Source organism: Phycodurus eques, chromosome 7 (assembly GCF_024500275.1).
Source record: "Phycodurus eques isolate BA_2022a chromosome 7, UOR_Pequ_1.1, whole genome shotgun sequence".
Lineage (NCBI taxonomy): Eukaryota > Metazoa > Chordata > Actinopteri > Syngnathiformes > Syngnathidae > Phycodurus > Phycodurus eques.
In genome coordinates, this window is record NC_084531.1 from 23,147,537 (window position 1) to 23,272,085 (window position 124,549).

The 124,549-nt window shown below is 41.0% G+C and overlaps 5 protein-coding genes and 1 long non-coding RNA gene across 11 annotated transcripts; 3 read left to right on the forward strand and 3 right to left on the reverse strand.

Moving 5' to 3' along the window:
* Nucleotides 1-8,940: 8,940 nt before the first annotated feature.
* On the forward strand, nucleotides 8,941-11,683 carry zgc:162730 (uncharacterized protein LOC564559 homolog). The gene is made up of 2 exons (XM_061682462.1): nucleotides 8,941-9,066; nucleotides 9,414-11,683. The coding sequence occupies exons 1-2, from the start codon at nucleotides 9,034-9,036 to the stop codon at nucleotides 10,668-10,670; spliced, it is 1,290 nt and encodes a 429-aa protein (XP_061538446.1). The 5' UTR covers nucleotides 8,941-9,033; the 3' UTR covers nucleotides 10,671-11,683.
* A 21,712-nt stretch (nucleotides 11,684-33,395) lies between these two features.
* On the forward strand, nucleotides 33,396-37,024 carry zgc:114130 (uncharacterized protein LOC570332 homolog). The gene is made up of 2 exons (XM_061681822.1): nucleotides 33,396-33,676; nucleotides 34,708-37,024. The coding sequence occupies exons 1-2, from the start codon at nucleotides 33,641-33,643 to the stop codon at nucleotides 35,890-35,892; spliced, it is 1,221 nt and encodes a 406-aa protein (XP_061537806.1). The 5' UTR covers nucleotides 33,396-33,640; the 3' UTR covers nucleotides 35,893-37,024.
* Nucleotides 37,025-39,498: 2,474 nt separating this feature from the next.
* trappc6bl (trafficking protein particle complex subunit 6B, like) lies at nucleotides 39,499-48,119 on the reverse strand. Of its 2 annotated transcripts, none has more exons than XM_061682457.1 (7): nucleotides 48,046-48,119; nucleotides 47,486-47,583; nucleotides 47,302-47,369; nucleotides 47,101-47,218; nucleotides 46,931-47,014; nucleotides 46,754-46,847; nucleotides 39,499-42,338 (listed from the first exon to the last, which is right to left on the reverse strand). In XM_061682457.1, the coding sequence occupies exons 2-7, from the start codon at nucleotides 47,579-47,581 to the stop codon at nucleotides 42,307-42,309; spliced, it is 492 nt and encodes a 163-aa protein (XP_061538441.1). In that variant the 5' UTR covers nucleotides 47,582-47,583; nucleotides 48,046-48,119; the 3' UTR covers nucleotides 39,499-42,306. The 2 variants fall into 2 exon arrangements, with proteins under 2 accessions (XP_061538441.1, XP_061538440.1); XM_061682456.1 differs by lacking the exon at nucleotides 48,046-48,119 and adding an exon at nucleotides 47,872-48,036.
* Nucleotides 48,120-48,230: 111 nt separating this feature from the next.
* bloc1s3 (biogenesis of lysosomal organelles complex-1, subunit 3) lies at nucleotides 48,231-51,766 on the forward strand. 2 transcript variants are annotated; one of them, XM_061681789.1, is made up of 5 exons: nucleotides 48,231-48,301; nucleotides 48,531-48,649; nucleotides 48,731-48,917; nucleotides 49,164-49,264; nucleotides 51,381-51,766. In XM_061681789.1, the coding sequence occupies exons 2-5, from the start codon at nucleotides 48,536-48,538 to the stop codon at nucleotides 51,564-51,566; spliced, it is 588 nt and encodes a 195-aa protein (XP_061537773.1). In that variant the 5' UTR covers nucleotides 48,231-48,301; nucleotides 48,531-48,535; the 3' UTR covers nucleotides 51,567-51,766. The 2 variants fall into 2 exon arrangements, with proteins under 2 accessions (XP_061537773.1, XP_061537774.1); XM_061681790.1 differs by having other exon boundaries at nucleotides 48,255-48,301; nucleotides 48,422-48,649.
* A 9,907-nt stretch (nucleotides 51,767-61,673) lies between these two features.
* Nucleotides 61,674-79,133, reverse strand: LOC133405555 (uncharacterized). The gene is made up of 3 exons (XR_009768960.1): nucleotides 79,051-79,133; nucleotides 76,698-78,564; nucleotides 61,674-66,699 (listed from the first exon to the last, which is right to left on the reverse strand). It is a non-coding gene; the product is annotated as an uncharacterized LOC133405555 (long non-coding RNA).
* Nucleotides 79,134-84,260: 5,127 nt separating this feature from the next.
* On the reverse strand, nucleotides 84,261-105,345 carry si:ch211-136a13.1 (HHIP-like protein 1). 4 transcript variants are annotated; one of them, XM_061681992.1, is made up of 14 exons: nucleotides 104,076-105,345; nucleotides 99,679-99,943; nucleotides 99,063-99,342; nucleotides 98,440-98,565; nucleotides 98,195-98,338; nucleotides 93,628-93,740; nucleotides 93,341-93,481; nucleotides 91,984-92,058; nucleotides 91,270-91,396; nucleotides 91,010-91,155; nucleotides 89,695-89,776; nucleotides 89,273-89,355; nucleotides 88,067-88,312; nucleotides 84,261-86,935 (listed from the first exon to the last, which is right to left on the reverse strand). In XM_061681992.1, exons 1-14 carry the CDS (start codon nucleotides 104,385-104,387, stop codon nucleotides 86,178-86,180), a joined length of 2,898 nt encoding a protein of 965 aa, XP_061537976.1. In that variant the 5' UTR covers nucleotides 104,388-105,345; the 3' UTR covers nucleotides 84,261-86,177. The 4 variants fall into 4 exon arrangements, with proteins under 4 accessions (XP_061537976.1, XP_061537978.1, XP_061537977.1 ...); XM_061681994.1 differs by lacking the exon at nucleotides 84,261-86,935 and having other exon boundaries at nucleotides 88,223-88,531; XM_061681993.1 differs by lacking the exon at nucleotides 84,261-86,935 and having other exon boundaries at nucleotides 88,223-88,535.
* Nucleotides 105,346-124,549: the final 19,204 nt, after the last annotated feature.

Below are 124,549 nucleotides of genomic sequence, written 5' to 3' on the forward strand. Positions count from 1 at the left end.
AAATTAGAGCCCAAATAATATAGCTGGTTAGCTGTTTTTTTTCTTTCATTGCACAATCCAAAAACAAACAGTAGGGTGTTCTGTACTTTATGGCCATTCTAGAATGCAACCAGGACTCATTTCCTAGAATTTGCTCCGGCTTGAAGTTCAGGACATTTCGTTTCATTTTCCTACAGTGGTTTCCCATCTGTCACTCCTCCCTCCTTCTCCACTCTCAGTGCAGCTTGGCCCCATTTCCTTGTTTGAAGGAAGTGAGCATGGGCTTTGGAGCGGAAAGGGAGAAAGAGAACTAAAGTGCATTCACACAAGCCATAGTAGGAGGTGACACATGAGTAAAGCAAGGAAGGGATGCAGCAACGTAATAAGTTAGAAACCACCAAACAAAATCTGGCTTTGTTGAAAATAAATCATTTGCATGTAGTAACAGTAATGTTGCCCAATGCAGATGTTTTCTGATAAAAGAGTTTCAACTAAATTAAACCCTCCCTAAAGACTTTGTGCCAAAGATTTCCTAATCCAGAGTCATTCCTGGCAGTCCAACAGTATCCAACATGCCAGAGCAGGCCTTTTTCCATTTAGTCATCATCATCTGGTACTGTTTTCCCTTGGAGCACTCGCTAACCACATTGTCACTATGGCCCTAAAACAAACATTTTCATATAATGTAATACAACCAAATGTCAGTGTCCAACTTTGCCATATTAGCACCGTGAATTGATGTCCAAAAATGATATAGGCACAACCAGAGCTAAGATTGTAGTGTTCTCTGGACACTGGATGAAATTTGGAAAGAAGCCATAGAGCAGAGTGGGAACTCCACACTGGATGAGTCATTCGCGGTGACAGTTGCAGAAATCTCCTGACAACACTCCAGTCACTGTTGTCCGTGAACTAAAGCAAGAACCTGGAACGTGAGCACACTCACGTTGATACAGCATAATTATACTACTCCTGTTGGGGCTTTGTGTGTGTGTGAATGCAAAGCAATCAGGAAATGAATGCCCATCGAGCAGAAGAAGGTGATCCCCTTAATTATTGCAAAGATCATTTCGCTATTTTACAGTTTGCTTTGCTTCACTTTCATTATCTAATTCCAAGTATGTTGTAGGTTAAAAAGGACAGTTTGCTAGAATTGCATCCATAGTTTCTGACAAATGTAGTTACTTTATTACCCCTTTACCACAAAAAAAAATTATATTGATTGTAAATACAGAATTTAGGCCAGGTATTTCTGTGCCCAACAAAAAGGAAAGACACTACTTGATGCTACTTTATATCTGCAGCTGAGTGCATGAAACCCATATACTCGGATTCCTGGTGCCAGTATTGCCTGACTAACATCCATTTTCCATCCATTTTCTGAGTCGCTTATCCTCACAAGGGTCGCGGGAGTGCTGAAGCCTATCCCAACAATCATTGGGCAGGAGGCGGGGTACACCCTGAACTGGTTGCCAGCCTCAACTGGTTGCAGGGCACACATAAACAAACAACCATACGTACTCACATTCACACCTAGGGGCAATTTAGAGACTTCAATTAACCAAGCATGCATGTTTTGGGATGTGGGAGGAAATCGGAGTGCCCGGAGAAAACCCACGCAGGCACAGGGAGAACATGCAAACTCCACACAGGCGAGGCTGGGGATTGAACCCCAGTCCTCAGAACTGTGAGGCAGACGCTCTAACCAGTCGCCCACCATGCCGCCTAATCTTAAAATTGAATGGAATTAATAGTATGAAAGGGTACATATTGTACTTGAACTTAGTGTGTAAACTGATGTGACAGCTGTTGCAAAATCACAGGGATGATCTTGAAACAATAATTCTCTCTTACGCAAGAGAAACATCTCCAGTCATTCTTTTTTCTTTTTATTCTTAAAGAAAGAACATCCTCAATCCAGAGCAAAAGGGTCTGTTCCACAATACCTTTTTTTGTTACCGTCGATGTAGGACAAGGACATGTGATCAGAATTTAGCTCACCTGCTGCATTTTCAATCAAAGGTCCCTTCAGAACAGAAATATATTTAAATATAAACCACAGATGTGTTACGAGCTCCACATATTTCAGACTTCCATCCATCCATCCATTTTCTTCACCGATTATCCTCACTAGAGGTCACGGGCTGCGTGAGCCTATCCCAGCCATCTTCGGGCGGGAGGTACACCCTGAACCGGTCGCCAGCCAATCGCAGGGCACAGAGACAAACAACCATTCGCACTCACATTCACACCTACGGACAATTTAGAGTCTTCAATCAACCTAACACGCATGTTTTTGGGATGTGGGAGGAAACCGGAGTGGCCGGAGAAAACCCACCCAGGCACAGGGAGAACATGCAAACTCCACACAGGCGGGGCCGGGATTTGAACCCCGGTCCCCAGAACTGCGAGGCAGATGTGCTAACCAGTCGTCAACTGTGCTGGCCATATTTCAGACCTGACTTGAACAAACCTCCAATTTTGGCTAACCTGAGGTAGAAAAAAAAATAATAAACTGTTGAATACCTTAACATTAGTTGTGCTATTATCTGAGATTGCAATAACAGTTCAAAATTATTGCTGTGATTGGAACATTTGTGTGTAGGAAGCAGGTAAAGAAAGGAATTATGCATGTTTTTCCAATAACACACAAAAATACTAGTATTGTATTATTTTATCACAACTTGGGAAGTAAAACCTCTCTGTACTGCAAAGTATAAATTAGTCTTCTTTCAAAGACTTATTTTTTTCTAATGGAGATTGTCTTACAATTAAATGTAAACAATGTTTCGTTTTGTTTTTGTTCAAGTAAAATGTTACTGTAGCACCTATGAGCCAATAAATGCGCATTAAGACTCCAACATAAACTGAAAACAAAGAGTAAATAAATCATTTTTTGGAATAAATTTTTGTAGCTTTGGACTCTGTACCTGGAGGGGGAAAAAAATGGGTGTGGGTTAAATGTTGGCTACAAATATACTCACACGTGCAAAGTGTCACTTGTGAGTGTTTTGCTGGATCATGCCTGTTTTGGACTTCAAGAACAAAATCTGCAGAAGCCAGTTGAACCAGTCCAGCATCATGCTGCTCTTTGTCACAGACTGCCCCTTTGTTCTGTCATACGACTTTCAGCCCTCAGATTCGTCTCACATCTTCAAAACAAGTCCCCAGGAATAATATGTGATACTCTCAAGGATTTTGTAGTTTACACTTTATATTGCTCTTATAATTCCTTTCAATTTTCTTGTTTCCAATGTTCCATTTAGGGACCAGCATGGTGTAGTCATGTCTGCCTTAAAATCAAAAGGTTTTGGTTTTTGTGTTTCGTTTTACGTGGGTTTTCCCCAGGTGTGCCCTGAGATTGATTAGCGACAGTCCAGGGTGTATAGCACCTCTCAGCCAAAGTGCCAAAGCCAGAAGCCAAAGAGTATAAAAACCTAAATCGGACAAATAAGAGGAGGAACCAACAAGAACGTTTTGTTGAGTTATTGATTTATTGAAATTGAGTCCATGTAACATTTGGAAAATGTAAATGCCAGGCAAAAATTGATTCCTGTTTGTTTCCCTGTTGTCCTGAACATGAACAGTTCTTATGAGTCATTCTTTGTCATGCCAGATTACTGGTAATGGCAAAAACAACAAATTGCTGTAGGGCAAAAACAACAAATTGTTGCTAAAGAACACAACGTACTTTACACTTTTGCTCTTTGTCGTCACGGAAAACCTTCTGTGGTGGCATAACGAAAAAGCCAAAGAAAAATATACAGTATATGGAGTTAATCCTGTATATAGTCTTGTGAGATTTGCTGAAGTCTCACATGAATTTATGGATGATGGTTGTTTGAACTCCAAGTTTGACTTTAGAGGCATATTTTTCCAAGAACTGTTGGTTGAAGACCAAAGTAATTGAAACTGTGGGCTGATCTACTTTTGAGGTGCCACTGTATTAGCTAATGATATTGCAGAAAAAAAACTTTGCTTTCTACCAAAGTCCCAATCAAGTTATGCTGTGCAGACAGTACATGTTATAGCTGATAAGGTCGGAGTGTCTAAAGGAGTGTATAAGCCAGGTAGTTCCCCTGACCATCATGTCGAAATGGACTCCAGGCAAACTTAATTTCCACACCTACATTTTTCTTATCTTTTCATATCTTGAGTTACTTTCCTTCTTTCTCACTGCTCTTGAAACGAGGGGAAGGGAGTGGGGGAGTTACCACATTTCTACAGCAGCCACGCTCTTCTCACAGAGCTGTTGCTAAGAAACTGTTGGAACTGCGCCTGCTTACGAGCATAATGTTGCAATGTTTGACAAGTCTCCATAGTAATGTTTCAATGGGCATGGTTAAATATTTGCAAACAATCACGTATTAGAGCAGGGGAGTCAAACAGTAAATCTCGGAAGGAAAAAGTGAAGGGGAGGTCATATAAGGGTTATGTTGTATTATTATTATGTTTTCATAAAAACTGTTGTTGTTGAGAAGATGATAATCTTTAGTCAGTACCATAATCCTTCCCATCATCATCATCAACTTTATTTCAGTCTCTGGACTTTCTCACCATTGTTGTTGTTGACATCACTTCGCATTCATCACAAGCGGCACCGATGATTAACACAGTGACTGACTCCAGGATGAGTTGGACTTTGGAATTGCGCCTTAACATCCCCACACTACTTTGGCCTTCTTTGGAATTCTGAGGGATAATGAAAATATGAGACTTCTTTAAAATGAAAGCAGTAGCAGGGTAGTAATTACACCTACAGTACATCACACATGACCTATATTTGGGCTTAATTGGCTGATGCTCTTCAGTGGCAGAGCAAAAGAGGATAAAAACGGCTATATATAGATAGGAAACAACAAAACTAATAACAATGGGAGGCTGGTGTTTGGTCAAATGTTTTCTTTTTTTTTCCACATAACACCAGCAACAGGTTCACTGTTTGATTTCAGTTCACAAAAGCAAATTTTGGCTAGTTGAAGATAACATTCAGTACCGTATAGTATAGTATAGTATAGTATAGTATAGTATCATGTCGTGCTGTTATTTATTGAAACAAAAATCATTTGAATCATGAAACCGAATGACTCATATATATACCAGCATATTCTATGAATAGAAAATCATTATTGTGATGCATTGATTCTAATATTTTACAATAGAATAACATACAGTATATAGTTGGCCCCCCATTGCAGGCATGACAACTTCACCTTTTCCTGGAAGACTTTGGACAAGATGTTGCAGTGTGTCCAAGGATTCTTGTCCATTGATGCAAAAGAACACGCGTGAGGTCAGAAGTCAATGGCGTTGCCTCACAATCTCTGTTTTAGTTCATACTATGTGCATGATGGGGTTGCGGTCAGGGTTTTGTGCAAGTTTTTCCACATTTTGTATTTATGGTCCTTGCTTTGTGCAATGGAGCACAGTCATGCTGGAACAGAAAAAGGCCTTCCAGAAAATTGTTTCCACAAAGTTGGAAGCATACAATTGTCCTGTAACAACAATCCCAATATTGAATAAATGTACCCATTTCTAATTACAGACACTTCAAATCATCTTAGTTACATTGGTAACATAGAGACAAAAGACATTAATAAGAAAAAAAGTAATCATTATGTAATAATAACATCTCAAAAATCCATCAAAAACCTCCTATGTGCTTTGATCAATGCAAACACAGTCCCATTAGTGAGTTAATGATCCATCTCAACCCTACTGTATACGGCCTATGGCACAGCACATTATAAAGATGTGTAATATATCTTGTATTTTATATATCTTATCTGTAGTACAGTGTTTTAGTTATCAGCTGATTTGATACCTCAATTAACTTTCATGCAACAATTTCGGAATAAAGTGTGAAAAGAACAATGACATGCCTCAAAATATTTGTATACTACTCACACAATTTTCATTTTGAATGTGAATATTATTATTATTTATTGTAAATGTTTAGCTAATGAGGAGAAGAAGCTGTATAAAAAATGGATGGAAGGATGCATAGATGGCACTTTCTTTATGAGCCTGGTTGCCATAACGTTCTGAGTTTTTCCCAGTTTTTTCCTCCTCGATTAACTCATGCCAGACCAAAACCACCTATTTAACTCAGAGACCTTCGCATATTATGAAACGCATCAATGTGGACTAGCTGGGCTTCTCTGGGAAGTCAAGAATTATAACAATAATTCACTAAAACATTTTTTTATGTTCATAAATGCAGGTAAATATCTATCATTTGAAAACATCGAAACATTATTTGGAGTCGTGACAGGATATTGCGTCCTTGAGTCATGTTACCAGTGATGACGTACAGTATGTACAGTAAATTAATTGACTTGTTCTAACATGTATGACTTAGCAAGAAAAACACAGTTGAAAAGTTGGAATCGAAATCTGTATTACTCAACAAGAAAAATAGACAACAATTTGGCATTAAATAAGAACGCTCCCACAAAGATGTGTATACGTACGTCCGTGCATGCGTGTCAGCCCCTCCCTGTTAGGGTGACTTTCCATGTAACGCATTGCAAAACAGAAACAAGTAGAGCGAGGTAACCACTAACACGTATGGGCACAGAAATACACATGACATACTACAAACATACATGTCACTTCACCACAAACCTCCAAACTTATGCCCATTAGTTTCCACGCCCAGCCTCAAACTACTGTTTCCAAAGAGTCTAATGCTGTAAGGTTTAGATTTATGCCATGTTATTTATATCTTCCTACAGTTCTAAATAGATAGACATGAGGGGCCCGTCTGGCCTCTGTCAGTCAGCCTGTCTGTCCATATGTAAGTAAACACTGAAACATTTAAATTGTTTTACAGGAAGACTTGATACAATTTAGTGGCATGGTACAATGTTTATGAATTATTTGGGTCAAAATAAACAAATAACTGCTTCTGAAAGAATTCCTTAAAAACTTGTGTATTAGGGCCCGAGTACCAGGTGGTGCGAACGCCCTCTTGGACAGACGAATGAATTCAGTTCAATTCAATTCAATTTCAATCAAATCACTTGATTTCTCCCCCAAGGGGCAATTTATAAGGGTATAACAGCATCTTAAAGGACGTACAAAACACACCATTACGCATTCGGATTAATTGTCTTTTGGGAAGTTTGAAAATGCCCCCAGCCAGCGTTTTCGAAAGGACGCACACCTGAAATTGAACATGAAGTCAGCCAAAGGTAATTCACACAAATTAGCTTCAGTGGGAAGTACATGTATAGGCATGCGAGACAGATGGGCGACACTCAACTGTGAAGCTTTTCATTTATGCCATGGAAAGGAGCAAAGTTTAATGATCCTTTCCAGGATTTGCCATAAACAAGGGGAAGGGAGGGTCTGTTCATCACTCCTTGCAGCTTTATTTGTGATAGCTTAAAATTTGTTGGAATGTAGAAATATACATGCATACAGTACATACATACATACATACATGTACATACATATGAGAAAGTAATTTCATTTGTGGCTCTGTTACTTTGTTTAGATTTACGACAGTTAGTATAGATTCATTGTACATCATTTCCTGCAGTTTTTTGTTTTTTTTCAAATGATAGATAACATAATACATGAAATAGCTTTAAACATCCTTTCCCACCCCAATCACATTAGATTCTGCATTCACTATGCTGTGATGACTAAGCTACCAATTGGTTTAGTGAAGTAAGATTGTTCTGGAAGGATTGTTGCTCACAATGACAACAACTGAATGATGTGTTGTTTGTTGCTCCAGGGTTAGTGAGCAAATTCTGGAAATGAACATACATTATGTGTATGTGGTCACCACTTACAAAATGATCAGATAACATGAATACACACACAATGTTGAAGTGGAATTTTCTACTGAGGGAACAACTGTCGCTTCCCTGAAATGATCTGAGAAGCAAAACAAAAATCACATCTATGGTAAACTCACCATTGAAACTGTCAATTAAAAAACAAACAAAAAAAGAAACCCACTCACCGTGATAACAATAATCTTCTGGTAAAGATATTCAGCTTTGTGGGTGTTTTTTTTCCCCCCTCAACATTGAAAGAAAAGGGACCACAGCTTTATTTCCACATAGGGCCATAAAGTTAAAGTCGTATTCAACTCTTCAACCAAAATACCCACAAAAATGTGCTCAGTGTGGTTTATTGTGAACAATAAAGCAGCCAAACTTGTATTTCTATGTCTTCAGTTTTGTTTTGTTTTTTTTCTGACCAAAGGTTTCAATGCCTGGTAATCAATAGTCATGTTTGCATGCTAGTTGCACTCTTTCTGGTAGAATATTCATGATCTACAGTAATCGTAACAGAAACTGAAATGCTGGGGAAATATTACTCAATATATTCTGGTAAGGTTAATTTCCCTGCTTTGTGTGGGTAAAAACATTCAGAAACAGTAAGTGGTTACCTACACAATCATTAATGACACTTTGAATGTATGATTACGTGTCTCTGTTAGGGCTTTTGCTATGACAGTAGTTTTGACTACTATTTTTGAAGGATGAAAATAGCAAAATGTAAAGGTTGCTCGACAGTTTTGTTTTTTTTCACATCTGGGTGCTCAAGATGGTAAATTGGCTTATCACTCTCTGGGGAGAACCTCACATCAATCATAGGAATTGCCATAAAGAATGGGGAGAGATACATTGGAAAAACAAATATGCTCGCGTTGTACAGCAGGCTAAAAGGGCTTTTATTTCAGACGACCACAAAACTGACACATTTCACACAGCTTACTAAAAATACAGTTTTCGCTTCTGTGTGTGTGTGTGTGTGTGTGTGTGTGTGTGCGCGCGCGCTTGTGCATGCATGTGTCTGCTGTGTCTGTTTTGTAAAAACGCCCAACCCTGAGCTCACATGAAACTTGAGGTGGAGGGTGGGACATCCGGGAACATAGCGAGTGGAAACTCCTCCCAACTTGAGGAGGAGTTTCTAAGGCAGTCATAAAAAGTGCAGCAGACCAAGTGGATCTCAACATACTTGGCTCTGGACACAGGTATTGAAGAGTGAACAGAGGATCTTAGTTGACTCTCCCGGCCTAAAGGGTACAGCATGTCTGAAATACATGACAACATTTTCACAAAGGTGAGTCAGTGGTTACCCGTATTTTGGATTATCTCTGTAAGTGTTGTCCTTAGGAAGTTGGCTTGCGTATTACCAAACTAGAGGTATGACAGTAAACACATTGAGTTTTCTTTAACTAACCAACCAAGAGGCTTAGGGTGTCTTTACGTTGTTTCTGTCTAATAGCCATATGTTTTAGGTAAAAACACACAAATTCAGTCAGTATTTTCTGGGTGAATTTGTTTCAAACGTATTCTATTGATGTGCGATAACATCTGTAAACTATAGTTACACCATTGTATTTGCTGTAGAAAGTCTGCCTCAAGCTTTATCGCATGTATTTTAACTAGTCAATCCTTCTGCAACAGAACCTTTTGAACCTGGCCCTGGATGATGCCTTTCTCCCAAGACTGTCTCAGCTCAAAGTCCCAAAACAGGGTCGACAGAACCGGTCCACCTCGTTCTTCTCCCCCTCTTCCCCGCCTGGCTCTTCCAATCTCAGTTTCAGCACTGAGCATATCAACGACGATGACAGTGGCAGCTCGCTATGGTCATCAAACATCTGGAGTCAGCCACCCGGTCTCCAAACGAAAGCATCTGCTCTTCAGGTACGCTCCATGAGCCTAACTGAGTCCAGCATCTCCCTGCTCTCCCCCTTTGGACAACGCAAGAACCTGGAAGCTTTTCCCTCTGGACCTGTCACAACTGTGGCTCCTCCACCGGGCTTCCCTCCCGCAGCCAACCTGCCCCCCCAGGTGCCACCCATGCTGTCGTCCAACCGCTACAAGACTGAACTCTGCCGTGGCTTCCAGGAGACAGGCAGCTGTAAATATGGCAGCAAGTGCCAGTTTGCCCACGGTGAAGCGGAGTTGCGTGGAATGTATCGCCACCCCAAGTACAAGACAGAGCCTTGCAGAACCTTCTACAACTTTGGGTACTGCCCATATGGTTCTCGCTGCCACTTTATCCACGAGGAAAAAATCAGTGAAGGCCAACTAACATCTGGCAAATTCCAGACTCAGCGCCAGCCAACTCCCAACGCAACCAATGGCCAGAATCCGCGCCACCAACTCCGCCAGAGTGTCAGCTTTGCAGGGTTCCTGGGCTCGTCACGGACCTCCCCTCCTCCGGCATTCCCGACATCCTTCACTGATCCAAATCTGGGCTTCAGCAGGGCTGCTTCTGTGTCTCCACCTCCAGCAGATCTGATGTCTCCAGTGTTTGGCGACTCCCTCACGCCGGAAGTAGCAGCATTCCAGTTTGGCACCCATCAAACCCGTGCCAGCTCTGGAGACATCCACAACATTCCTCTCATTGTGGAACCAAAAGCCTCGCGCTGCATGTGCGGCCACGGGAATGACTTCTCTGCTTTGCACGGCAACAACGGCAGAGGCTTTGCCAAGATGGTGGATGGGAACCAGCATGACAGCAGTGCCTTGTTTGCAGGTTCCAGCCATGGTGGATCAATGAAGCATGCTAGTCTCCAGCGTTTCTCCTCAGAGGACTCCCTAGAAGACAGCTACAGCAGTAGCAGCGGAGGTTCCAGCGGGTCTGAGTCTCCGACTTTCGATGGATCGGCCACCAAGAGGCTTACTGTATTTGAACGTCTGTCCTTGTCCGACTAAGGGAAACCACAGAAGAGAACTTTGTCTCTAGTCTTTCTTCAGAACCAGAACTGATCAGGACAAAGTCATCTTTTGATGACACAATAACACATAATGTTCTTAATTCATGTTTGTCAAATCTGAACTTGTCTTTGACAAAGAGATCACTGTAGCAATATAACAACAAATTCACATTATAAGTGTAGCAAATCAGACCTTTTTATGTGGTCTTCCATAGATTGTGACCATACCAGCAATTTGGCTGGTTTGCAAATTTACATCTGCAGTGATCAAAATGGCTCATCAGTTGAGAAAATCTGTAGTATCGTGCCTGGAACATTCTCCCTGCCTCACAAGCTTGTGCTCCTCAGTGCCAAGAACAGTATGTTTGATCCCGTGGCCTTCATGAGGAAGACTTCACGTGTGTAATTGATGACATTTTATCTGTGACATGCACTTTATAGCAAATTTGAGGGAGAAAACTGCCTCCCGGTAGCATTTAACCAATGCTTCATACATCACTCTACTGCGTGTGCGCGCGTGTGTGTGTGTGTGTGTGGAGGGGCGGGGGGGGTTGTAACTCACTTGTTTTTTCTGAGACCAGGGGTGCAAGCGGATGCAAGATCAAAGTGTGCAACAGAAAATTAGATGTCAAATGTAAATACATGACCCACTTTTTAACATTTTGTAATCTTGGGCGCTTTCTTAATGTCACCGCCGCCCCCCACCCCAACCCTCCACCCCTCCCCCGTATACCTCTTCTAAGGTCCCCTGTTTGATCGACAGCCTGGTTCAGGGACTTGAACACAGTATTCCTTTTGGTTATTGGTTGCCTTGCATTGTTTAACTTAAAGTAATATATTTATTGTCATATTTATTTCTGTTAAAATAAAAAAAAAAATGTATTTTGTACTTTATTTATGAAGAATTATTCCGAGGTCTGTGAACTACCAATGTGAGAAAAGGGAGTTGAAAAAGAGAATCTTATATTTTTAATTGTCCAAAGTGTCGAAATAAATTTCTGAATAAGGAAATGGGGTTATGTTCTTTTTGTCCCCTTTGTTGTTCTTACACAAGATTCCACAAGAAATATGAAACACTTACATAACACACAGTACAAACATTCATTTTGTGTGTGTAAAGTAAAATAGTAAGTAAGTAAAAAGTAGTGCTTTAGGAAATGAAGATTCGAAAACTTCCATTAATCCATCTTCTGTACCCCTTATCCTCACTTGGGTCACGGGCGAGCTAGAGCCTAACCAGCTGGTTTTGGGTAAAAGTGGGGTAAGATTGGTGAACATTTGAGAGCTATGTGCTGATCATGTGCTGATCATGATGCTACTGAATTCATATATTCATAAAATAAATGTTACAAGCATACAGTATAAGAACAAGTGACTAGTACTGTTATCAAACTGACAAGCTCTTTTTAAGTTGACTCATAGAACAGTTAGTCATGTTATGAGACACAATAAGTTACTGTAGTGCAACTAATGGGCCTTTTTCATGAATAAATACAGCTCTGGAAAGATATAAATGTCTTTAAATATATGATTTACATACCTACGGTGTACGTAAAGTGAATAGTACGTGATTGCAATTCCAAAAGTATTTGTTAATGTTAATAATGCTGACTGTATAATTGCATTTAGGCTTAATCTGATTCATTAAAGATGAAAGTAGAGTAAAGCTCCTGTTCCACCACACAATCCTTGACTCAATTCGCCAGTACTTGGCTCTGGTTGCCTTGGTTAAGGACAGTAAGTTTTCATGTTGTAGAACCAATTGAAATCATTAATAAATAGAGCTGTGGCAAAGCATGCAGGTGAAAATGGAACATAAGAGTGCAGAATTGATCTTTTTAAAGTTTCAATGAGGTCAAACTTAGCAGTGTTATTTGCTTTGCTTGCTTTTCAACCACATGAATCAGTGCTTCTTTCTGACCGGAATTGCCGTCGTCAGCATCTATTATGTCTCTAGGTTTAGTGTTGAAATTTCATGAAAATGCAGTGTTGAAATTTCCGCTTAAAACTCCCTCTTTGACCTTGTGTTGAGCAAGCAGTCTCCAAAGCAAAGAAAACCCCATCCGATACTGTCAAAGCAAAGCACTCTTTGTAAACCACATCGTATATCCATCCATCCATCCATTTTCTGAGCCGCTTCTCCTCACTAGGGTCGCGGCCACATCGTATAACCAATTCAAAATATCACTCAGTGTTTCAACATATTTTGAAATAACTCTTCTTGGGATGTTGTAAAAAAAAATGAAAAAAAAACTTCCAAACTTGCAATAGATTTTATTGAATACAGGCATTTAAGTTTTCTTTGACAAAAACAATCCGTGGTAGCGGCATTTGTTTTTGTATAATCTATAATAATGTTTGCATTTTTTGTAACGTTAACTCCAGAATGTCCTTCAAAATCAATAAAAAAAAATAAAAATGGTGTGTGCATTGTTCTCCTTCCAAGTAAAGGCCTCTTTATACTCCCTCGGTCGCGTGGCCGACAACACCCGCATTACATCACGCGTCCGACGAATTGCCCCGCACAGCACCTCTGCGTAGCTTGCCGCGCACCCGACAAAAATAGTTGCTGCGCGTCGAACGCCGCGGAGGTCATCTCTCGTGATTGGTCCGTTTTAGTCACAAGCTGTGATGACGTCGCAGCGTGCCCATTGGTTCAACATGCCATCTATGTCGTTGCGTTCTTGATTGAATTTGCAGCGTAATTAAACGTATCATCTGGTCATCTAGGTCCATTTGTTCTGTCATGGTCGCCAATAAGCCTCAATTCTGGCAGGAATGTAGGGATGAGGGGATATACAGTACTATCCTAAAAACGTATATATAATTTGGGCCTTAACATTAAGTACACACAAAAAGGAAACACTATTAATAACAGTGTGTCCTTTGTCCAAACACTACATGATGAGCAATAAAGCATATTATTTAGTCATTTAGAACGGAATTATGGGAGTTGTGATCATTACTTTTAGCTATAACTGCAGAGTCTAATCAACCAAAAATTACATTCACAATTGCAATGACATTTGGCCACCAATATTCAATCATTTTTAACTAAATATTGAATTTTGTTTTCATGTGTTGTACATTACAATCAATCTTTTCAGTGAAAAGTAACACAGTATGTGAAGTTTTCACGTTTCATTAAAATATGAATCTACACTAGGGGTAATTAGAGTTTGTTAATCAATGATCTATACCCACATTTGTCAACAATAGAGAGAAAAATTGATTTTCAAAAACTGACCCTTGTCTTTTCTTTTCCGTGCACTGTGTATGTGGTTATACTACAGCTCAACTCCAAGGTAGGAAACAGCCAGAATCGCGCCAGTCGATCGAGGCTATTGCGCCTACTGAGCATTGACTTTACCAAAAGTAAACCCTGTTCCACTTTGGAACGAAGGCAGGATGCGTTACCATGACAATGAACAATGTGTAGGCCATAATGTGTAAACAGTGAAGGCTAAAAGAATGGATCAGTGCATGTGTATGTGTGTGTGTGCGTGTGTGTGTCCCCACATACAGTATATATCATAACAGCCTGTAGAATGGTTTAAGTTCATCAAAGTTTGTTAGTAAAAGAGGAAGCAATGTTTTAACTTTTCGTGCCTTTTGAAAATATGAAAGTCGATCTGAAAAATGTACATCTCTGAGACTTACTGAATTCTTCATTTTTTGGTTCTTCACTCATCGAATACTAAATTTCCTATATTGTAATTAAGGCCAGTCGTTATTGCGTACTGTATATTCCTTTCTTGCTCCATAATAGGTCATCTAAACGGTGCACCTTATCATCAACACAGTGCAAAGATTGCCAACAGCTGCTCAGGGGCTGTTAATGATCAACCACTAAGCTGTTACTCTCAAAACCTTTCACCCATGTCAGCTGAGCCTGTACGCATGCATGTACGGATGCATGTACACACACGCACGCACACATGCACACAGACACACACACCCAACAATCAGCTGAACACTGGGTAGGGATGAAAGTACAATAGATACACAAATAGAAATGAATGCAATGTCTAATACAATGGACACAAAAAGACATAACAGGTACTGATGATAAAAGCACCAGTGATTTAACTTTGTCTACATATTTAAATTGGTGTTAAAAGTAAAGAGCCAAATCCACAGCAGTGGTAGCTGTTTCAGGCTCACCCCCACTGTTGTGTCAGAAGGTATCACCACGATTTGACAAGGGGGATTAAAGGTACAAGAAAAGGAGATTAGAAATGGTGAAAGTACTCCAACTCCGCTGGGGAAAAAAGTGTTGAAGCGGAGAAGAGCACGACTTCGTACGTGCCACCAGGTGAGAGTTCCTCTCAGAAATTCTGTTCAAGCTTTTCCACCTGAGGCAATGACAACCTAGAATAGGAGGTGCAAATCTTCAGGCCTGTGTGGGCCTGTGTGTGTTTATTGTAGTTAATAATCGTACTGCTCCAGCACTCCCCTCAAAACATCGTCATAGTTTTGGGATTAAGCTTCAATGGTTGAGTAATCATTAAACGTCTACTGCCGTCAACTCTTCAGAGAATGACATTATGTAACTTCTGCTTTTCTAACTAGGTCAGCTGACATCCGTGACCTACCATTACTTAATGTTTCATAAAATAATAATGTTTATTGCACCTACTACATAGAAACGGGTACTTTGCACTTTGGCTCATTTCGTTTCCTGCATCGTTATACAACCTCTACATCTCAATAAAACATGTTTCAATTAGGGTTTTTTTTTGCTTCTCTCGAGACTTAAATTGGATCTTTAACAAGCTGAATTTCACATCTATTTTGACTGATTTCTTACAAATGCTACTTGTTTCCGATACTGTATGTCTGAAGTACAATCCAGTTGACTAAATGGTAACTATTCAAATCAGTTAATTGCGATGAAGTATAGTGTTTCTATTGACAAGCGCAGATCAACACGGTCTTTTTGCATCAATCTGCTATGCTTAGGTTTAAAAAAAAAAAAAACTCTTTTGCCTAGTTGCCTACTTATTTAGATGACAAAGATGATGGAGAATTGAGCCAAAATGAATAAAGAATTAAACAGAAAGTGCTATGTCAACAAGTTCGACTGGTGGGGAAGGAAGGAGGAAATATTTGAGAAGTGACATCACAAAAGCAGCAGCAGAGTGGAAGTGCGATCCTTTTTTAGCCATGTTCGCTCCCTCTGACACATTCCTCGCCACAGGCCCGAGCTCGCCCCGCCTCCTGCTTGCTTTCCCCGCCAGCCTCACTCCTGCGCCAGACCCGCTGCTGTGACGCAAACACAGGGAACAGTGGGAGGAGACTGGGGGAGATGGAGGGGGGGGGGGGGATTGCGTGAAGGCAAAGGCACTAAAAATCCCTGAACTCTCCCCTGTTGACAGCTTCACTTTTTTTCTTTGTATAGCTTTAACGCTCACTCACCGGGTCAATTTGTGAGATTTAAAAAACAATCTGGAACTTTTTTTGGTTTTAATACCCTGTGGTGAGCCGTCAGTAACAGCAAAGCCGATCTGCTGGACTAAACTGCTAACCTATATTTACAACCTAAATTCTCATGTATTATTTGATTCCCAACAGTTTATTCTCTTGCACAGCTTTCAGTGTGTGTACATGGAGTTTGGATTCTTTTACCCAATCAGATTGTCCAATGCAACTTAAACGACTGTATATTAGTAACAGGACGTTTTCTCTTAATAATCCATCCATCCATTTTCTGAGCCGCTTATCCTCACAAGGGTCGCGGGAGTGCTGGAGCCAATCCCAGCTATCGAGACAGGCAGGAGGCGGGGGTAAACCCTGAACTGGTCGGCAGCCAATCGCAGGGCACATAAACAACCAACCATTCACACTCACATTCACACCTAGGGGCAATTTAGAGTCTTCAATTAACCTACCATGCATGTTTTGGGGATGTGGGAGGAAACCAGAGTGCCCGGAGAAAACCCACGCAGGCACGGGAAGAACATGCAAACTCCACACAGGCGGGGCCGGGGATTGAACCCATTTCCTCAGAACTGTGAGGCAGACGCTCTAACCAGTCGTCCACCGTGCCGCTCTCTTAATAATGAGATTTCAAATTCACTTGAGAGTGTCCGGTAGGTGGCTCATAGTAATGCTTTGGCATTTTCCGTCCTTTGGTTGGTTGTTTAGAGCAGGCCATGTTCGACTAGCAGAACACGTCTGTAGCAATTCGTTCAATAATCAGCATCTCTGGTGAGATCTATTTTATTCAACTGTTTTATGTTTTGTCGTGTTATTAGATAAACATTGCTTCCGAGGTGCTCCAGATCATGTATGTGGCACAGTTGCAATCTGATATATTGCATTTTTGTACAGTTTTGATGGTTTCTAGAATTGCGAAATGATCGTGGTGGGATTAAGTCGGGTAAGTCCCCACTGAAGGCCCAGGTACTAAATGCACGGCTCTCCGCTGACTAAACCTATCTAACTTGCTTGTGTCTTTCCGATTTCGCAGAACGGGAAGTGAATCTAGATGAGTAAGTGCAAACGGTGTTGAAAGCAATACAGCATCTGATATACTTTGCTGGTGTGTCTGTGGATATCTTTCCTCAGGGTAGTGTTTTAAAGGAGATATATTATACTGTGTATATTTATTTCACTTTAATTGTTAGTCTGATATTCTTCTGTCGAAATAAGCAAAGGATAAAGAACGACAGCACAGTTAGGGTCAATCCCAATTCTACCCCTTCCCCATCGTCTTTCCCCTTCCCCTTCGCCCTTTGTTTGAAGGGCTAAGGAGAAGGGGTAAATGGCCCTAGGAATTGGGCATCATCACCCACCACCCTGCTAGCTGTGTCGTAGGCAGACGCAACAATTGTTTACGTTTTCAAGATGCCGTCTCCTGCCCGATGACAGCTGGGATAGGCTCCAGCACGCCCGTGACCCTAGTGAGGAGAAGCGGCTCAGAAAATGGATGGATGGATGGATGAAGATGTCGTCTCGTGTCAAATGAATGTTACTATTATTATAAATAGCTTTTTTTTTTTCTTTTTTTTTTTTAATGTGTCAGTCTGCAATTTCTAAAGGTGACTGGTATTTTGAAATTGTTTATAATAAATGTTTCCTCCCACGTGACAGGATGCATACATTTCTACATTTCATCTTTATCTACTCTAAAAACAAATTTTTATAGAAGGAACATATTTTGACAAACTAACTTTATGGCCTACTTCCGCCTATAAATAACATCAACAACAGCCATCACAAAACACATAACACAACATTTGTAAACACACACACACACACACACACACAAAAGAAAATATCCCAAACAGAATTAAGAGAAAAAAACTTGAATATCAGTTGGGCATCTCATAATTTGCAGCATTAAGGTAAAACATATGTATGCAATTATCAAAGACACACACTTATTTACAGAACATAAAGTTATTGACATTTGGGAACATTTCCATATTATGATATGGCAGCAGTCCATCCATCCATTTTCTGTACAGCTTATCCTCACGAGGGTCACAGGCATGCTGGAGCCTATCCCAGCTATCTTCGGGCGAGTGGCGGGGTACACCCTGAACTGGTCGATAGCCAATCACAGGGCACATATAAACAAACAACCATACACACTCTCATTCACACCTACGGGCAATTTAGAGTCTTCAATCAACCTATCACGCATGTTTTTGGGATGTGGGAGGAAACCGGAGTACCTGGAGAAAACCCACCCAGGCACAGGGAGAATTCCACTCAGACGGGGCCGGACAATGGTCAAAGACCATAATTATTTTATATTATATATTTTGCATGAGCTACACAAACACAGATCCGCGATTGATCCCCACCGGAATATACTGTAGGCAAAGGAGAGATCTTAAAATGAAGCGGTTGTGTTACAGGTTTGCACTCCTGAGTAGGGTCGTAGCCTTGCACTGGTGGACTTGCATTTTAACATCTATGAAGTGACACCCCATGATGTTTTTTTGACTGGATTTCATTGACTTGTTTAAACTTTAATTCAACTCCAGATCCCTCCTTAAACCTAAACCTGCCTTTTGAAATAAATTACATTGCAATATAAGAAAGTTGTATAGTTGTAACAGAACTGATCAATTTTATCTCTGGTCTGATCAGTTGCAATCAGGGTGTTGAGCAGCTGAAGAATGTCCCTTCAGGCTGTTTCACATCTGTTTGTGTTATTAAAGCAGATCTTTCACAATGGGCCCATACATGTTCACTGCACACTTCCTGTTCCCCCTCACACTCCGTGCATGCTTCTCCTTTTAGACTTCACGCTTCCTGTTTTTATGTACTTTTCGTAACTTGGTATGAAAATAAATTATCCCCGTGTTAGTACGTTTATTACGAACAGATGTGTGAGAACGCACATGGGAACACAGCGTTCTGTGCTGAAGCCAAAATACCCCATTCAATACAAAATAAGCAGATATCATCTTATTACAAAATGTTTTAAATTAATTTTGAATTAGTCTGATCATGTGGCACTTCTACAGAGATCTTCTACAATGAAGGATTGGAGTTTTTAGTTGTTAAGTTACATTGTTCTCTAATAATTATACGATTATTAAATGTTTTGGAGCGTCTCATTCATTTGGCGTTTCCGGCCTTGATTTAATTTAGATCTATAATTTACAAACGTGCTCTATGACTGTGTTGTTAATTTATGTTATGCACTACCATGTGGCCAAGCATTAATTTGCGGTATGAAATTATCCCAAAAAAAACACATTTGTGGATGGGAAAATGAGCCAGTATCTCTTTCACAAACTTCAGATACAGTACCTGGGAGTATAAGGTTAATATCATAGTTAACAACAAATTAAATGATACACACTTTTAAAAAATACATCTGGTGTTTCAATTGAAGAGAATATTGTTAATTTCACTGACCAATTGAAGAATTCAGAAAGAAAAAGTAAAGCTTTTTGTTAGATTACAAAATAAAATGCATCATCATAATGACTATTGTATCTGAATGATGGGGACAATCCCTTGCTCAAGGGCACCTTGACTGTAGCTGGCAAGCAGGCAAAAATCTTGAGAAAGGGGCCCAAAACCTCAAATCTGGTCCCGGTACAAGTCGCCCCCCACTCCGGAATGAGAATAAAGTTGTTGTTTTGTTTTTAATTCCAAATATGTATTGATTCATTCAAATGTATTATTTATTCTACTGTGATGTACCGTATGTTCTCATCCCAACAAATCCAGACTGCTGAGAGCATAGTAGCTCAGCTGCTTCTTTTCAGGGAGTGTTGTTTTAGGTTCAATGCATCAGTTTTTACGCTAAAATCGGCAATGAGCTTGTGACAGCCGAGCCAACTCATGACACAGCACACACGTCTTAACCTGGAGCACAATAGACCCCTCTGTTACGGATCACTCACACATATGCACATAACACGCACAGCTATGTTTAAACAGGTGGACTGAAAATGGAGTGGTTAGAGGTCTGCGTGTGTGTGTGTGCATGTGCATGTGTGTGTGTGTGTGTGTGTGTGTGTGTGCGCAGTTAATAGGAGAAAAGGAATGACTATTGAGTACGTGTGTTCTTGGCAGTGTTCCCAGGAATACAAAGTGACACCAGCACAGTGCAGAGTACAGCAGAATTCCTTCTCATGAAAATAAGCATCATGGAAAAGCAGAGGACAGCCACATGAGCCAACTTGCAGGCTGTACCTTGTCATACTCAATGGAAGGAAGCAGATCAGTCAGAAAAAATCAATCGCATTAGTTTGCTTTTCAAACTTTACCTGATGTGAGAAGCAAATGCATTCATTGTTTGATCAAGAGTTTTAATTTACACCTCAGGATTGTTTTTTGTTTGCCCTCGGAGGGTGCATAGCCACCTTGGTGAAATGTTGGTGACTGCCTTGTGGGAACGCATAAGATGACATAAAATTTTTTACAACTCTAACTTACTGTAAGGACAAAGATAGTGATCAGTTAAGTAAAAGGTTCATAATGTCTCACTCTGTCCCACCCTTCACTAACAATGTTGAAATTGTTAAATTTCTGACCGACTTATTTCAATCTGTCTCTAGAAAATGAGTTTGCTATACATTGATTTGTTTGAAACATTACAAAGGTTCTATGGAAAGTATGCTTATCAAAAGTCTCACCATTTCTAATCTGTTGTTTGATCAATATTGTCTTTTTAAAGGTCATCAGTATGTTAAAGTTTACCCTTCAAGATTGCAGTCTTGTTGGTCAAAGTAACTGAAAGTTAATTTAAAAATATATATATATTTCACGCATTACAATTTAGAGACAGTGATATTGTAATGCAAGCAAATCCTTTTAAATGACAGTATGTATAATGCTTATTACATAATGTGTGTTCACAAATAAATGTCACATGACACACCAGTCCAAGTGTTGTATTTAGATCTTTGTTCATCAGTTATAGTCAGTCATGGCAGACGTTCTTTGGTCAATATATTGTTTTTTTTTGTGGGTTTTTTTATTGTTTAGCGCACTCGTAATTTCAACACTGAGTTACTGTGTGAGGGGCGTGGCCTCCCTATTATCTTTGGACTTTAATTGCAGTTCCGCCATCTGGGTCATATTTCATGTGAAGTATTTTCAGGTTTCATGGTTTTTGCTCAAGGTAATTGCACTAAATTACACTGCACTGTACAGCTGTCCGGGATGTTGTGCTGCTCTTTGTGTGTATGTTAAATTACACAGAATCCCAGATTAAAAATTTACTTTATCAACCATTTTCCGTGCCTCTCATTGAGATTTGTCAAACCCTGTGAGCAAATTCTCTCAGTAAGGGGGCTGTACGACTGGGTGTTCAGTGCTTTGCTAACGAGCACATCAAAAGGCCCAACAGCAGACCATGTGCATAACTTGCTTCTGCTGTTGCTTGAACCTGCATTCATCTTGGTGCCCTTGAGCTAAGACTGCCCAAGAACACAAAGGTCATACTCTATAATGAATTGGGACAAACCTTCGAATTAATCAACTAATCAATCAGATGTGGGGTTGGAATTCTTTGTCACACATCTCAATTATTTCAGCTCTATTGGACAACTCGATGCTTCCAACTTTGTGGGCACAGATTTGTTTTTGTTCCATCGTGACTCTGCCCCAGTGCACAAAGCATAGTCCATAAAGACATGGTTGAATGAGGCTGGTGTGAAATAACTTGATTGGAACCTGGCCTCAAGCCAATAAAACACCTTTGGGATGAACGAGACAGTGACCTCTGACCTCACAAATGTTCCTTTGGATAAAAAGGACAGAAAACCTGAAGAAAGTCTTCCCAGTTATAGCTGCATATCGCCATATCTGTTCTTGAGTTTTCACTTCCTGAAGGTGTTATGGACATGTCTCTCAATATTTTTTTTGTCCATATAGCGTAGCAGTAAAAGTGGTCTGGAAATGATGAACAGTGGCAAAGAAGTATTTTCTAAATTGCTACACTTCATATGGGAAGTGGTTTTGCAGCGTGAGCTAGGTTGTAGGTACTGACGAGTCGACTGTAAGAAAGAGGAAGCTGATGACGTGGGATACTTGTTTGGCTTGGAGGTCAGACATTATGTTAACAGGCAAGGTAATATCGGGATTTTTTTTTTACTGTTCTTGTTTATTCTACCACCTAGCAGCAAAATCAGAATCAGAATCAGAATCATCTTTATTTGCCAAGTATGTCCAAAACACACAAGGAATTTGTCTCCGGTAGTTGGAGCCGCTCTAGTACAACAGACAGTCAATTTACAGAACACTTTGGGGACATGCAGACATTGACAAAAAACAATTGTGCAAAAAGATGCAGAGTCCTCTAGCGTAGTTATTGAGCATGCTCTTTTTTAAACACACACAAACACACACAGTCATCATTCACGACCATCTAATGTTTGCACTGCACCAGGAAAAAAGCATAACACAGAGAGAAACACAAACCAAAAGCAACTCCTGAATATGTAATTCCATTTGTGCGTCTCTCCACAATAAGTAGCTGCATACACTCCCACACACAGGTGAATGAAAAGAAGCTGGAGGACAATGTAAGGTGGTAGGCCGATTAGGCTTTCATTGCTAACACGTACAAAGCTTGCAATCTAGTGGGAGTAAACTGGATATTTGCAAACATGGTAAACATTCATTCCAGCAGAAAGTTCACTCACAAACCTCCTGGCACACTTCTCTGTGGATAAGGACAGGGTCAAGCACTGGTAAATATGAGTACAAAACTATGAATAACTACTCATGTGGACTACTTTTTTTAATTGTTTCACAGTGTTGTTGTGGCATCAAACTGAATGGGAAACACAAAACATGAATCTCTAGCAGCCTTGACTGCTGTCTTTTACTAAGAAAACAAATATAAAAGTCAAATGTTTTATGGCCATTTGTTGTATGAGTACCAATTCTTTGGGGTACACACAATATAATTAAGTTGTTGTTTTTTGTTATTTTTTAGATTTTTATAATAGATTTAAAGGAAACATTTTTTCACAGTTCCAAAGTCTCTGGGATTCTTCCCTCAAAATACACAAAAGATAAAGAAAGACTTCCAAAGTCTCTGGGATTCTTCCCTCAAAATACACAAAACATAAAGAAAGACTTATAATACACTTAACATCCCCCATTGAAATGATTCTTTTTAGGGATGGTGTTCTTTTCTTCTTTTGCAAATGACCCACTGCTTGCGCCGCCCTCAGGGCAAAGCTAGGCGATGCAACGAGCCAAGTGGCTACTTGTTGTCAAACTGCCCATAGTCTGAAGAGAAAAGTGAGCCCCCATAAGGGCAGACATTTTCACTTGTGGAGCCAACATGTCACCACCAAGCTGCCGAATTGCACTTGTCAATGGAGTCCATGTGGCACATCGCCAAACAAACCACCCGTCCTCCCCCCAAGTCGACAAGTTCGTTGAATATTCGAGATTGTGACGCTAATACTGCTGTTAGCTAATATTAATCTGTGCTAACACTGCTGCTCTACTTTGACATGACAGTAGACACAGTGTTATTTTAATTAACTATCATTTTGAGATCAAAGGCGGCACGTTGGACAACTGGTTAGCACATCTGCCTCACAATTCTGAGGACCCGGGTTTGAATCTGGCCTTACCTGTGAGGAGTTTGCATGTTCTCCCCGTGCCTGCGTGAGTTTTCTCCGGGTATTCCGATTTCCTCACACATCCAAAAAACATGCATGGTAGGTTAATTGAAGACTCCATAGGTGAGTGTGAATGGTTGCTTGTCTATGTGTGCCCTGCGATTGGCTGGTAACCAGTTCACGGTGTACACTGCCTCTGACCTAGAGTCAGCTCATAGGCGCCAGCACACCCGCAACCCGAGTGAGGATAAGCAGTACAGAAAATGGATGGATGCATGCGAGATCAAAATTCAGCAAAATTCAAAAGACACGTTTAGATTTACATGGTTCATTAAAGGTGCCATATTTTACCAAACCAACTTGTTCTAGTATTTGCGATGTAACATTGTCTCTATTGTGCCTCAGTAAACACATGAAATATTAATCAAAATTGTCCGCGCATTCCTTAGTTCCAGACGATTCTCTACTGAGAGGCCTGAAATCAGGTCATCTCCGCCTTCCTCTTCGCTCCCGAGCCAGCGCTGTCAACATAACAAGCATGTGTGCTCTCACAAGTGGGTCTTCTACACGAGGCAAGCAATCAGAGGAAAGGGGGCGGTTTTAGCCAAATATGGAGAAAGATGATACTAAACTGGGTCAAACAGAAGTAGCTGTCAAAGGGGCCTTTTCTGGACACTTGACAAAACCAACGAGTTTTTTTTTTTTATGAAATTGACACTTCTATACTAAGTCCATGTTGGAGAGGCACTCTATTGAGGTCTAAATAGCCAAAATACGGGACCTTTAATAGCGCATTCCAATTCATCTAATGTTGCTGGACACTCACAGCCTTCTTCTGCATCATTAACGAAGAGACTACCATGGAAATGATTCAATTCCTTTATTCAGTGAGCACTTCCTATTACTTTCGCAACTTCCCACATATCGAACACGTACTTTGTAGAAAAAAATATTTACAATACTCTTTTATGAAGAAAAGAAAAACATTGTGGTACCTAAACTGATTTTAACAAGTCAAATGTTCCTGATATGCCTACCTTATTCTCTGCTCCTAGTTTTCCCCTGGAGTCAATGTTCTGTTTAATTGCCAAACATAAGTCTGTTTTGATGGAGATTACAGGCAGTAAGTAATACTGGAGAATTGGACAAACATTTTGTTGCAATTATATTTTTTATTAGTTCCTGAGCTGATTTTATGCCTGGTGGTTCCATAACCTGGTCATTCATTAAGTCGACAGAAACCTACAATGCTCTTTGCCTGTTATTGAAACAAAGACAGTCTGTTTGTTTTGTTTGGTTTCAGCAGAATCTCCAGGAAAGATTGCTCAACAAGCTCATGTTATGTGGCTCACTTCCAAGGACAAATTGTGTGTAAGTTCTTTGAAAAACTTGCAATTCTGACTCCCTTGTCACAGCAGGCACTTTTTTAATGTGTTTTGCATTCATATGAACAGAAAATGACTACACCAACGCAACCCATGGCAGCGGATTTAAATCAACGTTTCCACACAATCAACCGATTATGCGTATAGAAATGGGGCAACAGCTCCCCCTGTCATTCGTTTAAGACAAAAACCAAATTCACTCTTGGCCTGTTCTGATGCAAATCATGTCTCATTATGATTGTTTTCATCCAAGTAAATGTGTAAGACTTCCTTTTGTAATTTAATTGCCAATCGCACGAATTATCTCGACACTATTTTTTCATGTAACTGTTTTTATTTTTCCGATGATCAGTTTTCTTTATAAGATGAGACTGAAAGTCAAATTAAACCAACTGAATGTCTGTGCCATGATTTATATATATATATATATATATATACACACACACACACACACACACACACACACAGAGCAACTGGCATCAACGAAAATGCTTATGCATGTTTTTGAAGGCCGGCACGGTGGTCGACTGGTTAGAGCGTCAGCCTCACAGTTCTGAGGACCCGGGTTCAATCCCCGGCCCAGCCTGTGTGGAGTTTGCATGTTCTCCCCGTACCTGCGTGGGTTTTGTCCGGCCACTCCGGTTTCCTCCCACATCCCAAAAACATGCATGAATTGGAGACTCTAAATTGCTCGTAGGCATGACTGTGAGTGCGAATGGTTGTTTGTTTCTATGTGCCCTGCGATTGGCTGGCAACCAGTTCAGGGTGTACCCCGCCTCCTGCCCGATGACAGCTGGGATAGGCTCCAGCACGCCCGCGACCCTAGTGAGGAGAAGCAGCTCAGAAAATGGATGGATGGATAGATGGATAATATAATTGTTTGTTCTACGTCATGTTCCAGCAGAGGGCACTACAATACTCTGCATACGGAGATACAGTGTATATCATTATTATTATTATCCATCCAGCCATTTTCTACACCGCTATTATTATTATCCATCCATCCATTTTCCGAGCCGTTTCTCCTCACTAGGGTCGCGGGCGTGCTGGAGCCTATCCATTATTATTATTATTATTTTATTTATTTAATTTTTTTTAGTGTGAGTGTGAAATGTGACAGGTAGAGCGCCACGGTGAGAGACTGGTCAGCACATCTGTCTCACAGTTCTGAGGGCCGGGGTTCAAATGCCGGCCGTGCTTGTGTGGAGTTTGCATGTTTTCCCCATCCTCTGCATGTGTTTTCACCGGGTAATCCGGTTTCTTCCCACACCCCAAAAACATGCATTGTAGGTTAATTGAGGACCCTAAATTGCCCATAGGTGTGAATGTGAGTGTGAATGGTTGTTTGTTTATATGTGCCCTGTGATTGGCTGGCAACATGTTCAGGGTACACCCCGCCTCTCGCCCAAAGATGGCTGGGATAGGCTTCAGCCTGCCCGCGACCCCAGTGAGGATAAGCGGTGCAGAAAATGGATGGATGTGACAGGTAGGTAATACAAAAGCACATTGGTTGGGGCTAATTTGAAAAGCAAAGCATGAAAAACAGCCCTAAAGGCCATGCAGATAAAACTACAAGACTATCTTTTACAGTACATTTGGCATTATTGTGCGTTTCACATGCATCTGTTGTGAGAGCCTGGAGGTTTGATGCTCATAACAACAAAGCAGACTGCTTCTTTGCCTCTATCCACCCAAACAAATGAGTGATTTAACACACAGACACACACACCCTCCTCTCCAAAATGTTGCTTCCTTTTTCCATGCTAGTCTCTCTGTGGACATTTGTCATTGTTATCTTAGTTTGAAATTTCTTGTAACTTTTCCGTTGCTCTCCTCCTCTGTCAACTTCTCAATCCGCAGGAGTGAATTTCAGTGAACAGCAGAGGAGGAAAAGGAGGGAATGATGTCAGAGGTTAAAGGATAGGTTGTGAACTTTGCCCTGTGAGTAAAACCCTGCCGTGCGGCATTTGTGGGTGTGCACGTAGGGTTTTGTGCGTGCCTGAACAAAAACAAGAGGGAGTCATATGCGTTGTGTTAATGTACGTATTTGCCATGCTTCTAATGGGCGCACTGTGCATTTTTTAAAACTCTGAAAAGTTGTTAACACTCGGGGTAAGTTTTCGTGAGAAGGACAAGTAAAAAAAAAAAAGTTTTTAACGCATTTAATGTACTGTACAGACAATAGCAATGTCAAAATGGATCTCCAATGCAATGATGTAAAATGCATGGCAGGCCAATTGTTGGCAGATGCGCAAAAATATGGACCTAAGTGCTTTTCCTCCTATGTCTTAACTGAAAGAGTATTTTCAGTATTTTGGCATCAAATTAATGCATCTAAAATTAATTGTACAGTAAAGAATGTGTCTTTCTTGAAATACATTAGCAGTACAGTAGATATATTCTGCTTTAGAAGTTGTGTAAGCACAAGTAATACAGCACTGTTATGGTGTGCCGTTAAGTACCATTACTTGCACATGCCCAGATTGAACACTTAAAATGTTTTCGACCATTTTCAGGGTCTAGATGGAGACGATTACGGTGCCATCTAAAAACGAAAGGCGATTTACACAAGAACATATTTGTACACTAATGTCATCTGTACATTAAACTTTTTTTAAAGTGCAAAGAAACAAAAACTCAGATTTTAATGAGATCTCATTTAACCGTACCCAAAAAGCGTGACTTCGTTTAAACATTAGAGCAATGTAGGCAATATACTAGACTACCATACCGCTTTAGGTGCTGGGAATATTACAAATACTATAATTTAAAGCACAACGTATGCTAACCTCAATAGTTTGCATTTACGGGTATCAAAAGGCTTTCTGATGTTGAGGATACACTTTTTAATGTGTTTTCCGTTCAAAATGGCTTCATATAAATACCCCCCTCAAACCTTCAAGGCTCTTTGAAAGCAGGAACACTCACACATTGGAGGTTCATTATTGAAAGGAAGGGGGTTGGGGAAAGGGAAAGGAAAAGGAAAAAAGGAGCAGATGTTCTGCTGACCTCCCACCCCCCCGCCCCAACGCATGCCCCCCAGATCTTCCCACCCCCTCCTTATTATGTCATTGGTAATAGTAGCCTCTTATCTCAAGGAATCCTTTGTGGGCCTGTAGAGGAATGACTTTCCTTAAACACAATAGAATTGTTGGGCTGTGTGTGCAACTTAAGAAAGGGAAACATATCTGACTTAGTTATACATCAATTGGCAATGTTTTGTCATTTTTAATTTGTGTTCTCTCAATCCCCAAAGGAGCTCTTTAAAGCTTCTCTTTCCTCCAGGGAATGTTGCAGTGGTTATTTGAAAAAAATAGGAATATTCCCTTCATCATTTTTCTAAACATGGTGTAAAAATGAGGCACCCTGCTGCCAAAGTCTCGTCTACATCACAGTCGCGATATCTCCTCTGATCCCTTCTCATCCCAAGCAGATGTTGAATCGGCAAGTGCCTCTCAAACGACCTGGTTAATCATTTCACCCTGGGAAAACAAGCCAGACAAAGCAGACAAATGTGTCCACTGACACATTTCTGTGCATTTGCCTAATTCATCCAATATCTACTGCAAAATTCTTAATGATGCTTCTCGTGAATTATAATCCTCTCGTTCATGATTTCTCTACTAAACTCTCCATTCCACAACTCTCTCCCCACAACCCATTCCTCCAAACAAGCCCACTTTCCTCCCATTCACTCGTCTGTGTTAGGTCCACTCTAGGAGTGTGTATATGGGTAGCCTGGTGGATGGTGGGCCATTAGTTTGTTATTTGGTTCTGCAGCTCATTGAGCTCATTGTGAACCAAAGGTACTCTCGCCCAGCTGGACTCAACAAGTAGCAAAACTCCCTTTCAGGATTTCTCCTGCTTTGTCCCCCTCCCCGTCTTCTTTCAGATCCCGCCGATACACAGTAATCCCCAAATAACCCAAAGAGATTTGTTTATAGAATTAAACTCAACTCACCAACCCAATAGCTTGTTTGCAGATAGCGTTTGTTTACCTTACCACAACAGCAGAGGGGCCTGCTTGCCTCAAGGTACTCCATGTTGTTGACTTCTTGTTAATTGCTTGTTAACAGTGTTGGTCTTAATCGGAGGCTGAATGCAGAGAAAATGTCTTTAGACTCTGTACTAATTACAGCAGTGTGTTGTTGCCGAACATAATTAGGCGTTGTTCACACTTGGCACACATGCCACTATGGTCGGACCTCTGAAGGTGTGAGCACATCCAAATGACGCATGCTCACTAGAATCTAATCTCTCAAGCCAAATTTGGAGGGTATGCTGCACATTTTTACACATACAGAATCCAGACAGTAGCTGTAATCACAAAGTCTACGTGTTCACTGCAAACTATAACAACTATAATAACAGTGTGGTCTCATTGATTTCTCCATGTATGGATGAAAACACAATCATATCGTTGCTTCATCTTGGACATTATTGATCCTTTAACATTTTGAGAGAATCATTACATTCTTCCAGTGTAATATAATGTTGTAAACAGAGTCCATATCTACTCGCAAAACAACTTTGAAAGAGTAACTGGAGAACAAGCTTAATTTTCAGACCCAATTTACACCTGGTTTCCCAGCTGGTCAGACTGCCTAGGTTGAACATTATACAATTCAATAATCACAATTGTGTGTGTGTGTGTGTGTGTGTGTGTCTGTGTGTGTGTGTGTGTGTGTAGTACGCTATTAATCTTTCACTCTCTCGCACTCTCTCTCTGTCTCTCTCTCTCTCACACACACACACGCATACACACACACACTTACACGCACACACTTAATGGAGACCATTCTACTCGACCAAAATAAACTCTTTGTCTTCACTGAACTTTTTGAAGCTTCGATCCTGTTTCAGTGTGCTTAGACTTTCTGGGATTGGGGATATACTAAACAAAACGAGTAAATAACGTGCAAAATTTGAAATGCTTAACATGAAGACGCGGTCCATGAATGGACCACATTGTTTTGCCATTGATGGTCTGGTTTTGGTTTAAATGAGGAATTGGGATCTTTCAGGTCAAAGTAAAACCTGTGTTTGGGATATTGTTTTGCTTTTGTTTATTTTTGTTTTGACAGCCATGACGCAGGCTGGTGAGTATGTGACAAGAGACATGCAGTCTCGCAGGCCAAGTCAACTCAGATATTGTCATGGGGACTCAGGGCTCTTCTCTGCGGTGGAATTTCTCACACATCTACATTTACCTTTGAAATCACAGACCTCGCTCCTCCCTGTCTGTGTCATAGGGATAGACTGTCTCCAAGCCGTCCCATCAATCCATATGTTTCTGTCTCTCTGTTATCTTTGGGCTTTGCGCTTTGGGCTCTTTGCATTTTCAAGCAGTTTAAATGCACATCTGTTTCCATGCATCCTCTCTCGAAACATCTCATTACTGCTCATTTGAAGAAAAGTCATTATATGAATGAATGTATTCAAGTTTCAAACATACAATTAAACATACGGTGCTTTGCAATTTTATCAGAGCATCTGTAATTAAGAGATCATCCAGCATTGTGAAGTGGTATAATGTGGAAAGTTAATTTGAAAATCAATGGATAACAATATTAATTATATTTTAGCATTGAAATATTATCTTGGATAAAATACAGTACAAATACAATTCATACAGTAATTTACATTGCTGAAACATTAAAAAAAAAAAAAAAAAAGATAATTACCAATGCTACTGTTTTAAAGCTTTGCAATAGCCTGAGCTGTGATGTAAAAATCTGTAGACTATCTCACTGCTGTCTGTAATCAACAGATTGTCAGAAAATGCTAACCAGCTGTCAATAAAATGAGTGACCATGAGCTCTAAATTGCACATTGGATAGCTAAACCTACATGTTGTGTGGTTTATGGCTGGTGAGACATTAATATTTGTCAGATTCACAAATGTATGAGCCAAGCAGACTTGCGTATTTGCCATTAAATTGGCAGTCAGACATTTAAAATCTATATACACACACAGTATTTATCGGCATTCTTTTTACATACATACATACATACAGTAATAATGTGGCCCTGAAGAACATTATTTCCAGTGGTTTAGAGAGAGCTTATTAACCATTGCAATTTCTTTCTTATTTAAAATGTTACTCATGAAATTAGTGTTGTGTTGTGTGTTGTGCAACAAAAGGCCTAATTATGTCAGGCCTATACTTAAATATTACATCCATATTTTATTATTGTGTTCAAATATTTTAAATGCACATCCTTCAACATGTAAGAAAATATTAAAGTTCAAGTCTTAATTTTAATTTTGCATTATTGGTTTTATAGTCTGATCTCATTTTAGGTCAAATATAAAACATTTTATTGTCTTACCTTTATCACTGCTACTTTCCTTCATGTAGAAGTCCTCATTTTCTTCTTTGAGGTTAAAAAGTCTCTCCGTCTAAATAGAGAATATTCCCAGCTCAGAAAGTCTTTATTGATCAGTCCTACTCCGAATGAAAGTTTTGAGTCTTTTTAACGCAAGAATGGTCCTTCTACATACTGTACACTGTTATAACTGGCACAGTGAGCGAACGCTGGAGTAACTTTTTACCTTTGGTAAAGCCTAGCTTAAATCCTTTTCGCCCAAAAAGATGAGAAGCTGTCCGGGAGTCTTGCATTTATTCCCCACCCTTTGTGAGCTACACAGTCCGGTGAGATCAGCCTTTAGTCTTACAAAGGCAAAGGACATAGACTAGCTAGCTGTTTACATAGAAGTAGAACACCACTTGTACTCTCATACACCCCCTTCAGTGTGGCTACCACAGCCGACGAGGCTGCCTACCAGTCTGGAGGCAGAATCCTGTCTGCCTCCCCTTGTGCTTAATCTGTGGTTTTATGCAATTAGCAAAACGAAATATGTAACATATAAGTATTAAAAACATCAGCCTGACTATGGAAAATCTAAATGCATATTACAAGTGCCTGAAAACATTATACTGTTGACGTGAAGAGAGAACAAAACGTGCTCCCATGGCTAAACTAGATAACGACAGGTGCCACGGTGGACAACTGGTTAGCGTATCTACCTCACAATTATGAGGTTGTGGGTTCAAATCTGGGCTGCGGCCTTCTGTGTGGAGTTTGCATGCTAATTCTCCCCGTGCCTGTGTGTTATTTCACCAGGTAGGCCGGTTTCCTCCCACACCACAAAAATATGCATGGTACCTGCGATTGTCCGGTGATCAGTTCAGCATGTACCCAGATTTGCGCCCAAAGTCAGCTGGGATAGGCTCCAGCACACCTGCAACTCTAGTGAGGGTTAGTGGTACAGAGAATGGATGGATAGCTAATGATCAAACCAAAAAAAAAAATTATGTTTGTTTATTTTTTGAAGACTTGATGGAGAATGTTTGAATGTCATAAAATTGTGTTTTTCGTCACAAATTGTTCTGGTGGTCGACGTCAAACAATTATACATAAGGCCATGAATAGGGAATATTTTGCTTCTTTGAATCTGTTGCTGCAGCACGGTGGACGACTGGTTAGAGCATCAGCCTCACAGGTCTGAGGTCCGGGGTTCAATCCCCGGCCCCGCCTGTGTGGAGTTTGCATGTTCTCCCCGTGCCTGCGTGGGTTTTCTCCGGGCACTCCGGTTTCCTCCCACATCCCAAAAACATGCATGAATTGGAGACTCTAAAATTGCCCGTAGGTGTGAATGTGAGTGCGAATGGTTGTTTGTTTGTATGTGCCCTGCGATTGGCTGGCAACCACCAGTTCAGGGTGTACCCCGCCACCTGCCCGATGATAGCTGGGATAGGCTCCAGCACGCCCGCGACCCTAGTGAGGAGAAGCGGCTCAGAAAATGGATGGATGGATGGATGAATCTGTTGCCGTCGTCATTCATGCTCCTTGGTTCACTTTCCTCAAAGTTGGTGTGGCCCTATTTGTTTTTCTAGGAAGCTAAGATCTAACTCAGTTAAGATCTAAATAATGTTTCCTTTAACTCCCTCTCTCTGTATGTCATTTTTAAGTTGTGTCATCTGTGGATGACACAACTTAAAACAGACATCTCTTTGCAATTGTTGGTAGGAAAATAAAATACAGATAACCTGTACCATCTACCTGAAAACAGACAACTGAAAAATCGACTTAAGTACGGTAGTTACTTCCCACCATTGCCTGCATGTAGTTAATCAAAACAAACAAACTTTTTTTTTTTCCCCGACCCAAGCGTGTTTAGTAGAGAGAGTGATGCATGCTGGGTGTTTCGCTTCCCCTTTTGACGTTTGCCGTTAGTTTCAGCGCTCCACTCTCATATACAGCCAGGAAGGAAGGTGCAAGTCTATTCAAATAAGTTCACTTGAAGTTGTAGAGCAAACAACTTTTGGGGCTTGGCCGAGTGGCGGATGGGCGGCGTGGGAGTGGCCTACAGCGGCCGTGTCCGGTTTTAAACCCACACGTGGTCGGCGTCTTGAGCTCACTTACCAGAAACTTCTGTCCCGAGCGACTCATGCCACATATCGGGCCGCGTCTATCGCTGCGGGAGCGGACAGGAGCACACTGAGAGCTCAGCAAGCGCCATGCTGTCTTACCACCTCGACGAGATGATGTGCAAGGTAAAACGAAAACAAAACAACTCCCGACGGGGGGGGGAAACTTGTGCACAAGATGGCCATATTGGCCAAGGCACCGTGTTAGCGCGCAACAACTTTGCTAACGTTGTACGTCTGTCGGCGTGTTCGGGGTGAAACTTTTCCTTGTCAATTTGTAGCCTTCTGTGGCGCGAGTTTGACTATTGCATGGCGTCAAAGTTAGCCTGTGCATGAAGCTAACGGGTCCTGGTTGGTTGCTTCTTAACGCATGTCGTATGCTGAATTCAAATGAACGTTACTTTGGACCGGTGTGCAACATCTTAAACGTATTTAAATTAACGTCCATGTCAAAACTATTCATTTGAGAACGTGCAGTCAAATTTAAGATGCTAAGGAGTTGCTCACGTGGGTAAAGGGCATTTTATAGCAGTGATTTCCCATCCAGCGTGCCCGGAGAGTTCATCAGTTATCTAATTTTGAAAAATATTGAAATAAAAAGGATTTATTTCCCTCAAATAACGTGTAATTGTTCAGTTATCTTTGCGAGTGATGTATAGTGACAGGGAGAACTTCTGCGAGATGATTAAAAGGTGACTAATTGACCTGTGTATCCACTTTTTTTGTGACTTGTTGGGTGACGTTCCATGAGATTTTCTTCTAATGTAAAATACGCCTGGCCTTTGCTCAGTAAAAGTTGGGAAACACTGCCAAAGGAGTTTTTAATGTGATGGGTGACAATTAGTTATTTACTATTGATTCTCTTGCATTTATTCGCACAAAAAATACCACGTCCCTACCACTTTTGGCTGAGATGATAAATCATTTGTCAATTTATTAAATCTCGGCGCTTCAAAACAAAAATGTGATGTTGGTGTTTGTATGAGAAGTTTGCTAGTCAGCTGATTATGTACAAATCCCTTCAGGGGGAAGAAAATTAGTTAGCTCCACAGCTCAAAGTACACTTTCAATGAAGTGAACATCAACTGGTCTATGGAAGCTGGTTTTGTTTTCTGGAGTGACACTGGGCTAATTTACCTTCTTTTCCCTTTTTGCAGCAATTACTGAGTCCTGACCTAAGGGAGCAGCACAGTCCACTGTCATCCCTCAGCTTAGCAATGAAGACACCAGACCACATCGGACGTAGCTGCAACACATCCTTGTCTCTCGACACCAGGCCTCCAGACAATATCTATCTGTCCTCAACTATTTGGGGCCAGTGGCCAGAAAGCCACCAGGCTTCCCTTCCTCCCAATTCCAGCCAGTGGCGTAAGCAACGCTTCCAGTCTCAGCGGTCAGTCAGCATGGTGGAGACCTGCAGTGCCGCAGCAGCAAGTCTAGGCTGGCCTGATTCAGACGTGAAGGACTGCCAAGAAGGCATCAACCCCACCATGCTGAACCCCAGCGTGTCCGTGGGCACTTCTGCCGCTTCCTCCACCTCAACACGCTACAAGACAGAGCTGTGTCGTTCCTTCACAGAGAACGGTATGTGCAAGTATGGTGGGAAGTGCCAGTTTGCCCATGGGCCTGAGGAGCTGCGGGATCTCAGCAGGCATCCAAAGTACAAAACTGAACCGTGCCGCACCTTCCACACCATCGGCTTTTGTCCCTACGGGACCCGCTGCCACTTTGTCCACAACAACGAAGAGGAAAAAAATCACTTGCCATGCTCCACTTCATCCTCTCTAAGCTTTGCACCATTGTCTCTTCCCTCCACACGCTCCCACAAAGTTCCTCTCATCAGACAGAGCGTCAGCTTTGCAGGATTTTCCTCCGCTCCCCAGCAAACCCTTCCTCCTCATCCTCCCTCTGCCTCTTTCTCACGAGCGGCATCTGCCTCTCCTCCATGTGCCGATATCACCAATCTCCTCTCTAATGTCTTCTTGGATATGGACTCTACTCCCTTTGAGGCCTCCCCTGCCCCCCAGTACCAACCCCCCGCTGCTGCAGATCCACGCTCTCCCTTCCTGCCCTCCCCAGACTCTGGCTGTTCCCCTTCTGGTCTGTCTCCGTCTGCGTCTCCATCCCTGAGGCAGAGCCCTGGCGCCTCTGCGTTCTTTTCACAGTCGCTCGGCACTAGATCCCTGTCCTATGCCTCTCTTTCGGATCAGGACCAGGATGGGAGCAGCTCTGCGAGCTCGCTTAGTGGATTGGAGTCCTGCGGCGGCATCAATGACGGAAAACGCCTCGCCGTTTTCAGTCAGCTCTCAGTTCCTGAAGACACTGCTGGGATCTGCCTTTAGGCTCGACCACAATACACACACATTTTAACACGGGGGCCCACACATACCAAAATTCTCCCCTGACTTCCATATAAATGTTTTATTAAGTGCCATTTTCCAGAAAGGTCTTCCTAAGGACTACAAAAACATTGCTAAAAGATAAATGAAGCTGAAGTGCTAGGAGTCTCACTGAGATTAATGTGCATGTGTCGAAGCCAAAGACCTTACATTTCGTTGTTAAATGTTGAGTATGGCGGAATCGGGACCACCATGTGGCCTAATGTTTAAGAAGCACTGTACTGTATTGTTTTATAAGCTGCTCTTTCCGCCTAATTGTGCAGTCCGAGGTCATGGTGCGGTCACTGGCCTCAGATCAGAGGCCTTAAAGCTTGTTGTGTTTTTAAACAACTTGAAAGTACCTGTAGTGTTGCAGGTCACATTGAACGCTTTGCTAGTTTGTCCTAGAAAGGTGTTATGATGGAGTCTTTTTTTGGGGTGGGGGTCCTTAAGTCAAAAGTGTTGCTCCTCTGTGTAGTTTATTAATGATAAAAAAAAGTACAAATGTCAATTACATTAAAAATTAATTCCTAAATCAGATGATACTTCAATGTTGGATTACGGATTCTGTTTGCTGACAGTGGTAAACAACAGGAATAGAGCATTGAGTTAACCAGGCGGAAAGGCACAACTTTCTTTTAACTAGATGCCTTCAAGTTAGATAGTTTCCGATAGGCCAATAAAGCGGGAGATGCAATACTTTTGGCTTGAAATATTGATCAGGAACATTCCCAGAATTTTTTTTTTTATTATTATTATTATTCGGTCTGGCGCACTGTTGTTTGATGAGCACATCCATCATCTTGTTTTCTCTCATCCAGTGTTAATTCTTGCTGTTCTGGCTTCATATGTTGTAAAGAGTGTGTAGCGTTTGCTCGACTTGAGTTACATCTGGCGCGCTGTGGCCGTATTAAACTTAAGCTAAACCTTTTAGAAATGTTACCAGCTTCTTTGTGTGTTAAATGTAGTTAGATGACCACATCTTGTTGCGCTATTTAAAAGGGCCTTTTCATCAACATGTTTTGAGGCCTGTTTAGGGTTGTAGGTGATATTCTTTAGTAAATTAAGTAGTTTAATTTATTTTAACCTATTTATAGAGGACTTTGAGTTGTTAATGCTTGTATCAAGTTTAATATATTTTTCATTTTTTGTTCTTGAAATAAAGTTGTTTTACAAAAAAAAACCTCCCACTGACCTCATTTTACAGTAATCAACAACAAAAAATAGTCAGCTACAATTCGCTGGCAACCTTTCCCCAGGATCAGTCAATCAACTTTGACACTTTATGATGGATGTATCGGTAATTATGACAGATGCTCAGTGTTCATTGACACTGTCAGAGATGTATTAAGGCCACAATATTGGCCAAAACTGTCATCTTTCTTCGTTTTCAATGAGAAGAACTGTTTTCCCACTCCGATTGAGTGGTATTCAAAAGAAAGCTAAAATTACAAATAAGATGACCTTCATAGTAGAATGTAAATGTTTCTGTACATATATGGTGTCAAACTCAAAGCCCGGGGTGGCCCACGTAAGCAAATCATGTGCGTCAACTTCTGTGATTCTTGCTAAAATCTGGACCAAATTTCAAATTGTCCTATGTAATGAATAATTTTGATATTGCATTTTTACTAACTAATTTTTACAGTAATTTGAATTATAGCTAAACAACCTATTAGCCTTGATTTCTGAAGTCAAATCTAGTCCATCAATTTGTTATATGTCATAATATGATGAGGTGCTTCAACATTTCTATGGATTCGCCGTCATAACCCTGTAAGGAAAACTAACGACAAAGTGTCCTGTGACAAAAATGAGTTTGACACCCCTGGTACAGTATCATTCACAACTACAAGATGCCAAGTGGGATACGATATGGTCTGAGTGCATTTTGAGTGATTCTATCACTTGAGTCTAGGTTGACATCTCTGTTCACATCCAGAAAGTTTTGCAGAAATGAGCACTCCCCAATGCCTGCTGGAGCCTGTGTGACAGCAGCATGCTGCCATGGAGATCTCATGCAGAGATAAGAAGTCTTTTGTTTGAGAGTTTAATCTTACCAAGCTTGGTCTCCCACCCATTTCCTTTCTCTCTTCACTCGCCACCAAGACAGTCCAACCCCCACCTCTTTGGTCTTCCCTTTCTTTATTCCACTCCTTCAGTAATGTCCCTCTCACATTTGTAGCCTTACTAGTTTATAGGGCTATTGGGAGCTATTGGCTTCATTCGCACAACAGTGCTCCTTGAATTATTATCTATTATTGCACTGTATCCCGATGGGCGATTCTCTTTACACTAGGTTGTATTTTTATGCCTTACATTCCAAAGAGCACGCACAAAGGTCCACTCCACACACATGCACAACTGGGCTGCGTGCAGGCAAGGGAGAAGTGAGAAATGTGGGGGTTAGGGGGTACTTGGTGCCTTGTTCAATGCCCCCTTCGTTGATCAGTTCAACACAGACTGTAAAATAACCATGGGATATAAAAGTTACATTTTTAAGAAGATCTTATGGTTGTTAACTATGACTATGGAGTAAAAATGTTCTAAAAAAAAATAATTCAGATAGACCAATAGCAGCAGATTGATAGCATGCCACTATAAATGACTTTCATCCACACTCATTCAAGCGTTATTATCTTGTCACTTTTAACACGAGGGGCTGTCTGGGAGTTATTAGTGGCTGTAAAGGGGTTAAAGGCATGCATTTGTGTGTGTGCTGTATTGTATCTGATAGACATTCTCCCACACTCCTGCCCTGTGGGGCATAGGAAAGGCAGGCAGATGGCCGCATTCATGTCCACCACGGGTCAACATATGGCCCATAGAGACAAAGTTTGTGCTTGTGTGTGAGAGAGCAAGAGATTCATTCTCAGTATGCATGAGTGAAGGAGGAGAACAACAAGGCTAAGGCAGAAAGAAGTAATCTCAGGAGTAATGATAAAAAAAGAGAGTAAGAAGCTACGGCCTAATATAAAAAGATAACAGTGAGTGGCATCGATATATACACATCATTCATGGAAAAGACAGAAAAAAAAACACAATACCAGGCTCCTGGGACTTTAAATCTTCTCTTTATTCAATTTACTAAGACATTTGATCAACCAACACATGTTGGACTAAGTATGTAGAATGATCTTGCGCAAAAGATTATGAACATATGATCACATTTACTGAATTTGAGCAATTAAGGGAAACACATTTCAATAAGAACTCATTTATTCTGCTTTCACAGTTTATTTGCAACTAGATTCTTATATTAAGGCCACTCAAAAACTTGTATTGTGCAAGGTCTGGACACTGTTCGAGCCCTGATTTTTTACATTTTTTTTTCTTCCAACCAAAATAATGGAAATATAAATTTGTATCAGGGTCTGACGTGTCATACAAGCATTAAAAAAAAGTTTTTCGCTACACTGGAGCTACATTAACACTACAAAGTAAAAAAAGCTCACCCTTAGTGAAAGTGGGAGGGTTGCTGAAAGTGAGTTGATTTGATGAATCACGTTTTACAATTCTTAACCATCAGTAAGTGTGTGTAAAAAAAAAAAACAGGTTAACTGGAGTATATCAAAACAAAGATTCACCATCAATTTGACACAATGACAAACAGGCTACGTGCACCTGAGATATGAGTCTCTTCACATTAAAAATGAAACATCTGTTCATTTTATGCTTTGAAAATATTATGGTTGCTTGAGTCATATTCTACTGAGCAGCCAGGACAACTAGAGATGCATATACTGTACTACTTTCCTATACAGTATTGCAATAAGTTTTATAGTTCAATGGTCACGTCACATTTTTTTGTGTTTGCCATCACTGTTACTCGTCACAATAAGAAAAAGAAAAAGACTGAAAGCGGGAAACACATGAATGGAACGAATCTTTTCGATGATGTTCACTGAACTAAAGTCTTGCAGCCTTTCCTGAGGTATGGACTCGGGAGCGATGTCAAGCACAATGACAAGTTGGCTGCTGATTTTCTTTGACTTGAGAAGCATATTTTTCTACAAATTTTGGTAGGATTCCAAAGTGTATAACTTCCAGGGCATTTGACTCAATAGAGGTACTGATCGTGTTAGCCAATAAAGCTAAGAAAAAAATGGGGAGCAGATACATTCTACTTTTCCTGTTTTCAGCCTCCCCTCTTAATTCACACCATCCTTGGTCTCTTCTTGTCATGCTTACTCCCTACCCCCAACTCCTCCCATCTCTCATAAACTCCTCCTTTTTTACATTTCATTTCCATCAAGCCTCCTGGAGAGGCTTCTAATTCTCTCCATCCCAGTTTCCCTTCACTCCCTTCCTCCACCCGATTTCTGCAACTCCAGCCCCTGCCTCCTCCTCGCTGGCTCCCTCTCTAATCCTGCCTGCAGACTTGTTTTATTTTCATAGGATTTGTGTTTTCAACTTTTCAGTGGGTCGCAGCACATGCATATTCTGATGTGTTTCAATCAAATACAGTTTACTTCATGTGTGGATTGCTGTTGCATTGTTCATATGACAAAGAGTGACTTAACTTTATGATTATTCAGCTCACTGGATAATCTTGTTTCAAAGGCTTTAACCCTGTTTTTGCACAATTACAAGCAGAATGAAAACAGGTAATTAGCAACCAAAGTGAGAATCCAACACTTCCACTGCTGTCATCTACGACGTTTAATATTGCAAATAATTAAACAGTTGGAGATACTATTCATTTTTCTCTGAAATCTAACTACAACAATTGCCTTTTTAATAAAGTGGGGGATTTCAGTTGTCTGGATTGACTACACTGTTACAGAATTTAAGATTTAGGATATGCAGTCCATTCACATAGATGTCAGGAGCAGAAATAGTAATTCAACATTTATGGTACGAAGGAAAAATGAAGTAATGGTTGTAGACATTGTAACATAATGTAAAATGATTTGGATTTGTAAAAGGCTCATGGAAGCAAGTTGCTTTCAGTGTACAAGTAATATAAACACTCTGTTGTATGAGTTTTTGAAAGTGCTCAAAGGACAGGCTAAGAGTACATAAACATTATGGCTTTTGTGCCTGGATACAATTGAAATTACAATTAAACTATGAATGATTATAGTCACAAATTATTTTGCCATTATCCAAATGTTTGAGAACAGACAAAATGATTGAAGAGTAAAAATCAAGGTAGAGATTTGTGTGAGAAAAGCAGATCCGAGCTGGATCGAGTTTCTAGACGGCCATTGCAGTGTAAGCGCTTACAACAGAACAACAGCGCTGTGTGTCCCTCTAGTGGCTCATGCTACAGCATCCACAAGAGGTGTGGACCAGACTCAAAATTTTGCCTTACTAAAATGTTTGTCTTTTATTTTAAAAAATACAAGAGATTCAGTCAATATTACAAATTGCATTCAGTGTTTGTAGTCATTTTATCTAGATTCTAGATCATTTACTGTTCTCAAATGAGCACATATATATGAAATGTTTAACCATTATCTCTTTTGGCTAGGTTACATTAAAATATAGTGGGCAAACATACGACTAGGACACTTTATGTTGATCTCTTCTTACATTTGTCACACATCTACAAGTTTATTAGACCACCTGTTAGAAATGAGGATGATACCATCCAGCATTACAATGTGGATTCTTTCCATTTCAATGAGCTGTAGACATTTCACCATTTTACTTTTTATACACAAGTTAGAGCCACTCACTGTCTTACAAGCCAAAAATTAATCAAGTGTAACATTCAACCATGAAAACGTTTTTTTTTTTCCTGTTCAAGAATGCAAGTAAATAATTGCAATTAATCAACAAATAACATGACTTACTATTGTTTTCATATTTCTTGTAAAATGGTACATTTGCAAATTAATGGATAACAATTATAAAGAGAAATATTTCTGTTAAAGAGACAAAAAAACAAGCCTTTTTTTTTTAATGACAACTGCTGTTACATTAGGGCAGCAGTGGAATTAAACCTACAATGTGGGATGCTCTAATGAATTTGTTAAGCTCTATTGATATTTCTGTAAAACAGATACATGTGAACACAGTTTGCGAGGGCATCGAGATCAAGGACTGAATTTACTGAATGCAAAAAGACAACACACTATCAAGCAGAATGACCAATCGGGGCTTGGTTTCACTTCCGTCCATACAATAGATGAAAAAAGCATTTTGCTGACTTGCTCAGAACTCAGCAAGAAGAGACGCTGCATCTGTATCCAATTTCAACAAGTACAGTATAGGTAGCAAGCCCCACAACTATGGGCATTACTCTGTCTGATTCTTTCTGTTGTTGCAGTAATGAAAGGAAGAGAATGGAAGGTAATTTATTTTTTGGTAACATCAGAACCTGACATTAAGGACAAGGGTGTTTGAACTAAGCAGCAAGGTGGGACCTTGTCATAATTTCTGGATCACCACTTGAAACTTACCTGCAAAGAGAACAGCACAGTCAATAATGTGTTTTAATTTACAAACATTTTTTAAATGACATAACTTTCATTCTGTACATGAACTACAGTTTGGCTTCTTTATATTCAGCGGATCTTTTAAAAAGGACAGACAAAACAGACGTACCGTAAAAAATGGAAATCTCAATTTGTCTGAGAGTGAAAATGTTGCCATCATTAAACATTTATTAATTGGACGGAAATAATATATATATATATATATATATATATCCATTTTCTACCACTTATCCGAGGTCGGGTCGCGGGGGCAGTAGCTTTAGCAGGGACGCCCAGACTTCCCTCTCCCCAGCCACTTCATCCACTTCTTCCGGGGGGATCCCGAGGCGTTCCCAGGCCAGCCGAAGGACGTAGTCTCTCCAGCGTGTCCTGGATTGACCCCGGAGTCACCTCCCGGTGGGACGTGCCCGGAACACTTCACTGGGGAGGCGTCCGGGAGGCATCCTGAATCAGATGCCCCAGCCACCTCATCTGGCTCCTCTCGATGTGAAGGAGAAGCGGCTCTACTCTGAGATCCTCCCTGATGACTGAGCTTCTCACCCTCTCTCTAAGGGAGATCCCGGACATCCTGCGGAGGAAACTCATTTCAGCCGCTTGTATCCTGGATCTTGTTCTTTCTGTCACGACCCACAGCTCGTGACCATAGGTGAGGGTAGGAACGTAGATCGACCGGTAAATCGAGCCTTTCGGCTTAGCTCCTTCTTTACCACAACGGATCGATACTAAGTCCGCATCACTGCAGACGCCGCACGGATCCGACTGTCGATCTCCCGTTCCATTCTTCCCTCACTCGTGAACAAGACCCCAAGTTACTTGAACTCCTCCACTTGGAGCAGGATCTCATCCCCGACCTGGAGAGGGCACGCCACCCTTTTCTGACTGAGGACCACGGTCTCAGATTTGGAGGTGCTGATTCTCATCCCAGCCGCTTCACACTCGGCTGCGAACTGCTCCAGTGAGAGTTGGAGGCCATGGCTTGATGAAGCCAACAGAACCACATCATCAGCAAAAAGCAGAGATGCAATACTGAGGCCACCAAACCGGATCCCCTCTATGCCTCGGCTGCGCCTAGAAATTCTGTCCATAAAAGTTATGAACAGAATCGGTGACAAAGGGCAGCCTTGGCGCTGTCCAACCCTCACCGGAAACGAGTACGACTTACTGCCGAATATGCGGACCAAACTCTGATGCCGGTCGTACAGGGACCGAACAGCCCGTATCAGGGGTTCGCATCCCATACTCCCGAAGCACCCCCCACAGGACCCCCCCGAGGGACACGGTCGAACGCCTTCTCTAAGTCCACAAAACACATGTAGACTGGTTGGGCTAACTCCCATGCACCCTCGAGGACCCTGCCAAGGGTGTAGAGCTTCCCGACGGACCCTCCTCTCCAGCACCACTGAATAGACCTTACCAAGGAGGCTGAGGAGTGTGATCCACCTGTAGTTGGAACACATCCTCCGATCCCCCTTCTTAAAAAGGGGGACCACCACCCCAGTCTGCCAATCCAGAGGGACTGTCCCCAATGTCCACGCGATGTTGCAGAGGCGTGTTAAACAGGACAGCCCTACAACATCCAGAGCCTTGAGGAACTCTGGGTGAATCTCATCCACCGAGGAGCTTTTTAACCACCTCGGTAACCTCAACCCCAGAGATAAGAGAGCCCGCCTCAGAGAAACCCAGACTCTGCTCTCATGGGAAGGCGTGTCGGTGGAATTGAGGAGGTCTTCGAAGTATTCTCCCCACCGGCTCACAACGTCCCGAGTCGAGGTCAGCAGCGCCCCATCCCCACTATACACATTGTTGATGGTGCACTGCTTCCCCTTCCTGAGACGCGAACCAGAATTTCCTCGAAACCGTCCGGAAGTCTTTCTCCATGGCCTCACTGAACTCCTCCCACGCCCGAGTTTTTGCGTCAGCGACCACCAAAGCTGCATTCCGCTTGGCCAGCCGGTACCCATCAGCTGCCTCAGGAGTCTCACATGCCAAAAAGGCCCCATAGGACTCCTATGGCCTGCCATGGCACGGCCTTCCACCGGAGCTGCTGAGACAGTTCTACACAGCGGTCATCGAATCAGTCCTGTGTTCTTCGATCACAGTCTGGTTTGGTGCTGCTACAAAAAAGGACAAACTCCGACTGCAACGGACAATCAAAACTGCTGAAAGGATTGTCGGTACCCCCCTACCCACCATTGAGGACTTGCACGCTGCCAGAACTAAGACAAGGGCGTGCAAAATCCTCTCGGACCGTCTGCACCCCGGTCACCAGCTCTTCCAGCTCCTTCCCTCAGGTAGGCGCTACCGATCAACGCAAACTAGAACTAGTAGACATTCCAACAGCTTCTTCCCTCTTGCGATCAACTTCTTAAACACCTAACCTATAATTCCATTACAACAAGCTGGAAATTTTATTTTATTTTTTTGGACTTGAGTTCGTTGTCACATTTCTGTGGGGCCAATTATGTATTACTCGTGCACTCACTGTAGTTGTCTCGCCATGCTGCACTATTTGCATATACTGGCCACTCATGCCAGAGTAGCATCTGCTCCATTTGCACACTGATTGAGGAGTATCTGTAACATTTCCACAACCAACATTGTCCCAGATGATCGCACTCCTCGTCACTTTAAACCGCATACACTCCTTGAAGTCTCGGCGCCCTTTGCACAATGGTCATTGCACCGGACTATTGCAATATTAGTCATTCGAACTGCTCTAAGTGCTAGAGGACTCTGCATCTTTTTGCACAATTGTTTTTTGTCAATGTCTTTATGTCCCCAAAGTGTTCTGTAAATTGACTGTCTGTTGTACTAGAGCGGCTCCAACTACCGGAGACAAATTCCTTGTGTGTTTTGGGCATACTTGGCAAATAAAGATGATTCTGATTCTTCAGCTTGACGGCATCCCTCACGTTCGGGGATTGCCGCCACGACAGGCACCGACCACCTTACGGCCACAGCTCCGGTTGGTCGCCTCAGCAATGGAGGCGCGGAACATGGTCCACTCGGACTCGATGTCCCCCGCCTCCCCCGGAACATAAGCAAAGTTCAGTCCGAGGTGGGAGTTGAAACTCCTTCTGACAGGGGATTCCGCCATACTTTCATTGGGCAGCCATGTTACCCTTTCGGGCTGTGCCTGGCCATGGGTGCAGGCAGCCATGGGTGCAGGCCCGGCCACCAGGCGCTCGCCTTCGAGCCCCACCTCCGGGCCTGGCTCCAAAGGGGGGCCCCGGTGACCCGCGTCCGGGCAAGGGAAACCTGAATCCATTTATTGTACTCGTCATAGGGGTTTTTGGAGCCGTGCTTTGTCTGGTCCCTCACCTAGGACCTGTTTGCCATGGGTGACCCTGCCAGGGGCATAAAGCCCCAGACAACTTAGCTCCTCGGATCATTGGGACACACAAACCCCTCCACCACGATAAGGTGACGGCTCAAGGAGGGGTGTGTGTGTGTGTGTGTGTGTGTGTGTGTGTGTGTATATATATGAGACAGCGAGAGCTCTCCATTGTATGTTCCTTTTCTGGGGCTCAAACGTATGTGGACATTTGGCATATTACCAGAACCATAAATCTTAATACTTGGACAAAAATAATTAGCAGTCAGTGAGTGACAGAAGTTGAATTTTCTCCCTGGAGACTTTTTGCCAGGCCTTCACTAAAGCAACCTTCAGTGACTGCTCATTCGAGGCTCTAATTGCCTTCACTTATCTCTTCCATATTTGAAAAGCATGCGTTATTGGGTTGAGATAAGGAGACTGACATGGTTATTATAGTAGATTAAATTTATTTTCCTTCAATTTGTGCTGACCTGTTAGCTTGGGCTTCGAGGGCTTTGCTCAAGTATGATGGAATTTACACCTTTGGAAATTAAAAAAATGCCAATTCCTCGTTTGCTAACAACTGGACATAAGACTAGTGCCGTCAGGTAGCCGAAGATACAGAAGCGTTGTGGAATTAGCAACATTTCTGTGCGACAGGTAAATTAATCACTATTTTTATTTAATTGTACATTCCAAAAAAACAAAACTTCAAACGGCTAACATCTAGTATTATAGTAACACACTATTTCAAATAAGTCATGCTACCAACGTAGCAGCCGTGCTTGACATCATCTTGTTTACAGTTATAATGCTAGCTTAGTATTGTCCTTTAACGTTACAAGGGGTTTGCATTAAGTTTAAACCATCTGCATTCATTCTCTTGATTGTATTGTTCTAACAATGATAAGTTAAACTTCTCCAGAATATTCTTGTTTTCTGTTGATGATGTGACCTGCTTATGCAACTTTACAGAAATTACAGTTTCAGGGACATTCAACTTTAGAGGTTTCAACGCATTCCTTATTATGGACTAAAACATTGACTGTCTGATGGTACTTACATGATGGCATGACAGAGACCTCAGCTGTAACCACACTTTCAAGACCTAGATTTGACAGAGCTCCTCTCACCACACCACATGAAAAGGCAAGGTACTGAGGATGAAAAAGACACAAAAAATAGGAGAGTTGCTAACAAATTAGGTTGGGGGGTTGGAGTACAAAATACGTGCCCTAACCTTAGGTGCTTGATCCAAATACTGTTTACCATTAGACAGCTGTGTCAGCAAATTAAATTTGTTGTCCTGCAATACATAGGTGCCCTAAAGATATATGAAGATATGAAGAAATGTAAGATGTGATACTTCAAAAACGATGACAAATAAAATCGTTTTGATTTGATTTTTACCTGATGGTTAGTTCTGAGATTGTCCACCTGCCTCCTGAATACTTTTGTCCAGAAGTCTTTACAAATAAATTTCATTATATCCAACTCATCTTTGAAGCAGGGGGAGTCCCTTGTCAACCTTGAGAGGGCGAACATGTACAACATATTAAGAGGGACTGTAAGGTATTGCAATTAAAGAGTAATTGTCATTGAGCCATCTACCTCTCGATGAGCCCTTGTCCGACTCTGTAGCCCATCCCCTCCAAAATGGAAACACGGGAGGACCTCTCCTTTATGGAAAATAATTATTGGAAGTTTGGCATGGCTAAAGGCCACTTTAATAATAATAATTGCACACACAAAAAATAAACATACTCGATGAGAATTAGCATTCATTTCTACAAACCTTGTTGTCCGCCTCTCCTTTCATGGATTGCTGATCCCTGTAAATGTGTGCCACAATCTCCATATGGAGAAACTCGAACACAGCGTCGTCTGCCATCCCTGACAACCACGCAATAAGAAATAGTACACGGGTAAGATAGTCTAAAACTTGCAAAACGTGAATTGTTGTTGTGAGTCACGGCTAAAATCTTTGATGAAAGGAAAGTCTTGACAACAAGCAGCTAGCTAGCTTGGTCATAGGCTGTCACCAAGATGCACGTTTCATCTCGCTTACGTTACTTCCCATCATATGTGACGGAAAATGAATTGGGACATGCATTAATCTTTCTGATATGTTATTTTAAATCCAACCGCGACATAGAGGGTAGAATAAAGTGTTAATCCTACCCGTCAAACCAACCGCAGTTATAAAGGTAAACACAAGACACTTTCTGGGGTTCACTCGAAATCAACGCAAGGACAGTACGAGGGTTTAACTACTAACTGAATATGTCAAAACCAACATGAAAACGATGTCACAATACAAGGGTTCCACAACAGTGGAGAAATGTATTCAGAGACTTATTTTTGTGTCCGGTGTTCATCTTTTAGCAGAGAGGACATGTGGATGGGGCAGGGACACACACCACCAAATCGGTGTACGCCGTCGAATATGAAGCTGACCCTTTTACTATCAGCTGACAGCAATTTCCTCCTACCAGAACGCTGTTCCCCACGTGACACACATACTGCTTTTTGATTGGAGTTTAGGAACAAACTATTTCCTGTCTGCTCATGTGATCTGTTTTACTGCTGAATTCGGTGTTGACAACCTGAGGTTTGTTTTAGTTTCTGTTGTATTGCATCGTTTCGCGTTTAATTGCGCTAAGAGTTAGATATGAGTGCATGCGGCAGTCGGTGTTTTTTAGCTGAAATCAATTGAGATATTTTGTTGTAGTGTGGTTGTTTGCTCTTGTGTGTGTGTGTGTGTGTGTGTGTGTGTGTGTGTGTGTGTGTGCGTGCGCGTGCGTGCGTGCGCGTGCGTGCGTGTGTGCGTGCGCTGCCAGCGGTCATGTGTAGCAGGTACCAGATAGTAGTGCAGGGCGAGGCATCAGAGACGGACTCCGATGACGAGGTGTATATCACCTCTCTGTCAGCTCCTCAGACTACCATTGCCGGAGCCAAGGTTGTTTTGTTGTCGGTGAACATAAAAACAAACCTCCTCCACCTTCTTTCAGAAACCTCATTTGTCTGTCGGTCCTTCCAGGTTCAAGGGGAAGCTTCTGAAACGGACAACGAGGATGAGGTGGAGACGGCAGACCAAGGTCCTGCATTGAGTCATGAAAGTGCCGAGATACTCAAAAGAGATCTACCTCCGCTTATTGTAGTGAGAGATCACCCTGACATACAATCAGTTGTGGAAGACAGAGCAAGCCCTACGCAGAAGCCTTTTGGTGAGCGGTGCACACATAAAATAGTCACTGTTGTTACATGAATGACACATTATTAATTAAGGTGGGCATGACAACTTACCAAAGAATCAATCTAAGACAAAAGGTGTCAACAGGTACTTTTGTCCATACTTTGAACCACAACAAGGACTGAACATTTTTATTCTGGGTGCACTAAGCATTTTCACTAAATCCATGCTCTTTTAATAGTGCCTCACTGTATTTACATTTATAGTGTTAAATTTGCAGGTGACACATTATTACAGCAGAAGTTGCAGGAGTCAAACAGCCGGCTTTATTCTGACGTGGGACAGATGTTACGACACGTGTATGGGAGTGCCAGCAAAGAGGTACTGTACATCTCTTCCGATAGGGACGACTACTTAAGTGTCGGTTACGTCATGACCAGTAGCACAACATAATGGGATCCTGTACAAGAGCTTGATCAAACTGGACCTTTGCAAAGATCAGAATGTTCAGTTCTGATTGACATTGTCTGAGTGGTGTCCAGTTAGTTACTATATACGACAGTAGGTGTGGGTGTGGTTTTCAGTGGTGTAAAACTGCACGGCATCATACTGAGAGCTGTTTTTAATATTACCTTGTTTTTCTTGCATGTAACTAAGCATTGTGAACAAAATAACGCTACAGCTAAGACTAGATAGAAGTTATGCAGTTCTACACCACCGCAAACTCCACAATACTAAATGCATTGTTAAACTAATACCCCACCGACAATGAATCAATACAGTTCACTATTGTCTTTGAAAAGACAGAATTTTATTTTCATGTACTAGATCTCATTAGATGACTGTGCAAGTGGCCTTTATGTTGTGTCCGGTTGGTGTTTTATGAAGATGTAGACGTTTCAATGCTTATGCATCTCATTCAGCTATCTGTTGAATGTAAATGTAAAAATTCACATGCCATAATGTAGATATGCATTCAATAATATCGTTAGCCTAATAAAATAGTTGCCTCAGTCATAGTTTTTTTTTTTTTTTTTTTGAAAAAATAAATAAATAAATTCAACTAACGAGAAGTCCAGTTGCCTCAATTCAACCTTTGAGAATTATATTGACCTTGATTACTGAGGAACTACATAGACATAAAGAAAACACATTTTTTTTTAAAAATTGACATAGTTGTTTTTGTGTCTTTAATGCGCAAGTTGCAAGCCATGCAGGTTGCCTTCCTCTTTTGCCAGACTTCATCGACAACATAGTCCTTGAATCCAAATTTTATTATCTCTGAAGCTCCTTCCATAGTTGTTCATACAGGTGGCTAAGTCACACTAGCATACTGTTTTGCCAGGTTGGCCCGACTGACCCTGCAAAACATTTCTTACTTAAAAAAAATAATAATAATAATAAGGGAAACCGTCGTAATTAAAATGCAGATATTCAACTCTAAACGTGATGACTTGTCAAGTCATGTAGTTCAAGTCAAGTCAAGTCTCTTGGCTAGCAAGTCAAAGTCAAGTCAAGTCTTTCTGAAGTTTTTCGGCAAGCAAGTCACAAGTCATAAAACTGGCAACTTGAGTCGACTCGAGTCAAGTCATTTGACTCGTGTGTCCCCATCTCTGCTGAAGGCACAAATGAAAAATTTAAGTCATTTGGTAAAGCTGAGGTGAAACTGTTCAGCTGTCCTATTTCTATGTCAGGTCACGTATATATACAACAAAGTGGCTCTGGTCCTAATATGTATCCACTGTTTTTAGTGTCACCAAGAGTGAGGAGGGCTTGAATTCTCCGTGTTGACATCATGTTTGTTCTCATATTTCCATACTTGTAATCATCACTTTATCCATTTGTGTGTGATGGATGGGATTTGGGTCTGTCTTTCAAAGTGTTTCACTCACTGATTGTTGTGAAAAAGTCCCAGGGGAGAAGTCCACAGTGCTCCTATTTTGGCCAGCATTATTCTGCCCCCCCCCCCCCCCCCCCCCCGCCCCCCACCATACACACACACGCACACACATACACACACACACATAAACACTACATTCGTTCAGAGTGACTTCATTTGAAGAAAGTTGGTAATATAGACTTTATTTTCCCCCCACAGAGGAGTGATTAATAACAATATTTGAAATCCATGTGGTTATAATATCATTTCATAACTATGGATCTCCGGGTTCAGGGGAGTCTTTAGTCTATACAATAATAATCTTAGGGGGAAATGTGTGATACATGACTCTTAATATGATATGTAAATTATCATTATTGATTTAAAAGCCATCCATCATATAAGGTTCCGCATCGTCAACACTTTTTTTTGAGCAAGCACATTGTTTTTTTTTTGACAGTAAGTTAAAAATGACTTTGGCAATTATACTATTAGGCTAATAACATGTCTTTTCAAAACTATTTTACAATGTCTATTTATTACTATATGCACGACAAGTTTCAGTGTTTAAAACATATTTTAAAATCATTTCATTGAGACTTATTTTTCTTGTCAAAGGTGCGCAGTGCAACAGCACAGCTTAACATGTCACAGAGCGCCATCATCAACGCTTCCCACAACATCCGACTGATTTTGGATGACTTGAAAGCTGTGTCTGAAAAGATTGACATCATCACCAGCTGTCAGATATTACCTGATATTAAGATGAACCATTCAGATGAGAATAACACTCCTGTATCATGAAGAAACGAATAAGTATAGATGTTATGAAAGAATAATGGGTAGTTTTGGGCTGCAACAAGTGCCCCAGTGTTTATAAAGTATGCATATGAGCAAGCCAGAATGTTTAGCAACTTGATTTGTTTTGCTATTATTATTTGAAAGGCCACAACTAATATTTATTGCTCTCATTTGATATAAATTTATGATTTGAAATATTTGTACTTTTGTTGCATCTCTTTTTAACAACAGTAATCAGACTTGAACTGCTGATCTTTTTCTGTGTACATAGTTAAAATGTTTTATTATATACCTCATATTCTATACAATATAAAATACCGTTCTTACCAAGACATGAGCAATGTAATGGCCTCAAATCACTGTACTGTTTGTGTGTGATCATACCTGGCATTTTTAAAAACACTTACGAGACTTAATTAAAGTAAATTTGATAATACATCAAATTCATGTGATTTCGTGGTTAGGAAATATGTGCTCTACTAATTATATATATTAAAATATGAGCTAAGTGAAACTATTTGTCAAGATTATGTGGTATGAGTCACAACCATATTTTTGAACTTTCAGAATCAGAATCATCTTTATTTGCCAAGTATGTCCAAAACACACAAGGAATTTGTCTCCGGTAGTTGGAGCCGCTCTAGTACAACAGACAGTCAATTTACAGAACACTTTGGGGACATAAAGACATTGACAAAAAACAATTGTGCAAAAAGATGCAGAGTCCTCTAGCACTTAGAGCAGTTCGAACGACTAATATTGCAATAGTCCGGTGCAATGACCATTGTGCAAAGGGCGCCGAGACTTCAAGGAGTGTATGCGGTTTAAAGTGACGAGGAGTGCGATCATCTGGGACAATGTTGGTTGTGGAAATGTTACAGATACTCCTCAATCAGTGTGCAAATGGAGCAGATGCTACTCTGGCATGAGTGGCCAGTATATGCAAATAGTGCAGCATGGCGAGACAACTACAGTGAGTGCACGAGTAATACGTAATTGGCCCCACAGAAATGTGGCAACGAACTCAAGTCAAAAACTTTCCAGCTTGTTGTAATGGAATTATAGGTTAGGTGTTTAAGAAGTTGATCGCAAGAGGGAAGAAGCTGTTGGAATGTCTACTAGTTCTAGTTTGCGTTGATCGGTAGCGCCTACCTGAGGGAAGGAGCTGGAAGAGCTGATGACCGGGGTGCAGACGGTCCGAGAGGATTTTGCACGCCCTTGTCTTAGTTCTGGCAGCGTGCAAGTCCTCAATGGTGGGTAGGGGGGTACCGACAATCCTTTCAGCAGTTTTGATTGTCCGTTGCAGTCGGAGTTTGTCCTTTTTTGTAGCAGCACCAAACCAGACTGTGATGGAAGAACACAGGACTGATTCGATGACCGCTGTGTAGAACTGCCTCAGCAGCTCCTGTGGCTGGCCGTGCTTTCTCAGAAGCCGCAGGAAGTACATCCTCTGCTGGGCCTTTTTGAGGACGGAGTTGATGTTGGTCGCCCACTTCAGGTCCTGAGAGATTGTAATTCCCAGGAACTTGAAGCTCTCGACGGTTGACACAAGGCAGCTGGACAACGTGAGGGGCAGCTGTGGCGAAGGATGCCTCCTGAAGTCCACGATCATCTCTACCGTCTTGAGCGTGTTCAGCTCCAGGTTGTGTCGGCCGCACCACAGCTCCAGCCGCTCCGCTTCCTGTCGATATGCAGACTCGTCACCGTCCTTGATGAGGCCGATGACAGTGGTGTCATCTGCAAACTTCAGGAGCTTGACAGTCGGGTTCGCTGAGGTGCAGTCGTTCGTGTAGAGAGAGAAGAGCAGCGGAGAGAGGACACAACCTTGGGGCGCCCCAGGGCTGATGCTGCGTGTGGATGAGGTGGGCTCCCCCAGCCTGACCTGCTGTGTCCTGCCCGTCAGAAAGCTGTAAATCCACTGGCAGATGGCAGATGAGACGCTGAGCTGGAGAAGCTTGGTTGAAAGGAGTTCAGGGATGATGGTGTTGAACGCTGAGCTGAAGTCCACGAACAGGATCCTCGCGTAGGTCCCTGCACTGTCGAGGTGTTCTAGGATGAAGTGCAGTCCCATGTTGACTGCATCATCCGCAGACCTGTTCGCTTGGTAGGCAAATTGCAGGGGGTCCAGCAGGGGACCTGTGACACTCTTGAGGTGGTCCAGCACGAGACGTTCAAAGGACTTCATGACCACAGATGTCAAAGCGACAGGCCTGTAGTCATTCAGACCAGAGATTGCAGGTTTCTTGGGGACTGGAATGATGGTGGAGCGTTTGAAACAGGATGGAACTTCGCATATTTCCAAATATCTGTTAAAGATCTGAGTGAAGACTGGAGCGAGCTGGTCCGCGCAGACTTTGAGGCAGGATGGGGACACATGGTCCGGTCCTGCCGCTTTGTTAATCTTCTGTTGTTTGAAGATGCGTCTCACATCCTGTTCATGGATGGTTAACGCAGAAGTCAGAGGTGCGGTTGTGGTCGCGGGTGCGGCCGGGTGGGCGTGTGGAGTGAAAGTGTCCTTTTCAAATCTGCAATAGAAGGTATTCAAGTCGTTGGCTAGTGTGCTATTGTTCTCAGCTTGGGGGGATCGTCGCTTGTAATTAGTCAGCAATTGGAATGCATGCCAAACTGTTTTTGAGTCGCCGCCCAACCTTATTTCAACAAATTTAATTTTGGAAGCAAGATCTACGTTTGTCTTTTGCAGAATTTAGTATTAGATAATATTAGAACTTAGTTTATATAAAAGTTCATTTAGTTAGTTTAGTAGTTTAGTTCATATAAAAACATCAGTACCACTAAAGTTACACACAAGTAACTGATGAAGTGAAGTGATGTTGACTCTCAATTATCAATAGTTTACTGGTAATGTCACCTTTATCGTACTATATGTCCATTTATTCCACAGCAAATTCCACCAGCATATCGCTTACTGTTCAAATAGGATCTGATGAGACGTTTATGTTTCATGGTGATTGTGTAAAACTGTCGCATTCATCCTTTCTGTTGACATTTTGTTCTGATGTTTTTGGCCCCAATCGTACATGGATTGTTTTATTTACATGTCTGACTGCTGTGTAAATATAAACACCACAACTAGCAGGTTGGGAGCTGTGACAGTAATACACATAATAAGAACCCAAACACCATCAGAAGCACTGACTGACATTTGCAATGTCAATTCTAACATTTGTTCCATGAAATTGTATTACTTTATTCCCAACAGTCTATTCTATTCATTTCATAGCGTTTATCTTGGCTGCAATTTCTATGAGCGTGTGGATGATTTCAGTCTGTCTAGACTCTAGACGTTAATTGTGATGTATTGTGATGTAGTGACTCATTCTTGCCACATGATGCCATCAGCGGTTGAGAAATTCCAACTTCTCTTTACTAGCATAATCGACAGTCTTTAATATACCTTACACAGAAGACAGTATATATACCCTTCTATTCTTAGAACTGATTACTATATTTTTAAATGATCAGCATGAATAAGGTGTGATCAATGCCATCAGTGTCAATACCACACCTTGCCTTTACTCTGTATTCGCTGGATATGTCCTAAATTGCACTGTTGCATTTGGCCCGATTTCTCATCTGAACTTGTGTCTCTTCTGTATTCTCTTTTACCCATCGGATCAAAAGTCGCCTTTATCCTCTTTAAATAGAGCCACAAAGAGCCAAGCCCGTAATAAATGAGGGAATAAAGAGACACTGCTTTGCCGAAGGCCAGAGGTGGGAGTAAGTCACATATGTGCATGTCACCAGCAAGTCTCAAGTCATAACCTTCAAGTCTCGAGCAACTCCCAAGTCACTGTGGGAGAAAATCAAGCAAGTCAAGTCGAGTCGAGTCATTACTGGGTTTAAGCAAGTCGCAAGTCAGGTCATGCAATCTTGCTCCAGTCGCAACATAAATTAGAGTGGTAATAAAATGAAGTTGTATTTCATACTCAAATTAACTTAACTTTATTTCTGAACAAACTATGCTGTGTACTTTTTCGTGACAGCCTTGTAACTCCTACGGTTCTTAGAACACAACTAAGCAAAACCAAGACTTGTTTTCTGTTGGTCAAATATAATTAGATGTGTACCTAATGGGCTAAAGGAGATTGGAAGAGATTCCATGACATAAAAATGTTGCCATTGTTGTTGTGAACAAAATCTGCATTCCTCCTGTGTCCTCTTCTTCAATTAAATCACACAGTCAGGTTTGTTAATTTATTTAGAAGCACTGACTTTGGACAATTGACCATTGTCATTAGATTAAATGTTATGTTTCATATGCTGTGGTCTCAATTTTAAAAACATACTGCAGGCAGCTTTATCACAGAGCCGACACAACAGATGACATTTTGATCGTGACTCTTCAATAAATATGTTCAGTAGTATGAAAATTATATTCACACATAGCTACTCACAATTGGTACTGTACTTAGTAATAGCGAAACGCACTTTTGTCAACGACATTTTTATCGCCGTGATCGTAATGCAAAGTGATCCGATACAGCAGACCTATAACTCACTTAGCATCTTCTACCTCTTTCGCCATGTCTGCAAACGTGTCTGCCACTTTTGTTTTGTTTGATTTTTAATCTCCAGAACACCAGCAACGCCGTTTCACTTCTGCATACAGCGGTTGGCATTTTATTTTAGGGCTATTTTCTGTTCTAGAGTGCATGAAAAAGAGAGCGAGAGAGAAAAAAGAGACTTTTGCGTGAACCGAAATAAAAGGATTGGACAATTATCATACCATCCCAGCCCTACTTATGTTACTTAGCTCTACTAAAACGTTCACAAACGCATCATTTTTATTTTTAATCGTTCGAAACCAGTCTATAAAACTTAATGTTTGATCAGCTAGTTAAATTAGTTTACCTGTATTTGTGAGTTTTGTAGTGACGGGTAAAATTTGACGCAGTTGTTTTTGTGTCTTTAATGCGCGAGTTGCAAGCCATGCAGGTTGCCTTCCTCTTTTGCCAGACTTCATCGACAACATAGTCCTTGAATCCAAATTTTATTATCTCTGAAGCTCCTTCCATAGTTGTTCATACAGGTGGCTAAGTCACATTAGCATACTGTTTTGCCAGGTTGGCCCGACTGACCCTGCAAAACATTTCTTACTTAAAATAAATAAATAATAATAATAAGGGAAACCGTCGCAATTAAAATGCAGATATCCAACTCTAAACGTGATGACTTGTCAAGTCATGTAGTTCAAGTCAAGTCTCTTGGCTAGCAAGTCAAAGTCAAGTCAAGTCTTTCTGAAGTTTTTCGGCAAGCAAGTCACAAGTCATAAAACTGGCAACTTGAGTCGACTCGAGTCAAGTCATTTGACTCGTGTGTCCCCATCTCTGCTGAAGGCACAACTGAAAAATGTAAGTCATTTGGTAAAGCTGAGGTGAAACTGTTCAACTGTCCTATTTCTATGTCAGGTCATGTATATATACAACAAAGTGGCTCTGGTCCAAATATGTCTCCACTGTTTTTAGTGTCACCAAGAGTGAGGAGGGCTTGAATTCTCCGTGTTGACATCATGTTTGTTCTCATATTTCCATACTTGTAATCATCACTTTATCCATTTGTGTGTGATGGATGGGATTTGGGTCTGTCTTTCAAAGTGTTTCACTCACTGATTGTTGTGAAAAAGTCCCAGGGTAGAAGTCCACAGTGCTCCTATTTTGGCCAGCATTATTCTGCCCCCCCGACCCCCACCATACACACACACGCACACACAGGCACACACATACACACACACACATAAACACTACATTCGTTCAGAGTGACTTCATTTGAAGAAAGTTGGTAATATAGACTTTATTTTCCCCCCACAGAGGAGTGATTAATAACAATATTTGAAATCCATGTGGTTATAAAATCATTTCATAATTATGGATCTCCGGGTTCAGGGGAGTCTTTAGTCTATGCAATCATAATCTTAGGGGGAAATGTGTGATACATGACTCTTCATATGATATGTAAATTATCATTATTGATTTAAAAGCTATCCATCATATAAGGTTCCGCATCGTCAACACTTTCCATATTTGCATTGTGCAGGCTTGATTACACTATCTCAACTCCCATCATTGGTTTAAATTGCACGTTAAGGGGATAGTCGTGGAACAGAGACAGAGAGTAAAAGACCTCATTAATGCATTGATCTGTTTCTATGTGATGCAGATCACATGAGTATAATGAGACCTCAGGGACACAGGATTCTGGGATCTTAATTTGAGAGATCAGCGTTTCAGCTAAAGCATTTCTCATATCCCATGGTATCTATTATCGTTCTTTTAATGAGAAACCACGACAAGAATGTGTGTGATCATCACCCATGCAGTGCTGAATGTGCGCCAGGATTTGATTTCCAGCTGAGGGATTTGGGGTATGGGCAACCTCCAATATAAATGAACTCATCAGAAACATACATACTTCATCCGTGTGTTACTGAATGTTTATATGAGGTTTGAGTAGGAAACCATCTGCTACTGTGCAGTCAACTTTCCAATAGTTTTCGGCATTTGTATGCACATTTTGACAAACAGTTAGAAAACCATGTGCCTGCTGTGTTGTAAGTTAAATTGTTATTGGAAATAGTTTTCAAGAGTGCCCAAACATACTCTTCGCTGAATGATTCACCATTCACTATGTTAATAACAGTAGTTTATCTGCAAAGTTACCAACTCTGCTAAGTGAGGAATTTTACAAAGCATCAAATGACTTTAAATCATTCCAGTCCAGTCTCCAGATCTGATAGAGCTTACAATGTTTTCAAAATGCTAAAAAAAACATTGGTTGGTTGAGCTGAATATGCGCATGAGATTGAATTACTGAGGGAGACGTCGGACATGATGAAAAATTAATTTTCCAGGTGCGCTTTTCAAGGAAGAACTCAAATTTGTGAGGCTAGGTCAAGAGTTGCCGTCTGGCCTGTTTCAACCCGGAAAACGATTTTTTGGGGGGGCACTTTCAGAGCAGCATGTATGAGCACGAGAGCTATCTTAACACAGACAGGCAGGAGAAAAGGCATCTATTAGCATCTCCGATGAGTACGACATATTTTCAAGTTTTTAATGTTTCTGTCATGTTATTAGATGAATATTGATTGTGAACTGCTATGTTGTAGTGCATACACTACAATCTATAAAGAGGTTGGGAGTTGTTTGAAGGTGCTGAATTGGAACAAAGTTAACTTGCTTGCTGTATCAATAGTGGTATTCATCCTCAAATATGTGAAATGCCCTTGTCTCTTCGTTAATGCCATCCATCCATCCATCCATTTTCTGAACCGCTTCTCCTCACTAGGGTCGCGGGCGTGCTGGAGCCTATCCCAGCTATCATCGGGCAGGAGGCGGGGTACACCCTGAACTGGTTGCCAGCCAATCGCAGGGCACATACAAACAAACAACCTCGTTAATGCCACACATAGTTATATGATGTTTTTGTACACTATTTTGCGATGTGATGGTGCTATTAAGAAGTGGATTAGGTCACTGAACGTCCAGGTCCAAAACTCACCGGCCGCCACCGGTCTGGACACAACGCCTCGTCTACATCACAAGAATATCTTCCCTTGCCAGGCATGGAGGGAAGAAGCGCCTTGATTTCCTTATCCATCCCTCCATCACACCCAAAATCAATCTCAGCACATGCCTCCTTTATATCCTGAACAAGAGGCATGTGCATAAAGGGTCTGCCGGTCATATACTGTACCTTCCACTGTTGTACCAAATAGAAACCGGTTTTGGACTGGGGCTGCACGATGAAAGCTTACGTTTTCCTATACTCCAACATATATTCTTTTATGGTCTGCATCATTAGCATTCTGGATGTATGAGAATGTTATGAATGTGAGAATACGGGCGAATAGGGGTACGGTGCAAAGTTAGCATGACACCCTCCTCCTTCCTCTCCATGCAACGTCTTCCATTTGTTGTGGTCTACTTTATGATTAAAGTGGCAACAATAATCAATTGAGGTCTTTCTCTAAGTGGCATATACAGGATTTTGGAAAATTATCTCAAGTCGTGTCATTTTGAATGGCAGTGTTCTGAAATGGCAAACGTGACTCTACAGTGGGTACGGAAAGTTTTCAGACCCCCTTAAATTTTTCACACTTTGTTATATTGCAGCCATTTGTTAAAATCCATCCATCCATCCATTGTCAACACCGCTTATCCTGGTTAGGGTCGCGGGGCGCTGGAGCCTATCCCAGCTGACTTCGGGCGAAAGGCGGACTACACCCTGAACTAGTCCCCAGTCAGTCGCAGGGCACATATAGACACGGACAACCATTCGCACTCACATTCACACCGTCACTGAGTGGGAACTGATCCCACGCTGCCCGCACCAAAGTCAGGCGAGTGCACCACTACACCATCAGTGACTCCCATTTGTTAAAATCATTGAAGTTATTTTGTTTTCCTCATTAATGTACGCACACCAACCCATATTGACAGAAAAAAAATTGTTGGAATGTTTGCTGATTTATTAAAAAAGAAAAACTGAAATATCACACTGCCATAAGTATTCATAGCCTTTGCTGTGACACTCATATATTTAACTCAGGTGCTGTCCATTTCTTCTGATCATCCTTAAAATGGTTCTACTCCTTCATTGGAATACAGCTGTGTTTGAGTATACTGATTGGACTTGATTAGGAAAGCCACACCCTATCTATATAAGACCTTAGAGCTCACAGTGCATGTCAGAGCAAATGAGAATCATGAGCTCAAAGGAACTGCCTGAAGAGCTCAGAGACAGAATTGTGGCAAGGCACAGATCTGGCCATGGTTACAAAAACATTTCTGCTGCACTTAAGGTTCCTAAGAGCACAGTGGCCTACATAATCTTAAAATGGAAGATGTTTGGGACGATCAGAACCGTCTGGTGCCATTAATGTGTAAACAAATTAACTTAAATGATTTTAGCAAATGGTTGCAATATAAAAAAGAGTGAAAATTTTCCGGGTGTACGAAGGCTTTCCGTACTCACTGTATGTCAGGTGGTTGTCTTATGTGGAGAACCTGGTTCAGTGCATTTTAAAAAGTGTCCATTTGAATTGCAAAATGTGTGTAAAGCAGAAAATGTGCTTCGAGTTTTAGAGACAGAAGAGGCTTTGCTCTGAATAATTGTGCTATGCATTTCATTTATGTGTGTTAATAATTGGATAAGACTGTAAGAATAGCAAATGAAGTGGGTGAACTTCTGAGGGAGCCTACTCTTAACACTTAACAGGCAAACAGGACATTATATTACAGTTTACATAAAACATATTTCTTTATTTCAGTGACAGTGGCTTGGGGCTCAAAGCTAAAACTTTTCATGCTTGAGCTGGCCATCTAACGAAAGACTAAAAAGAAATTCTGCAAACTGGAAGAAGGCACTGAGGAGAAAACATAACAACCAGGTCAGTGGTACACAGTAGAAAGATATACGAAAGTGTGTACAGTTACCCTAAATTAACAGTGCAACTTTGTCAGATCTATGCTTCGAAAGGCATTTGTGTTGTTTGTGAGATTTGTGTGCGTGTGTGCGCGTGCGTGCGTGTGTGTGTGTGTGTGTGTGTGTGTGTAAAGGGCATTCACCCACATTAGCCAGGTCACTGGCTGTCTCATGGAGTGCCTGAGGATACACTCTTAGTTTATCTGACTGGCTTAGCATAGCTGCACACAACAGCACAGGTCTTCCAAAGCAAAGGTAGTCCTACTAGAGGGGACAAAATGCTCTGTGGCTAATACTGTAGCAGCTTTTCAGTAAACAGCATCGTGAGCATCAGTTGTGCAAATGTGTGACGTGACCATGAAAAAGAATCTGAGCACTTGCTAGCTGTTTGTAAGATGTGTGATTTAATACAATGCTCAATGCTGTCTGATTCTTTTATTATTAAAAAAAGCTTATCAAAGCCAATCTTGGCATAAAACTAAAGAAATTGACAAAAAATACAGGTCATAAACAGGAGGTAGGCAGACAAAAGCCATCATGCTGTCTTATAGACTAATTGAAATACCATTCATGTTCATGTTCCGCTGTCGATGTGAGAAGATTTGAGTGTTTAGAGAACATTTTCCATTAAAAAAAATCTCTCACTGAGAATGAAAGTAAAGTGTCTCCAGCTTTATTAGTGTTACATATCTATTATATTAATTACAGGAACGATAGCAAAACATCAGCGCTTTTAACTGGTGACATCAAATATTTCTAATTGCTGTTCCATCTGAACCATTGTAGGCATAATGTTTTGAACAAAATATAGATGGCACACAGTTTTCTTTCTTACACAATACTGTATAACTTTTATTAATGGCTGAGAAAATCATGGTCACACATTTAATGTACTCAGCTCAAAAGTTAAGAAACGGAATCATCACACTCATGCTGAATCTCTGGCTCAATCCTGTCTGAAGAGTTTTTTTTTTAATTAGGTTTGTGAATAGTCATTTTCTTTTAAAAAAAAATCAACAGCTTTCCTACCTTCCCTTTGTTTGACCTCATTAAAAGTAAATTTTCCTATAAATCCCATGCATATTGGTATTTATTTAATTTAATTCCCCAATGACCCTTTTCTCTTAAATATTCATCAGCAATTACAATATTTCCAGCGCTTTCTTATGCAGAAGCTTGTTTTTTCCCCACTATCAGGCAGGCTTACTCCAAGATGCCCTCTGAAAATCAGTTCATCTAATGCATCATAAAAAACGTGAAAATTTCATTATATAGTTGCTGACAGACTCAGAATGAGCATTTCTGAATACAGATGCAGAATGTAGAAACATGTTAATATTTCATTCTTGCGCGTGCAAGTCCAAGGTGTGCGCAGCTGTCTTTCCTGTGGCAACAAAGGCGCTTTCCATTAGTGTTGTGAACGCAAATTCATTTGTAGAGTAAAAAATACATAAAAATAGGCACCGAAATGAACGCACAAAAAAAAACATTATTACATGGAAAGTCCGTGTGTGTCTGCATGTGCGTGTGCGTGTGTGCGTGCGTGCGTGTGTGTGTGTGTGTGTGTGTGTGTGTGTGCGCGTGTGCACATGTGTACATTGAGTGCGTGGCTGAGTATCTGTGGGCACAACAGATGGCCTAGACCTGTCCTCTGGGCTTTCTGCTTTTTTTAACTTTGAGTCTGTAATGTTAAATATTTATACATCAAATTTAACCGAACCAAATTTTAACCTCAAATTCATGCAGAAAATAACAGTTATATATTTACAATATACTTAAACCTCAGACCCCTAAAACCATGTAGTAAGAGTCATGAAAAAATAATAAAAATCATTCAATATAACAAATGTTAATAATTAACAATGAAAACTTTGGTCACGTAACCATTGGTAACAGGGAGCATCATAGCAATTACTGTTGTTTTATTGTTCTTATATTAGGCTTGTTAGAGGTCTTCACAACCAGGGCTAAATCATCCAACAGTAAAAGTAGTGTGGATAAATATAGAAACGTTTGAATGTGAACATTTTCAGGTTCAAAGTCTTGCCAGAAAAAAATATTTGTTTCTTTCTAAAAATATACATATATAGATATCTTTTTGGTTGACCTTTGAAAGCCACATTGGTAAGTAAGAACTCCGCCTGAGCTAGTTAAATGCTTTCTATGTATTTGCTTGTTCAGAATTCAACAGGACATTTTCAATTGTGTGGTATGATACATTGTAGTGGCTTTACTGTTATAGTTTTTATTTGTTAGTGTACAGTAGATGTCTGCATGCTGATGCTTGACACTTTGAAAATGTATGATGGTATCAATATACTGTAACTAATGAGTGTTGCAATTATTTTGTCTCTGCACTCAGTTGTTCGGTCTTTGTCGAGACCAGTTGGGTGAGGATGTTTACATGAAACACATCTTGATTTTCATATATGAATACATTTATGCAAAGGTTAATGAATATCGATAACAGGAGCCGTAATTAACAGTATAGCCAGTTGTCATTTAATGTAGCTGTACGCTTAACTACTATGACAAGACGTGTCTAATCGGAAACAAATTATGAATCTTTAAACTGTGATGCATAATTAAAATACAGTTTGGGTAATACCAAGACATTGAAATGACAGCATTGGTTGAACGAAATAATCTTAATGATAATTTAAAGGGAAAATATTTTGCCAAACCAACTTTTTCTAGTATTTGGGATATAATATTGTCTCTATGGTGCCTCAGTAAACATGTGAAATATGAATTAAAATCGTCCACGCATTCCTGAATTCCTGATGTTTTTCTGCCGAGAGGCCTGAAATCAGGTCATTAGAATTTTTTGAGCTTATCTGCGTCACTAGCGGCGATCCTCGCATTCCCTTTTGGGTCTCCAGCCAGCGCTGTCAACATAACAAACACGTGTTCTCGCAAAGTGAGTCTTCTACACGGAGGCAATCAATCAGAGGAAAGGGGGCGGTCTTTGCCAAATATGGACAAAGTGGATACAAAACTGTGTCAAACAGAAGTAGCTGTCAGAGGGGCCTTTTCTGGACACTCGTATGACAAAACCAAGGTGTTTTAAAAAAAAATTGAAATAGACACTTTTATAGTAAGTCAATGTATCAGAGTCACTCTAAGGAGGTCTAAATAGCCAAAACACGGGACCTTTAAAGCAGTTTTGCTAATAGGTCGCCTTGTCTGAAGTTGGATTCTTTAAGTATTAACTTGTTGACTACAAACAGAAATTGAAATGTACGCCTATCTGACATATCGCACATCTGAATCTATATACAGTATTTGGGAATGACTTTATAGTTTACTTAAACAAAAGCTTAAGCGTTATTCTAACCAAATTTGATGTCCCAAGATATAAAGACTGAAGTTGAAATATACATATACATTTGGCATGTGATGCAACATGTTGATTTTCAAGGGTCCCCTAAGTGTGGTCTATTAGCAAGATGCTTATGAAATATTTATATATAATATAGAACATATTCATTTGTATCTGTTTTGCTGTTTGAGGTATCAACAGAGATGAAAAACTGTGAATGAAAGCTTGTCATGCAATCAGAAAATTCACGACTGCTTGTTTGTCTAGACATGGCCAGTGTTTTTTTGTTGTTGTTGTTGTTGTTTTTTTTAACAGTATGTCTGAAGACAATCATCCAATAGCGCAGATATGCACAATGTTACTACTTTCATTGTAATGATGATAAAACACTCTTTTTCAAAAAGTTATTTTCACAAGCCAGAAAAGGAAACTTTCATTAAGGGAAGCAATTTGCAGGTTGCCCTGGTTATTTCTGTGGTTGATGTGTCAGCTTGTCCTCAGGTGTTAGATACACTGATGGCAATATAAAAGTGATGTGCTTCGCTGCGGAGATTCATGTGGGTCCAGATTGTATTATGTCTTCTCTGGTTTTAGTTTGTTGGTCGAGAAGAGAATGATGAGGATCAGATGAAGATTCATACCTGTCCTTCCTGTTCTTTTGGCATTTGCATTTTCTCTTCCCTTAAACGCACACAAATCATATCCACACTGACATGCACCATCAATGGGAAAGCTGGAACCTACTTGCAGATAGTCTTTGTTATCTTGTTGTGATGAGAAACCATACACAGATGCTTTAAGCCCTCTTATGTCAGACAATCCCCTGCAGTTCTGCTCATTTCCTTTGTAAACATCCTGCGTCTTTAAGTTACATTGCAGCATCATACTATCTTGATTTGTGTGACATTGTCTGAGTTTCAAACTTTGCCACCTCTGACAGTGCTCGGTGACTGCCTGACCGATCCAATCAAAGAGGCATGCAAACAAAATATAAACCATTATTCTATGACACTGAGCATCCACAGAGGGATCTTTTGCTGTTATGATGAGCTGTTGCCCACACTGACTTGTCGACACCCTCTTGTTCCACTTTGGTGTGTTTTATAGTTTGAACATGAAAAGGCATAAAGAGCAAATAACATGAATTCAATTATATCGGTCAGTTTGGTTAGAACTGAGCTACGGTCACGGCAAAGCAAGCTTAAGTAAACGTCATGATGTTCATCTCGACTTTGGTGGCTTTATGCAATGCAACTTTAAGGATGCAAAACTTCAGTCAAACTATCAGATATATAGAGAGGACATAAATATCTCATTTTGAGATATGTAATATAGATATGAAACCCAGTATTAGCTCAAGGATATTTACATGTTTACAGGAAATATACCTTATGCACACTATTATATGTACTCATAGTGTGTTTGAGTAAGCAGTTTCTCATATGTATGTGTATATGTAGACAAAGGCGAGCAGCAAGAGGTTGAGCATGATACCGATAACCCCGAGCACTGCCAGGAATCTCTCCTCGGGTGTGCTCAGGTATGGACACATTAGGTCCATGGAAAGGTTTTTAAAGGCTGCTAACTATAGCAACTCATATTATGCAAAAAAGGTGGAACTCATTAAGTTACAACTTTAAAGGAGAGGCACAAAGGTCCTTCAGTCAATAGTTCTTAGTGGCTATTTAGTCAATCTGCTAAATCTGTTTGGTCCGTTTGGGTAAATATTCATGTGGCAGTAAAACAAAGCCCACCCTATGAACAGTGTCATATAGTCTCGTATGAAAAATAGCACTGTAAAATCCACCATTGGATGGAGTCCCGTTTTCATAGAAATACCAAGTCATGAGCGCAGGTAGTCACTATCAGCAATGATTTGGCTTGAGGCGGTCTTAAAATGAAAAGTTCAATATGAGAAGGAAGGGAGACAAGATGCCTCATGCAACTCCTCTCTATTGTGACATTTGGCAGCTATTGTCAGTAAATGTGGAGTATTCTTACAGCAGTAAATTGATGCAGTTGGCGACAATCCAGCTGTACACACTGCCAAGGATCCTTCCATCTAAGCACATAATAACCTAACCCTCCAAGCACATTGAATACTTGAAGAGATGTATGGCAGTAAGGATGTTGGTTTGGCACCAATAGTTCTTGTTCAAGTCTGTCTGAAGGTCTTATGTGACTGAGGTGTAGATGTAAACGAATATGACCACTAAAAGATTGAGAATGGTTCCGATGATGCCCAGCACGGCTAAAATCCGCTCCTCTCGATCGTTCGTCGAGTCATCCTCTCTTGCATGAGTGCTGCAGATATAGTGGCTGCCGGGTATCATGGTTAACATCACAGAACCCCACCGCCACAGGGCACGATGCCTGGATAAGACACAGCAAATATGTGGGTGAGAAATGCATTCAGAATTAGTACATTAGTTCAACATATTGTTGCTGTCTCAGGACCACTACTTATCCAGCAATCTAATTTAATGAATAATGACTGCTTTAGACTGCTTTAGCACCAGAAATGTAAATCAATCTTTTCACTGTGTGTTATATGTACACGTTACGTTTAATTATGTAATTTTTTTCAGATTAAAGATCCATATTGGTCCAAGAGATGACATATTTTCACTGTCCAATGGAAACCTGATACCTGCAGTTAAGGATTATTTTGACTGTTTAATAAGTTTACTTGTGTTGTCTTGCATATACTCCTCTATGTATGGAGCTAAACAACAAGTGAAAACATGTTTTGTTATTGTGTTTATCATGAATTTATCCATTTGCTGCCAAACGCATTAGAACAGTCCTTGAAACCACATAAATCTGCATTAGACTAGCCTTTCGCCGTCACTTTGGCCTAATGAACCAAATGTCGAGCTTGGATAATACATGGTATTTTTTTTAGGAGAAAATTGCAAAATTGCACACTATGAATTAAAATTATTTGAATGTAAAATATCAATACACGTGAGCTTTGTGCAAACCTGTAGCAAGCAAGCAGTTTCATAACATACATTACAAATAGGATAAGTCTGCTTAATATTGGTGTGGCTTTATGAAACACTTAGCTGTGGATAAAAAAAAACCCTCTTTTTTTCCCTTATAAAAACTAATTGGATATACAAAATTTTTCGGTCATTTTGACAACGGCAATATTATAATAAGTCCTTTTTCAATACCACTTATGCTCTCACAAGGGTCGTGGGTGAGCCGGAGCTAAAAGTCAACTGGTTGGCAGCCAGTTCAGGGTGTACAAAACATTCACGCTGTCATTCACACCTAAGGGAAATTTCGACGGAGTCTGCAATTAACCTTCTATGCATGTTTTTCGAATGTGGAAGGAAGCCGGAGTATCCGGAAAAATCCCATGCAAGCACAGGAAGAACATGCACACTTCACACAGGAAGGCCAGAAGCCCAGGATTTGAACCCACAACCTCAGAACTATGAAGCGTAAGTGCAAACCAGTCGGACTGCCACTACTTCGCATGTGCGTCATCATGGAAGGCAGACAAGAGCGGCATTACCGGGAAGCTACTGAGGAGGTGTGGAGAGAAATACAAAGCTTCAAACCATGACATCCATCCATCCATTTTCTGAGCCGCTTCTCCTCACTAGGGTCGCGGGCGTGCTGGAGCCTATCCCAGCTGTCATCGGGCAGGAGGCGGGGTACACCCTGAACTGGTTGCCAGCCAATCGCAGGGCACATACAAACAAACAACCATTCGCACTCATCAGTCATGCCTACGGGCAATTTAGAGTCTCCAATTAATGCATGTTTTTGGGATGTGGGAGGAAACCGGAGTGCCCGGAGAAAACCCACGCAGGCACGGGGAGAACATGCAAACTCCACACAGGCGGGGACGGGGATTGAACCCCGCACCTCAGAACTGTGAGGCTGACGCTCTAACCAGTCGGCCACCGTGCCGCCTCAATAAAACCAATAACAAAAATATTTATTTTAAATTGGAACATAACCACTGCTTACCTTAAACATAAGAATATTCTACATTTAAGTAGATAAAATAAATAAATAAATAAATTTGAAAACCATGAAAAAAAATCTTAAGAAATGATGAATACAAATTCCTTGTTTTTTTTTGTTTTTTTTTTACTGTCAGTATATGCTAAGTACCTCATTTGCTTTCTCCACTTTTGAACTTCCTGATGCAACAAAAACTTAACGTTTTATTGACAGTCATGGTACCTGCTGTGCACTTCTTGGCCTCTGAGGGGTAGTGTGATGCACGCAATGAGATACACACTTGCAGTAACAAAGAAAGTAGAAGTCACAATTGAATGTTGTTATTATAACTAGTTTTTCACAGAGTTTGAAGAATATATGCCAGAAAGTGTTGTTGTATTGCCTGTTTGTATGTGTTTATACAGCATTTGTGTAACAATATTCTTTATTTTGAGAGATAAAAAATGCCGCAATTTCAATGCTAAATTTCGTTAGCTTGTCAGTAGGCTTTTTCTTTCATCGTGTCTTAGCTTTTTTGTGAACAAAACCGAAGAAAAAAACGAAGGCTGTGATATATTTGAACATACAATCGGTGCAATTATTTTGTTATGTGAGTTTAGCTTTACAGTGAACTTAAACTGGAGTGTCAATAAACGACTTTAATCAAGGATCCAGTTCGATCCGGTACTTGTTTTTTCTGACATCGGACCGATTTCCGATCTCAAAGATCGGATCAGGACACCCCTCATGCATATTTAGTAAATTTGTGTAAAAGGGGGTAAGTGAGTCAATGCACTTGCTTCAGAATGATTAATCAAACAGATGTTAAGGCTGCTACTCTGAATACGTCAGATTTTCAAAGACCAAACTCTCACTCTCCCTCATACTGTACATTTCCTCATCCCTTCTCCAGCATCTTCCCTCTTCAAGGTCATACATCTTAATGAGTGGAAGCTGTTCAAGCATAGTCAATTCAAGTTAATATTTGAATGCAGTCATTCCATTTCAGCAATTCATTACATCTTCTCCACAATTAAAGCACAGTGATACACTACCGATATAAGACAAATATAATTTGATGGTTTTATTCACTTTAATATATTTTAGGAATGCTTGGTACTGCATCAAATGACTATCATATGAAACACTAACATATTTTGAATCCCAAACTGTTGGAAGTATCTGTTAAAATTGTTATTGCATGATTTTCTGATTATACCTCTGTATAGTGTACCATATTAAACATTAAACATAAGTATATATTTATGGTACGTGGGATGTGCTAAGTGTAAAATAAAATCTGGTTTTCCCACTGAATGAGCAATGCAAGGCAGGCTGCCATGAAACTCATACTTAATATTCATCATAATTGCAGCAGATTGCTTCTCTGCGTTCACTGTCAAATTAATTCGTAGAGGGTGTGATATGAATTCCCTACAGATGGTTCCTCTGCAATGAAACGTGCATTACAGTCATAGTCAGAATGCATGCATTACAGTCAAAGTCAGAATCACTTTCAAGTTAATCTCAGTGTAATATCAAAACAGGCATATGAACCTGTGAGATGGAGACGGAGCGCATGCGAGGGCTAAGTAAATGTTGGTTACCATCCAAGCAGCTCAAATTGCCCAAAAAAGCAAAGCAAAAAAACTGCTTCAGGCTATTGCTGATGTCAGATAAGAGCCTTCAGTAAATAAGAGAATGAGATACATCACAGAGTGATGAGAATTGTGACCCTACACAAGTACTGCCTTAATGACACTGTATGTGTCACTGCATGAAGAATTGGAGAAATTGGTGCCTTCTGTTTTCACCAGTGGCGATGCAGCCTATTCCTAAGTAAATTTCAAAGAGGGTGCAGCTCACATTCTGAGTGGGATGTTAAGTATCCTCTTGTCTACACTAGCAATGCAGGTTTCGTTGACCTTTGAAAGATAAAAAATAATAATTTTCATGCTGTGCAACATCATTTCCAGTGAAGATGCCAAGTGGCAAACTCTTGTATGTCATCAGTCCACAATGCATTGCACATCAGCGGGATTGCAGCCCCAATGCCTGTAAAGAGTCATTAAAATCTATCTTTGGAGGATTTAAGATATTTATAACAAGTATATGTTGATGTGCAGAATGGTAGCCGAATTTTTAGTTTGTCTGCATGACAGTTCTGAGGTTTGGGGTTTGAATCTCTGCTCCGGGCTTCCTGTGTTTCGATGTTCTCCCAGTTTTTTCGTGGGTTTTCCCTGAGCACTCTGGCTTCCTCCCACAATCCGTAGCTGAGATAGGCTCCAACTCACATGTGACTTTAATGAGGACTGGCCTTATATAACCCCAATTCCAAAGAAGTTGTCCATCCATCCATTTTCTGAGCCGCATATCCTCACAATGGTCGCGGGAGTGCTGGAGCCTATTCCAGCTATCATCGGGCAGGAGGCAGGGTACAGCCTGAACTGGTTGCCAGCCAATCGCAGGGCACATATAAACAAACAACCATTCGCACTCACATTCACACCTACGGGCAATTTGGAGTCTTCAATTAACCTCCCATGGATGATTTTGGGATGTGGGAGGAAACTGGAGTGCCCGGAGAAAACCCACGCAGGCACGGGGAGAACATGCAAACTCCAAACAGGCGATTGAACCCCAGTCCCCAGAACTGTGAGACAGATTGTTAGATATATTGTAGAAGTTATCATTTATTTGCTTAGCTTGCATTAGTATTATGGACAATGTTTAGAAAGAAAGATGTCTCGCCTTCAAGAAGATGACACAGCAGGAATCATCTGAGAGAAGGACGTGGCCGGGACGTGGCAGGTGCCATGTTTTCACCTTGAAACCCTACCCTTAGTGTGTTGTGTCTTGTAGCTTAGTACGTTATGTCTTGTAAACTTAGAAACCTCCCTATTTTCAAATAAATGCAGGAGCGACGGGAGAGATTGTTTAGAGCGTGTTGAGAGGCTGTAATCTGAACAATCTCCCATGCGCCCTCCTCATGAGTAAAATGACCAACGTCTTCATTCCTTTTGTGTTTATTCATTATAATGTTTGGTGAGATAAATCCAACACAGATGCTCTAACCAGTCGGCCACTGTGCCACTTGGGACTTGTGTTAAACATAAATAAAAACAGACTACAATGATTTGCAAACCTATATTTAATTGAATACACTACAAAGACAATATATTTAATGTTCAAACTGATCACCTTTATTCTTTTTAGCAAAAAATCATTCACTTAGTATTTTATGGCTGCAACACATTCCAAAACAGCTCGGACAGGGTCATGTTTACCACTGTGTTACATCACCTTTTCTTTTAACAACATTCAATAAATGTTTGGAAACTGAGGACACTAATTGTTGTAGCTTTGTAGGTGGAATTCTTTCCCATTCTTGCTTGATGTACAGCTTCAGCTGTTCAACAGTCCGTGCTCTTCGTTGTCGTATTTTACACTTCATAATGCGCCACACATTTTCAATGGGAGACAGGTCTGGACTGCAGGCAGGCCAGTCTAGTACCCGCACTCTTTTACTACGAAGCCACGCTGTTGTAACACGTGCAGAATATGGTTTGGCATTGTCTTGATGAAATAAGCAGGGGCCTCCATGAAAAAGACTTTGCTTGGATGGCAGCATATGTTTCTCCAAAATCTGTATGTACCTTTCAGCATGAATGGTGCCTTCACAAATGTGTAATTTACCCATGCCATAGGCACTAACACAGCCCCATACCATCACAGATGCTGGCTTTTGAACTTTGCGTCCATAACAGTCTGGATGGTTCATTTCCTCTTTGACCCGGAGGACACTACGTCCACAATTTCCAAAAACAATTTGAAATGTGGACTCGTCGGACCACAGAACACTTTTACACTTTACATCAGTCCATCTTATATGAGCTCGGCCCAGAGAAGCCGGTGGCGTTTCTGGGTGTTGTTGTTGCCTTTTAAGTTTTAAGTTGCACTTACGGATGTAGCGCCGAGCTTTACTTACTGACATTGGTTTTCTGAAGTGTTTCTGAGCCCATGTGGTGATATCCTTTACACATTTATGTCGGTTTTTGATGCAGTGCCGCCTGAGGGATTGAAACAGAGAGTCCAGATTTTCTTTTAAACAAGCAGAATGGTCTTGCCCCAAAGTCAAACACCATGCAAGAGAAACCTAGCACTACTAAGAGGTCGCTCTCACGATCTGAAATACCCAGTTTATGTCGTAAGACTAATCATCCTACAAAGAAAACAAATTTCCCCTGCTTTTCATTATGAACATGTTTCCTGAGTGAAAGATAGAACTCCATGTGAGGTGATAACCCATTTCCAATTGGCTGTACCATCCACCCTCTGAGAACGCTGGCCTATTTTTTGCATTTGCTGACTCCCATCATATTTCAACATGATGAGGAAGACCACACATGCGCCTCTTCATCTCCAATTAAGAGAAACCGTTCCTGCACTCCCCAAAGCAGTGACCTTGTGACAATTGATAGTCCTAACACCTACTGGGAACATGTTGGAAGTGATGCTGAGCATATTGACACGGTTCTCTTCGGTTCGTTGTTTGAAGTAATTGATTGACAGTGTTATTGACTACAGAAAGTGATCAAAGCAATACTTTTACAGCTTTTGGATTTGATATATTACCTATTGTTCAGCCGTTGCAGAAATTAATAATGCACCGACAAGCACACACATATTGCTTTGTCTTAGGTTAAAGGCACAATAATCTGAGAAGAGGTGCACATTTGACCAAATAAAGCATCCATATACAGTAGATATAAAAAACATATTTCATGTGTCTCTTATCTTCTCGTTGGGCAGCTACAATGACACACAGAGTGATGGTGTAAGGACCTTATCCGTATGACACTTCCACAGAACGTTCCACAATCTCATTATGAGCACAACAAGCCAACACTGCGAGAGTATGAGGCTGGCGGCCATGAAGGGACTGTCACTTCTGCTCAGCCACAGCTTTGCTTCTCCCCCATGTTTGTGTGTATGCATGTGTCTGTGTGTGTTATTGCAGGGTAAGTATACAAGAGTGCATGAGAGGTTGAATGAGAATGGCAGAGTGAGTGTACATGCATGGACTGTATGTGTTTCAGCTAAGGGAGAAATAATGTATCCATATGCAGTGTTGTACCTGAATGAGTTCAATGAACGAAAGTTTATGAAGTAGTTCATATTTTATGCGAACATGAACTGAACTTAGTTCATTTCTGCCTGATGAACGTAATTGAAAATGCGCTCATTCTAGCGTCAAAGAACGGTTTTCGAACCAAAGTTCATTTTAATTCAAGCGTGCCAGGTTTTGGTAGGGACTTCAAGGACAAACCCGTCTGTACACACAATACGATCCTTCATATGTTGGCGGATAAACGCTGTATTTGGCAACCGATTCAGTTCGGCCAAAGCCGCCATTCATGAAAGGCACGTCGCAGCTGTGTGTGAACACGAGGCGTAAATGGGAGTGAATCCGTTTTTCTGTGGTTCTTTTGTAATACAGTATATAATTGTAAAAATGTATAACTAGGAAAATGATTTGTATAAAAATGCTTTAGTTAAAAGTGTACGATCACACTGTCATGATATGCAATTTATTTTGTTTTGTAATATAAGTATTAGGCTTGTCACGATAATTATTATATCAACTTATCATTCAATAAATAAAATGGATAAAGAGTTTTTCCGGATTCAATAAAAATGTCATTGTTGTAGGGAGCCGCCGTGCGGATCACACAGTGAGGCATGCAATAACGGACAGTTGTACAGCTGTGTCATTAGCCGCGAGTGATCTCATGTAACGGTGGCGGACAGGTACACTCTTGATTGTTTTGGCTCGGTCCAGTATTCCACAGCCTTGTTCCATGTGCAGCGCATAGATTCACACAACAGACACACTTAAGGAAAAGTTAAACGTTTGTTGTGTTCGCTAGCCTGGCCGCGAGCTAATGGGCAAGCCTGTGAGCTAAGGAGCTAGCGAGCTAAGGAGTAAAACAGCTTGCTCCACCACGGCAAAATCATTTAAAATGTCAGTGCCTCTCCGAGTTGTTGTGTGTGTTAGTCCACTATTAACACAAAGACAGGAACGTTAACTGTTTATTAAGGATAACCTCAGTGGCACACATTATTCAGCCAGTAGTTGACTACAGCGAAAGTCAATGTATACTTGATTGACAGGTGAAGGGCTCGTCCTCAGCGGGCCAACCACACAGTAGCCAGGTTTTTTGTCATTCCGATTGAAGATCTCTGGTCAACTGTTTACATGTGACTTGATCTATTCCGATTGGGTGTATACATGATATGTGCTACATTTAGTCAGAACAGCCGTTGTTGTAACGTTACGTCATTTATGAAATTGGAGGTCCATTGTCTATTCAGCAGAGTAGTTTTCATTCATTTTAAAAATTCATGATTAAAAACAACTTATATGTAGTTTAAAAACAAAGATCTCCGTCGCATTCGAGCTCCATCACACAACGCTACATGAGGAGGTAAAATGGCACAGCACACCAACATCAAAACCTTATCTTGATTGTGAAGCAAGGTGGAGGAAGCATCATGGGATAGGTGTGCTCTAGTTAGGGCCTGGAGAATTTTCTATCATCAATGAAAAAATGAATTAAATTTATTTTGCAGGAGAACTTGAGGCCATCTGTCCGACAGTTAAAGCTCAAAGGAAGATGTGTGTTGCAACAGGACAATCATCCAAAACACAAAAACAAATCAACAACAGAATGGCTTCAGAAGAAAAAAATGTAGTACATGTTCTGGAGTGGCCCAGTCAAAGTCCTGACCTCAACCCGATTGAGATGCTGTGGTATGGCCTCAAGAGAGCTATTGACACCAGACATCCTAGGAATCTTGCTGAACTGCAAGTTTTGTAAAGAGGAATGGCCCAAAATGTATCCAGATTGTTGTGCATTCCCGATCTGCAACTACAGGAAACGTTTGGTTGAGGTTATTGCTGCCAAAGGAGGGTCAACCAGTTATTAAGCCCTAATACTTTTTACATACATACTTTTTCCTCCCACTGCAACGACCAGTGACAGACAAAATGTTAGAAACATGTTACGGACCGTCCGTATTCTGTTACGGGGATCACTGAACGTTGATTCGTTACGGCCGTAGCACTGATTGTTCCAGATATTGGGAAAAACAAAATCCAGCGTCTGACATTACCGGCACGTCCACATTGAACAGCTGCTCGGTGCATGCTATTTTATTACACTCCCAGCTGCCAAGCCGCAGAGGCGTCCAGTGTCAACGCAATGTAAGTCACTGATCATCGCCTCCATGGTAGCAAATAAGATACACTTCTTACCACGCTTTTTACAAAAATATCACAAAGGGAGTACGAGGAATGGATCGGCGAAGACGATCTCAATGCCATGCTAATTGCTAAACTATTGTCATGCAGTCACAAAAGATCGTAATGATTTGGTGGTACAGTACACTTGTCACATCGGTCTGGCTGGAACCACATTTTCGGGCAGAGTAACCAACTTTGAGGAACAAAATAACAGGTCAAATAATACGCGTTTAGAGATATATATTTAAAATAATACATGTCCACACAGGACGCCCCGTCTGAACCGGAAATGAATTAGTATGTAACTGCACACATCACTTCAAAGCGTGGGCAGGTTAAAATTAAATTATTATTATTATTAATAAATATTTGCAAAATAAAATAAGACAACCTTTATTATTATCACAATAGGGAAATTTGCATCGTTTCAGCAGCAATTGTGGATATAGGAATTATAAATGTTATCTAAACAGCATGCAAGAGAAGACTCACAATACATTGCAGAAAATAGAAACCAAACGTATTGGCCATACATACACGATCCAATTCAATCTATCAGGAATGTTCTTTGTTTGTTTGCAAAATAGAGTGCTCAGTTTTTAATTATTAATCATTTAGACATTTGAGATGTGATTAATCTGTTTTAATAGACTAGACTAATATAGACTAACAGACCAGGGTTGAAAACATAATTGGCAAAATGCAAATTAATCTATAGACACAGATATTTTTGATGATGTAACATCAAAATCTCATATACTGGTACTTTGATTCAGTCTGCAACTGCGTCCTCCATTACAAGGTTCATGTAATAAAAACATTAAAATGACAAATATTGAAGCCAGAATTTATTAACTATTATTAATATGACTGTCACAAGGCAATGTTCTTGACAAAACTTTGAAAATATGGAAAAAATCTGGGACAAATTGAAGTGGTTGGCAGCTTTGCTTTTACAATTTTTCTTACATGAACCACAGGGTCTTTCACCTTTGACCTTGACCAACAACCTGAGGAAATGCTAATGTCATTTGTGTGTCTTAGACACACACACACACACACACACACACACACACAAACACGCGCAATTATGTGTACTCACCACACATTGTACCCAAGGGTGCAACCAGAAACTCTTTTCTTTCTTCTGTTTATCTGAGCATGATGTCAGTTTTTTTTCCAGTCCTTTTGCCTGTTGATTTCTTTCTCCTTTCTATTCTTCTCCTCCGGGTGCCCCCGCTCACCGCTGCTGTTCAGGTCCAGCCCTGTGGCTGGTGGGCAGCATCCATGCAACACATGCAGCTCCGGGTGTTAACGGATGGAGTTTGGTGGGGTAATGTTCAGAAACAGCTGGCTTCAAAGCTTGGCAGGCACACACAGGTCTACAGCATCACTCAAGCATGTTTAGCGGAGCTCCTCGATAGTCCTTGCATAAATTAACACAAAGCTGGTCTTTCTACGGTTTCAGGATTGGAGGCTGTGTATTGTCCTGCTTTATTTTGGTTGATGTGAAGAAAAAAAAATGTTTCCTTCCTCAAACTGTAAAAGTAGTCCAACTCTGGGCAAATTTTGAAAATAAGGCCAACTCTGATATTCAGTCCAAGAGGAATATCTATATTCAGTCCAAGAGGAAATTAAAAATTCTATATTTGGCAGTAATTAGTAACTCTTAGTGGATTTCAAAGCAGGTCAAGAGTCTATACAAAATGCAATTGTCTGTAAAAGCCAAGAATAGATTTATCTCACATAGAATAGATATGGCTGCAGTCCCCATGTAATTCTAATGGTCTCTCAAATGTTTATTTCCTCCTCTTGACAGTCACAGCTACAGTCCTTCTGCCAGTTGTCAATCCTCTCTCTTCATGACTGACCGTGCACCTCCAGCAGGCCACGTTGCGGCTAGTACGACATGGTCCTGTTTCAATTCGCTGCAAGACGTCAACATAACCTGGTGCACTTGCCAACTTGTCTAGCGTAAAAGTCCCACATAATGAAAGCAGTTTTCTTTTCTTTTCTGTTTTCCCTCTGTGGAGGAGGAAGCAAGTTGTTTCCAGAGTGGCCTGTCAGCATGAATATTTAACAGAAATCTCTTGCTGTGTCGTTGTCACAGTTAAAGTTTCCATGCTGTTCCCGGTGTGATGCACAGACTGATGTTTTCTCATCTGCAGCAATTGTATTCTGCATTCTTTTTTTTTCTTTAATTAATCTTCCTGCTTGGATTTTTGCTCTGTGGCCTGATTTGTTCCCCTTATGTCACATTTGTGGTCATTTTCTACAGTATATGTGACCCTTTCAATATACAGTTATCCAGTCTCCCCCTACAGCAAAACAGTCGGTTTTAAGTACCTTTCAGCCGGTCCTTCTGTCCTTTGCAGTCCTGATTCCAATGTCCATCAGGCAGCAAATCTTCAGTGACCCTTCCCTCATGCTAAACCCGTCAGATCCTAAACTCTCGTCCACTTCTCACCTTCCTCACCCTCCAGCAAGATGATTTACTTGGCCCACTGTCTCGAAGTCACTGGCTCTGGCTTGCGTCGTCCGTCTTCATCCCTGTCTGACGACTGTTCGCGTCTGTTAAGGTCTGCTCTATTTCTTTCCCTGTGTCTCTCTCATTTCCCCTCTATCTCTCTCTAGCCCCCCTCCTGCATACAAAACGCAGAGTATTCGAGCTGCTGTGAGTCATACTGCTCTCTCCTCCCTTTTCTTCCAGGAGCTAACAACTGCCCATTTTTCAAGTCTTCTCCTAAGAACTTGCCTAAAATGCTCCGTATGTTTTCTCATCCCATGCCACAGTGATGCCTGTGTATCCTGCCGAACCAGACAGATTGAGTCTAATGCAGGAAGAGAAAATTGTTTCTATTTGTCTTCTTGAGTCTGTCTGGTACATTATCGGAGGTCTCTTCCTCTCTGGTCCACTCTTCGAGTGTGAAAGTTCAGTAATACAAGTATTCCTTCAGTGACACGTCACTCTTGAGGGAAAACAGAGAAGACGATAGAGCAGTGATCAGCGCACTATGAACAGTACAGTAGAGAGACTCAAAATATATTAGAGTTGAAGGATGTGGAGATGAATAAAAGAAAAGAGAGCGATGCCCTCGGGATCTGTGGAAGTGACCCGTGTGCAGATATGGAGGGGAGTGAGAATTCAAGGCTGGAGGAGTCATGCTCGTGTGGGTGGAACGTCGAGGAGATTGTAAAATGGATAAGAAGGGAAGAGAGGAGGAGGAGCTTGCCTGCCAGTGGACGGAGAGAGATGGCTAGATCTACTGTATAAAGTTAGATGGGCGAGGGAGAGATGAAGACATATGCGAAGATTTATGAATGGATAGCTGAATGTCTTGACAGGTTGACTGGTTTTATGACATACAGCAAATCCAGAAAATACCTCCTCAGGCCTTTATTAGTTAAAAGTATTGAGCTAATTTAGTATTGGATCAATTTATTTCATATTTTACCTGAATGGGAATCCTGTTATATGGTCTTTTCGTCGTTGCTTCTCTCCAGCCTTCTGTCTGCTCTTGCAGCCCCAGTCTGTGCTATCTCTGAAATGCAGCATCCCTCTCCCCGCCTTCACTGCTGCCTCTTTTCAGCATTTCTCACTCCCTCACTTTCAACCCTACACATCCCATAGTCGACCTGGTCTGCCTCTATTTTCTCTCCCCTCTGTCTATCTTGTCCTCCATCACCTTTTTGTGTCTTGCATTACACCCACTGTCCTTTTTTCATCACAATACTGCCTCAACCTGTCTATACACACTTGGCTCACCCTTTTGGCTTGTTTATTCCACCCGCCCCTTCCTGGAAGCAAGGAAGCTTCTAGAATAGAAGTGACAGGCTCAGAAAGTGGAAAGCTTTCTGACCATGTGAAGACCATTCACAATCCCGCCACATGAATTATACACTCACAATACATTCACGTCGTAGTTTATGCATGTCCACGCAGATTAAACACAGGATGACAGTCAGTTGCTCCATCTAGCGGTAAATAAACAAAAGCATTTCAGGAAAATGTGCACAAATTGAGGAAAGTGTTTATGTACAGTGTGCATACCTGAGCAACGCGTATCCCACAAACACTGTGGATTCATCGATAATGAAAGCGGTTCCTGCAGCTGAGCCCACAGCTGTAAATCATTGAAAGAATCAACCAAGATACATAGACCCCATGTAGTGTGTGATCAGATGACACACGCATAAACGCACGCACACTGCAGCTGAGGGAAAGAAAAAAAATCCAATTTAAAATGCTGAGGAAAAAAAATCTAATTGAACATGGAACTAATGTTTGACAAAGAGTGATTGAATCATTCAACACATAAATGAAACATCAGCCCCATTTGGATTATATTGGGTTTATATGTGTGGGTGTGAGTGTATGCATGAGTGTTTTTGTGTATCTGTGTTTGCATTGTGTATTTCCATGTGTTGGTTAGAGCTGTGCCACAAGCCTGAAGCGTCACCCATTACTACCATCTGTGCAGCTGGGCCAACGTGTGTGCGTGTGTGTGTGTGCGTGTGTGTGCGTGTGTGTGTGTGTGTCCTAACTGAGTGACGTCTGACGAGAAATGCAATTTATGTGAATGAAAATGCAATCTCCATTTTATATCTTATCTCCTTTATCTCTTATTCCATTTCGAAGCATACATCTACAGTAAATTATATACAAACTTTGTTCCACCAATAATGTGACCTATAGCTGTACAACTCGATTCAAAATAAAAGTCAAGAGGGGAACTAAAAATAAACAACTGAGATAATGTGGCTGCATAAATGTGCAAACCCTCTGATAACTGGGGATTTTGCTGTGTACAGAATTAACCAATCACATTCTAACTCATGTTAAATGGGAGTCAGGTCACCATCAGTCAGTCACCTACCACCAATTTAAAGTGCCTATGATTACCCCAAATAAAGTTCAACTGTTCTGATAGGCTTATCTCGACTTTTTTTTTATGTTTGTTTTTGCTTTCAACCAGGGCAGGGGCCTAACAGTTTTGTCTTAACACTGACTGGTATATGGAATGGGTCATAATTTATTCCACCTTGTCTAAAGCCCCCAGTTCAGCTGAGTAAAAACAGTGCGAGGCCCCAATTTGAAGTTTGAAAAGCCACTGACGGCCACCAAAACCTAAACACCTGAGACTAGCTCAATAATGTCCAAATTTATAGTTTTCATAACCAGAACTACAGAATTAGTGTATGTGAACATGGCCATATAAAAATGCAAATTAATAAGCACTTTATTGAAACACTGAAAATTAATTTAACCATGTGGTTTATCTCTCAACAATAAATAACTTATTGAAATACAGTATAAAGAGAAAATATGATCATTAAATCAGACCAATTACTTTCTTACAGCTCATATTTCATAAAATGTTTTTTATACATTGCAATCAGTCACAGCTTTTATCATTCATAGAAATACGTGCTAAAAAACAAGTGTTGTTTATATTGTACTATGATGGATCGAAACAATACAATACTCGGTGTGCAAAGCAGTGAGCACAAATTCCAAGCAGAAACGAAGTATTTGGTTTGTTTCTAGCATTAAAATACTGTAACTAGCAATTAAGCAAACACACTGTACAGTAGGTATCAATAAATGATTTGTCTTAGCGTCAGTGGTCATATTCACACTGTTGTTGTCCCGCGTGAACAAAAAAACGAGCCATAGCAGCCTCAGCAGTTACACTATTTCCTTCATGGCCCATATAGTTTATTAGAATGATCAGTTTTCGGTCTGAAAGAGCTGTGGGTGATAAGAATAATGACAATAATCACTCTCTCTCATCATGCAGTCTCTCAACTCTTAAAAATAGAAATACTGCTCTGCTGGAATAATACAATGCAACACTTACATGCTAAATCTGCATTTAAAGGAGGACAAAGAGTGGAAAATTAATTCTAAAATCAAACGCATGCATCTGTATGAATATTCATTCACATAAATCCCTAAGCAGGAATCTGGGTCAATACACAATGCAGTTACAGATGACTGCACAGTGTTGGGGCTCTCCCATGTGTTGCTGTGTGGGACTGCAGGATATTTATTTGTCCAAGTCATATTGGCTTATGGGGACTGTACACTTTAATGTAATCAATGTATTTATTGAGTCCAAGTAGAATCTATTGTAACATCTGCTGCACTGTAGAAACTGAGCAGGGCATTGTTATACAGTACGCAGCGATCTCGTTTGTTGTGCGTCCAGTGTCTGAGACGCACACAAATGAGCAGGGACGCATAAAGCATGGTGAATCTGCGTCCACAGACGCACAGCATTGCTTACCCACGCGCGTGTGTGTGTGTGTGTTGCTGAAGTGCTTCTACAAATCCATCCATCCATCCATTTTCTGAGCCATTTCTCCTCACTCGGGTCACGGGCGTGCTGGAGCCTATCCCAGCTGTCATCGGGCAGGAGGCGGAGTACACCCTGAACTGGTTGCCAGCCAATCGCAGGGCACATACAAACAAACAACCATTCGCACTCACTGTCACACCTACGGGCAATTTAGAGTCTCCAATTAATGCATGTTTTTGTGATGTGGGAGGAAACCGGAGTGCCGGGAGAAAACCCACGCAGGCACGGGGAGAACATGCAAACTCCACACAGGCGGGGCCGGGGATTGAACCCGGGTCCTCAGAACTGTGAGGCTGACGCTCTAACCAGTCGTCCACCGTGCCACCGCTTCTATAAATCATTATCCACTAAAAGTACAAGTCTTGTCTTGGTGCTAGACAGTAGCCAATCACAAGAAGAGTTATTGTTCATAAATACGACTGAGACTTTTTTTCCGGGCTCTATAAATTGTCTTTGTTGTGTTAACCACCCGGCGCGCCGCTCACAAAAGGGGGGTCCAGTGTTTTTGTATCCATATTTCCCCTGCTGCTTCACCTGGTTTTTTTAACCTGGCTCACGCAATGAATTACTTCGTGAAAACATGATTACCAGAATAACACGCGGAACATCACTTGACGAAACCTGGAAAACAGGTTAGCAGACCTCCTGTGTATGCTGCAATAACGAGCATAACTATGTGTTGATGACATGATGGTTTGAAGCCAAACTTATTGAAATGTTGTTTTCTTTTTGGCTGGTGTCTTCAGTCCAAAGTTAAATACAGGTATATCATTTAAAAATATACAAATATGATATGCAGTATATAACCACAAATTAAGCCTAAACATTGTATATTGTCTTCTTTGGTGGCTTTGTGGGGATATCTTGTTATAAAAAAAAAATACTAGGGATGTTCCGATCTAACCTTTTCACTACCGGTCCAATACCGATATTGCAGCTGATACCCATATCGGTCCAATCAGATATCAGCATTAATCATACATACTTTACTTATTTTGTAGTATGGAATTTTAGAAAACGGTTGATGAATTGATATTACTCAAACAGAGATTATACTGGATATGAATTAAAGTTTTATGCTGGATTAATTTACAGTACTTTACAGGATCACTGCTGCCAGTAAAATACTGTAATTTTTACAGTAAGTTTTACAGTGCACAGTCTCAAGTGTAAAATGTATGTAGAATTTGTCTCAGCCCAAATTACTGTTTTCATTTTGTATTTTATCACATTTAATAACACTTTCAAACAAGCAAACACACAAGAAAAAAAGGATACGTTTTGCAGTTATATTTATTAACATAACAAACACTCTTTCTTCAAAGTGGAAAAAAAATACTTTAAAAATACAGAATGTCCAGCATTTTCATTTTCCTTGAATTTTGTTTTTTACTTTCAATACAATATAACATTAGAACATTTTCAAAGATTGACCAACTGAAAATATTTAGTAAAAACAATATATACAGTGGGTACGGAAAGTTGACAGACCCCCTTAAATTTTCTACTCTTTGTTATATTCCAGCCATTTGTTAAAATCATTTAAGTTATTTTTTTTCCTAATTAATGTACACACAGCACCCCATATTGACAGAAAAAAAACATAATTGTTGAAATCTTTGCTGATTTATTAAAAAAGAAAAACTGAAATATCGCACAGCCATAAGTATTTAGACCCTTTGCTGTGACACTGATATATTTAACTCGGGTGTTGTCCATTTCTTCCGATCATCCTTAAAATGGTTCTACACCTTCATTGGAGTCCAACTGTGTTTGATTATACTGACTGGATTTGATTAGGAAAGCCACACCCCTGTCTATATAAGACCTTACAGCTCACAGGTCATGTCAGAGCAAATGAGAATCATGAGGTCAAAGGAACTGCCTGAAGAGCTCAGAGACAGAATTGTGGCAAAGCAGAGATATGGCTCAGGTTACAAAAACAATTCTCCTGCACTTAAGGTTTCTAAGAGCACAGTGGCCTCAATAATCCTGAAATGGAAGACGTTTGGGACGATCAGAACCCTTCCTAGAGCTGGACGTCCGGCCACACTGAGCAATTGTGGGAAAAGAGCCTTGGTGAGAGAGGTAAAGAAGAACCCAAAGATCACTGTGGCTGAGCTCCAGAGATGCAGTCGGGAGAAGGGAGAAAGTTCTAGAAAGTCAACCATCACTGCAGCTCTCCACCAGTTGGGGCTTTATGGCAGAGTGGCCCGACGGAAGCCTCTCCTCAGTGCAAGACACATGAAAGCCCGCATGGAGTTTGCTAAAAAAAAAAAAAAAAAAAAAAAAAAACACCTGAAGGACTCCAAGATTGTGAGAAATAAGATTCTCTGGTCTGATGAGACCAGGATAGAAATTGTTGGCCTTAATTCTAAGTGGCATGTATGGAGAAAACCAGGCACTGCTAATCACCTGTCCAGTACAGTCCAACAGTGAAGCATGGTGGTGGCAGCATCATGCTGTGGGGGTGTTTTTCAGCTGCAGGGACAGGGAGACTGGTTGCAATCGAAGAAAATATGAATGTGGCCAAGTACAGGGATATCCTGGACGAAAAACTTCTCCAGAGTGCTCAGAACGTCAGACTGGGGCAAAGGTTCACCTTCAAAAAAGACAATGACCCTAAGCACACAGCTAAAATACCGAAGGAGTGGCTTCAGAACAACTCCGTGACTGTTTTTGAATGGCCCAGCCAGAGCCCTGTCTTAAACCCAATTGCACATCTCTGGAAAGACCTGAAAATGGCTGCCCACCAACATTCACCATCCAACCTGACAGAACTGGAGATGATCCCAAAATCCCGGTGTGAAAAACGTGTTGCATCATTCCCAAAAAGACTCATGGCTGTATTAGCTCAAAAGGGTGCTTCGACTAAATACTGAGCAAAGGGTCTGAATACTTATGGCTGTGTGATATTTCAGTTTTTCTTTTTTAGAGTCTGCAAAAAAATCAACAATTCTGCTTTTTTTCTGTCAATATGGGGTGCTGTGTGTACATTAATGTGGGGGGGAAATGAACTTAAATGATTTTCGCAAATGGCTGCAATATAAACAAGAGTGAACATTTTAAGGGGGTCTGAATACTTTCCGTACCCACTGTGTGTGTGTGTGTGTGTGTGTATGTATATATATATATATATATCATCCCAGATAGCATTTGACTGTAAACCATTGGTGGGCATTTTCCTACCCTATCTTTGAAGACATTTGAAAGCTATACCTTCAGATACACAGCTGCTGGTTAAAATGAATGCATTAATTTGTATTAATTACGACAATTATTGGTAACATATTTATCAGTCATTACCAGTACGGTATGAAGATGCCCTTGGAGCCCTTGTCAGCCAGTGTTGAGCAGTTAGGGCCAGCAAGTACGTCTCTGCTGGCCTCAGCACTATAAGAACTGACTAAATATTTGTTCCATGAAATTGTATGAATTTATTCCCAACAGTCTACTGTTTTTATTTAGTGGTGTTTCTCTTGGCTGCACTGCTGTCAGTTCATGATAATAGGTTTTTAATTTGTTGTCCAATCCGATTTCAGCCTCTGTGTGCTGCCATGTAAATCTGATTGGCTCAGAGCCTTCAGAATCAGTAGTGCTGGACTTAAACAATAGTAGTAAGGGGACTGCTTCTTTAGTCAATCAGATTTTGAGTTCATCCTCGCATCGAGTTGGCCCTCGATGATCTTGGGATTTTCCTGTGCTCAGATTGGATGGTCAGAACAAAACTTGCTGCAACCATCTTCAACTTGCAACACGTGTCTGGACTCATTTAATAAATGTGATGATCAGCATCTCTGGTGAGTATGATGTTTTCTTTAAATGTTTTGTAATTTGTCATGTTATTCGATAAATATTGATTGTGAAGTACTTCTAATTGTGTACATGCTACAGTTGCATGCTGTTGTAGTTTCTTTTTTAATAGTATTAATGGTTTCTCAAATTGCGAACTGGAAGTAGTGGCATTGAGAGGTGGATTAAGGTCCTTTAAGTCCCTGCTGAAGGCCCAGGTAGTACCAAATGGACAGCCTGCCACTGTTTTCAACACAGGGCCTGAGGATTGCTTATACATACGTCTAAAGAATCTTTCAAGGAAGTGGCTTATTTGTAATAACCTACAGTATATAATATTCATCTGGTAGCTACTAAAACTTAAAGCAGTTTTTTGACTCCTGTAGTATATCTAGAGTACTTTCCGTTGGTCCCGTTTCCCAATCATGCTAACCACAGATCACCCCCACATCCTCAGCGTGCGAACAGTTGTGCTTCCCAACTCTGGATCGCTTGCACTCAAGCAGCGACCTCTCCCTGCCCTCACACTCCACGTCATCCAAGTAGATCCTGACGCTGCGATCCGCCTGGCCCAGCCCGGCCCTCTTTATAATAGCTAGTGCTGTTGTGAAGCCGAGTTGTCGACACACTACCGTACCTGCCTTAGTGGTGAAAAGGTCGTCGCACACTGTCCCCCACTCCCCACGGATAAAGATCTCAACTCGGCCTCGGTCCGACAGACCATCTGAGCTTACCAGACGAACTGAGCCAACATGCATCCTCCCATTTCCTCTTACTCTTTTGTAACCATAACCTCTGCCTCCTTCCCTGGGACTCTTATTCACTTGGTTACCTTCCTGCCTCTCTGCGTTGTCTGTCTTCTCTCCTAACCCAAGCTTCTCCTCCTGTGTTTTTGTCTGAGTGGTATTTATCAGGGGTCTCTGGGGATTATAGGATGTGGGTTTTGGCCTCCAATATGGAGGTCGTGGGGTTGTCCACCTCCTTGGATGCTCAGGATAAGGTGCAGTGGTAAAAGCCTTATAGGTTTGCTTTGTGGACAGAGGAGGAGGAGGGTGTGGGAAGTTCAATGGTCGGGAAGCGGTAGTGGGGTGGGGTTGAGGGGGTCTCATGTGTCTTCTTGTTGAAGTGGCAGTTGGGGTTTGAATCCGAGAGGAGGAGGCTGCAGTGTTGACAGCCGTGCGATAACCTGAGGGAGAGACAGAATCACCCTCTTTACACAAATACTGGTAGTTTTAAAAGAAATGTTTGATCATTACTATCGCACCTCACTGAAGCCATTCAAATTAGCATAGCTGAAGGACACACGGAAACACAGACACACAAGGATCATTGTCCAAACTGAGGCTGATGCAGAAATATTTATTCCAAATAAATAATACCAATGTAATTGATTTAAATTATAGTGCAACTCTAAACAGAAAAAGGCACAATGTATAAGACCACAGCATGCTTGAGACTCTTGTACCAGCCAAAGAGTAGCACACTGTAAAAATGACAGCACAGAAATGAAAAGCGACATTTTTACTGAAACTGAATCGAAGGACAGCAACACCTACAACTACAGTATGTAAATCATAATGTTTCTGGCTACTTAACACTAATAAAAATAATATTAAATAACAAAAATACAAGCAATATCTCCTGTTCAGCAGAATTACATATATGTGATTGTCGGTGAGTTTTGTGCCAAAAAAGTGAAAAGCTGTTTAATATTAAATGTTTTTAAATCTGTTATTCTATATTACTATATCTCAGTTTAGCTAAGAGAAATTAAAATCATTCAATGATATATGAATCATGTAAAACTTATGTTCACTACATGATTTTAGAACAAACGCTGAACATTCTGTGCGATATGACCCGAGTCTGATATAATTAAACAGATTTGAGTCATGATAAATTTGAAATCTACCCTGAAACACATTAAATCACAACCATAAAATGGGGGAAAAAATGAAATATATTATTGAAAGAAAATGATCAGCGACATGGCCTAAAAAAAGCGCAAACTATTCAAATTAATTAACAATTTACTCTTTAAATGTATCCAATGAAGTGGCATCTGAGATTAATTCTTCTAGTTATTCGTTAGCGAGACAGACAGCAGCTGAGTTGCAATTGCAAACAACAAACATTTTCAAGTTTAAGAAGTAGCTCATGTTAAATAGCTAATAGCGTGTTAAAATGTAGAGTAACGTTAGAGTGGTGCAGAAGAAAACGCCTGGTGCGACACTGATGCGCACACCTCGACTGGTGGATTGAATGTTAGTCCTAACAGCGGACTTGTTTTGGTAGACGGAGGTACCAGAAAGCCTACCAGTGGGTGTAGCTTTGACCACAGTGGCTGCCAAGGTGGTGCGAGCCATTGTTGTTGGTGTTGTTCTTATTGTTGCCGTCTTTTTTTTTTTTCTTGTCGTTGCAGGTGTTGGTGGCGAGGGCGTGGCTTTTCTCGTTGTTGGTGGCAGTGTTGTAGTTTTTCTTGTTGTTTTTCTGGTTGGGGGGATTTTCCTTGTGATGGTTGTGGGAACAGGTGTGGTCGTTGGCTTCTTGTTGATTACTAATTCTGGCGAAAACAAAAGCAATCAAGGGTGACGCAGTTATCTCCTCGCGGATAAAATGTACATTCGTACTTGGAAAGACTGATTACACTACTTGCCTTATCAAGGTATCAGAGCTTCGATGTGTTTCCACTAAGCTATGCGGTACATCCATCCATCCATCCATCCATTTTCTGTACCGCGTATCCTCACTAGGGCCGCGGGCGTGCTGGAGCCTATCCCAGCTATCTTCGGGCGAGAGGCGGGGTGCACCCTGAACTGGTCGCCAGCCAATCGCAGGGCACAGAAACAAACAACCATTCACACTCACATTCACCCCTAAGGGCAATTTAGAGTGTCCAATAAACCTACCATCCATGTTTTTGGGATGTGGGAGGAAACCGGAGTACCCGGAGAAAACCCAAGCAGGCACGTTCTATAAAATTCAATTTGACGCATTGCAATTTAGATGAGTTTCCCCTCATCATATTGTGTGGTGTGTGAAGATGTGATGTTAAATGGTGCTCGCTGCATCAGGATCTTATATGGAGACATCATACCATATCAGCAAGATGCCATGTGATACACCAATTCTTTAAACTAAGAAAATAAATATGACACGATACAGTGCTGACAGTACCTGCAGTGGAAATACAACATTCCACCTATTAAATTAAATAAATGGTAAAATGGAAGCAGGCATACAATTATCTCTTGACTAATCAATTGATAACAGTCTACAGTCCAGTCACGAGCTTTTCTCCACTGCAACCAACGCCACACTGAAGGGTTACTTAATAGTGAGAGTGTTCCAATTCATCCTGAAACGAATATTGGGACCCTTTTGGAATAGAAACCTAATAAAACCAAAAAGTACTGCTTGTTAGAAACTGGGATTTTTAGATGAAACAGGTCCATTCAAATAAAACACATTGAAGGAGTTGATGCAAAAAAAGCAATATGTGAGTATTGAATGTTTAGCTTACCTTCTTTGGGATAGAAGTGAAAAAGTTTTCCCTTTATCTTTACTGGGGAGGGCTTGATGCTACATCTACCTGGTGGTGCTCGCCTATGAGAAAAAATAAAGACAATCGTAAACTATTAATGTTGTTTGAGGTTTCATAGTTGTTGTTTTTTTTGGGGTGGTATTAATTGAGTAATTTTAATTAAATCTGTCATTGAAGTTCATTACTGGATTATTTTTTTGTAATTTGTTTGAGGCATATATTGCAGTTGATTAACCTGAGATATTTATTTTGAAACCAAACAGATACAGTTTTCTATTATATGCGTTGAAGGCAATGTGGTCACAGAATCACAGCTGATCTCTTGTTGAGCCATATACAGTAACTAATAAATACACTCCACATGCCTGAAAGTGCGACGGACGTTGTGTGACAGTGCGTACCTGGAGGGATCCACTACTTTATAGATAAATCCTGCTCTGGCAGTTGCACTTGGGGCACCCGAGGCAAGAAAATACAATTCACCTTAAACGATAGGACAGAGTGAGACAAAAATAAGATAAAACTTTCAAAGCAGAAAAAAATCAGTACAACAATGGATTTACTGTTTGTATCCCCATGGATTTGTTGTTAGATTATTTATTAATCCAGTTACAGTTAACACGATGTACTAAATAATATTATTTACAGAGGTGGGACCGAGTTATTGCTTTGCAAGTCACAAGTACGTCTCAAGTCTTTTGAGTCTTTAAGTTAGCGGTGGGAACTGCATCAGGGATCATTTCTGAGCCCCTTCCTCTTTGCTGTGGTGATGAATACGCTGACAGATCATGATAGACTGGATTTTACATGGATGATGATGGTCCTCACCCGAAATAGAAAATGATGAAGCGCTGAGGCAACGCCTAACGGGACAAGCCGAAAGGAAAAGAAGAAGAAGAAATTATAGCGTCGGAAGCAAATGTTTTCACCCAAACTGAGAGAGACGACAGTGTAGTCCGTGTGACATAAGAGGACGTTTTTTTTTTTTTTTTTTTTAAAGATATTTGATGAATACATGGCGGCATAGTGAGCGACTCATTGGCACATCTGACTCAGGTTGGGAGTTGGAATCTGTTTTCTGGCCTTCTTGGGTGTGAATGTGTGTGTGAATGGTTGTTTGCCTGACTGTTCAGGGTGTACCCCGCCTCTAGCCCAAAGTCATCTGGGATAGGCTCCAGCTCACCCATGACCCGAATGAGGATATGAAGTAGAAAATGGATGGATGAAAAATCTCGTTGTTTTGGCATTGCAAAGCAGTCCCTCAAAGTGAATAGAAAATCGGTTCCTATGTCTGAACTGTTCAACAACATTTAACAGTCAAAATAAATCGTGTTATTACTTTGATATACACTATAAGAATCAGCCCTTAAAGTGTAAAGATCATTCGACTTTTAATGCCCAGGAGAGCATTGAAAAGAAACATCGATCTGATGGTATGACCTTTGAGTTTGACATCTTTGCGCAAATAGCTTTTAAAATCGATAGCAATTTTTTGTTGCTCATGGGTGTTAATTGTGATTGGTAGAGAGCTGATGATAAAAAAAAAAATCAATCATTGTGTGACGGATTGGTCCAAATGGCATTGCTTCATAGGGCTAAACCATAAGAAAAATCTACTTTAATTTATAATCTAGTGTACACCTCCACTACATTTACACAGTCCTCAAATAACCAGAAACTAATTTATGTACCCTCACTGTGTTAGAGAGTACTTACCTGCCTCATCCTCAGCAAAAGAGATGATGTATTTATAGTAGCTGTTGATGAGTTTGGGGAACCTGCAGGTCTGGCCTCTTCCCATACAGACCTCATTGTACTCCCATTCACCTGTTGTCACATTCTCCTTCAGAGACATCAGACGCCTAGAAAACAACAATACTAACAATTAATGCTTTAACACACACATTAAACTAGAGTGGCTTTATCCTAGGCGCTGCAGATACATTTTTGCATGAGAGCAAGGCTGAAGTGCGCACCCGCTCATGAAGTCCCCAAAGATGTAGAGTCCGTTTAGATTGGGCATCTGGCAACCTCTGTAGATGTATCCTCCTGTCACTGATTTGCCCAACTTATGGGGGTAGGCAAAGATAGGCAAGATGTCATCTACGTAACAAAGATCACATCTGTCATTATAGAATAGAATAGAATAGAATAGCTAGACCTTGTATACACTGACATACAAAGAGCAATGAATTTGCATAGAATGAAAAGTCACGTGGAATCACAACCCTGAAAATTATTGTTGCTCTGTTTTGTTTGTTTATTATATAGTTTATAAATACATCAATTTTCTATACCACTTGAATTCATTAAGGTCGCTGAGAGGTGACAAGACAACTATGCACACTCACGTAAGGACAATTTAGTCTTCAATTAACCTCACATGCATGTTGGTGGGAGGACGCCCATGCAAGCGCGGGAAGAACTGCCCTATATAGTGTAGTTTAGAATTTCAGGTGTGTGTAACCTCCAGATTACAGTAGGTTTAGATACAGCAATCTTAATTTATTAATAATGGGTAGGAAGCTATTTATTTTTCTTCTTGTTTTGTAGACTAAATCAATTGAATAATTTTGAGTGTTTTAAAGAGCGCTGTATTTGGTGACAATGGAAAACTTCTCTGGTTTGCAGCAGCTTTCTGTGCAGTACTGTTCAAGTAAAATGTAAAAATTGAAATAAAGTCTCCTCACCCAGCGAAGAGTTACGGCAGAGTTTGCGGTCATAGCAGCTGAAGCCTTCTTTTGCCCTCCATCCATAATTGCCTCCTGTAAACACATGGAAACATGAATGGAACATCTTGTAGAAAATTATATTTTGTTCCTTCACAATGCAAAAAACTTGCCTGTATAACTGATGGCTTTTTATAAACATAAAACGTAAATTTTTGCTTTGCAGGTAGATATTTCCCTTGGGTAACAATATGCCAATATACATATGACATACCCGATTGGAAAGCCTGTTTATTTTCTATTAGTTAGGAACATACTTTTCTGGGATGAGCAGCACACTTTAGAAGGTGCATTGCACCCGTACAAAATGTGCCAAATCTTTACAAGGTACTGACAATCAGGTGCCTAAATATACTGTGATGGTGTCGGCCAGCATCTACATCACTGGAATTACGAAGCTCATTGAATTGATCTCAATGCACAGAGCTATAAAGATGTGATTCTGCAGTCAGTGGCAATGCCATATTTCCACAGTCTGTGGCCAAACTCCATCTTTCAAGATGACAGTGCACATCCCCACAGAGCGGTGTTTATCAGGAACTACCTGTAAAATTTGAGAGTAGAAGGAATGGTGTGGCCAACAGCCCTGACTTTGACCTACTAAACACTCTTCAGCTTGGGTTTGCGGTTCGTGCTTGAGTGACCAGCCCAACCCCAATACCACCACACAAAAGTGTGTAACCAGGCTGGTCACCGCTATGAGGAGGAGGAGGTGCCATGCTGTTTGGAGCTGCATATGGTTCGTCGTCATTAAATTGGAAACTAACTGGCTTTCCAAAAGTATAAACTATATTAGCAAGACGAATTGTTACAACAGGGAACAAATCTACCAAACACCGGCATCATGAAGTGCTCTATTCCAGACTGTTACATTTTGGGGGGTGGGGGGGGGGCCTCTCAGCGGTTCAGCATTAAAAAAAAAGAAATGAGGAATTTCAAACCCACATTTGTGTCAGCTCACTGGGTTTCTCTGTAAGTAAAAAATTAATCAAGAATAACATTTATCCACTAAAATTATTTTTCTGTTCAGCACATTATAATTTGACATATTGATAGAATATGCTTTACTAGTATTTAGTTTTTTGTAAAACTGTGCATAAAAAATAATTAACAATAACTATTATTACAGCATTAAAATGTTTTGCATATCTTATCTATGTTGTTAATTTAGGCTAGTGGCTTAAACCTTTAATTGGGTGTTCTGGTCTAAGATAATTTTTTTTCCAAAGAACTCTATATGCAATCACTTTTTTTTTTAGACAAAGCTCTGATTTGGATAACAGTGGAGAAAAAAAAAAGAATAATAATTTAAAAGTACCTTTAAGAATAAGGTCTATTTCCTCATATTTGTTCTGTCCTACATCACCACAGAACATCCTTCCTCGACCAAAGCCTGTCTTCGGGTCTCCACGATCAATCGAGCAACGCCACATGTTGCGTACACCATAAGCGTAAATCTCTGCAAGGGGAAATTTACGCATATAAATGCATTGTGTTACAAATGAACGACAACCTTGATATCATTTCAGGAGTAAAGACACATTTCCCAATCAATGTATTCATCAAAATGTATGTAAAATCAGTATAAGACTGTAAAGGATGTACCTGGGAGGCTCTCCTTCTCGTCCAGGAATGGGTTGTCTGAAGGGATGCTGTAAGGTGCACCATCATCGTTGTTGTTAATATCAACGCGTAGCACCTTGCCAAGGAGGGTTGATCTACAAAAGTGATACTTTAAGAGTGAGAAATACAGAATGTGGCTTCATGATGTCTTTTTCCACAAAACATGCTTGTGATCCCTTGCGTTAAACCGCCTCGGCAACAATCAACCCAGTCAAACTGACACATTGGGAGCCTGATCTTCGTCCCTCTTGGATTTAATTAGTAATTGGTATAAATAGACTGCAGCTATCACTTCAAGTAGCCTTTTCTCTCTCCCCAAACTCCCCTCCTCACAACCTTCCAAATACCAAAGTGTGGCAGCCCGCAATGTGTAATGTCAATATTAGACTTGGAGAAGTGTGTGAGTTAAACTGCGTCTCAACACAAACACTCGGAGAAAGGTAAACTGGAGCTGTCTGGAGAGGAGGTTTCAGGTTGCAATCACTGAACCACTAAAAAGATGCTAAATTATTATTTATTTATCCGTGGGTTTCATCAGCAATACACGACTAATACAGGAGATTACATGACATGAAGATGGAATGTCTATGTATGTCAAACTAGCAATATTTAAATCGTGAGTCGTGATGTACTTGTTTTGGTTGCTATTTATGATGAAATTATGTGACATTCTTTAAGTACGAGCAGATGACTCATAGCCACATTGCCTGCTTTTGCCTGGAGACTTTGGCTTAATCATAATGATAGCTAATAGCATTCATTGGTTTTTAAATTGCATACTGTAACATATATAAATGAAAACAGCCCGAGGATACAGCCATCCATCCATTTATTGTACCGCTTATCCTCACGAGGGTCGCGGGCGTGCTGGAGCCTATCCCAGCTATCTTGCCAGAGGCGGGGTCCACCCTGAGTTGGTCACCAGCCAATCGCAGGGCACATATAAACAAACAACCATTCGCACTCACATTCAATCTCCAATTAACCTACCATGCATGTTTTGGGGATATGGGAGGAAAGCGGAGTACCCGGAGAAAACCCAAACAGACACGGGGAGAACATGCAAACTGCACACAGGCTAGGCCGGATTTGAACCCGGGTCCTCAGAACTGTGAGGCAGATGTGCTAACCAGTCGACCACCGTGACGCCCCCTCGGATACTATTGTACATTTATTGAAAAGGTCAGGCTTTTATGGGATTTCTGAGGTAAGTAACAATGTTAATCAAAACAGTAAAGGCAATAATGTCGTCAGTAATTTTAAGAAATCCCTATAATATAAGATTGGGTACCATAAATGTCCCCTGACATCGGTTTCATGCACTTGTATGAAATCGCCAAGGTTAATGGTGTTAATATTTTTTTTATTGCTACAACACCCACCCCCCACCCCTCTTACAGATGGAGACAACTTTGAGATTTATGGTTATTTTCATCAGTCTGTTGGTGAAAACCTTGATGAAGTAAATGTAATTATTTACTGTAATTATGTCCTAAATGGGTTTTACAGCACGGAGTTGAGTCCCGGCCAGTGCCACAATACCCAGCCACTGCAAGCCTCAAGACCGTAAAAAAGAAAAAAATTGGTAGGTTGTGTCCGGAAGGCCATCGGTTGTAAAAACTGTGCAAAACAAATCATGCAAGTAGGTCTCACTGTGGCGGCCCCTGACAAGCCAAAAGTCGCAACAACAACCAAATGGGCTTCACTTGAATCACTTTCTACTTTCAACCAACCAACCAACCATTTTCAACACCGCTTATTCTGGTTAGGGTCGCGGGACGCTGGAGCCTATCCCAGCTGACTTCAGGCGAAAGGCTGACTACACCCTGAACTGGTCGCCAGTCAGTCGCAGGGCACATATAGACACGGACAACCATTCGCACTCACATTCACAACGTCACTGAGTGGGAACTGAACCCACGCTGCCTGCACCAAAGTCAGACGAGTGTACCACTACACCATCAGTGACTATTTTCTACTTTCAACGCTCTCAAATGCGTTTACACTGTCACCTCGATCATCCAGTGACACAGTGATTCATGGAATGCGTAATTGTGAAAGGAAAGTAACAGCTCTTGCCAACACTAATGATGCAGCACCAGGAACAACTGGAGGCTCGGTATTTTGCTGAAGGCTAGTTCCACACGGGGCAACTGGGTTGAGAGACGACCACTCTACCACCCGTGTCAAAAGAGTATCCGGACAAATACAGTAATATTCCCGATTATCTGACACATCCCGCATATGACAACAAATTATGTAATTTTAAACAATGATTGCATGGGCAGCTATTTGGAGAAATTAAAAAAGAGCATACACTGGTGCCCTTATTTTTATACTTTCAGTTCACTCAGCGACCACGCTCGTAATTCAAAACACTTGCATTTCACATCATCTTTCCCTACTGAAATGAATGGAAAGGCCATTATACTTAAGAGAATAAGATATAAATGAGAAAAAATAGCACTCTATAGTACTGTACTTTATTTTTTTTTAAATACAGTAAAAACATGAAGTGTAATGAATTAAACAGTTTGTGCATCATGATTAATTCAGTCTATGGCTCCCTCCTGTGTGCACACTTTTGCCACCAAGGGACAGTAAAAGATAGGCATACGGATGCACACAAAGGTGATTATCACAACTGCTCAGTAGGCTGCAGTAATATTAGTCATTTTTCACAGAGCATAAAAAATATATGCCTGTGAGTGTCTTTCTCCATGTGTTGCAACACCATTTGTGTTCAAATAGCCGTTGGTTAAAGGATTATAACACCGCAACATTGATCCTATTTCTTAGCCCGTCTGTAGCATTTTGCTTAGTGTGTTAGCATTAAGACAGTGGACTTTCCTAAGGCAAAGTTATGTGGCTGTTTTAAATATACAATATGTAATTCTCCCGATAGATAGACAGACAAACAGACCCACAATCAGTATTCTCAGCCTTCAGTCAACATCTTTCACAAGTTATTTACATGCGATTAATAACTGTAATTGTATAGATGACAAACAATTCAGGAAGACGTTTTCCCTTGCCCGGACGGGGGTCACCGGGGCCCCCCTTTGGAGCCAGGCCTGGAGGTGTGGCTCGAAGGCGAGTGCCTGGTGGCCGGGCCTGCACCCATGGGGCCCGGCCGGGCACAGCCCGAAAGGATAACGTCGGTCCCCCTTCCCATGGGCTCAACACCTGTGGGAGGGGCTATAGGGGTCGGGTGCAGTGTGAGCTGGGCGGTGGCCGAAGGCGGGGACCTTGGCGATCCGATCCCCGGCTACAGAAGCTGGCTTTAAGGACGTGGAATGTCACCTCTCTGGGAGGGAAGGAGCCCGAGCTGGTGTGTGAGGTCGAGAGGTTCCAACTAGATATAGTCGGGCTCACCTCCACACACAGCTTGGGCTCTGGTACCAGTCCTCTCGAGAGGGGTTGGAATCTCTTCCACTCTGAAGTTGCCCACGGTGAAAGACGGCGAGCAGGTGTGGGTATACTTATTGCCCCTCGACCTGTATGTAGGGGTTCGGTGAGGGGACGGGTCCTGACTGTTGCTTGTGCCTATGCACCAAACAGCAGTTCAGAGTACCCACCCTTTTTGGAGTCCTTAGAAGGGGTGCTGGAGAGGGCTCCCGCTGGGGACTCCATCGTTCTGCTGGGGGACTTCAATGCTCACGTGGGCCATGACAGTGAGACCTGGAAGGGCGTGATTGGGAGGAACGGCCCCCCGATCAGAACACGAGCGGTGTTCTGTTATTGGACTTCTGTGCTCATCACGGATTGTCCATAACGAACACCATGTTTCAAGCATAAGGGTGTCCACACGTGCACTTGGCACCACGACACCCTAGGTCGCAGTTCGATGATCGACTTTGTGGTCGTGTCATTGGACATTGCGGCCACATGTCTTGGACACTCGTGTGAAGAGAGGGGCGGAGCTGTCAACTGATCACCACCTGGAACAAGATCAAGGATACAAGCGGCCGAAATGAGTTTCCTCCACAGGGTGTCCGGGCTCTCCCTTAGAGATAGGCCGAGAAGCTCGGTCATCCGGGAGGATCTCAGAGTAGAGCCGCTGTTCTTCCACATCGAGAGGAGCCAGATGAGGTGGCTGGGGCATCTGATTCGGATGCCTCCCGGACGCCTGCCTGGTGAGGTGTTCAGGGCACGTTCCACCGGGAGGAGACCCGGGGGACAACCCAGGACACGCTGGAGAGACTACGTCTCTCGGCTGGCCTGGGAACCCCTCGGGATCCCCTCGGAAGAGCTGGAGGAAGTGGCTGGGGAGAGGGAAGTCTGGGCGTCCCCGCGAAAGCTACTGCCCCCGCGACCCGACCTCGGATAAGCGGTAGAAAATGGATGGATGGATGGAATTGTAAAGAAGGCCTACAGTTGGTAATCATAATCATTTTCATCATTATAAAGGAAACTGTGATATGCATTACTTTCAACTCAAATGAAGTATTTACGACCTAGTAACAACACACACACATTTGTTGCTCACTCAAACAAATATATCTCCCACAAGCACTTGTGAGATGCATAATGATGTGATGATACTCACTTGTTCTGAGAGTTGCCAAATTTTCCAAAGGGGTCCCCAGCTCGACCACCATCCCCAATGAAGATGTACAAATATCCGTCATGGCCGAACAATAGCTGGCCCCCATTATGATTGGATGCTGGTTCTACCAACTCCAGGATGGTTCTACAGCAAGGAGAGTGCGCTCAATTCAGATGTGTACATGTGAAGGTCAGCACACAGTGTATAGATATTGACGAAAATAATACAGGCTCCTCCCATCTCACCTCTCCGAGGTGTGGTCAAGTTGGTTGTCATCATGTGTTGACAGTGTGAACTCGCTGATGCGTATCTTCTCCTCCTTCTTGACGGACACCGAGTAATAAACATAAGCTTTTCTGACATAGGTGAACCTATAGGTAAATATACAAATAAGCAATCAAGCCTACACAGTGAAGGATTTATTTTTCCACTAGAAAAGATATAGAAAGGATATACATATAAAAAGTGCATATATTGATATATGCATAACTGCATATTGACAAACGTATCTAAACCCATATCCAAATATCATGACTTATCAATGAAGAACTGCATAGATTAGACCCTTTAATAAAAGCTAGATTTGAACTGTTTTAACCCAGACATTTTTTGGACTATTCAGTGTGGGAATAGTTACGTGAAAGTCCTTCTGTGTTCCAACATGACATTTTTTGGTTCACAGTGAACTTGACTGGAACCCCACCTCGACCCCAATCTAACACATTGGGCATGGACTAGGACTATAGAGTTCTTCCAGTTAAGTGGACAAAAATTGCCAAAGATGTGAGGAAGTTGTTATAGTAGGAACAGCTCTGTATTTTCTTCAGTTGTCAGTGTTTGAAGGTGTGCAAAAATGTGAGTTACATACCTTGGATGCAAGGCTATGCACAGGAATCCTCTCTCGTCTCCAGCCCAAGGTGATGTCAGGACAGCGTGTGTGAGGTTGAGGAACGGGCGATCGATCCTGGAGCCGTTGGGCAGATACACCCAAACATAGCCCAGCTGCTCAGCCACAAAGAAACGATGTGTTCCATCATCTGCGTGGACCATCGCCACTGGGTTCCGGAGCCCATTTGCAACTTCCTGCAAGCAAATCTCTAGACAGCCTTCGGCGTCCTCTTGAACCAAACCCAGATTAGCATTTAGTTCTGCAGATGGACAAGAGGAGTGTAAAGCGATCAAAACTGCATGCCTATTATGAAGATTTTTTTTATAACTGTCTCAGCAATTCCTCTATGTTGGCTGATTGTTAGCCTCTTAGGCACACATGGTGAGGCATTTTGACAATCTGACTTTTTCTTAAGGTCACTAAACATATTACTTTTTTTGTTGGTAGAGCTAATCTTTTTAATTTGTTTTTTTTTTTGTGATTTTCTTGTAATTAAGTTACAGGAATGTGACAAGATACTTGTTCTGGCTTATCCTCATTCAGTTTGCACATTCCATGCTTGTTTGATTCTGTGCTTTCGTTGGTATAGGCATACCTGCATTTGTCAAGACATTAGGGTAGCAGTACTGGTTGTCCTTTAGCTCCAGAAATTCACAGAACCGTCTGTGATCTTCCTCAAGTGTGGCGGTCAGGTTTGCATACTGCCCTGGGTCCACCTTGTCCTCCAGGAGGAGACTCAGCGTGTATCTACACTGGTGCCAGTAGTCGTTGCAATAGCTGCCACAGAGTCCAGGCAAAATGCGCATGGGTGTGTTTGCATCCTCTGCGTCATACAGATGGGCAGCATATGGAGAACACTCCTGCACAGGGTTAGAAATGTATTTTCAATTCAACACTTGGCGATTCTAAGATGTATATGGTATTTCAAAGGGAGATTATCATCATTAGCAAGAGACGAGAAAACCTTGAAATCCTTAAATTAAATTTGGAAAACAATATCGAGATAGAGTGCGCTCACAGAACTTAGAAGGGAGGTACAGTAATCATGCCAGGCTGGCTGGTCAAATTCTTCCACACCAAACTCCCCTTGTGTATGTATTTATGGAGCTTGACCCATTGTGCAATGAAATTGACTTTCACAAATTATTGCCACAAAGTCGGAAGCATGGGATTTTTTATGTGAAAAATTAAGATTAAAAAAGATGTTATTGCTGATTGATATAACTGTCTCAGCAATATATTATTGCATTCAGTCTTTTATTGTTAGTGTTTTTCAGTGCTTTCATTTTATCTTAATGGCTCAAATATGTACCAAAACAAATCCTTCCATAAGGAGTTCAAGGACATGGTATATTTACAAAAACTCACTTTTCAACTGTTTTTCAGCTAACTCAATGATGTCATCAGATTGCATCAGAAAAGTTGGCTTCATGCTACAAAAACAATGAATGAATGAATGACCTAATTATGCTATTTATATTAAATCATGCAAACAGAACACTGCAAACAGCTGTGGCAGAAAAGGTACCTAAATGTTTATTTTTTTTTAGATGTTTTCTTTCCACTAGACAGTGAAAGAGGACAAAAAAAGCTCAAACTCCAACTTGACCAAGGCATTACTGTTTGTGTGTTAATGTGGTCAAAATAGGATTTTCTTCATTCTTCACAGAAACAAAACAAATCATGACGATGTTTTGGCAATCTGAGTGTATTTGTTCACACACACAAAAAAGCACTGCAGTGTCGTGTACATTTGACAATGGTTCATCTCAGGAGTAAAAGTTAGTAACACACATAAATAGAAGATGTGTGTGTTTATTCCCCTGCAGCTGCCTCACCAAAGCCCAGCCAGGCCTTTGGTTATACACCTCGTATTTGTGTGTGCGTGTGTGTGTCTTTGTGCTTGTGTAAGTGTAGCATGGTATAAATGGATCCAAGACAAAGTTCAGCCAGTTATTAAGTCAAAACCACTCTCTCAAACACACCCAGAAGGGTGAACTAAAGGCACACGGAGACACAAAATCCAATCCGTAATGTGGTTGAGGCTGTGAACTGGACTTGCCTTTTCTCAGAATAAAAGCCCATATTTCAGGGTTGTTCATCCAAGCAGAATGACTGATGACGCTTTTGATTAAGTGCAATGTCGTATTTATTAGCGCATGGAAGAACAAGATTGTATCATCGTCTGAGTGTATTTACCTCCCCCAGTTCATTTTTGTTCTTAAGAAATGACATCATTGGGTTCGGGTTAGTTAATAGAATAGGTTGATTTGTTTGTTTCAACAATTTTTTGTGCGCATGACACATATCACTGTCTTGTTTGGAACATTTTATTTATGTAGAGTTTTTAAGAGTCCTTATGATCTCACATGCGGCAAAAAATGTTTGTATTTTCTTTTTTTTTTTTATCCTTCAAATGATTTAATGGTTTAAAACATTTGAATTGGCCAGTTTTAGTTTCATTTCTACTTGTGTCCCTGTACTTTCAAGCTGAAATGCATGATAGAAAAAATAAGCAGGAAATGCAAGAGTGATGCAACTACAATCATCCAATTAGGGTATAAGATTATTATAAAGCTGAATACAGCCCATGAAAGAAGGAATGAAACTTTCTCCTTTAAATTCTTCTTAAGTCAAAGCTATACAAAAATGACTGTGAGAATAGTTTTGGTGTGTGTTATTGAAAGGTTTAACAAAAAGAAGACAAAAATGTCAAAATAAAGACGCTCACACAGATGTGCAAAATGACTGAAAAAAATCATAATATGCATGCTGGGCCAGTAGTTGGTAATAATTATAATGTAAGCATGCACATCCTCTGAGATGAAAAACAGTGAAAATGGTCATCTACCATCTTTCTATCATTTATCCTTCATTGGCATTTATGTGATATGTGAATGCAGACTTCAGTAAGTAGCGCAACTCGGCTTGATGCGGAAGTGATGCAACAAGTGAACACTTTCCTGGAGAAGCATATTTCACAGCAGTACTGTGTTCCAAAATTATTATTACTATTTTTGTTGTGACTCACGCATGCCCCGACTGAACAACTAACGTGCTCGTCCTCCATTTGCACTTTAGTTATTTATTTTTTTGCAATTATGGGAAATGATAAACATAATCAAGAACATCTACACTGAGACAGTTGTTAAATATTTGTGACTTCATGACCATACAAACTTGCAGTAACAAGTAAGTGAATGAAAGTTTGTATTTCAGTTGTTGGAGCATCAATTTATCTCTGTTGCAATATATTTATCTAACTTCATATATTTTCCTTGATTTCTTCATCCCTCATGGAGGAAATTGATATATCCTGTCCCCTGGCCAGAAGAGGATGTGAGTGTTTGTTTGGTCCATTAAATTTGCGGGGAGGAACTCTCTCTCTCTCTCTCTCTCTCTCTCTCTCTCTCTCTCTCTCTCATTGATATCAGTGCCAGGAGGCTCCCACGGCTGGGCTAGATCTAGACTCTCGGTGTAGTGCCTTCATCAAAAAAAAAATATCCAGGAAGTGGTCGAACTTGACCTGACAAATGTAAGGGGGGGGATTCAGTAAAGGCTTTTGAGAAATAAATAACCATTCATTTGCCTTTTAGTTTTGAGTTGACATTTGTTCTTTCTTTTGAGTTCTGCTAACTTAACTGTAAATTCACTCCAGAAACAGGGGAGCCGCTGCTTTGAGAGCACCTCTGAACACTGTAATTACCGCAGTGTTCGAAAAACTATACTTTAGGAGTCACAAGATATCCCATTGTCCTAACATCATGCGTTTTTTGTTTTCAGTGTCAAGTTCTGTCTGAGGTTTATGGGCCAGTCTTGATTCATGCTAGATACCTTCTAATTCACACTTCGTGTAGTTACAGTCTGAGTTGCACAAGCAGGATTCAATTATGCAATCAGCAGGTGTGACTGGTTTCATGGCTCACTCTGCCAGGGAGCGAGTCGTGGGAGTTTGAGTGCAAGGCTGTATCGAGGACCACTGAGCCCCGAAAAGAGACCCAAATGTAACCAGGCTGAAATGGACAGCTGTTTATTAGGGTTCCAAGTCCTCTATGAGAAAGTTGCAGCAGACTCCTGCAAGTATGAGTCATTGTTTTCAAAATAGCTTTAAGTGCTACCCATTCAGACCACGTCTGTTGCCTCTGATGTTGCAGTAGCGTGCATGTGGTCTTTCGATTCTCTAATGAGAATGAACACACGTAAAAAGTATAGACTGGCGTATTTCTTTAAAACATGACGTGATGTGACACTGTAAATGTATGTTGAGGTTTGTTTCGTGATTATCAAAAGTTGCACTCAAGTTGCTCGTGAAACTCCTTCATAATATGATGCATGGTTTGTTTTGTTTGGACACATTGGAATTGATGTGGAATTAAACATTTATATCATGCTATAGTATTAGGGACATGATATCATGCTGTAAAACAGATTTATGTCAAATTTTCAACACGATTTGGGGGCATGAAGACTGAAATCAATGTGGTTAAAATGATTCAACTGGAGGCAGCACAGTCAATTGGTTAGCAAGTCCGCCTCACAGTTCTGAGGTTCTGGGTTCGAATCTTGGCTACGGCCTTCCTGTTTGGGTTTGCGTGTTCTCCCTGTGCTTGAGTGGGTCTTCTTCTGGTTTCCAGCAACATATTAGGTTAATCAAAGACTCTAATTTGGCCAAAGGTGTGAATGTGAATGTTATTGTTATTTATGTATGCCCAACGATTTGACTGGTGACCAGTCCAGTGTGTAAACAGCCACTTGCCAAAAGTCAACATGCGACCCTATAAAGGACAAGCATTACAGAAAATGGATAGATGATTAAACTGGTTTATTCATCATCTAGCCAGCTATAGTACTATTAGATGCTTATTACATGCTTTTTACAATGTGTGTACTGTTTTATGTCTTGTATTTCTTTGTAGTATGATCATAGGGCCAATCAATCAAATCACTATCACCGTTTCCGTAATCATCATTCACAATATACCTAATGCTTACCTGGCAGAGGATGCTGCGGATGTACCTTCCACAGGTGACAAAACCAGAGTGATCAAAGTGCTCCATGATGGAGTAAAACCTGACTGACAACTGATGATCCTTTTCCTCACCGCAGCATCCGAATTTGGCGTACTCCTTGCAGAAGAGCAGTGGCTTCTGTGGCTCGAACGGTGGTTTGTAATCCAAACATTGAGGATGACAGCCCCCCCACCCCACCTGGGAGAACAGCAGGAGCATGGTGAGAAGAAGATGAGGGGGCGAGTCCCATCCCGGGATGTGATGTTGGTTCACTTTGCATTTTGGTAAGGTCATTTTTTTATTTATTTTTTCAATGAGTTCAGTTGGGCTTGACTTAACTTGTTAGTAAGTAGTATGCCAGTATAGCGTATGAATGTGTGATGTGAAGTTAGACGTAAACAAAAGCACAAATGTGACGTGAACAGGTGTCATGAGAGAATATACGTTTCAACGCTAACACTGAAGTTAGCTCAATCGACAACTGATTGTCAAGTATTGCTGTTCCTGAACCGCACGCTGACCTCACATCACGCCTGTTTGCAAATTGTCTGACAGCTCACTCAGGTAAGTCGTAAGAAATACACCCATAAATCACCCCTATGCGACAGATTATTCCAAAAGTAAAACAAAAGAAAATTAAAAGTGGTTCCAGTGATCCAGGTCCAGTGCTTTCTGATGGAAATCTGCTGTGCATTTGCCCAGGTGGTGTGTAGATGTTGCCCCCAAAGTCCTCCGTGTTTCAGGTTCAACCTTTGATCTTTAATCCTATTACCCCAAAAAAGTTTGTAATTCTAATGTCCATCACATGCCAAATTGTTCCAAATAAAACATTTGATGGATGCTGGGCAATCCTTACGAAAGCAGCCACAAGGCAACGATGTAATCCAGCCTCCTAGAGGAGGTGCAAACCGTTCACAAAAGGAAATGAAAGTTGCTTGAGTCAAAAGTCGTCTTCCGTCTTAGAAATAAACGACGGGTTCTGTTTTGTTTTCTCGGGACATGTGCTCGCTAATTGCAGTGAACGGACAGCATACATCCAGACAGCAGGGAGGAGAGAGGTCCTTTCATTCAGACGTGCAGCAAGCCACGCTGCAGAGCACTCGAGATCCCTCCCTCTTTGCGTCGTTCCTCCACCTCCTGTCCCCTTCTCTCTTCTATCCCTTTGCTCGCCTACAAAGACACACGCATTCCTTCTCATAGCATGCGGTCTACGTTGCCCTGAAGTTGCAACTTTCCAACTCCCCCTCCCCACTTCTACCCTGCTCAGCATTCCCAGACCTCCTCTCTCGTCTCTGTCATTTCCACACAGACGCATTCACATGCGTGTGCGTGTGTGTGTGTGTGTGTGTCGGGCTGATGAATCAGGATGTGTTTTAGGAGTAGGAGGGAAAGCGAGCACCACACAGTTTTGCTTTTTATTGACTGTTCTTTTGTAACTCTGTTGCAATGATGGGGTGTGACATTTTGTTAGAATTGAGAATACTGTAGCTCAGATACGTGCTCAGGCATTTTTGGGGGCAGGTGCTCAAGCCAAAAAAAGGGCACCCATCATCAAAATCATTCATACAATTAATAACAAACAATCAACACAGTCAATAATAGCACTATTAACAAAAGAGGTGAAAGGAGGTTACAGTGGATATAGAAAGTTAACACACCCCTTTTCAAATGGCAGTTTTTTTGTTTTTGTTTTTCATTCATTCATTTCCCTTACTGCTTATCCTCGCTAGGGTCGCGGGCGACCCTAGCGAGGCACTCACATTCACACCTACAGGCAATTTAGAGTCTTCAATCAACCTACCATGGATGTTTTTGGGGATGTGGGAGGAGAAAACCCATGCAGGGCGCGGGGAGAACATGCAAACTCCACACAGGCGAGGCCGGATTTGAGCCTGGGTCCTCAGAACTGTGAGGCCACTGTGCCGCGTTTTTTTTTTTGTGATTTACAAAAATTAGAAAAATCATTTTAAAATAAAACTCAATTGAAAAAAAATATACATTTAAAAATGGGCTGCAGCAAAAAGGGCACTTTTTTCATCGAGGGCAAAAGCGGAGGTTCTTGAGCACCACCTAGTAAATATGCGTACAGGTGCCTGCTGTTATGAAAGATATTTTCCTCTTGATGCTGCCCCAAGTGTCGAGCAGAATGTTTACAGATTTGGTATTGTGGTAAAGATGAACTTAAAAGTTCAGAGTCTGTGCTACATTTTGAATTTGAAAACGAGACACTCTAGAACAGATAAAACAGCATTTATGTGTGTGTGGATACGGCGTGACCATCTGGCTTTCATAAAGGCTGAGTCACCCCTCAGATCCCCCCTCCCGCCACCCACCCCATCTGACAGGATGATCAACAGACACCTTATCAGTTTGCACGCAAAGAGATGCATAATCCACGGCCTGGCACTCCCTGCATTCCCTGGAAAGATGGGTACAGCTCTTCCATGATGTAAAACCACATACACCCACACCCATCCTTAGAGTGACTGAATTGCTGAGTAGCTGTTTTGGGAAAGAAAAAAGAAAAAAACAACAACAACACAAACGTTCTTGCAAATGCAGCTGTCATTGATTTACTACTGTAATGAATCCACATGACGAAATGATGTCTAGTTATTACATTACCCAGAGCTGGCAGAAAAAAATAAAAAATAAAAATAAAGTGAGTAGCATCAGTAAGGGCATCCGGCGTGAACTGTGCCACACAAATCAAGTGAGTGTCTTGCATAGGACAGACCAAAATTCACATCAACATCAGAAGAATTGTGCATTACTGTCAGTCTCAAGGCTGAGAAATCATCTTTCACTTCACTCTGTGTTTCATACATTTTTCTCCCTAATGGTGTGAACTGTACTAGCCTGGCAGTACAACCTTGAATGAAGGTCATTGTGTCTTCAAGATATTGTAGATATTTTGGATATGTGGTGTAGGTACTTTGTAATCTCTACCTATCTCTGCTCAGGGTCATCATCTGCTGTCTGGGGAGACATTTTCTGGGGTTTGTTACCACTGAGGTCCTGCTGACTTCTTAGATAGTACTTTACCTTGGTAGACATTTTCCCAGCAGCTGTGTCAGCAAAAGTAGATTAACATAAGGATGTTAATAATTAAGGTACAGTAGTTTGCGGTTTCCACAACCGATTTTAACAGTGAAATGAGAGGGAAAACTGCAACCAAGAATCTTAAAAGGAGTTTCATCCAGTGACACAAATTATCTTTGCATAATCTGGTCCAGATGCAGATGAAATTTCATTTAACATTTAACAGCAAATTTATTTCTAATTCAGTGTTCCAAATTTTTGAACAGGTAAGACTTTTTTTAAACAAAAGGAATTAGCGACAAAAAAAATCCAGTGCAATGTGGAGTTGAAAGGGACAAATTAAACCAAGGGAACAGTGTATTGCACTGACATAGCAAATCAAGGCAAAAATATTTTGACTTTCATAGCCTGATATCTGAAATATTTGGTCAACAGAGGCTCCTTCCATTGTCACGTTGCCACGGAAACAGTAAAATCGCAAAAGCGACGAAAAAAATCGGTATGAATGCTTTAATTAAAAACAAATATTTTTAAGTACTAATATAATGTTTAGGATAATAGTATATTCTTGAATCTGGGTCACATAATTTCTCTTAAATTTCGACCATTCTTAGTCATTTCTCTGACTGTTCATAATTTACCATGAGGGAATTCAATAAAAATGCAATCGTTGCATTATTGCATCATTACATCGACAATAACAAACAAAATTAATGCAAATTAATAAACAGTCAAATCCATCCATCCATTTTCTGAGCCGCTTCTCCTCACTAGGGTTGCGGGCGTGCTGGAGCCTATCCCAGCTGTCATCGGGCAGGAGGCGGGGTACACCCTCAACTGGTTGCCAGCCAATCGCAGGGCACATGCAAACAAACAACCATTCGCACTCACATTCACACCTACGGGCAATTTAGAGTCTCCAATTCATGCATGTTTTTGGGATGTGGGAGGAAACCGGAGTGCCCGGAGAAAACCCACGCAGGCACGGGGAGAACATGCAAACTCCACACAGGCGGGGCCGGGGATTGAACCCAGGTCCTCAGAACTGTGAGACAGATGCTCTAACCAGTCGTGCCGCATAAACAGGCAAATGTTAAACAAAATGTAAAAAGGAGGACCCTGCACCAGAAGTTGGTAAAATTTGTTGTCAAAGTGAAGTTTTCCAGAAAATACACCGCAAATGTTGCCCAGAATCTTAAGAATCATCTTTATTTGCCAAGTATGTCCAAAAAAACATGTAAACTCTTACTAACTATTAAAGGTAAAACCACCATCACCACACAAGGCTTCAGAAAATCTCATATCAGTGAGCCCAGTCTGCTTCTAAAGGAGTAACTCCACGAGTGTTTCGTTTTTTTCTTTGACTTGATTTCTCTCTGAAGTCTTTTGTGATGCCTTTGGAGCTTGGGAAATGGGTAAACGTGTCTCTGTTCTGGATGCTCACAAGAATGGAATGCAAAGTCAGTTTGGTGTCTACATTAATGTGATGAGACTCACCTCCCAGGCAAACGCCACAGCACCATTGTGTCACAGTCTACGTTGTATGCCGACAATTGTGTCATAAAACGTATGCAGATGATATGGTTTACATACTGTAGTTTTCTGGGTCAAACTCTACAGGAGAGCAAAAACATGAGTTGTCGCTCATTTGTTCTTTCAAATTAATATGTTAAAACAAAATTTCGTATGGTTTTGAATTGTGACAAAGACACGGTCTTTTTTAAATCCCAAACACATTTCAAGCATCTGGTGATGAATGGGGGGGGGGGGGGGGGGGGGGGGGGAACAGGGGTCAATATGATCAAAACGCTCCTGTTATTAAACCGAGCCCCTCTTCATTTGTTTACATAAAGTATATTATACTGTATATAAACATGCAGCTACTCAGAAAGGAAATTAGACATGTAGGCCTGTCAGGATTAAATACTATATTGACTTATCATTCGATAAATAAAATGGACACGATAGTTTTTTTTGTCACTCCGATTGAAATCATTTCGATTTAAGATTTCTGTACGTTGACGTGATCTATTACGATCGGGCGTATACAGGATGTGCGCTTCGTTTAACCGGGACAGCCGTGTGACATGCGCACTTCGTTGTGAACGTCACACCATTTATCAAGATGGAGGTTCGTTGTCTATTCAGCACAGTAGTTGGGAATGTTTTTATCCGTTTATTTAAAAAAACACTTGATTAAAAACAACTTAGAGGTACTTGAAAACAAGATCGCCACCGCATATGTATGAGCTCCGTCTGCGCATTTACGTCAAGACGATGCATGCACTGACAGCGCTTTCCCGGCTCTGAATGGTGAAAATTTACGTCTGATCAGTTTGGCAAAATGAATATTCTACCTTGTGAAACCAAATGAAATTTCATCCGGATTTGGCCTGTTTAATCTGATTGAGGTTCTTACATGGAGCATTTTCATTTGGTTTGGGCTTCTAAACCGAATATATTCGGAACAGAGGGCTCCATGTAAACCAGGCTAGTCTTGCAGCTCTTTATTCTTTATTTCAGACCCAGGGGATCCATATCACAGAATAAAGAAAAACAATTTAATAGAGAAACAAGAAAGGAAATTATAATAATAACAGCAACAATACTGATTTAAAAGCATTAAAATAAAAAAAATATATATATATATATAATTAGGGCGGGCCTTATTTTTCATCATTTCGGAGGGGAATAAAAAAAACAACAGAGGGGAATAAAAAAACAACAACAATATTATGGTTTATTGTTTTTTGGGAAACTATATCGTCTTTTAAAAAAAGTATCGACATGGCTTGGTTTGTCTGCTTTCTATTGTCCTCCCCACCCACCCTCATGCATACTCAGAGAACGGGTTTTCTTTGCCCCAGGGATGATGTGTACTTCACAAATTGGCCTCTTTTTTGCCTTGTATGTTATCTATTCTGGATTTGTGTTTTACTCACTCTTGTGTAATAGGGGGACACAAAAACATGGATGGAGTTCAAATAAAGTGAGGAAACTTGATCGGACAAACATCTCACCTTGTTATTTTAATGAAGTTATTATACAGATGATTCTTTAAGTGCATTATTATTTACAATAGAAAGAAATCTCCATCTAAAACCTCACTAACCTCAACACGTTATTGGCTAAAAAAATCTCTGAATGGACTGTGTCTCACGATGTAATTATACAGTGTTTAAAATGTAACAAAACAAAATGTTGACATCCTTAGAAGGGCCAAGAAAACGTGATATAGCTTATTTTAATCATGCATATTAAGTGAAATACATAAGATGTGACATTATAACCAACCGCATTATTCATTTATGTCACAGTGAACTACTATCAGCGTTGAATAAATAAAGGTGAGTAAAAAATAAAAATACTGTATAATATATATATATATATATATATATATATATATATATATATATATATATATATATATACTGTATATAAAAATTGGTTAATAGTTTGGGTCCAGCTGTCAGTCAAACACATCTCTGCTATCCAGCAAAGCTCTTTGTTGCTTGTTTGACTGCCAAACAAAAATGTGTTCATAAGGCTATCTCATTTAAAAAAAGAAAAACATGTCCATGGTCCCAAATAGTTCTGTGTGGGGTTGATACCATAGTCAGAGCAACTTCAAGCATGGAGTCACTCTATGTCCAGAGCTTTTTGCAGAATGATTTGCTGGAGAGCTGCAGAGCTGCCAAATGTTACAGAACGTCCGTATTTTGTTACAGACATCACTGAACATTGACTCATTACGTCCGTAACACTTGTTTGTTCCAGATATTGGGGGAAAAAAATATAAATCCAGCCTGCCATTACCGTCATGTCCACATTGAGTAGTTGCTTGGTGCACGGTATTTTATTACGCCCCCCGGCTGCCAAGGCTCGGAGCCGAAAGTTCTCTTTGCGTCCAGTGTCAACGTGTTATAAATCACTGATCATCGCTTCCGTGGTAGCGAATAAGCTACACTTCTTACAAAACTGTCACGAAGGGAGAACAAGGAGTGGGTAGGCGAAAACTATGTCAAAGCCACGCTAATTTCTAAGCCATCGTTACAAGCAGTCTCAAAACATCGAAATCAGTGGTTTGGTGAAACTATACACTTGTCACACAGGACAGGCTGGAACCGCGTTTTGCATGCATTGAATGTTGTCCGTCTGCTTTGTGCTGAGAAAAGCTTCGCCACCAAAGTGTACATTAACTCTACTGCTAAAAACGTACAGTACACAAAGGGGAAGCAATTGTTCAGCATGTACAGTGGATATAAAAAGTCTACAAACCCCTGTTCAAATTCACATTAATGGTGGAAACAGTTTTGAAATGATTTATCTTGGTCTCATTTATTTACATCACAAAACCTGGCATTTGAACAGGGGTGTGTAAATCTACTAAACACACTGTCTTTTAGTGACATCACCAACTACTGGCCTGGCAAGTGTTACTACGTTTATTACATTTACAGTCCATCAATGCCATTTCCTATCGTTCGGGGTCGCGAGTGAGCTGGAGCCTGTCGCAGCAGACTTCGTGCGAGAGACTGAGTACGCAGGACATAAGTTGAAACAAACATTCACACTTACACCCAAGGGCACTTTCGTGCCTTCGGGGACGAACATGCAAGCATTGGGAGAAATTGCAAAGTCCACATAGAAAGGTCCAAGCTGGGATTCAAACCCAGAACATTTGACTGTGAGGCCTATATCCTGACAACATGCTCCCCCCATTCTTCCTTTGTTTACGATGTGCATGTTATCTCGTCATGTTTGTATAAATATTGCCTTAAGGTGTGTGCTTTCCCTAAAAAGAGAGATCCATTTTTTGATACATTTTTAACGGCCGAAATGACAAACTGCTGTAGAACGAGGCAAAATTCCTTCTGAGTGTTCAACCGTAAAAGCAGCAGAGATGAGTTCCCACTGCTCCCCTGTCAGGTCAGTTTGCTGAGTCATTAAACCTGTTATGCTTCTCAAGTTTGCATCCACTCTGTATGTTCTCTTTTCTGGTGACTTTCTGTTGGCATGAAATCTCTTTGTATTAATGTAGAAATGATATGTGGATATTGCTGCAACACTTTGACAAAAGTAATATACATTTACTGCATACTTGAATGTGAATTAAATCAAAACCAGTGTCACAAACAAAAAGGCCACAAGGAATTAAGTCACTAAAGACTTTTGTCATCAGCCTCAATTCATTATTATGAACACTTTGAAGAGAAAATGGAAAAGAAGTCACTGAATATGTAATGGTTCACTCGCCTGACTTTCGTGCAGAACGGCACGGGTTCAGTTCCCACTCAGTGACAGTGTGAATGTAAGTGTGGAAAGTTGTCTGTCTCTCGATACGCCTTCTGATTGACTGGCGACCAGTGCAGGGCGTCGAACACCACTCGCGCCAAGTCGGCCGGGATAGACTCCAGCTGCCCGCCGCGTCCCTGAACAGGATAAGCGGTTGAGAAAATGGATGGTTGAAAATGCATATATAGTATACCGTATTTTCACGACCTTAAGGCGCACTTAAAAGTCTTAAATTTTCTCCAAAATGGACGGGGCGCCTTATAATGCGGTGCGCCTTATGTGTGCACCGAGTTCCAAAATCTGTAAATGCTGTTGTGTGACTTTGATGAGCGCTCCGCTTGACTGACTGGGAGCATTTCCTGCCGACACGCTGCTTATATAGAGGAAAGGCGGACGTTAAAGGGGGAAGGGTGCGCGTGAAAGAGGACGCTAAAGGCACGCCCCCAATAGGTACATAGTATGTGCATTGTGCAAAACAACATCGGTTTGGCAAGTGGATGAAACTGCGCCCCCCGGTGCGCCTTATGGTCGCGAAAATACCGTACTCATAAAGCCTGCCTAAAATACTAATAAAAAATACAAATACTAATAATAAACTAATAATAATACTAATATAAAATCATAATGTCCAAAGATTATGCATTGTATTTATAGTGGCAGCACATTTTAGTCATACTCAATGACCCTCCCTGTATTGAGAAATAATATTGAATCTTTTAGGAAGATCAACTCACATTTTGTTGCGCGTTGGTTGGATAGGTGTTGTCTTTAGTCAAAAGACAGGTGAGAGTTTAGGATTTGTTTAGAGGAGGATTTATTGTGTCCACCCCCGCCCCTGCCCAAAAGGTTGAAAGTTCTGTGCTCCTACGGAACACTGACTTGACACTCGGAGTGAAAAGGTCATGGACAATGGACACTTGACATTTAATGAATCACAGTGGGACAAAGCCACTGTCGGAGGCCCATTGTGCAATTGTGCCTTATAAGAACTGAAGGAGGGGTGAACTATTAATAGGTTCTCGAGTAGGGCCAGTGCCTGCGGACCTGCCTGGTTGCTCAGAGGGCAGCAACAACTATTGTCTAATACAAACGAACCTTTTTGATCAACTCAATAAGAAATACAGGGAAAAGTTAAATCCATCATTGAAGAAAATGTTTCTGCTTAAAAGCGCTTCAATTCACTTCACCCCGTCACTAGATTCCTGTTCCCTGGCATGTCATATCATATCATATATCATCCTCTTCATTTGTTTCCACCTTCTAACCTGCCTTCTTATGCATCAACTTTGAAGTGCTTATTAGGACGCATGCGTTTAACTCATCATCCCTCTTTTTTCTTCATTGCCACTCTTGTGAGGATCATTGCAAACTCATCTCAGCACCATTTCCTTTTACTGCCTGCTCGTTTTTGTCTTTGAAGGAAGCTTGGGTCTATTCTGTCTCCAAAGTCATCTGAGACTAACATCAGCACGACAAGTTCAAATCCACTCTAATGGGCTCCACGGGGGAGGCTTCCCTCTGGCGCACAAGAAGTAAGGGAGAGATGGAGAATAAAACGCTATCGGAAGCGGGGGATCCGAGGACAATAAGCACGTGACAGTTTATTACTCTGGAGAGAAGTGACAAGATAAGAGCAGAGTTTACACAGGCCGATCTCAACGGAGATAACTACACGTTTTTTTTTTAAAATGAATTTGAATTAAAGTTTGACATAAGTTGACTGGTAGACATTATTCACCGTCACCCCGCCACATGCCGCAGTTATAATTTCTGTGGCCACTAGAGGCCCTCGTAAACTGAGCCAAGCTGCTTCTGAATAGGACAGTCTGGGAAAGGTGTGGATTGAGCATTTGTCACACACTTAGTTTATCTTTTATTACTTACTTTTCTTCTACATTCAACTTCATTTTAGGACCTATAGTAGCCACCGACCTATTGACAATGAATCATTTGTCCTTCTGCGTTGTTCTTTGTGTCAACTGTATGTTTAAGATTCTTCAGAATTGAAAATCGGGTTCAATTGAAATCACTTTTTCGGAGATATATGTAAAATTCAAACCTTACTGTGTTTGAATTTATTTTTTTTGCTTTAGTACAAAGCGTGATTGAATGAGTTTATGTAACATCAGCTTTACTTGCATAACCCAGTGAACCATGAGTAGGACAACTTAGCCTGAATGTCAAATCTAAAGATCTCTGATTATATTATATATATATATATATTTTGTTTGTTTGTTTGTTTGTTTTTGATGATGTGTTCATATAATATTAAATAGATCAGTTGTTGATCTAAGGGTTTGCTTTAAAATATCATTCGAGAGTCCCTTGTGTGACATTTGCTGTAGCCCAAACTGAGCTTTGTTTATGAATCAGCTTTCTAACAGGTGTTTATCTACACAACAACATAACTGTGTATTCCTTTTTCACTGTGAACATTTTTAAAAGTAAGGCTATTGCTTCTCATTCTACAAAAATATACATTATATTCAGGATCTACAAGATTCTTCGTTCTTGGAAATCCTCGTTCCGCCATCCCATCTTGTCAGAAGGCACAGGCACAAACGACAGCCACCACCACTATGTTGCCGATAGTTGCCAGGACAGCGATCCACAGCCAAATTGTGTCACTGGATACTTTGCCGTCATCTTCCGTCTCTGAGGGTCGGGAGTAGCCGGTGTTGAGGTTGGAAGTGGACGTCTGCAAGGACGTGTTGCCATTGTAGGGAGAATCCATGAATGCACCGCTCACAGCTGGGAAATGCTGTCAGGACAACGGGGGTGGGAATAGGGAGAATGGGAGAAAAATATTGTATTAGGTTCACACGCCGGTAGCAAACACCACCTCACAAGTGGAGAAAGGTGGTCCGATATTGTATATTGTTATATATATTGATATTGGATGCTTAATTTAGAAAGCCAACATTGGGCCAACAAAGTGGAGGTTGTGTAATGCCAGACTTTATAACGATGTGATCGGCTTGATCGGTATCGGCCGATAAATAACATTTTAGGCTGATCGGCTTTAATGTAATAATTCGCCGATCCGATCAATGACGTCATTGGCCGGCTCCGCAAAAGACATTTACTCCGCGTTGTCGTCGTATATGACAATCTACATCTCAGCGGGTTTAATTCCCAAGAGATTAACAAAGTCTGCCACATGTCACGCACAAACTTGCAAAGAAAGCCACTGAGAACTAGTGAGGCCGGAAATGGATCCCAGTTTTTGCATTTGCTGGATGTGCGTGTGTGTGTGTGTGTGTGTGTGTGTGTGTCCATAGGGGCGGACATCCACAGCACCCAGTCAACCAGTAAAGAAAGAGATGACATTGTTGATGATTAATAACAAAAAGCATGCACACACAGAGAATCCAACACAAGAGCTCTCCATCTACAATGTATTCACTTATGCAGCGACCAGCTCTTCACGGTGGAATGAGACTTGTAAAGAGGTGTTGAGTAGCTCTTATCTTTTTTTTAACAAAGTTTTTGTAAGAAAGCAACAAGACAAGCGCCATCTGTTTGCAACACATAACACCCAGCACATTCAGTCACAGTCTGCTCAGTGGCTATTAATAACGCTAGCTGACTTGTTCAACTGAGTTTGACCCTTTAACCTGGGGCTGTTTCTGCAAGTTAAAGACCAAATCCCCTATTATTACTTTTGTAAACACACAATGATAATACATTACTCAGCAGTCAAGAGTGTGAGTGTGATCATCATTTGTCTCCAAACACGAGCAGTGTTCACTCTGCAGTGTTTTGACCGAGTAGAGTTCCTGCTTTGAGCTTACGGACCTCCCCTCAGTCCACTTATACACTCAACCACAGACTTGAGGGAAAATTGAAGACAGTCGTGACAAAAAGGACAGTGTCATTCTTTTTATCTATGAACTTAACTGGGGAAGAGTGTTGGATCATATCCAGTGTTTTAAGTTTCCATCTACTGTATTTTCTGTCTTAACATTTCTAAGTCAATTCGCAGAGAATGGTGGTGCAAACTACCGATTGTGACTTAAGTCCATTTTACATTTACACAGGGGTACAACAAAAATCTATTTCTGTCTCTCTGTCTTGCACTCACAGGCACATACTTAAACCCCAGTTACCATATATCATATGAGCGGTTAGAGATGCATCATTTTACACAATTTCCTCATTTAAAAAAAAAAGATGCAAGCATCAATGTGTGTCTGTGAATGTATTCTTTCATGAGAAAAAGAAATTTTCAGTGGTTAAGATATGGCACCATTATTTATAAGAATAAGTCAGGAACTCTCCCACATCTGCTGCTTATTATTTATATTTCATTCAAACTGTCTCTGAGGATTATCATGTTGAAACCAAGGTACCGGGGAGAGAGACCACAACATCAAAGCTCAGATGTCATTTGGCAACAGAACACTCAAAACACATCAACAACCACAGTGCATGCGTGAATCAGACCACGCCCAAACTGTTTCTTCACAAAGAGAACGCTGAACCTTTTGCTGTGTCTCTTTCTGCAGCAATATAGCGCTGACATGGCATCAACAAAAACAGAAGAAAGAACAAAAGTTTGAGCATAAACTATGTGCATCCATTTTCAAATACCTGTCCTGGTCAGTGGTATCGGGAGGAAGGAGTCTTTCTTAGCTGATTCTGGGTGAAAGCAAGACTACACCCAAGACGGGTCACTAGTCAATCACAGATGAAGTCAGACAACCATTCGCACTCACATGCAAACTGACAAGTCACTGAGCCGGATTCAACACCAATATTTTTCAAGATACTGTTACATTATAAAAGCAAGTAGAAATGGAGGAGAAATGTTCTTTGCATTTAAGTGTCACATTCAGACAACAATGTGGTCAAAACAATACCCGCCCACATTGATCTGCAACAGCGACCCGCCCACAGTTTTCTGGTCGCAACAGCGACCAGAAAACTGCATATCAGAAAACCACTGCCAACAGCCTCTCAAATACTCACACTGTCTCCTTTATTTCCTACCCGTTTCCTCACTTTGTATTATTATAATACAGTTACAGTGGTCAGTGCAGTCCACTGTTTCAGTGACAATCGTGCCATGTTGTTTGTGGTTCAAGTCAATTACAGGGCACATATAGTATAGACATACAACTATTCAGATTCACACCTATGTGCCATTTGTAGTCTCCAATAGACTCATTAGACATGCTTATGGGATGTGGCAGAAAATGAGAAGAGTGGAAGAAAACCTAGGCAAGCACGTGGACAACCAAACTCCGAACGGAAATGTGAATGAATTTTAACGTCTTAATGTGACACGAGACGAATGTGGTGAAGGACTGAAGTGCAAAACATTGAGCCACCAGAAAAAGTTGGAAAGGATTTTAATAATCAGATAAAGATAAACTGTCACAGGTCAATTCAAAACCAGGATGCGGTGGAGCCGTTCACAGTCGAGCGGGTCAGGCTTTGAAGCTAGAGAAGTTGTCGCGCTTGGGCAAAGGTTATGCAATGTTCCGCAATCCAAAGATAGCAGGTCAGGTCAGGAAGCTGTTGTCTTAATCCACGACTCACAGAAAGCAGAAATGGGGAAACACACCTTGTTGACCTCATAGCAGAATCCCTAACAGCCATGGACACGAACAGGCAAACGTGATAAGGAAGAACTCTCACTGGGTCGTGCTGTGGCATTTTGCATGTAGGATTGTCAGCTACCCTGATTGCCGCATCAACAAGACGTTAAATGGGGGGGGGGGTCACTGGAGCTGGTAGAACATGATTGTCTGGCCGATCGGTACTCGATACTCCGGTTTCCTCCCACATCCCAAAAACATACATGCTAGGTTAACTGGAGACACTAAATTGCCTGTAGGTGTGAATGGTTGTTTGTTTATATGTGCCCTGCGATTGGCTGGCGACCAGTTCAGGGTGTAACCCACCTCTCGCCTGAAGATTGCTGGGATAGGCTCCAGCACGCCCGCCACCCTAGTAATGATAAGCGGTATGGAAAATATATTCATTAAACGTGAAAATAAGTTTCATCTATGTATAGCCAGTAATATTGAAGCCCTAAAACATCTTTTGTTCAATAAAGCAAGTAAATAACTACCATTTGTCATCTAGATCAAGAAATAATATGCTTTCCTATGTTTCCATTTTTTTCTTGTAAAAACATTAATGTAAAGATTCATAACAATAATTATGTTAGCATTGAACTTTTTCAGTGAAAGACATTCCGCATACTTGTGTATTACCTATAACATAAATATTTATAGATAGATAGAAGAATATCATACGACTTTTTTTTCTTCTAGCCGTCAAACCAGGTTAGAGAACAGTGACACCAGCTGCAACAGTCTCAGAGCGTGCACTTTGCCTAACAAGGCCAGTCAGTTAAGGACAACGAAAGGGAGAATGTTCAGTGAGACGTTAGCAGTCAGCATAAAAAAATAAAAAAGTACAATTGTTCAAAGGGAATTATGTAAGTGAGAAAAATCTTTTTGTGCTGATGCCGAAACCAAGACCCGCAACATAGCAGTATCGCAAATACACCAACATGTACGCGCTCCACTTTTATCTGCATCCAGCTATACAACTTATTCTATTAAATGAACTTCCACAAACATTAGAGTTGCAACAATTTCAAGTCTGTCAGTTTTAATAATACCTCTCATATATCCTTATATTAGCTATTCCTTACATTGTTCAAACAATTAAAATCAATACATGGTCAGTAGGAAAATTTCTATTGACCGTCGTGAAATACAGTCATATTTTCCATCTGGTAAAACTGCTAAAAAAGCATTATCAAATTGAGGGGGAAAGGGGGGAAGAGCGAGGGTGAGAAGTAAAAGCAAAGTAGTACCTACAGGGGTCTGAATGTGAAGTAAGAAAAAAGGTCCCCACTGTCCTCCTGCTCTACACCACTCTTGACTGAGACAGAACACAAAAGCAAAAGATCACTTTAATGAGACCTTGCTCGACGTTAAGGGGGGTGGGGGGGGGAGAGAGAGAGAGAGAGAGAGAGAGAGGAGATGACCATGCAGTCACTCAGGACAACGTGTGTGGACAGACTTCCTGCAATGTGTGTGTGCAGAGCCGTACAGGTGCTTTGTGATATACATGGGAACATAAAAAGTGATCAAACAAGGTGTGGAGTGGGGTTTTTGAGTCTGTCTCAGCTGTGAGTCCACCTGAACAGATGATACACCTCTCCCCAGGTGGGACCTAAAAGAGATGTGAGAAATAAATGCACCTGAATGAACAAAGAGAATAAAAGGATGAAAGGGGATAAAAGCATGAGGTGGAGGTAAAGAAATAAAATAGGAGTATGAACTCATGATGCAAGAGAGGTAGCGAGGAGATGTGCACCATCAAGAGATGAGGAGGAGGGATGAGATAATATAATGAACCAATGGTGAGAATAAGATTGGATTCGGGATGGGGATGAAAAAGTGACGGGATGGAGGTAGAGATGGCATGAGAATGAAGAGATTATGAGCCAGAAGTTAGAATGAAGTAGAATGATGACCAGACCACGGGACGAGGTAGGATGATAAGGGAATGATGGTATCGAGGTCAATAGGAGACTGGATGAATGGGTGAGGTGGAAATTGGTATAAAGAACTGAAGAAATGTTGAGGTGGAAATGAGAAAAAATGCAGGAGGATAAATGGAAGATGAGATGGAGATAGGGATGGGGTAAAGGAGTGAAAGGATGGTGGAATGTGACGAGAGATTAATTAAGAGGATGGTGAGCTAGATGGTTGGCAGTAGAGAGGAGAAAAGATGATGAATGCATAGAAGAATTCAAAAATTAAGAATAAGAATGAAAGCATGATGAGATACAAGTACACAGTATGATGACCAGTTGATGGAATGGGGCAAAGGTGAGGAGATGATGTAGAGATCCGTGATGAAAATGAAGGGATTATGGAACAAGGGTAGAGGATAAAGGTAGACGTGGTGGAAGGATAACAAGATGATGGTTGTAAAGTTGACATGAAAATGAGGGAACGGTGGAATGGAATGTACTATATAATAAGAGGTGATATATAAAGATGAACGCATGCTGTTGAATTTGGGCCACATGTTCTTATCCATTCAAGCATTTTTCCAGTTTTCAGCTCGGCTCGTTTCCTGCTCGTTAGGAACATGCAACCTTGAAGCCATCCTCCTGCACTGTAACCTCACTGTGACTTCGTATCCGCTTCTCTGTCGCTATGTCACATGTAAATTATTCATTTTTACTTTCACCAGCTTGTCTAGATGTAGAAACTACAAGTAATCACACTCAGGTGGAGTATGCAGATTTCAAGATGTTAGCAAAGCTAGCAAAATTACCTGTTTTACAGATCTACAGAGCCCAAAATCATCTGATATTGAAAATATGCCATCCAGCTGTTTTCAAACCAATATTAATCCAAACCAGAGGTTTTTCTTTCTTTTCATTTTCATCCTTTCAATACCTCACTCATGCAAGTGGTTTTACATTTTATCCGCTTCCGTGACTTGTGCTTTGAAGCCGTAAGGTCTTATTTTTCTGTGCACAGTGTACCGAACACCGATCGCATCCCTAGAGCGGAGTCGTGATAAAGTCACCGAGAAAACATGCACACAACCTTTCCAAGCTTCAACAAAATAACAGTAGCAGCACTGTTAGCGGCAGCTGCTACGTTGGTATGACTTCGTAATGTAGAATTACTATAACACTAAATGTTATCAGTGACATTTTGGGTAATGTTCAATCGATTAAAAATCAAAAGAGGTGAAACACTTACCTGCTGAGCAGAAATGTAGCACATGGCTTTTGAGTCGGATCAGATCCCTAAATAGCCGGCAAGTCCTGTTTGCCCTTGTTTTGTTAGGAAATGTCCAGTTTCCTCTTTATAGCCTTTCTGGTTTATTTGCTCTTCTTCTGTTTTCTAGTAGTACACCCAGTTCTTGACCAACGAGAGATGGGCATTTTTGTATTTTGCAGAGGTGTTTGTTCCAACATAGTCCCCACAGAGCTACTGCAAGGCTACTGCCATATTGCAAGTTTCTATTTTATATACTAATAATTATATATATATATATATATATATATATATATATATAATATTTTACTGTCAGGTCATACAGAAAGTTATAACATGTATGACACAAAGTGTTTTATTTTTTAAAGTAGTTTGGCTGTTTGTTGAGCGAGCAGCATGTTTACGTGCACACCTTGGTCACCATAGTTTGATTGCTACACAAACCAATTATGCCATATTTTGGCACATTTTAACATCCGCATCAGAAAGCAAAATTTTACTATTATCAGTAACTATTAGCACCCTTTTGTCCCTCACTCTATCAATGTGTAATTCTTCTTCAAATTTCTGTCTGTTTGCGTTTGCGGCGTGCATCCTGCCATCTCTCAAGCCATTGCATTGCTCTCATCCTGATTGGAGGGACTCAGGACATCCTGGAATAGCATGTAGTACTGCGTGACTCGCTGGGATTAAAGAGAAACATTGCTTCAAACCTCAACATCTGATGATGAGGGAATCTTTGCAGCACTGTACAATTTGTACAATTTATATTGCCCAAGTGTAAGTGAGTGTCCTGTGGATGGAGCTTGAAAGGAACAAAAAGCACATTAGAGTATGTACGTATGTGTGTAGCTACTTGTGTAGAAAGGTAATCCAGGCACAAGTGAATGTGGACAAGACCCCATTGTCTTTGACACCCTGTGTGTATGTATGTACTGTAGGTGTGTGCATGTGTCTGTGTTTTGTGTGTGTGATGGCTTACAAAGTTACATAATATTCTCGTATATTAAGAGGGGATTCAGAAACCGCCTGTGGTGACCCCCCGCGCGCACATAACACAAATGGATGCGCACACATATGCAGCAGCAGCAGCACACATCAATATCGGTATTTGAAAACTAATCCCTACCTTTTGCTTATTCATCCTCATTTACTGTTAAAGAAGCTTTATTTTACTCGTCTTTTGCCATTTGTTCATTTATGCCGACTAAATCCTCACGAAGAAACGTGTTTAAATATTGTAAAAATAATAATAATCATCATAATAAAGAAATATTTTAGGGCTATAAATGGTATTCTCTGTCTGTAACTGCTGAAATGAAAAGAAGGAAAAGAGGACAGAAGTGAAAAAAGGAGGGGTGAATAAACAGCCTGGCCGCAGCCAGCTGTTCCTCTTCGCTTTAAAACATCTGTCGGGGTAGAGAAAAAGACAACGGGAGGGGATGCAGAGAAGCAAAGGGTTGAGGATACGGCAGTACAAAAATGAATATACAATTTCTGGTATATTGTAGAAAACATAAATGTATGACTGGACATTCAATGGATGCTTTAGTAGATACACCTGAGTCAAAAGCTTTCTCAAAATTCTGCCTTCAAAGTCAGTCACAGGGCTATTAAATAAACTATGTTTGTCATTATGTTTGCACTTTGCTGCGGTGAAGTGGATTGCAATGAGAGACAAAGAAGAATCAAAATTGTAAAAACAGATCCATGTGATATATTAAAACGGAGCAATAGGACTGTATGTTAGTTTTTTGTTTGGCTCTTAAGTTGATGGGGTGACTTAGTGAATCTGCAAAGGTCCAGAAGTATTTGGACAATTACAGTACTGTACAGATTTTGTCTTATACACCACCATAATGGATACGAATAACCAAACGTATGCACGTTGCATCATCACTGATTTTACAAGCAGCCATTCATACTGTAGTTGACATTACCCCCTCTGAAAGATATGTGCAGTGGCTTGAAGTAGTTTGATACACACGTCTGAAATAATCTTTAATTAAATCCATCCATTTTCTGTACTACTTATCCTCATTAGAGTTGCGGGTGTGCTGGAGCCCGTCCCAGCTGATTTAGGGCAGCACTCTGGACAGGTCGTCAGCCAATCGCAGCCTTTAATCATATGTTATTATTAGTAATTAATTATAATAATCTACACTCATCATGTTGATAATTTCTAACAATAATTGTCAGCAATAATTGATTGAACAAGGTAGGAAACATAAATATCAACGTGCAACACTGCTATAAATATCTGTGTAAGTGTTTACATCTTCAAACGATTATTTCTACAATATACCTAGGAAATTACAATGTCCCATCACTGGTGACCTATTTTAAGAACAGGCCCGCAGGCTACTTGGGGCCTACCTGGTGCCTGCTGGCACCCTGTCGGTGACCCCGAATGTTGGGTCTACACTGGACTGTATGAACTGCGTGGGACAACTTTTGCAGGGAGCCAAAGGGAGGTAAGTGAAAAATACTGTAAATCCTCATGAAGATATTATCACAATGATTTGTTCCTTGCTACCAGCGGCTCTCAGAGTGATGTGACGTCAGTTTCTCGTCTTCTGGGGGGGGGGGGGAGCAATTCAAAATGACTCACAAGAATATGTTTTTTAAATAAAGTATAGGAAAGAAATATCATTATAATGTCCAAGTTATTGAGCCATGTAATGAAAAGAATATACAACATCTTGAGTATGTCTGGAGGGAAAATACTGTAAGGCTGACTGAACTTATGACACAAGGGGAGGGAGCAAGAATAACAGAGAGCAGAAGAAAGAAGGCCGAGAGAAGTCTGCGGTGTAAGGTATGGTGGGGAAAAGTGAGAGGGATACAAAAGTGACAGGGAGTGAGACACAGAGAAGGCAGGGTTGTGTTCCATGGGTGGCTGAATCTTTGCTTATCTGTGCTAGAAGCATTCAAGCTGACAGACATTCACTGACATCACAGAGTGATGTTGTCCAGCTTTCATTAGACCACTTCATATGCTTAATACACACTCCAAATACAGTGTACCATGGATGCACATATTGGATGCATGCAGGTCCATCCAATATGGTATATAGGTGCACACTGTACGTACAAGGCATTCCATTAGAACACGTTGTAGTGGGTCAGCCTACACAAGTAGGTCCCAAGGTGCTCAGGTTTATTTCTGCTTGAGGTCTTTAATCATATGGCGTCCTCTTCCCTCCTGTTCCCCATTTGTCTCCTCTCACTACACAAATACTCACTAAACATCAGTCAACCACTCGTACAGTTCCAGTGTTCCAAGACGAGCATTCAGGATAAAATGTGAAAATACACTCAACTACCAAAACATTCGGTGCGCCCAGAAAA

What these genes read in the sequence shown, in the direction of transcription:
- trappc6bl (XM_061682457.1), bottom strand. Translation starts at nt 47,581, where the DNA reads ATGGCAGACGACGCTGTGTTCGAGTTTCTCCATATGGAGATTGTGGCA. An exon ending in AAGGAGAGGCGGACAACAAG is followed by an intron (nt 47,370 to 47,485) that starts GTTTGTAGAAAT and finishes TTTTCCATAAAG; the next exon opens with GAGAGGTCCTCCCGTGTTTC. An exon ending in ATCTCAGAACTAACCATCAG is followed by an intron (nt 47,015 to 47,100) that starts GTAAAAATCAAA and finishes ATATATCTTTAG; the next exon opens with GGCACCTATGTATTGCAGGA.
- zgc:114130 (XM_061681822.1), top strand. Translation starts at nt 33,641, where the DNA reads ATGCTGTCTTACCACCTCGACGAGATGATGTGCAAG. An exon ending in TCGACGAGATGATGTGCAAG is followed by an intron (nt 33,677 to 34,707) that starts GTAAAACGAAAA and finishes CCCTTTTTGCAG; the next exon opens with CAATTACTGAGTCCTGACCT.
- si:ch211-136a13.1 (XM_061681992.1), bottom strand. Translation starts at nt 104,387, where the DNA reads ATGACCTTACCAAAATGCAAAGTGAACCAACATCACATCCCGGGATGG. An exon ending in TAATGTCTTGACAAATGCAG is followed by an intron (nt 99,343 to 99,678) that starts GTATGCCTATAC and finishes GTCCATCTGCAG; the next exon opens with AACTAAATGCTAATCTGGGT. An exon ending in TTTGGCAACTCTCAGAACAA is followed by an intron (nt 93,741 to 98,194) that starts GTGAGTATCATC and finishes TCACTTTTGTAG; the next exon opens with ATCAACCCTCCTTGGCAAGG.
- bloc1s3 (XM_061681789.1), top strand. Translation starts at nt 48,536, where the DNA reads ATGTGTAGCAGGTACCAGATAGTAGTGCAGGGCGAGGCATCAGAGACG. An exon ending in CTACCATTGCCGGAGCCAAG is followed by an intron (nt 48,650 to 48,730) that starts GTTGTTTTGTTG and finishes CGGTCCTTCCAG; the next exon opens with GTTCAAGGGGAAGCTTCTGA. An exon ending in ATGGGAGTGCCAGCAAAGAG is followed by an intron (nt 49,265 to 51,380) that starts GTACTGTACATC and finishes TTCTTGTCAAAG; the next exon opens with GTGCGCAGTGCAACAGCACA.
- zgc:162730 (XM_061682462.1), top strand. Translation starts at nt 9,034, where the DNA reads ATGTCTGAAATACATGACAACATTTTCACAAAG. An exon ending in ATGACAACATTTTCACAAAG is followed by an intron (nt 9,067 to 9,413) that starts GTGAGTCAGTGG and finishes CTTCTGCAACAG; the next exon opens with AACCTTTTGAACCTGGCCCT.